The following is a 144179-nucleotide window of genomic DNA, read 5'->3' as shown; positions in this document are numbered from 1 at the left end:
TAGTTTTTATCCATCTAAAGATTACTCATTTCAACTGCTGAGTCACCACTTTTGGCTCATTTAACACTTTTCATCCCATTTTATCTTTCCACCTCAAAAAGACAAGATGCGCATTTCTATATCAAGATAAATTGATCCGATCTCATTTTAGCACCGGGAGGTTGAAGGAAAAAAACCTTGATTGTTTCAGCAACAAGCTTAGATTGATGTTAAACTGTCTTTCCTGATGAACTATGTCCCAGCAGCTGTAAATCTTTTTAATCCCACTGGACATGATTGACCCAAAGTCCAGTGAGTCAATAGCCCTCGTCAATCCAAGCTTTTCTAGTCAAACCCACCAAAAGCAACATGTGTCGTCCCTGACTGGCTGTTGGGTCAAGATCCTGGGTCATTTCCCCCTGGATCTGACATTTAATTAGAGACGAAACAATAACTGGCACACTTGCTTTCCAATTAGTGTTTCACTTGCTTCCCAGCAAATGTTTATCATCATGAACCTACACTGCCCACTGCTGGATACATTTTCTACCTTTGCAGATGTTGACAGAATTTCGCCGGTCAGTAAGGCATACCATTTTGATCCCAGCGTGCCAACAGAAATTGCATTTTTGAATCTGCTAAAAAAAATTAAAATGGGACAAACCATGCGCTGGTGCACCATCGCATTTGGACAAGCTGAAACACCCTTCTTCTATTTAATCCCTTAAGGAGTCACGAGGTTGATGGAGCCTATCCCAGTCATCATTGGGGAGGGATGTGGTACACCATGGATGGTTCGCCAGTCCATCCCAGGACAAGCTGAAGTACCATGGAGATGTAATTTAAATAAGATCAAAAATTTTCTTTCAAGAAAAAAAAAACATTCATGCTTTAAATATTGATCAAGAAAAAGTTGCATTTTTAATCACAAACATGAGTTCAAAGGTAATAAAAACACGTTCCGTAAGTAGATGGAGCTGAACTTCACCAGCTCACATTTACAAGAGTTTCTTTAAAATAAGTCGTTTAGTGATGCATTTGTCCCACCATTGGAGGTTTAAATGTCTTCCCCATTACCACAACCATTGGCAAGCCTGGGATTTGAACCTTTGACCATCAGACAGAATCAACTCTCCAAACTGCAGCTCCCCAAACATATTTTATGCATTTACTTTTTTATTTATACTGTAGATAGTTGAAACATTCAAAAGGCAGAGCAATGTTCCATCCATCCGAATCTCTCTTAAATCTTTCAAAAGAGCAGTCAGTACATTCAATGTTTTGTTTTCAAGCAGACATAAATTATGTCCAAATTTTCCATGTAATAATAAAATTATTTATTTTTTTCCATTTGACTTCTCCCTTTGGGGGATGACAGCACAATTACCAAATGTTATTTGGCTTTAGTTTCACAGCAGATGTTGTAAACCACGAGCAAATACCTTACCGGATCATTTTTTCTTCTGCCCGGGGAAACAATAAAAGAGATTGCATTTTTTTTTAGAAATGAACATTTTATATATGAGTTTTATGTTTGCCAGCGATCATTTAAAATAGCTATATACATGTGCTGATATTGGAGTTTAAAAGTGCCTTAAGAAGGGTTCTAAATCTTTACATGGAAAAAGTTTATAACCTGCACTGACCGTGATGGCATTTTTATAACTGCAGTGTTGGGAAGTTTAGACCCAAACAATCACTTCTTTGAGTTTTAAGAAGAAATTTTTTGACTACACCTAAAAAAATCATTCTAATGTGTTTGAGTCAACTTGAGGGCTGGCATATGCAGAAAGAAAGGTTTCGTATGGTTCGGACTTCTTACATTTGTTGACACCATTGTCTGTAAATGAGAATTGCATGGAGTGAGTGTGACGTCTCCCAAAGAAAATGGTTTACTTCCAGCTAAAGCCAAATGAAGTCAATTCAGTCGCTATTTTTTCGTGGTATGAAGCCAGCCATTGTCAATAAGCAGTGATTGGTCCAAGTCGATCTGAGTCAATGTTTCTTTGGCAATCACTCTCATCAATCAGGAGCCAGCCCCTACCATTTGAAAGCGGCCTCCAGAGAATCTGTCAATCAAAATATACTGATATGTTCTGATGTATGACGTCAGACCACCTGCTTTTATTAAGGCCCCCTGTGGGCCAGTTTATAAAGTGGATAATTTGCACTACAGAAAAATACATAATGTAAAATAAAAACATGAAGATTATCCAGAAGATGTTAAAAAAAGGTAGCAGAGCAAAACTTAAAAAGATAACCAGAGTTTTCTCTAAAGAAGAGAAGCCATGAACTGACTGAAATAGTGAGGACCTCTGTGAAACCACAGTTCTGCTCTGACACATAGAACAGACCATAAGAAGAGAAGTCATAAGAACAATGAGTCTTAGGTGGATCATTTATCACAGGCCATGCTGCAGCTCTGCCATTAAACTTTAAGTTATGACCCTAATATAAAGAAAATAAAACAAAAACTTATTTTCCTTCACACTCACCCCCATTATTTCTCGTTTAAAGGCTTTTCCCATACCAAATGACTGGGGTGGGTAGAGGGAGGGGTCCCACGGGGAGGTGTGTGTGTGTTTGGGGGGTTGTCTTGGCTCCATTAATGGGACTCTCCCTCTATGATCAGAGTTATCCATTTGCTGGGTGTCACATTTATCGTTCCTAAGCGATCCAGCCTGTGATGAACCAGGGAGAGTCCAGCCCTCATTATCAGGATGTGGATCAGAACCGCTTTAGACCAACTGTCTGTCTCATCTCAGGTTTTGATCCACTACACGACCATTACAGTCGTGTTAAGATGATGGAGGCTCAATTTCGGGAATGTTTAATGTTTCTATAACAGAATCAGCTCCATGATCTTAACTAATGGCAAAAGCGTTCTTTACTAAAGTCAAAACAGAAAAACAGGAAGCATAATGAAATGAAATCCAACCAAACTTTATTTATAAAGCCCTTTTCATACAACGGTAACACAAAACTTTACAGGCCTAAAACATACAAATATGAAATGATCAATAACACTATAGGCCTTTAGCCCTTCTGACCTCCCAAACTCAGATGCCCGTAGTGTAGAAGCGAGCGCCATCGCAGGTTTTTCCTTCCCACCGCTATCAGACTGCACAACTCATCTGTATGACCAGGTCATCAGAATTTGCACAATTATTTACGTATCTATTTACTTATTTGTTTGCTTGATCCAATATCTGATGAGCTGTAATCATACCATCAGTTGTATTTTTTCCTTTGAGCTTCCAATGACAAGTGAAATTCTCCCTGTGTGATAAATCATCAGTTTTTATTTCTGGTATAGGCTACATGAGGATATCGGACTAATGGAATGATTAGTTGATATACTCAATGGTAAAGTGCATAGTCATGGTTATGACATGCAAAATGTTTCATTCTTTTTTGGAGCAATATTTTATTTTATTTTTTTCCAACAATCAAATCCAAGGACGCATTAGAGGAGGTTGATTCATCTCTTGCTCCAGAGGAATTCATGCATGCATTGGTAAGGATTAAAATGGATACTGATTACTCGGACTGTGTTTACTGTTCAAGACATTATTCAAAGCCGGAAGGATACCAGAAATTAAGATCATCCAAGAACAAAAAAAGGGCTTAGTGGAAAATTGAGAATAAAAAGTGAAGCTTTATTTAAATGTGATTGACAGAGGAATCGTTTTAACACTTGATTGTCAAGGTGTCATGCTGCCCACAGCCCGTCACTCCATACATTTCTTATCTTGTTTCTGAGTCATGCTCACTTTGAACTAAGAAATTGCAAGTCAACAAGACGTCGGCTGGCCTCGTTTGGTGTTTCAAAGCAACGTCTGGCTGTCGAGCTCTGCAGGCGCCTTTAATCACGTCATCACATCTGAGGATCTGTCCCGGAGTCAGTCGACAGACCAAACACCCCAGATTAGCATTCTCGACAGTGCTGTGTTTGCTGCGTGTGCTCTAGAACTGTCAGAAAACAGTTAGGTTTCCAGCAAACACTATCAGATGCTGTCAAAGCCTCACATCAGGCAGCTGTGATAAGTAACCAGAGACACAATGATGCCATTAATCTGCTCAGCAGCTTTTAAGTGACACCTGATAGCAGTGGGGAACATGAAGACTGTGACCTTTGGTGGGTGTTAGGTATCGATTTTTATAATGACAGCTGTAATGAAGGTTTTCCATGTCAGAGCAGAAGGTTGTAGAACCCCGCCAGTGTCATGGGAACCGTCAAGGTGGCTTTGCAAGGATTTCTCACATCTTATGTCCCTGTTTTTACTAAATCAGTCACTTAGTCATTTCATCGCTCAGTGAATCGGTTGTTGTTGTTTCTCCCATTATTGTGCTCATTTTTATTATAATTGTTTTTGTGTACAACACTTTTATTATGCTATGTATGAAAAGTGTAATATGATAAGATCATGGCTTCGTTGGATGGACTCGGATTATAGAAATCATAGTTAATTTAGCTTTGCTGTTTTTGCTTTCCTTATTGCACTTTGAGACAACCTCTGTTGTGAACTGGTGATTTAGAAATACATTTAATTTCATTTAATATGACAAGAGGAAGAAGTTTGGGTTGTCAGGGTTGCCAACAGCTGGGCAAACAGATGAGAGCTGAAGGCCTCTTGTGTTGGACATATTTTACTTCAACAACAGGGGTTCTGAATCTTCAGGCAAACCAGAGGTATGTCTGAATAAACCCCTTTTGTAATCGAGACCAAATTTACAGGTCTATAAGGGCGGGGCCTGTCCACACACACACACATTCAAATTGGGTTGTCAACCTTCACTGCTTTCATCAATGATGTTTTCCTTCTCATTCGTGAATTACTGATTCATTGTCTCTTTTTTGTCTTCTGACAGATGATGATGCTGCGTTCTTTGTTTTGGATTTGGCTGACTGAGTACATGGTGTTCTTCAGAGAGCTGAACATCCTGAAGCCTTTGTGTCCCTGTTTTGTTGAGAGAAAAGTAAACCAAACAGTGAAAAGCAGCACCTCCTTTACCTACTATACATCTGCTGGGATTATGTTTTGTGCATGTGGGTGTGTGCATGTGATAGAAGGTTTTCTCACCTTGCCCCAACTCTAATCAGAGCGCTATAATCCAGTTACGTGCACTCTGTCTGCCATGCTGTTCTTTCCCTCTCTAAGCCCTGACAGGAAACCAGAGATCTTCACATGCAAAAGTCCAGACCCCCCCTTTACCAGCCCCACTTCCACATCCATCCATCCTGAGGATCCCGATTAGGAATTTGCATAAGAACCACTTGCAGAGGTCGGCAGCCGGAATATTGAGGGCGGGAGGATTTATTTCATGGTGGATTTGACTGTTGAGGTGTGGAGTAAAAAGTTCACATCAAACCAGTTCGGAAAGCGATCTGAGCTTAAAACCTACGTCCACCAAAGAGCTTTGAAACTGTCAGGCAGCCTTTAAATATTTTACAACAGTACCACGGTTTTCCTTTGCGAAAGAACAGATGCATCTGTATCCACAAAACATCCCCAAGGACAGCGTTTGTTGATTTGTCGCAACACTTTATCCTTTTTTTCTACTTCTCTTTCAAAAACAATTTACGCTTTAATATCATCTAAACATAATTCATATTGCATGTCATCTTATAAGTTGCAGGGTCAGGAAAAAGCAATAGGCCCCTTAATTGGACAACATATTTACATCAGCGTTCATTCATCAAAGTAAACAGATAAAAACTTGCTAAACCTAACAAACCAATTATAAATCTATTCCTCAGATTTGGGATACAATTATTAAGATTATAACTTGACTAAATTATTTCATCATAAGTTAAGGAACACTTTAGAAAAATAAAGGGGACAGCTACGCTGTTATATATTGTTGTCATGGCAATAGGTCCGAATGTCATCTATGAGCCAAAAGAAATATTCCTATTTAAATTAACTAAATCAGTGCATGTATTGGTCATTTCTATTGAGCTTTGCAACTTCACTAGAGAAAAACTCAAAAAAGCAAAGTTGACAGGAAATAATCTGTTACCTTTTGGCATTGGAAACAAAAATCATGTTAGCTTTTTTAGCAAATGACATGACACAAAACAGTTACTCTCAGTAAACGTTACCATAGAGACATAACATATGATCCTAACCTCCAACTCTGGAAACAATAGTAAAAAAATAAAATAAAATAACAGATGGAATATACCATTTTCAACTTCACGGTTTTAAAAAGATTCTATTTTTAAATCAATTTTTCATAGCTGGTAATAAATTCAGGCACCAATGGGTCAAAATCAGAGCTGTTGCCGGAGACTCTTTAATAACATGTGCTGTTTGACATTCCATATCTCTGACTGTTTACACGACCAACGTGAATCAGCGCCTTTTTATATCAGCTTTGCACCATTTTGCAACACATTGTAGCGTGAAAATTTTCATAACGGAAAAAAGCAGTTTTTCTCCACAACAAAATCAGCAGATCTACTTAGACTGCATTAACGGTTGAAGAGTTACGTTAGCCAAAAGAATGTGAACACTAGAGCTACAGCTCATGTGTCACATAGTAAAGATTAATTTAAAAACTTTCGAAAATTTTACATAGTTCTATCATGGACCATCAGCAATTTGACAGTTTTGCCTTAAAAAAAACATTTAAACCAATCATGCGTTTTATTGACTTCTACAAAATAATGGGCTCCTCTGGGATGACTTAACACATATTTAGTTTATTCTGACCTTTTATGCCATAGTCCAGGGGATTTCTGGATTCTGATTGGCTGCTGGGTGTGCATTAAAAAGTGATATACCACAGTGATAACTACATGCCTAAAAAGAAGTTCCAACACATAGCTTAAATGTTCTATATCACTGCGCTGGCTTCTTAAAAACAAATTTTGCTTCATCATCTGGACAAAAACAAGCGGTAAGAGGTGAACTTTCTCTCTGAACTGATGCTTTATTCAATACATTGTGACGATCAGCTTATATATCACTTTCCTTTGCCACTGCACTAGAGATCCGCGCCTGCTGAGGGTCCGGTTCTCATGGTAACGTGACAATTTGCCGCACCACTTAACATATAGTTGGCCTTTTTGTGAAAAGTGATCCAAACCAAAAAAATAACTAAAAAGTGATTCAATATTCATGTCTTTTGTAAGTGACCAGGGTATGAGCGGGTTAATGGCCGTCTAAGTGTGCATTATCACAATTAACGGCTCAACTTTGCTTTTAACGGTTCAAGTTTCCACAGCGTGCGTTAATTTTTAATAATGCACACTTCGTCGGCCATTAAACTACCTGTACATACATGAACTACATATATAGTAGTGGTATGGTTTTAATTGCACCTTAGACATGTAGGACCCTTGATGGGGGGGGGCGCTTGCACATCACTACCAGCAAGCAGCAGATGTCCTTTTAGCACCCTACCCTCCAATTTTAACTGCACATAAGACATTTAGGGCCCCTTGGTGGGGAGGGTGATTGGACATCACTGTGAGTAATCAGGAGATGTCCTCTCAATGCCCTACCCACCAATTTTAATTGCACCCCCTTAGTACACACACCCTTTGCCCCTCAACATATACACTCCAACACATACATGCACACACACACCCTCATTAACATGCACATGCATTTCATAAGGAAGGTGGGACCTCAGACCATCTGTCCCCTACCCTGGTACCCTGGTAGGGGGTACCGGTCTTACATTTACACCCGCGCAGGGAGAGAGATCCCTGAGTTCTCTGGCAAGACCAAAAGCCAGGGATCACATCAAATCTGAGCCGGGGGTGTCCATGTCCCTGTGGTGTGTGTCCACGGCATTGGGCCCTCCCGGCACGGCAGGGGGCTGCTCTACCCTAACCCTAACCCTACCCTAGGGGTAGGGTTAACATAAACACTCACTTGAGCACAGGTGTTAGCTCACCTTTGCATAAATACTTTGCATGATTGAATGAATTATTTCATACTAGTTGGTTTGAAGGCATAAGTATGCATGTGTGAACATTGTCTGTATTGTGTACATGTTAACGTAAACAACATGTAAACATGTTAAAGTAAAATATGTCCAACACAAGAGGCCTTCAGCTCTCATCTGTTTGCCCAGCTGTTGGACAGGACGAGTAAAAAAAATATATATATAATAATAATAAAATAGTGGTATGGCAAGTGTTAGCATTGGTTGCTAAGAAAAGAAAAAACTTGGTGCTCAAACTGATCAAAACATGACGAAATGTCAGTTCTTTCTACATGTTCATGGAGGTTTTACGTTGAGGCATAACCTTTTGGGGACTAAAGCACCAAGAATACTGTCCAATTAATACGTAGACTCATGCTGTGCAATAATCTCCATTCGCCTTCAGCTCTTTCTGGTTCTGTCACCATTGTTTTGAAGAATGCGAAGGCCCTGTGTAAAGCTGAAATATGCTGGCGGTTTGGGAGCCGAGGCAATAGATGGACACCTATGATGGATGCCTTCATGTTGTTTGGCTCGGAGCGCAGACATGTCTCTTTCTGCTTCTCTGGCTTTCTTTCACTTTCCCGCTTTGTCAGGTGTGTTTGAGGCAAGCACCTGGTGGAATTGTGTTGCAGACGCCTGGGCGAGCCATTCGACTCATCCATCCTTTGTCTTTTTGTCTTCAGAGTCATCTTTCAGCCTCTTTTGCCGTCTTCTTGGGGCTCTTGGTCTGCACCGCACGTCTCCGCTGGAAAGATTCGGCTTGTCCCTGACATTTGTTTGTCAGGAAACATAAAAGCAGATGTCAGGTTCTGCTCACACTGATCTTTTCAGCATTCTGCTGCCGCTTTTTCCTCATCGGAGAGTTACAGACTTCCATCCTGACCTTTGAAACTCGGTGTGGATGTAACTGATGGCTGATGGAAACACTGGCATTCAAAGAAACATATGGAAACATTCTACATTGATTCCATTTCATCTATTCATTTTAAAGACAATAAATGAGTTGTAATCCTTTTTAATTTTTCTTAAACTTCCAACTAACCTGGGATTAGAAAATAATGTCTGACTTTGCAGTAATTCCGTGGTTGAGCAACATGCTCTGATCACTCTGATAAAAATTGTGTTTTCTGTGTTTTTGACATGTTCTTTCAGCATTTTTCTGATGATGGAGGACAAGAAAATTAGGATTAAAATTGCATTTCTGAGTATTTTTTTATTCAAATCATTGTAAATCAGGAGCAGATGAGAAAAATGTTTGAAAAAAAGACGTAGAAAATTTGCTGGGTGGGCCACAAGCTCACTGCTCTGCTCCATTCTGATGCATCCATTTGACTAGATCCATGAATATCTTTTTTTTCCTCGTCTCAGCTGGAATCTGGCCCCAAACTCTACACCTGGATAGTTCTAATGTCTTTTTTCCGCACCGGTAATGTTAGGTTGTTGGTGTGGGGTAGCGTGTAAACAGAGAGCTGAAACACAGAGGGGAAGGGGAGCGGGGTTGCTACGTGCTAATAGTCTTGCCCACCACTCAGAGGTGAGTTTGTAATGAATTCCTGCCGCTCTGCAGAACAAATGTCCTAGGAAACAACACAAGTTTATTGTTTTTGGCTTAAAAAGGGATCATCTTAAGGAAAATACCACTGGGAAGGCTTTGAAAATAGATCAAAAGATGATCAGAGAGGGACTGTAAATTACTTCTGTTTGCATTTGTCGCTATCCACCTTTCATAAAATTGCTAAAGGTCTCTGACAATGTTGCATATAAAGTTGCACAGTTGGCAAATGTCCAGAATATATAGAGACAGATGCTGTGGGCAGAATATTTATTATAGAAACATTTTTAGATGCTCGTCAAAATAATGAAAGTGGACGTGGCTTATTTTATAAAATTGATGCCTGTCAATTATGCATGGTCCAATCAAAGAATGTGCCTGCGGTGTGTGTTTACTTTAGGACAAGCAAACCATTGTTTCCTGACATTTCAGTTCAATCTGTCCTTCCAACTGTTTGAAGGTTTCAATTAATCATTTTTGCTTGCATTTATGTACAAAATTCTTCAACTTTCTCTATAATAAGGTATGCAGTGTTGCTCCTGACAGATTTTTTCACCGCCATGCCAAAATAAACATAATCTCTAAATCAAGTCTTTGAATAATAACAACTGATAAGAATTACAGAAACAAACAAGAAATAAAATCCAAAGAAGCCCTGCTGCAAACAAAACCCTAGTTATAATTTACTAGTTTAGACATATGATTTAAAAACAAAGTTTTGGTTAAAAAAGAAAAATCTACTTTCTTGCAAAATGTGTGTTTACATTTTGCCCTGCAATTTGTTAGAATCTGTTTGTTATAGCTTATTTATTTGTAGATATTGATTGTTTTTAGCCTTTCATTTGCTTATTAGTTAATACATTTATACAGACTCACTATGCTTTTTCTCTAGAATCCATAAAAGCTCAGAGATGTTATTCTTGCAGAGTTCTGATCCAGAATCAGAACTTTTTTCAGGGTCTTTGGCTGTAACAGCTCCACATGCACGTTTCCCGCATTAGGCTGCAGCGCCGCATCATGGCATCTGTGTCGCAGTCACCACAGATAACCCCCTGACCCAGCAGCAGGAGTCAGCTCGGAATAAAGATCATATCTTTTAATTAAACTTTCACTTAGTCGAAAGAAAGAAAGAAAGGATGCTGGCAGGCCCCAACTCTGCCCTCTTTTCTGCCTTATAACTTTAAGACCACTGTGGTCAACAAAAGCTGCAGATTTATACCCTATTTACACCTAAAACCCTAACACAAGAGGAACACAACACTTTAATCACAGCTGACACGTTGATCGCATGATCTTTACAGTTTTACATCTTTCCAAAGTGCCGTATATTTAGTCATTTAAGAAGGCAAACGGCTAAACCTAGATAAGATGCTACACCCTTATCTGAGCGCTACAAAGTGCTCATATAGCAGCTTTTATGATCCTATATGTATGCAGTATGCAGCAACACAGCATTGCCCAAGGACACTGTGACAGATGGCTGAGCCTTTCACAACCAGAGGTCAGATGTGTGAACAATGCACACAAACCCCACGGACACCTTCTAAACATTAGGCGATTTTTCTGGAGAGAATCTATACGCTGAAAATGTTAGCATTTTTCTATATGGTGACCTTAACACTTGGGTTGTTTCTGAATTCCCCTCACTACTCACTACTTAGTGCACTATATAGGACATTTGCCATTTTTTCAGGGTGTCTGAATCTACAATTCCAAGATCCAGTGCTCTGGAAATTTCCCTGAAGTCTTTGTGAAAAACCAGTGTGAACATCATATTAGGGTTTAAAAAAAGAAAGTGATTGTGTGTCTGAGCTGTGTCAAAATCCAGGACGATGGATAGTCCTGCACTAAATAGCTTTTTTTAGGGGATGGGAGTAGTGGAGGTATTGGGACAAATTCAAGCTGTGTCAAAGACAAATTCTGTTCACATGATAAGTGTATGCCCCTTGTACAAAGCCAGACTGTTCGAATGTAGGACAGAGAGTAGTTTGTGTGGCCATCCTGCGGGCATCACTTGTAAGCAGGCAGTAAAGAGGCAGTGTGCACACCTTATGTCTAAAGTGTGGCGTACGCCACAAGTTTGTGCAACTTACATAACCCTTATAAATAATTTCAATACACTCACCACATGCACAACAATGGTACGTTCCACTTTCATGACGTCCTTTAGAACAGCTGTACAAGTCTCAAGGGAAATGCAAGACACTTCTGTGCTTCCCCTCAAGATGTGGCTGCTCCTTTAAACGGCCCTCCTTGAGCCCAGACAACCCAAAAACCTGCAGCACGTACAGGTCAAGCCCCAGGATAGGTGCATGTTACTAAGACTGAAGCAACAGATAGATACAAGATGACAATTGACTCACTGAAATTGTGCAAATTGGATTTGTGACAATAAATTCACCCGATGGAAGCACGACAATTTCGAAAATAACTTGAATTTATCAAAAAAAAAATTTTTTGCACTTGAAGGAGGTGGTTTTTGGTATCGCAATTGACATATTTCACAAAACTCCAATGGAAACACTTTTCTAATTAAATGAGTAGTGTTTTCGACTTTCTTGACGTCCCTTAGAACAGCTGTACAAGTGGATGGCAACACGCTTCTTGGTAGGAACTGGCTGTTTTGCTCACTGCACAGCGAGCGTCACCAGAGGTCCCAAAGCATCACACAGCTCATCAAAAGGTGAGCGTGTCATGTGGAATTTTCAGATCCACACCTCTGTAAACTCACCAACCATAATTTCACAAATGCCTTCATCCGTAGCCGCTCCCACGTGTCAGGACCTCCATGACCTGAATAAGACGCACGTCTCCCTTGACAAATGATAAAAGATGATAATGATAAAAGATACAAGTTACAGCAAGGGCCGTGGCAGAAATGTGAATGTATCTGCTGTCAATCAAAATGTTGTTCACATCCGTCGCCATGTTCTTGAAGGACTTATCACGTGAGTTGGTTTGTGTTTATTCACATAATTAGGATTTAATGGAAACAATGTAATTGTGAAATTGTGTTTTTTCCCCCCGCACATTTCTAAAATTTCGATAAAGTTTTGCGCATAATTGTTATGGAAACGCAGCTACTGTAAAGGTCAACAATTTGATTTTCTATACTGTGCAGGTCTATTCATTTATGGCTGAAAATAGGGGATAAAAATCAGATGTGGTCAAGATCATCGGTCAGATTCATCAAGGAGAAACAAACTGGATGGACGTCACAAAGACGTTTTGGTTTGGTTTTCCAACTGAAAGAAAAACGTTCAACGTTGGGCGTGTTTTTGTTGTCAACTCAGAAGGTTATATTTCCAACAACTTAAAGCTTTCAATGCTTGAAGCCACATTACCAGTGTTTTTTTTGCCATTTGTTTGAGTTTGTTTTGATGAGTCATGAGTTAATGCCCCCAGTGTCCATGATGTTCCAACTTTAGTGAGAGCATATTCTCTGCAGACCTTCTTTTATCATTTCAGGCTTGTCAGACTAATTGTTTGACACAGTGGCGAAGACACGCTTTCACAATAAGGAAGTGTAAGTACAGCAGAGGGTTTCTTCGGCTCCGCTCCTCAGTCTCTCCTTTTAGCCACCTCATTAATCACAGGGAATTACAGATCCCTTAGTATTCATCTGTACACTGTGTTCAGCATTGCACATTTTCAAGAAATTAGACGGAAAAAAAGGCTTTTATTACCTGGAAATGGAGGAAATAACCCTGTAATTTCTTTTTTGTTTGTTTTGTTTATGGACTCTCAAGACAGAACAGAATGTTAACAATCCTCTCAGAGGTGTTATGTACCAACACTGGATATAAGCTAACCAGCTGATATCCAGATCAGCTCTCCAAGATGTTTATCTCGTTTTCTTTGGACACTTGAGGCATTTAGAGGTTGTCTATTACGTCTTCCCCTTTCACTTATATTAGAATAAAGATGCTAAATTTAAACTAAAGTAGAATGAGAGTTCATGGATTGACAACAAATCCCCGTTTGAATAAAAGCTAGAGTTTAGTGTGCCAGAAAACACATCTGGAATGAGGGAAAGCTTTTTCTGCAGTAATCACATTTGCATCTAAATGTGAAGTAATTTGATTCAGTGCAGTTTTATTTTTCTAAATACAGTGATGGGTTTGAATACTTCATGTTTTTATATTATTTTTTTTAATGTAGAAAACACCATCTGCATCATAACAAGATGTTTTTAAATTAAGAAATATTGGGACAAAAGGCTCATAAATAAGGCTTCTTCTTCCATTTTTTCTGCTTTTTAAACCATTGCTGTGCAGTGGTCCCTTGTTTTTGATCGCTGGAGTTACTTTCTAAGAATAACCTGGAAGTCCAGCTTTAGTTTTTACAAATATTATGGACACTTTTCTTTTGTTTAAACTCTCAATGTTCATACCTTCATTAAAAAATAAGTTCAATTTTATAGAATTAAGACAAAAATCTGATCGCAATTAAAGATCGATGCCATTTTGGCAGTCTTTAAGCATTAATTATCGTACAGTGTGCAGAGGTAGAGTGGTCGACCTCTGATCAGAAGAGGCAGGTCCAATTTCATGTGAGTGAATGTGCGTGTGGGTGAAAGGGGCTGTGACTTTTGCCATTTTACAGGAGAGACGGAGTGACAGGAGACTGACTGACGAGTTCAACAGCCAATCAGGACACAAAACACAATCCCCTATTTATAAAAAAAAAAGAAAAAGCATGCAAAACTGCACAAAAATCTGTAAAACAGTAACTTCACAAAAGATAAACTGTTATATTTTTTCCCATAACTTAAAGCAAAATGTATGGGTGTAAATGTAAGACATCATACATCAAAACTTCTACAAATGACACAAACGAGGTAATTCCTTTTGAGTGTCTTTTACTTTTCAGCTAATTTTTAGTTCTTTCCAACTTTTTCAGCAAACCTAGCCTTTGCTTTAGCCCGTTGAGCAAATTTCAGTGGAACCAATTGTGGATCTGACAAAAGTAAAAAAAACAAAGAGGGGTTTGTTTGATGCAAACAGAATTAATCACAATGGTTGCTGATTGGTCTCCAGGTGAATCAACCCAACCTTGTGGGCGGCCGTGGTGCAGCGGTAGGGCGGTCGACTCATGATCCTAAGATTGCAGGTTCCCGCCTTGCACACCCATGTGCCGAAGTGTCCTTGGGCAAGACACTGAACCCCATCTTGCCTCTGGGAGTAGGCGGGCGCCTGTGTTCGGCAGCGGAGACTGGGTGAATGGGACTTTGACTGTAAAGCTCTTTGGGCCTTCGAGTAAGATAGTAAAGAGCTATATAAGTATACGCCATCATCCCAACCTGAAGTGCTCTGGAGGCACCTGAAGGGCAGCTGTAGAAATGTGTCAATGTGAAAGTACCTGATCCCAAACTGTTGATAACATTTCAGGTTTATCTCAGAATCTGGAAGCCGTTTCACCAGCACAGAGCTCTTATTGTCACTGCAGCACAAATGACTCTTGGCTCTGAAAATCACTCTTTTCCCTGGCTGACAATAAGCTCTGCTGACAAGCATGACCGCAATTAAGAGGCTCTCCTCTCTGCAGACAGAGCCAGCTGAGCAGCTGCTGACAACAACTGAGTAATGTTGGCTTCCAGCCTCTGAAGTGTTTTCTCTCATTGGTATTCCTAACAAGTCACCTGCGTGTATCTTATAAGAAGCCTAAATTACATCATCCTGTTAGGGATTATTGTCTTTATGAAGAAGCCAAATCACATAGAATGACATAAGTGGCTGATAATCTGTGGAAACTGTTGAAAACAATGCCAAGAAACCACCATTTTTGTCCAAACTCCTGTAGATGTGCCCGTGTCAGCAGGTCCTGAGCTAAATCATCGCTACATCTTTGGCCATATTTAACTGCTCATCCTCCTTGTGTTTAAAACTGAAGACAACAGGCTGAGAGGCTTTTTTATGGTCTCATAGAAAGCTGGGGCAGCAAATTCTGTAAAACAGTACCGACTTTTCCTGCCAGCTTCTTGAGCATCTACTGGAGAATGTTAAGACACTACCAGAGACTCCCCCATCCATCAAGGGTCTCTCGCTGGTTAGACATGTCTAAAGCACTTGACTACCAACACAACAAGTACAGGTGGACTCCTGTTTTGGGTTGAAGAGCCCCGATGAGCCAGGTTGCCACAGCTGTGGCAAAATCCATCCTTTTTTGGCATGCTGAGAGATCTATTTACTTCACCTATTTAGAGCTAATGAGAGTACCTTTAAATATTGCAATTACAACGCAAAACTGTATGTTATTATTATTCAACTACTGACATGCAATACACACGTGGCGATGATTTACTTAAGTTATAATTTCAATAGATTAATGCTCTTTTTCAGTAGATTACTTGTTTTTCTTTAGAAAAATTGGCGCAGATATATTTCAACCTAGTTTTCATCCTTTTTTGCATAATTACTTTTTACAGGTCTAGTTCAGTCCCCAAAGCACCACAATCTTGGAGATCATGTAATTAATCGTTTATTAACGTGGTGTGAACGTGTAACTAGCATATACACCATGTTGGTTATAATATAAGTTTTAGTTCTGATAAATTAATGTACGATGTTGATATTTTGTATTTCAGTAATGAGTAATTCATGCGTAGTACCATCTAAATTGTGAGGAGGATCAGCGAGTGCTCGCTGACCGGTCAGGGCACTAAAACTAGGTTTGGAGTATTTACGAAGAAGATAAATATCACTTTAGAAGGACCATTAACTGTAAAAATATTCAGTGAGTATCCTAGCAGGAAAGCTACTGACCGTCCGCTGGATTTATTTGCGAGTTTAAGAGGCCAGTGCTCCTCTGCAGACTTGGCTGCTTCCCTCGCTTGCGGCCAAGATTGATCTTTGTCAGCAGCAGAGAAATTCTCATTGTTTCTGAGAGAGGCAGCCTATTTGTATGAAGGCCCGCACAGAGCAGAGCCCACAGAGGAGAGATTTAAAAGGCAGCTCATAAAACCCACACAGCGTTTAAGTGTGTGTGTGCACAAAAGGAGACAAAAACAGTCACAGTTTTTTTTTTTCAAAGGGAAGTCTGGCATGACATTTGGAGAGCCAAGGTGAATTTTAAATCAAGAAATATAGCCAGTATTGAGACTTATAAATAATTTCCCACACCCAGGCTAATTCAAAATAACCTGATAAAATATATGTTTTATATGAAATGACTCCCTTCATGTACAGTATATTGTGCATCAAAGACACATTTTTATTTCCAGCTAAATTAAAAATTAATAAAAACTTGCAGTAAAAATCCTTCCCTCCTCATGTCATTGGGTTTTATGTTTTACAATTAAAATAATATATTATTCCAACATGCAAATAGGTAAAAGAAGTCATAAATCAGAGCTAGGCCAAAACTCAGTCATTATTTGATGAGCAAAAAATACGTTAAAGCATGAAAATGGTTAGGTTCCTAAACAATGACAGAAAGTTTCAGAAATTAAGCCTTTTTTTTTCACTTTCTAGGGAGTCTATTTGAAAGTAAAAACTTACAATAGTGCCATGTCGAGCTTTGATAGTAAACCATGGCTCAATAAAGTTGATGGGTCCATAGCGACCTTTGACAATTTTGTATGTGTTGGGCTGATAAAAGTATCTTTTGATTTTGAGGTTTCTATCTTGAAGTAAACATTCTAGTTTTCCTTAGCAGCCACTGTTTGTAGATTCTAATTTGTCCTGCAAGCGTTTTGCCTTTCTGTGCTTTACAGCAACTGAAATGTAAAGGGCTGATTAAAAAGATGCAGAACAGTTTTTTTAATTTCAACCGCTAGTCAAATGCCACATTTAAGGTAAAAATGGGTGTTAAAATGACAACCTTTTCAACAGTTGTTCCCTCCTATTTGGTTTTGAGCTTAAAAACCCACCACAATTATCTTTTCATCTATAGTAAAAGTTTCCCATGCAGTGGTAATTTAATTGTGATTATGTCGTTTTTAGGCAGATAAAAAAATCTGTTTTTTTCTGGGACAAAAATTGTGCAGTGAAGAAGGAGTTCATCAGAAACACTGGCACAAGATTATGCCTAGAAGTGGGGGCGGAGTCCATGGCTATGCAGTTATGGGATTCAAACCTGGCTTGATGTGTGCAAATTTAAGAGTTTGCTTAATGGTATATATTATGCTTTCAAGAAACCAAATTTAAACCATCCCAGACAAAGCCCCAGGTAGCCTTTTGGGCCTTTTGAGGAGCAACATCCATTCAAAGTCAATACACAAATTCAGAAAAATAGAGTTTCATTAAAATATGAACAACGAGTTCTATCAGAGTATTAAACTAAATGAACAACAATGGTGAATTTAAAAAATGGAGACCATTAACAGGATTGCAGTGTCTGCATAAAAAGAATGCAGCAATAATTGTGTTCTGGCGACACACAGTAAAAGGTCTTAAAGTAAACTGCCACACATCTGTTTAACATTTATTTGCAATATGCGTTCTAGGGCCATTTAGTAGAGAATTCTGCATAACTCAGTGAAAGCCGAGCTGCCTCCCGTTACTTATTCAAATTGCTGTCACACTGAAAATTTCTCTGTAGATGTCAGACAAAACAAGCACACAAACAAGAAAATAAGGATATGTTGAAGTTTAGAGTTGACAGGCAGAAAGAAAGAAGTTCTTGACAATGAATCGAGCTCCAACATTTCAGAGGCAGCGTGAGCAGAAACTGCCAGGTAGTTTTTGCTTTGTCAGAGTCACTGATGCAGGAAATGGGCTCTGAATTTTTCAAAATCGGACTGCTTATTACAGGAGAATGACAAGCCGACTGTAACCTGCTTTAAGAGCACCGGGAATTTGCGACAGCATGACTAATCATATTTAATGAGAACCCATCACAACCTCAAACAATTAATTTGGCTTCTCACATGAGAATATTGCAGCAGAGTCGATAGGTTCTGAGAGGACGATAATGTCAAAAAGAAAAGTTTAAGAAAGTTTCTTCTTTGTTGGTATCCATAAAGGATTAATAACAGTATTTCCGTGTTATTACTTAAAGAAAGCTCTATTTTGAACAATTCCTCTCAACATTGTTAGTGGAACTGATGAAAACCAAATTTAATGCACAGCTTCAGGGATTGGCCACTCCAGGCCTCGAGGGCCAGAGTGTCTGCATGATTTTCAGATATCTAAGCCCTACTCATGGCCAATTACCTGGTTCATGTGTGTCCATTCAATTAGAACATGCCAGAGCAGGATATGTTGGAAAAACATGCAGTAATGCAGCCCCTTGAGGCCTGGAGTTGCTCCATCCCTGAGTCAACGCAACAACACAAACATGATGCATCTTGATGCCATCAGATTTTACTCAACCTACAGACTCTGTAGGAACACAAGTAAAACTTAAGACTCTGTTCTTTGGTGCCTGAAGCTACAGAACTGGATCACTTAAATTAATATAAATATTTGGAAACATGTATGTTTTTTGTGAGCTTACAAACATGTTATGCTTGGAAAGTACAATTTCTCAACCATCAGTCTTTTTTTTACATGGGTTTAAACCCTGCAGGGTGTACAACAATGGGGTTTATCTACGGGGTAACAGCCTCCACGGGGCACTGTAGATGGCAAAAGAGGTGGAAGAGTTTATGCTGAGAGGGAAATGCTACTTTTAAGATTTAATTTTACCAGTGAGATTCTGCACACACCCTTATAGTGTAAAAAGAAACAAAAAAAAAGAAGTTGTGTAGTTTGAGTTAAATGAAAAAAGTTTAGCTTTGCAGGAAAAAAAAAAAATAACAAGTAAATTTGGCATCAGGAAGTCACTGGTGAGACTTGGAGATGGCAGTGTGAAGAACCAAAGCTTTCAGAGCTAATGATGTCTAAGAGGATGACTGTGCCAAAAAAACAAAACAAAACAAAACTCCCGAATGACATTATTGTGAGAGTCGACACAAAAGGCTGGAGGATATAGAGCCTAATTAAGGAATGTATAATGGAGTGCTATATTTGGTCCCCTGTAGGATTTTTACAATGAAAAAAAAAATAAATGTCCTCTTTTGGACAGGATGTGAAAACATCCATCAAGACGACAAAATTCAAATTTTTAGGAGCAACTTTGTCTTAAGATGAAAGCAACATTGAGAGCAACTACGAAAGAGATTGAGAAGGTGTAGCAAAGCTCTTCAGAAACGACTCAATTTAGACACCAGAGATGAGGACTACAGTGGTTTTAGTGCAGGAGGAAGATGAAGATTCCAATCAATTACTTAAGTTTGTTTTATTTTTTAACCCAAGAGCTTCACTGCCGTGCTACTGGAACAGTTAAAATAAAAATTAATTAAGGCACTGAAATAAAAATGTTAATATTTCTATTTACCATCATTGTTTTTTAACATCTAATGTTTCTATGTGGACCTCTGTAGCTTATATACACTCACTGGCCACTTTATAAAGGTACACTTTGCTAGTACTGGGTTGAACCCTCTTTTGTCTTTAACTGCCATATTCCTTCATGGCATAAAAATCAGAAGATGGGTGCACTGTGGTCTTGAAGGGATGCGGTGCAACGATGCCCAGTTGGTACTAGGGGGTCCAAAGGAAATATCCCCCACACCATTATATCACCATCAGCAGGTGAAAGACTAAGCAAGTTTTTAATTTTTACACAACTAGGATTTAAACTCAATGTGGCCAATCTGGAACAGAGTCTGCCATAAAGCAAATCCATTTCAGTCAATTTGGATTCAAGTAATTGGAGCAGGTTTACCTGCCAACGCCTCGGGCTGGACGCTAAACTGTTGACAAATGTTTCAGTGAGGCACTGCTACTTCTGGATTTATTCTATTCAATCAAAATGTTAAAAAATGATACACCCTAAAGTACATTACTCCAGCTTTCCAAAGGGACGTCTCAAACAAACATTTCACTGATTCCATGAAACTTCCTTTGATTCATAATCCAGAAAAGAAAGATAACTGAAAGAACAGGAAAAATCTGTCTTCTGATTGGGGAAAAAAAAAGATTAAGGTCATTGGTGTGTTTTTTTTTTACCCCTTGTTAAATATTTTGACATGTTTTGATTGAATGTGGATGAGTTTAAAATATATTTGTATTGTGTTCATACAAGAATTTCATTACAGAAGTATCAGAGCCTAAAAATGCACAACACGGAGTTTGAGTTTTCAAACTGCTTTTGACTTTCTGAATGTTTGACATCATTTTCTGCTGATGATGACATGTTATTCTAAATATTTTTTTAGTTTGGCACGCTTTTCATGGATTGATCTTCCAGAAAATTATCTTCCACATTCTTAATCTCAAACTAAAGAACGTCTTGAGTGTCAGGATCTGTGACTGCTTCCCAAGTGTTTGCCAACAGGTCCTAAACAGCTGCCAGGCGCTTAAAGGGGCCTGCATCATGCAAAATAAACTTTGTGAGCTTTTAAGTATATTTTAATGTTAATTCCTCACAAAAAATACCCCAAAATGATATTTTGATCCATTCACGCATTTCTGAGTATTCTTCTAAAAGCCTGCACTCTGAGCACCAGTCCCTCTTAATCCAATAAGGAAGGAACAGCCCCTTCCAAGAAGAGCCTGCACTGCCAGCACTGCCCCCCAGGCTAACTCACACACCCACTTTCTCCACGGAGCTAGCAGTGATTGGCTTAACACTTTCATTTTATATGCACAATGTGCACATCCATCTTTGCAAAGCACGGACAAACTGTCTGTCTTGATGTCATGAAATGGGCGGCACCCACATGGAGCGAAAGGCGGAGCCTCAGAGATTGAGTCGTCTTTCTTATGGGTTGAAAAAGAGCTCATGAAAAAAACTAATATTTAATAACACATTTGTTCTTTAATGTGCCAAAGGTAATAAATTATCATATATATGGATTCAGCTTACTCTGAAAAAGCTTAAGAAAAGCATGATATAGGCCGTTTACTCCACAAAAATATCAGTTATCATAGAATTTATTTTTGTTAGATGGATTCTCATCAAGCTTTTGTCAACTACAGGAAAATTTGAAACTCATGTTTCAAGTCTTGGTAGAACAAGGGGGAGGTTCTGTCTCCAGGCGTTTTTGTACATTTTTGCAAAGATGTCCCTGAAAACTAAAAATACATGTACACAAATGTTCATTTTTTAGCATGAATCACTAATTAAAATGTCTGTAAGCATTGTTTTTTTGTGTAGTCACTGTCACGCTGGCTGCACACAGTCTTTTATCCCAGTTTAAATACAAAAATGGTTTTACGTATGTCTTTAAGTCTGCACACTTCCTCCGATATTTAGATTATTCATCATCACTGAAGATCTCCATTGCTGAAGGTCATCAGTAAAGACAAAGTAAACAGTGTTTGGTAAAAAAAAAAAATCCTGTTCTCATAAAAGAAGCAGAAGACGGATGATATTTCAGGCTCTGTTACACAGATTTATTTTCAGCTTTGACATTTATGGCAGCTCCGCTTCTTTGCAGGAGAGAGATGATCTGAAACAGAACATCATTTCAGAATATTTCTACTGAGAAAGCAGACCTGTTCAGGATGAGACGTATCAAAGTTTGTTCTTCAAGCTTCCTTTTCCAGGAAACAAAATCTCAGTCGTCCTTTTTGCACTGCAGCAGCAAAATGTCAGGATTTCTGCTGAAGGGATTCCATTTTTGTGTTGTTGGTTAAAATAAAGACAAGAAAGACTGTTTTTAGAACACTTGATATTTGTGACACATTCATTTAAAAGCTGTCAGAATTTTCGAACAGATTTTTTCTCTTTGCTGTAATATTATATATTTTTTTAAAAAGACCCAACAATGGAAGAGAACAAAGTGATTATGTTAGATATTTGGTTGGTAAGCTGTGTTCAAACTGAATTGCGTCCGCCATATCTGTTTTGGATGATCATCAAACTAGCTCGTTCAAATTTTTATTCATTATCTAAAATCGTTTTGTCCTTTTCGGGGTCGCAGAGCTGCTGGACCCTATCCCAGCCACTTATGGGCCACAATAATACACAAAGGAACAATTTAGAGTCACCAATTAACCTATGAAGCATGTTTTTGGGAACCCACACATTCTTGGGGAGAAACTCCACACAGAAAGGTGATTCTGTTTCAGGTTGCCTAGCTGGGACCTTCTTGCTGCGAGGCAAGAGCGCTAACCCTTGTGCCTCCGTGCAGCCTGCAAAATTGGGTTTATAATTAAATGTGTGTGTGGGAGGAGCCACTGTTTGCTGCTTGACTAATTGCAACGTTATGGAAGATGTTAAGAGATTAGTTTGGGGTATTTATTTTGGAGTGCTCTCAAAGGTGTCAGGAAGAACGTTGCCATGTCTGGGTTCATGAGATCTCTCCAAGATGCTCTCAGTACGGTGACTTTCACCATTTACTGCAAGAGCTGCATCTGCATGATGACTGCTTTCAGCGGTACTTCCGTCTCTTTATGTGCAGTTATGTGCAGTTTGACGACTTACAGTCCTCTAATTGTCAAAGAGAAAAATTTAAAAAGAGACAGTAGTTTTTAATTTTTGTTTCTGTATAAAGATTATAAAGTTTTGGACAAGCACAAACAACAACAATACGTTTTTCATCCATGTTGGGGTCAGACTCCACCCACTGTCTATATGGTCCTCGGGGCACACCGTCCTGCATGGTTTCTATGTTGCCCACCTGATTCAGCTCATATTCCGACTCTGCAGAATCCTGACCACGACTGTCAGCAGGGGTGTTTGAGCAGGGTTGGATTGAAAAAATGCAGGATAGTGTTCCCCGGACGACCAGGGTTTGGGAAACACTGGTCTATCTTACAACAGAGTTCCTGATTGGTTGCAAATATTCACTACAGTTCAGATATGTGAACACTGGAAACATTGCACCGTGCTGCAAACATGTCAGAATTTGATACTTTTCATTAAACTGAACATCTGCAGAAAGAGAATTGCATCATGCTGGAGGCACAAATCTCGCCACAGTACCTCCCCTCATATGTGTACATTGACCTAACATTGAAACCGCACCCCCTCAAAACACAAATCCCCATCGATATGAACGCAGCAGAAAAAGCCTCTATGGCTTTGTAGAAAAACGTAGATTTTCTACTCATGAATCTACTGAAATCTGCTGTTAGTGTTTAGTACCTTATTTTATTATTAATATTTTAAATTGACGTGTTTTCTGGGTAGAACCAGAACACTTTGTCTCTGGGACCAATGGGAGCACCGTTTTGCTCCTTTCAGATTTACAAGAAAACTTTCCTGTGGTTTTTACTGGGAATTCTGGGAAGACTCTCACCTTTACCAGAAGTTGAGCTTTTATCATTATCAGCATTTTACCACTCGGGACACGCAAACATGAACTGGAGCTCCCAGCAGAGCCGTAGTCTTCTTCTGTCCTTCAACCACACAGCAGCTCCACATCCATCTGACACATTAAAACTGGGAGGATCCTGCTGAAGATGCACCGTTACTTTGTCTAATAAAACACCAATCTATGCAACTTTGTAATGCTGTATATAAATATATATACACAGACATAAATACACACACACACACACATATTAAAATATATCTAAAAATAGTTAATATACAGAAAATAATAGTGATTGCCTTAAACTGCACAAGAATATGAATGGTTTTATGATTCTACAGCCAGCTTTTGGGCAAAGTGAGAGAGCTCAACATTTAAGTATTATTTATTTATTGTTATAAATAGATATTAAAGTTTATATAAATTATTTTCTTCTTAATTTTTTTTAAATTATTATTTTAGTTTAGTTAAAGTGATAATTTTTCCTCACAGCTGAAAATGGCTAGTCTTTGATTTTTGTCCTTCAGCATGTTTACCATCCTTTGGAGTTATATTTAAATGAAAATCAAACTTTTTTTATAAAATCCCTTTTCATACCCATGAAGAGCAAAGTTATTTACATAGTAAAAACATTTTTAACATAAATGTTCTTTATGATGCATTTTTAGCTCCTGCGACTTATAGTACAGAAAATATGTTTCAAGATATTATAAAATAGCATAAGATTTAAAAAACAAATTCATAAATAATGTGCAAAGTAGAAATCTTAAAGTTAAAATCAGAGTCCACAATTGGTCAGAGGTCAATTGGTTAAATTGCAAATGTCTCATTATCAAGCTGTGCAATACGCATATTGCAAAAATCCTATGGCAGCTTGAAGTATTTAAGGAATCAAATAAATCCATTTATGCATTGGACCAATCGGATGGAGCTCTTTTGTGTTAGATGTGATGTAGACGAGGGTCATTTGGAGTGTAATTTAAGTTATGTTGACTCTAATTTAAATTAAACTGTTACAATTAAATGGAAATGATTTTTTTGGTTGTTTAAGTTATATCCTCATGGCGATATTGATCACTAAAATTGCAAATAACGAGTTTTCCTCATATCGTGCAGCCCTATTGACTTTTAATGCGTGTTCAGTGGCCAGAGTATTGAACGCAGACGCCTGAAACGCACATTTACACACGTTTCTGTAGCCTTTTCATAGGAAGTGGTTGCTTGATGAGGCCAGTGTGAACATAGCTTTAGTTCACCCTTCGCTAAGACTCTCCATGGGCCAAGACAACCCAAAAACATTTTGTCATATGTTTTTTTTTTAATATTTACCAGACTGCTGTAGCCTTTTAACCAGGATGCCACCGTTTTGTTAAATGAGGCAGAGCATCCAAGCGCCTTGTACAGAACAGCCAAAAGCAAACCTGCACAACCTCATCAGACATCTTCCAGTCAATTTAGGGTTAACAAGTACTATTTTTATGTTGGAGCAAGTTTGAAGTTTCTGCAGCACTTGACTCTGTGCAGCCTCCACCTCCAGCTTCCTCCTGCATGAAAGAGGCATCCTGCCAGACCTCAGGGCGCAGCTGCTCCTCCTGCTGACCCCTCTGTGAGGCTGTTCCCGCCGATCACACATTCATTCCTCAGTCCTCATCTTCTCACATCTGAGGCAGGTTTTATTTCACACAGCTCCCTGTGTAGCTCTTCCTGCTCTTATTTTTAAATTCCAACTACTGAGCACTGTGCCCACATATTGATTGACTACTTTGCAAAGAGCAGGTTGATAGATGCTCAGGGGAGACAAGAGGAGTTATGGAGATGGAGGCAAGATTTCAGCTGCAGTCATGCAACCAAATATTGGTGCTATGACTTGGAAAATTCAGATTTGATTATTTTAATATTCAAATCCAGTTTTTGCAACTGTTTGTATTTGGAAATTGGAATGTCATAATGATGTCGAAGAATAGATGTGTTTTTATATCTGAAGACTTCTGTGTAGGTCTCCACATGCAATGAAATCATTAAATTGTTATTTAAGTACAAACAGAAAAGGTTTTTTCTTTATCTTATATCTTGCATGTTTATACTCCAATATCATTTTTGTTTTACTTGACACCTTCCGTTAAAATTCATATGTCCTGAGTAGTGGCGGTATTAGTAAGTATTAGTTTAAAAAAAAAGAAAAATAGGAAAATAGCTTTTAGATAAAAGTCAAATAACAATAAACTGAGCAAAGGTTAAATTACTTTCCAAAAATGCCTCAAATATTAGAATCTGGAAAGCTACACTGGATTTAAGTCATCCCAAGAGTCCACCTCATGTTGCTTTCAACTTTATATTTTATCTTTTGTCATTCAAGGCCTTGAAAGTTATGAAAATTTGATAGGACGATGACTGCATTGTCCCGTCCATCCATCATCAAATCCAACATCTCAGGCTCAAAATGTTTTCTGTCTTTCTCATCTTTATCACTCTTGAATTAGCTTTTCCTCAACAAGGGATCATCTGTTTTCCAACCGGGATGTCAAAACACATCGATCTAAAGACATTGATCTGATCAAAGATTGAGGAGCCGGGGCCTTCAGCAGGTTATTACATTTGTAGCTTAAATAGTGGATGGGAGCTTAGACAACCCCCTCCCTCATCAGCAATATCTTTGTGCTTCTTATAAGCATATAAAAAAAAAAGCTAAAGTGCTGGTTTTTGTTCCACTCAGAGTTACCACAGAGTCTCACTGGGCTAGGAGAGGTGAGAGAGACCTCAGGCTTAAAACTGAGCTGTGGCCCAAATAACAAGACTTTAACAACCAAACCCAACATGACAAAAACACAAGAACAAGTCAGAGAACAGCTGAGGTGACTTTATACTGACTGAGTGAAGCCCAAATGAGAAGCAGGTGTGCTGATTGAACACATGTGAGCAATTATCAGGGAACAAGATCCTTTTGGAAATGTAATAGAAAATATAAAGAAGAAAAACGTAAAACCACACTGCAAAAAGAGGCAGAAAAGAAAAAAGAACATTATTCTTAAGTAAAAAAAACACTAGAAAGTAATTCAAATGATGTGTCCATGCAGTAAATCCTTTTTACTTAACAAGAAATAATGTAAGATGTAAAAATCTAGAAAGAAGGAGTTCCACACAAGTATTTAAATAGGGAAAATAAGCTGTTAGAATTAATATTAATAAGTGTTTTTATAGTTCTAAGCAAATGTTTTTCATATTTTGAGTATTTGTGTACCTAATTGCAGTTTATTTAGATTACAGTGACAAAAGAAACGAGTATAATAAGTGGAAATATCTCACTTTAAAACAAAATGTGTACAAAATGAGAATCTAAGTATAAGTTGGCCCATTTTAATACATCTTCATCTATAATGACAATATAAATTTTTATAAACTTGATAAATTGGACAAAGATACAGTTTTTTGGTAGGTTGTCAATAATACAACACATTTTTGAAAAAGTCTTAATGACAAATGTGTTTATTTCCTTCCACTAAAGACTTAAATAAGGTAAAATCTAAATATATTATCTTCTAATTTTCGGTTTCAATATTTTACAAGTACTTAGTGCTTGTTAATTATTTAAATCCTGTCTTCTTTCATATTTTCAAAATTAAAATCTGCTATACCTCCTATGTTCATTATTTGTAGCTTTTGTTTGGCTTTGATCTTAAGATCAGAAATATTAGATGTTCTTTTTACACTGCCATTATGTTTTTCACAAGGAACAGTAATAGACATTATTTTAGTGTAACTTGCTTTACAGAATTCTTATGTTGTGATTTCATAGATTTTGTATTATTTTTACCAACTTTTTAAAAGTGTAAGACTTGTTTTTTTCTTCAACACGTATTTAATGTTTTGTTTCCAAAATAACAGCAATGCAAACCAGTCTCAACTTGTCAATATTTAGCAGACTTAAAAGAAATTCATCCTCAAAATTGAATCAACAAATAGTACAGTTCATTTTGATTTTTTTTTTTTGCATCTTAAATCTCAAGAATATGGAGCAAAAATATTTTGACTATTTTAATCATAATTTCCTTATTTCTATATTTTAGCTCTTGATGAGACCAGAACATTCTGGTCTCATCAAGAGCTATATAAAGAGAAGTTAAAATAACTTCAAACCAGGTAAAATATCTAGAATGTCTAAAAACCAGGTTGGGTATCTTTTCAAGTAGTTTGCAAACAACAAATAAAAAACAAACAACTTCTGTTCCTATAGTATAAAATAAAAGTGTTGAAAGTAAAGTGGAGTTGAATTATGTAAAACTTGCCAGACTTGTTACCGATTCTGTCCCAAAGTGAGCTTCAACATTTTGAATTTTACTCATAGTCTTTCCCTCAGGTTTTCTCTCTCTGAACCCCAAACTCTCACCTCTTTCTTTCTGCCAAGCCTTTTCTCCCCTCTGTTACACCCCTGTGTAGGGGCTTTTATAAGGATGTTACATAAAGGGTAAAAGGAACAAATTAAATACCCCAACGACCTAAAAACTCTCACAAACAAACCCAGGCTAGGAATTTATTTTACAGAAAAACAAAAAACTACACAAAAACAACAAAATACAAGGTTCAAATCGTCTTGAGGCTTGTACGGCCACCTCAAGCAACATCATGAAAATGGAACGTACCATTGTTGTGCATGTGGTAAGAGTATTGCAAAGTGTTAAGTCTAATGTAAGTTACACGCACTTATGTCAGGTTCTAGTTATTAGTAAGGTGTGCGTACTGGACACTTACTGATTGCATGCAAATACTGAATGCACCGGGTGTGCAGGTGATACGTGAATGCTCGTAGGATGCCCTTAGGATGCCAACGCAAACTATGCCCAGGTTGTCTGATTTCCTCATTTCTAACCGACAGGTTGCACGTAAAGAGCGCACACTTATAACTTCAACAGCACTGACGGGCCTCTTGTGCAGGATGGCGTTTTGTATAATGCTAAGTTCACACCAGGCATGTGATGCACTTTCAGGATTGTGCTGAACAGGAGTTCTTTAACACGCAGACAAAGTTCGCATGGGACTTTGCTACCTGCTACTAGCACATGTAGCTACAGTTGGTAAGAAGCTAAGTATGAAATGTTAAAGCAGTGCAAACCTTGTTCCAGTCCTTTTCTTTCACAGCTCTCTTCTGATATATGAAAGACTTGGTGTCATATAATTCCAGTCAGGTGCAAACCACAATTCCTAATTTTTCCTTCATGATCAATTTTCAAACGGTTGCACTTTGGTGCATGAAAAAGGACGCTACCCATACGACACTACCAAATCCAGAGTCCCTGATTGGAATTGCTCGCCTGAACGTGCGTTTTTCAGAGGTCAGTGTGAATGCAGCACAAGGGTTCACAAAGACCTGTCGCCCACAGCAAGCATGTAGAAAAAAAAGGAACATTTCCGCTCAGCGGCTTAACCAAGCAGAGTAGTATCTTACAATTTTGTCCAGGCCACCTGCGTACCCCGTGCAGATTGGCCCTTTTTTCCCCCACAGATAGCCCATTTCCACCCGTAAAGGCACTTGTGACTTAGGCATGACCTGCAATTTCCTGACTGATTCCCAAATTTAGAATAGGTCCTGAAAAACTTGTCCTCTGAAATTATTTCAGAAACCCAAATAATTTCTACAGAACGGACTCTATTAGAGGTTATGTGAAAACAGTAAATAATTTATATGGGGTTTTTTTTCTATTGAAACTGAGGAGTTTTTGATGAAGAGCAAAGTTAAACTTCACAGAATCTGCATGGGACTGATATTTAACAGCTGACACCGCTGCATTGCTCCCTGAGGGAGTTTTTGCATGTTTTACCATTAATGGGATCAGAAGGAGACAAATCTTTAGAATTGTTACTTCAGAGCAAGAAAAAAGAAAAAAGTTTATCCCCTGCAGCTCATAATTCTTCTTTTCTTTTTGCAGAAGTTCAAGTATGATCTGCTACTGCGGCACATTCAGCAGCAGAAAGAATGGGATTGCAGCACAAAAGGTGCATCTGACAAAAGAGCGTGATTAGGGGAAGCATCCATCCTTCAGCTTGAAGTGAAGAACTGAAGCGCAGACGGGTTTCTGCAGCTTTAAGTCGAATCCAGCTCTCTGCTTTTTACTAAAACCCCAAATCAGCAAAGCGGGAAGATTTTATAATCAAACTGGTAACACCCCTTTAGATTGTGCTGCTCATTGCCATAGCAACATCCATGGGACCCGGATGAGAACTGAATTTTACTGCAGTGGTCAAACCTCACGTGGAGTTAGTGGGCACACTCAGAGGAGCACAGCGCAAATCAACGGAGCGGTTAAACATGTAAATGACTGTTTGTGGGAAAGTTCTGCAAACTAAATGAGGCGTGAGCTCGTTTTCTGAGCGGCTCAGTGTGAGTAAGTGGTGTTGGATTTGAACCAACAAACACAGACACAACTGAAGGGGATTTGAAGTGAGATTGGCAGTTACTCAGACATGTACTGGAAGCAGAGCAAAACCTGCAAGCCGCTGTTAAGATTTGCTCCTCCATCCATGAAGACATTTGTTCTAAATCAGAAACAGACAGATCAGTTTATTCATGTCGCGCTTTTCTTTTTTGCTTTCTTAAATTTTTTCTTGAAAGCAGGTGGAAAGTAGCCACTAATCAAGAAGTTATAAATCTCCTTTTTCCTGTTAGATACAAAAATAAAAAACACTGGGCACAAGAGATCTATTTGAGAACTAATATAAACTCAGCGGCCAGAATGGCACACGTGTCCAACTGCTTATTAACACAAATTTCGAATCAGCCAATCACATCGCAGCAACTCAATGCATTTAGGCATGTAGACATGGTCACGATCTGCTGTAGTTCAAACCGAGCATCAGGATTGGGTTCGTATGGATGCATAGATCCAGCAAACTCTGAACAGAAGCATACCCACAAGAGTTTGATCAAGGGCCTCTCTGCTGTCAGGCAAGAGCACTAACTAGGAGTGCAACGGATCATGGCTGATAGGTGATCCATACGGATCAGTAGCCATGGCTCAGAATACACATTTCCACACAAGGTTGACTAGATCCATGTACGACTTTGTTTTCTTCGTCTGTGCTACCATCTGGCTCCAAACAATGCGGCTGAATAGCACCAATATCGACATTTTTGTTCCACTAGTGATGTTATGTTGGGGATGTGAGAGGCTGTAAGCTAACGGGAGAGCCGTTAAAAAGATAGCTCTCTGGAATGGGGAGAGGAAGGGGGGTAGGGTTGCTCTGTGCCAACAGTTGCGCCCACTGCCGCTCCACTGAAATTATGTCCCAGAAAACCACACAGGTTTTTTTTTCCGTTTTTTTTTTGCTAAACATGGCATAATCATCATTAAACAACTACTGGAAATGCTTCTAAAGTAGATCAAACGATGATCAGACTGGGACTTGCATTTTTTGCAGAACTCTTTTTTTTGAGCAGCCATCTAAAGAGGTACACAAGAGACAATGAAGCCAGACGGATAAAAAGGCTGTACGCAACTCAGCCTGCAAAAGTGTGCGCTTTGTGGCAGGGTCAAAACAGCCGATCAGACCCACCAAGGTTAGAACTTAACATTTCTGGAAAAATATCTGGGAGAAAGAGAAAGCATATAACAGCAATGCCCAGTGGCTACCAGAGGCGAACGATCCTGATCCAAAAGGATCTCTCAAAGAGTTCCAGTCCCATCCAACTACCGGCCAAAAACCTGTCTCTCCACAACATGGAAGCTCATCCTTGTGACCAAGATATATAGGCACATGGATCACTACATGAGCAACACACTGAATGGCATTGGTAGAGACTACAGAGGAGCCAAACACCAACTCATGGTTGACAGAACAGTCGCTCAAGACTGCAGGTCAAGACACACCAGCCTGTGCTGTTATGAAGAGTGGCTTAAAGGCGTTGTTCTGAAGTTCGCCACTAGAGGGCGCGGCCGTTTTTTGAGTTAATAAATCATAATTTGTAAGCAGAGGTGAACAGAGGAGCAAATGGCGATGTTTCCAGAGCAATTCAGTTTAATTAGCTCGTGTGTGCGTCCATGAGAGCGGTGAGCCCATTTTTTTGTGTTTATATTAGGGTAAAATATGTTGTTTATTGGTGTGGATATTTTCTGCTAACTTAAAAAGTTAAGCTAGTTTTGGTTAGAAGTTTATTGGATTTATTTAGCTCCTATTATTATCATAAGTATTCTTGGTATAATATTTTGAGTATTGATGCTATCGAGGTTTGTGGAATGTTTGTAAAGTGCAGATATAACAGGCTAAGTTGTTATTATTAAGAGTTATTATTATTGAATTTGGTTTATTATAATTGTATTATTTGTTTTCTTCATTCTTTGTTTAGAACCACACACACATAAACCCAAACCAGAAATATACATGTGCTGGACTGTAAAGCCAAACGCAGATTAAAAAAGGAACAGAAAAAGTCCTCCTCTGGTCTGTCATTGCTTGGGAGAATATACACACTTGACCAGTGTGCTCTCTGCGATCATCCAAATCCGAAACCCTTAGTAAAGACTGAAGTCTTCAATACAAAATCTGGTCCTTTGAGCCGGATAGGTTGATTACAGAGAGAGAAGATGGATTATGATCCCCAACAAGAAGGTGCACGTCCTAAGAGGACAGTGCGTCCACCAAGATGGATGACTGATTATCAAACATATGCACTCCCTTCTTCTGCTGGTTTGGAACAGCATCGATCCAGAGAGGGTTATGCCGAGATGACACCCCTCAGCCAGACTCCTAGCCCCACTGGCGCTGTGGGGCAGGCACCAGTTTTCCCCAGTGTCCCACAGGAGTTCTTAAACATAGTGCAGAACCTGCAGGAGGACAACAGACGACTCCAGATGGTGGTTTCAGACATGAAGAGGCAGATGGATCGTAACGCTGCTTTAAATGCATCAACTAGCCTGCAATTTAAACAGCGACCAGAGGGGGGCATTTCAACTGAGGAAACTTGGATCTCCACAGGTCTGCCCACACAGTTGTCCTCCCTGCAACCACTGCAGCCCAATTTACCCCCCACAACCGATGCAGAGGAAGAATGGCCGTTACCTCCACCTCCAGTGTTCCTGCCAAAGGACTTGTATGACCCCATGGAGGTACAAATGTTTCAAACTCCACAGCCACCAATCATTACCCAAGAGCTCAGCCACCACTTACAAGGATTACAAATACAACAGAAATCATCTGCAACAACTGCAGCTCCTGCATTTCAATCACATGCAGCTCAGTCCACACCTGTATTGCAACCTCAATCTGGACCTGGTCCAGCTCCTAGCATGCAGTCACAAGAAGCAGTGTTGGCTCCCATCATGGCCACAGCTACAAAGGAGAAAACCTACAGGGGACCATTACCCTCAATCCCAGAGTTCACCAGAGGTGATCCAAGACAGTTTGCTAGATTGAAACTTGCTCTGGACAATATTCTCCCAGCTGATGCCACAGAGAGATTCAAGTACCAGGTGCTGTGTGACCATCTTAAGTTTGAGGAAGCTCTACTCGTTGCTGACTCATACAGTAACTCACCTCGTCCCTATTCAGACACGATGGCTTCTCTCACAAAACACTATGGTCAGCCGCACCAGCTGTCACTACACAGAATAGCAGAGCTGATGGATGAGCCTAACATTCGTTCAAATGACACATCAGGATTCAGAAAATTTGCATTAAGAGTTCGTGCTTTGGTGGGCATGTTAGAGCAACTTGGAGATGATGGACACATAGAGCTGCAATGTGGGTCTCATGTAGCAAGGCTTGCTCGTAAGCTACCCCAAGACCTGCGTGCTGCTTTCCGTCGTTACCTCTACCCACAGAAAGATGGAATACCATCACTAAGAGACTTTGCAGAGTGGCTGGAATATGAGCTGGTTATCCAAGAAGGTGGAGATAATTCAGACAGAGTAGAAGAGTCCCTTAGAGATAGAAACAGCATCAAAAGAGATAAGAGAGCTGCTAAGAGGACCACCACTGTTCTGCATGGTGCAACACAGAAAGGCGCTCATGAAGAGCCCTCAGCTACAACCTCCACTGTGTCAGAACTTCAAGAAAAGCCCAAAGCCTACTGCCCTTATTGCAAAAACACACTGCACTTCTTAGACCAATGCAGCAATTTCAAGATCTTGACAAAAGACCAGAAGTCCACTTGGATTAAATCCAATAATCTATGTTGGCGGTGCGGGCGGCATCATCAGGCTGCTCAGTGTCGACTTAAAGTGCAGTGTAAAATATGCCAAGGGAAACACCTTGAGGCCTTACATGCGGTGAACCTAAGAGCCGCTGTACCTAAACCACCAACAGAACGAGCTACTGAGATGGAGAGGTCATCTACAGATGTGCTCTATTTAGACCGTCGAGCTGGCTGTAATCAAGTGCTGTTGAAGATAAGCAAAGTGCTGCTGAAGAATGGTAAACATACATTGGAGACGTTTGCCATTTTGGATGATGGATCAGAAAGAACAATCCTTCTTCCAGAGGCTAAGCGAAAGCTTCACTTACAAGGCACCGCAGAGAGTCTCACCCTGCGAACAGTAAGACAAGGACTAAGAACTTTGCATGGAGCATCTGTGAAGGTCAAGGTCTCTTCAGCCAGCCAACCATACAGAACCTTCTCTATTGAGAGTGCTTTCACAGCTGAGGACTTGGGGTTAGCGGAACATTCTTACCCTGTGGAAGCATTAAAGAAAAGGTTTAAACATTTGAAAAACGTCCCCTTAGAGCCATTTACAAATGCCAAGCCATTACTTTTGATTGGCTCTGACTGTCCTCACCTCGTCACGCCCATAAAACCTGTCCGTTTGGGCCCACCTGGAGGTCCAGCTGCAGTCAAAACTAGATTGGGTTGGACACTACAAGGACCAGTTCCCTCACCCCAGCAAACTGTGCAACCGCAGCAGTGTCTCTTCCTTTCAACCGTTTCTCCACAAGCAGAACTGTTCAGTCACATTGAGAAGCTTTGGCAACTTGACACTCTACCATATCGAAGTGAGAAGTCAGTGACCCGATCTCGAAAAGAAAAGGAAGCTGTGAATCTGCTGGAAGAAAAAACGATAAGAGTGAATGTAGACGGAATACACAGGTATGCTACCCCCCTTCTTCGCGTCAGCCACATGCCAACACTCAAAGTATCACCTGAAGCAGTCCTGCCAAGTCTGCGCAGTACGGAAAAACGCCTCAGCAGAGATCCAGAAAAGGCACGAGTCTATCAAGCGGAGATGACAAAGTTAATAACAGCAGGCTATGTCAGAGAAGTAACAGAAGAGGAAGTGAGGACATCAAAAGAGTCATGGTTCATCCCCCACCACATGGTAACACACAACGGAAAGAACCGTGTTGTGTTCAATTGTTCATTTACCTACAGAGAGAAGAACCTCAATGTGCTGCTGCTACCAGGCCCAAATCTGGGGGCCTCTCTTCTTGGCGTCCTGCTGCGCTTCAGAGAACACTCCACCGCCATTAGCAGTGACATCAAGGGGATGTTTCACCAGGTAAGACTATTACCTGAAGATCAGTCATTGTTACGTTTCATCTGGCGTGACCTGCAGAGACATACTTACCCTCAGGTGTACGAATGGCAGGTGCTCCCCTTTGGGACAACATGTTCACCATGCTGTGCAATCTATGCACTTCAGAGACTTGTACATGAAAACAGTAACCAGGGAGATTATGTGCGTGACTCCATTGAGAAGAACTTCTATGTAGACAACTGGCTGCAGAGCTTTCCATCTCCTGAAGTGGCAAAAGACCAGGTGGAGAAAGTGCGCTCCCTATTATCAGAAGGAGGATTTGACCTAAGACAGTGGGCCAGTAACACTCCAAGTATCATCAGCCATCTGCCAAAGGAATTCAGGTCAGAGAGCAGCGAGCAGTGGCTGAATCATACCGATATGGATCCTCAAGAACCGGCTCTTGGTTTGCGTTGGATGTGCAACTCTGACACTCTGCAGTACAAGTCCCGTCAGATGGGGAGCAGCTCTCCTACGATGAGGAACATCTACAGAGTTTTGGCCAGTCAGTATGACCCCCTTGGTTTCCTTATTCCTTTCACCACGAGAGCTAAAGTACTGGTTCAGCAGTTGTGGGGCAAAAACCGTGAATGGGATGACCCACTGTTACCAGGTGAGCTGCTCTCTACATGGATTGAATGGGAAGAGGAGTTGCAACAGCTGGAGAACATCAGTCTACGCCGTTGTTATTCAAGCCCAGAGATGGACAAAGCAGACAGTCAGCGAGAGCTTCACATCTTCTGTGATGCCTCCCAACAGGCATATGGCAGCGTGGCATACTTACGAACACAAGATGTTGCTGGAAACATTGAAGTTGCCTTTCTCACTGCTCGCTCCAGAGTGGCTCCTAAGCGGCAGTTGTCTATGCCACGCCTGGAACTATGTGCGGCCCTGACTGGAGCTCAACTTGCCAGCCTGCTGACTAAAGAGCTCACTCTGCCATTGTCCAGAGTTGTTTTGTGGACAGACTCTACAACTGTCTTAACATGGATTCAATCTGACTCCTGCCGTTTCAAAGTATTCGTGGGAACTCGGATAGCTGAAATTCAGGAACTGACAGAAAGCCAGTCGTGGAGATATGTGACGACTTCGGAAAACCCAGCAGATGATCTGACAAGAGGAAAACGGTTGCAGGACCTCACCAGTCAGTCCAGGTGGGCCTGTGGACCCTCATTCTTGCAGCTGCCTTCAGATCAATGGCCAGATCATCCATTTTTGCCATGCGCAGATTCAGAAGAAGAACAGCGAAGATCCACAACTTGCTTAGCTGTTTCTACTGACCTGAAAATTCTGCCTGATGCCCAACAGTTTACCAGTTTTGATCAACTGGTGAAAGAAACTGCCAGGTGCCTTCACGGGGCGGCTGGTGACAACCTCACAACAGAGCATTACAAAAAGGCTGAGCTTAGTCTTCTGATATCTGCACAAAGAGACAGTTTTCCTGATGAGATTCAGTGTCTGACATCTGGAAAACCAGTCAGCTCCACCAGCCGTTTGGTTACATTGTCTCCAGAGTTTGATGAGTCACTTCAACTCATCAGAGTAGGTGGCCGACTCAGACGTTGCCCTGATTTGGAAGAAAATGTGATTCATCCAGTTGTCATGGACCCAAAACATCCTGTAACCAGACTACTCATTCGACAGGCTGACAGTGATTTAAAACATCCAGGAGCAGAGAGATTATTTGCAGAGGTGAGAAGAAAATATTGGATTCTCCGGGGCCGTGAAGCAGTAAGGCGTGAACAGCGCTCCTGCCCCGAGTGCCAAAGATGGAGAGCACAACCAATTACCCCGAAAATGGCTGACCTTCCTCTGTCACGGCTCAGACTCAACCAGCCACCATTTTTCTCTACCGGTGTAGACTGTTTTGGGCCAATGCAGGTGAAGATTGGTAGACGGAACGAGAAACGGTGGGGCCTGCTATTCAAATGTTTGACAACTCGAGCTGTTCATATCGAGGTACTTTCAAGCATTAACACAGATTCCTTCCTGATGGCTTTAAGAAGATTTGTCTCTCGTCGTGGGAAACCAGCTGAGATCTTGTGCGACCAGGGCACTAATTTCCGTGGCGGAGAACGGGAGCTACGAGAAACATTCAATGGTTTACATCCCACATTAGAAGCTCAGCTGGCAGAACATCAGATAAAGTTTCGTTTCAACACCCCGAATGCTCCTCACTTTGGAGGATCCTGGGAGCGCGAGATCAGGTCCATAAAAGTGGCTTTAACCTCTTCGCTGGGTTCTCAAGTAGTAAGTGAGGAAATCCTACAGACTGTGTTGATTGAGATTGAGGGAATACTCAACTCAAAACCTTTGGGTTACGTTTCATCAGATCTGGCTGACCCAGACCCCATTACCCCAAACCTGTTGCTGATGGGGCGGCTGGACCCTTCTCTGCCACAAGTGATCTACCATGACTCAGAGCTTCTTGGACGGCGACACTGGAAGACCTGTCAAGTGCTGTCTGATCGATTTTGGACTCAGTTCATACGTCACTATCTCCCAACACTGCAGACCCGTTCAAAGTGGCAGAAAGACACTTCTCCCCTTCAATCAGGAACTGTAGTGATGGTAGTTGATCCCCAGCTGCCAAGGGCCTCATGGCCTATTGGAAGAATCTGCAAGACATTCCCAGGAGCTGACGGTTTGATCCGTACAGCAGAAGTTAAAGTAAAGGACCGTACATACATGCGACCAGTGAGACGCCTCATCCGACTACCTGCTGACGCGCAAACAAATGAACAGTAAACCCTGCAGCAAACTTGCTGTGCAAGTTTGGGGGCGGCTGTTATGAAGAGTGGCTTAAAGGCGTTGTTCTGAAGTTCGCCACTAGAGGGCGCGGCCGTTTTTTGAGTTAATAAATCATAATTTGTAAGCAGAGGTGAACAGAGGAGCAAATGGCGATGTTTCCAGAGCAATTCAGTTTAATTAGCTCGTGTGTGCGTCCATGAGAGCGGTGAGCCCATTTTTTTGTGTTTATATTAGGGTAAAATATGTTGTTTATTGGTGTGGATATTTTCTGCTAACTTAAAAAGTTAAGCTAGTTTTGGTTAGAAGTTTATTGGATTTATTTAGCTCCTATTATTATCATAAGTATTCTTGGTATAATATTTTGAGTATTGATGCTATCGAGGTTTGTGGAATGTTTGTAAAGTGCAGATATAACAGGCTAAGTTGTTATTATTAAGAGTTATTATTATTGAATTTGGTTTATTATAATTGTATTATTTGTTTTCTTCATTCTTTGTTTAGAACCACACACACATAAACCCAAACCAGAAATATACATGTGCTGGACTGTAAAGCCAAACGCAGATTAAAAAAGGAACAGAAAAAGTCCTCCTCTGGTCTGTCATTGCTTGGGAGAATATACACACTTGACCAGTGTGCTCTCTGCGATCATCCAAATCCGAAACCCTTAGTAAAGACTGAAGTCTTCAATACATGTGCACAGCCTGGATTGATTATAAGAAAGCCTATGACTCAATGCCACACACATGGATCACTGAATGCTTGGAGCTGTACAACATCAACAGGACCCTAAGAGCCTTCATAGGAAAATCGATGAAGCTGTGGAAAACCACCCTTGAAGCCAATGGGAAGCCACTTGCACAAGTATCCATCAAATGTGGGCTATACCAAGGTGATGCTCTGTCCCCACTGCCGTTCTGCATAGGTCTGAACCCCCTCAGCCAAATAATGAACAAGACTGGCTATGGATACCGACTCAGAAATGGGGCCAACATCAGTCATCTCCTCTACGTGGATGACATCAAGCTATATGCTAAGAGCGATCGTGACATTGACTCCCTGATCCACACCACCCGGATCTACAGTGCTGACATTGGGATGTCATTCAGGCTCGAGAAATGTAGCCGGATGGTGACAAAGAGAGGCAAGGTAGTCCACACAGGAGGGGTCTCACTCCTAGAAAGAACAATGGCAGACATTGAGGACAGCTACAAGTACCTTGGATTTCCACAGTTAAATGGTAACCTGGAGCAGGCAACAAGGAAAGCTGCAACAGCTAAATACCTCCAACGGGTAAGGCAAGTCCTGAGAAGCCAGCTCAGTGCCAAGAAAAAGACCCGGGCAATAAACAGCTACGCACTGCCAATTATCAGATACCCTGCAGGAATAATGAGATGGCCAAAGGAAGAGATACAGACCACGGATGTTAAAACACGAAAGATCCTCACCCTGTATGGAGGGTTTCATCCCAAATCCAGCACCCTGAGACTATATGCTAGCTGTAAGGAAGGAGGCCGAGGACTAGTGAGAGTGGAAGCCACTATCCAGGATGAAACATCCAGGATGCATGAATACATCAAGCTCAAGGCCCCAACTGGCAGTGTGCTCAGTGAATGTCTCAGCCAATGGAGAGCAGAGGATACAGTGCTGGAGGACAGATCCTCATGGGAGGACAAACCCCTGCATGGGATGTACCACCGGACCATAACTGAAGTGGCTGATATCAAGAAGTCCTACCAATGGCTAGAAAGGGCTGGCCTACAGGACAGCACTGAAGCGCTCATCCTGGCAGCTCGGGAACAAGCCCTGAGCACCAGAGCAATAGAGGCTCAGATCTACCACACCAGACAAGACCCAAGGTGTAGATCTACCACACCAGACAACACCCAAGGTGTAGATCTACCACACCAGACAAAGACTGCAAGGTGTAAGATGCTGGCAGGGAAAGCATACATGAAGCGCCACAATCCAGTGGCTGGAATAATATACAGGAACATGTGTGCAGAATATGGACTGGAAACCCCAAAGTAAAAATGGGAAACACCTCAGAAGGTGGTAGAGAATGAGAGGGCAAAGATCCTGTGGACTTCTTGATCCAGGCTGATGGGATGGTAATGGAGAACCAACCAAATATTTTAGTGGTGGATATAGAACAGAGGAAAGTCGATGTGGTGGATGTGGCAGTGCCAAGCGATGGGAACATCAGGAAGAAGGAACATGAGAAACTGGAGAAATACCAGGGACTCAGAGAAGAACTAGAGAAAGCCTGGAAAGTGAAGGTGACAGTGGTGCCTGTGGTAATTGGAGCACTCGGGGCAGTAACCCCCAAGCTGGAGGAGTGGCCACAACAGATACCTGGAAAGACCTCAGACCTCTCAGTCCAGAAGTGTGCAGTGCTAGGAACAGCTAAGATACTGCGCAGGACCCTCAAGCTCCCAGGTCTCTGGTAGAGGACCCGAGCTTGGAGAAGAAACCACCCACAGAGGGTGAGAGGGGTGTTTTTTTTCATAATAATAATTATAATTTTTTTATAAATACATATCTACACATAGATGTATGTACATAGATACATACATACATACATACATACATAAACACACAAATACATACATACACATGTACATACATACATACTCTTTTTGACTCTCTCACCTGCGGGTCACCTTCACTTTCCAGGCTTTCTCCAGTTCTTCTCTGAGTCCCTGGTATTTCTCCAATTTCTCATGTTCCTTCTTCCTGATGTTCCCATCTCTTGGCACTGCCAATAAATAACGACTTTCCTCTGTTCTTTATCCACCACTACAATGTCTGGTTGGTTCTCCATTTCCATCCTATCAGCCTGGATCTTGAACTCCCACAGGATCTGTGCCCTTTCATTCTCTACCACCTTCTGAGGTGTTTTCCATTTTGACCTTGGGGTTTCCAGTCCATATATGTATCAGAGGATGTTCTATTAGCTATTCTGCACAGACTTAAAATAAGATCCAGCAAAGTTTCAACTTGTTGGTTCAGGGAAAACTTTTTGCTGCTCAGAAATTGCTCTTTGCCCGTTTTGTTCTCCGGTTACGAAGCGTTACGTGACCCACGGTGGTTGTTTAACCGTGACCATCTCAGCCACTAATGAACAGACCCTCCCTGACACCCACAGAGAAAAATACGGCTCACATAGTCATCCAGAATGACCCCCAGAACCCCGCCTCCCCCATCGACAAAAAGAAAAACTTTGAGGCGTTTCTGTCTGCGATCAATAAAGCTGCTTTAAGCTGCAATCGATGGAGTTTATGGCAGAAAGAGCTGTTGTGCTCCGACTCTGTCAGCCTCACTTGTACTTCTGTTTGTTAGAAGAAATTAAGACTTTTCTCTCTGTGTGCAGAGACCTTTGAAGACTGCATCAGCTCCTCTGGCGATCAATAAGACACTCACGTTGGTCATGCTCTGAAGGATTTTATTTGCTCAACATCTTCCTCCAGCTTCCTCCTCCTCCCTCCAGGATGAAAGGACCCTCCTCATATATTGTGCAAGCAACAGGATGAGGGGGTGTATTTGAAGGAAGCAGGTTTTAAGATTGAGGACTGCTTGGATTCTGTCGGGCACAACAGCTAAATGATTCTTGTCAGAGCCGAACTCTGTACAGGTATAACCACCTGAAGAGAATGTAGACCATGGGACACAACATTAAACCGTCACACCTGTAAGTTGGGCTTGTCAAGGCTTGTGTCCACCAGATAGTCTTATATACTTCAGATAAACTTGTGTTCTACAAAGAGAACACCACTGAGTCTTCTCATTGTGTGGCTCAACATTTTCTACACAGAGTTTTCTTAAGGACCTTTAGAGATGTAAATGATGACAACCTAATGTTACAGACTTTGATGTGCTTTGTGTGGAATTTTTTTCTTGACGGGGGACATTAAAAGAAAATTAAGCCTATTGTGTTTCTGAGTATTTCTTTACTGAAATTGTGAAGCAGACGAAGAAATTTTATTTAAAAACGCATGTAGGTGTAATGTAGGCCTACAGTCGGCAGGCTACAATTGGCAGGCAATAAGCTCCCTGAGCCACTCCATGTTAATGTATACACTTGCAGACAAATAGATCCATGAACGTCTGTTTTCCTCATCCAAGCTGCCATCTGGCTGAAAACTGTAGATGGCTCCAATAATGCTCTGTTGCACCACTAATGTTAGCTTGGGATTGTGAGGGGCTTTAAGCTGATGGGAGAGTATGTCAACGAAAGGATATTGGAAAATAGGGGTGGGCTTACTCTTCACCAACAGTCCTGCCCACAACTCAGACGCTAATTTCTCTCTGCAAAAACTCCTAGAAAACGACACCGTTTTTTTTTATTTTGGCCAAAAACAACATAAAAACCATTGAAAACGATTTGAAAATAGATCAAAAAATGACAGGAGTGGGACTTTAAGAAAAAAAGAAAAAATTTGTACAATCACTCAAAACAATAATAACATGTACAAAGACTCCAATGTCTGTTATAAGTCACAGTACAAAAGTGAGTTTTCAACCTGACATTTCAAACCAGACAGTTTTATAATCTTCTACAGGTAAGGAGCCGATGCAGAGTAAGCGTTGGCCAGCCCCACGTCTTGTACTCATGCAGAAGAATAAAGGCATAAACAGGTATTTATATTTAACCCAGTACAAAACTCAACCGTCAACCAATGATAGTTGGAGGTACATGGTAAATGTTAGCAACTTCTCAGACGAGGTGAAAAATTAATCTGGATAGTCTCCAGGTTCTAGACCACCTGGAGACTAGCAAGTAGTGATGTTATCGCCAGCACATGGGCGTTGCAGAAGTCCATTCTAGAGCCAGTGAGAACATGAATGAGACTTTCAAAATACTTGAGGCTAAAAAATGGCTACGCCGTCCTAAGTAGCTGTGACTGTCAAAACTAACTCTCATAAAACAGTTAATTTGTTCCTTAGAGAACAGATGAGGATCAAAAGATGATGCAAAGTATATTAGGAAACCCATTTTCTTTTGATATATACCTTTTTTTAGACCAAATATGTTTTTATCAAGATGTAGTTTTTTCATGCAATATTTGCATTATTATATGTTTGTATTCCTCAATCTAGATGATGTGATTTTTTTTTCTTTTTTGGAGAGAAAATAATTGATACTTTTTTTAAATTTCTATTTTAGGGTCAGAGTTAAAAGCCCTATCCTCTCTACAGATTTTATACACTTTATCTTCACTCTGTCTCCTATTCTTCCCGGGTCTTTTTCTGTCCGGGCAGATGGATGTTTTAACTAAACGGAACAGTCTATCATCTTACTGCACATGTACAATCAGGGCCCGGCCAGTAAATGAAAGCACAGCTCTCACAAAGCCTCTGTGTCTCATTTCCATCCATCACGTCAGTCGGCTCCTCAGACATGCAGTCCTCAGGCATCATGTCCGCTCTTGTTCTCTTTCACTTCGACATCCACAGCCCAGCTCTCGTATTGTCATTTTCATTCCCCGTTGCGACTTGGTGAGACAGTTATTGTAATGAGAAAGACCAGAGAGATGATGGATGCCTCCCCCCTCATTTTCTTCAAACTTAGAGTCATTGAGATATCGCAGTAGACAACCTTTTAAACCGCTTTTTAACTGCTTTTTGATAAAGATCCAAACAGGAAATAAAAAGAACTATAGACATATAAACAGTAATTAAAGGCAGCTTCAGTGCACATCCATAATTTCTCTCAGAAACTTCTGTTGTTTGAGGTAATATTAAAGCTCAGTCCTTAGAGGATACATGCTGTCTGCTGGAGAAAAATGGGTAAACCTGTATAGGGTATGATGGAGGCCCACATGAAATATCAAAGATGTAGACCGCTCGGCAAGCCCATCGAGCAAAAATATTAATGCACATTTTTTCTACAGGCATGCTGTAAGTGACAGGTCATAGCAAACATACACATGCAAGGAAGGGTAAGTAAGGATTAAGTAGGTGAGACATAGGGAATACAGATTTGATATTTTTTCAACCATCCCAAATTCTACGGACCGTCCAAACAGTTAGTGCTGTTCGAGTGAAAAATATGTGCCCCCTGTGGGTTCCTTGTGTGCAATCTGACTATTAGAAATTAGGAAATCGCACAATCAGAGCGCAGTCTGTGTGGACATCCAACAGGCTTCGTACAGGCACTTGTACCCTGCAAACCCGGACAACCTTAGGGGTTCATGTGACCAAGACTTCAGGTCTGTTCTTCATCCATGCCTCCATTGATGTATGAATGTCTGTAGGTGAGTGTAACTGTGACCAAAAAGTGTTTCTTTCCTTGAAAAGATAGAAAGGCACAGTAGAAAAGAGCAAATACATTTACATCAGAAAAAAATACAAACAAGTAATGGTGTTCCTCAGGGTTCTGTGTTTGAACCTCTTGTGCTATCTACTTTGGATTGTTCAAGTCAAGTAGGGGTGAAACGATTAATCGGAGAATTGATTTTTTTTCCCTACGATTTAACCAGATCGACTTGTCTGAGGCAAGTTGTTAATCAAATCCTGCTGAATCGACCTATACTATTAGAAAATCGTTTGAAAATGTAATAAACCATTAGTATCGGTCTTGGAAAACATAATTTAGATTGAATCATGGTAGGTTTATTCCACTATAATGTAAACACGACCGAGTAACATCACAGCGGACAACACTCATGTGGTGGGGATAGTGTTTTTTTTTTTAAACTTTGTTAACAAAAATAAAAGGATATTTACTAAAAGATCATTTAAATGAATTATTTTGGAAAGCAAACAGCAAATTTACATCTACAGATTATGTATTTCTACTATTTTTCTTTTATTTTTAAGTTTCAACCAAAAAAATGTACATAGCCAATTTTCAGAGCTCTATAATTTTCTTTGTGTTGGATGAAAGACTATGTTTATAAATTGTACTTTTTTCCTTTACAATTGCATCCCAATTCCACATAAGGCGGAATATTTATAGCAAGCAAAAGCTGAGTGGTATTCACAGACTCATGCCTCAAAAAATGTTTCTTTTCTAGAAACTTTGTCCACTTCTTCCTTCAGACCTTAAAAACTTAAATTGACACCAGCATGACCTGCTGCTGAAGAAAGCAGGCTTTGAAGTAAAAGAGGAACAAAAAGGCTGAAGATGGATCCTGAAATACGACAAATCAGAGTTTAAAATGCAGTCTTTGGCTTTCTGACAGGTCGTCTCACCGTCGGCTCGGAAATGTCACACTATGCAAATGCTTCATCGTTTTAAGCGACTGGCCTTACCGCTCCAAACGTTCTGAGAAATCCACCCAGAGAGGCAGAGGAGGAGGATTCCTGTGATGTTTAGGCAAAATTCAAATCCCTGGCTCAGGTTTCTGTTTCAAAGAATCATTATGAAACGTTTATTGCACAGTATAATGGGCATAAAATAACGACACCATCAGCATTTAGATTGTTTCCACGCCCGCCTTACTTTCATTATGCAGTTCTGCTATCTACTGGTAGTGAAATATCCTGGGAAAATGATGATTACAGAGGAAGAGAACAGAGCGGATGTCTGCCAGCTCCCCACATCAAATGATTCTGGAATAAAACATAAGTTTTACCTTTCAAAAGTTTTGTCTCTTGTGGTTATTGTTTGTTTACAAAATTATTCAAAATCCCTTCAGCATGTGTCTAAACCGGATGGTCAGTCATTGATCAGTTTGTGGTTTTGAATGTGGAGTTCCTCAGGGATTAAATCTGAGAGCCCTAATTTTGTTTTTTACAGCTGTTGATAACTCAGGTTCCACAAAAACATTGTATCCACTGGAAATAAAATGATAAAAGACTCTGATGAAATGAGTAAAGTATTGCAGGACTTTCCAGAGTGCTTTAGAAAAAAGTTAGAAATATTTTTAGAGGTTGATGAGGTTAGAACTGCCAAAAAAGGTGGGGATATAAGGCTGTATTGCTGCTTGTTTTCTAAGATCGCTTGCTCGGCCATGTTAGCACACCTGTCCACCCCAGTCTCAGTCAGGTGTGAGAAATATTGAAGCAGAGTCCTTGTTATGACAGATTTTGTCGTATATTGTTCACTGTATTTCAGGATGCAATGGCAGGCAATGCAGGTGCATCTGATTGAGTCTGGGATGCACCTGTTCCAGGTCAGATGGAGAGGATTTGCTGTTGAGACGCCCTAAGGGAGCAGCCAAAGGCCAACAAACATTTTAAGGAGGAAATTTTGATTTACCTGAAGTGAAGGAGATGTAGCACAGCACAAGTTCAAAAAGCAACACTAAAGAGGACATAGAGCTTAACTTTGTACTTGCAGTAAAGATAGTCTATACTTTACTGAAATAATTCACAATTTTCCATCAGTTTTCTCGTCCTTCATTCTTTGCTTCCTGTGTGATATAAACTTTTCAGTAAATCTATAGATGTATGGCAGTCGTGCACATGAATATAGGGAACAAGTGGAAGTCAATCTAAACATTCTAGAATTGATGTTAAAGTTGTTATCCAGCTTTAAATGTAAAAATTCAAGTTTTCTACTTATTCTTTCTCATTCTCTCAGGAAAACTGAAATAAAACTTTTTTCATGTTTATTTCAGACTATAAGCGACACAAGATGAATCTTTATGCAACACTGACATCAAGTGGCCACATGGAGGTACTGCACCATTCACAAACCAAGATTCTGCTCTACGATTTTACTGCACTTCTTTTTTTTTTTTTTACTTTATTTTTTAGATATTTTTATTAACACAGAATACAGCTTTTCCTGTAAGAACAAAAGCAAAGGAAACAAAAAGAAAGAGAAGGAAAGCAAAAGCAGACGTAAGTAGCAGGGAGCAACTAAAACATTGTTTCAAGACCGGACCGAGGGAGCTGAGTATTGTGTCCATTTCTTCCATCGATCTTCGAGGTTTTGTGCCTCTAGCCTTAAGTAATATGTTATCTTCTCCATGGAGAAAATTTCCTCCATAATGTCTCTCCATTGCTGCAGTGTTGGCGTTTCACTTCTCAATCAGTTTCTTGTTATTGCCTTTTTACAGGCTAGTATCATCACCTTGAACAGGTATTTGTCTTCTGGTCGAATGACGTCCATCGATAGGCCAAAGAAAAATATCTGTGGGTCCATGACTATCTCACATACTAGGATATCCCGAAAGGTTTTGACCATAATTTTCCAGAAAGGAGAAATATTTCCACATGACCGGAAGATTTTTCTGCACTTCTAAATGTTCGAACAATTCTCTACTTTCATTTCTTTAGGGGTTAGGGTGTGTGTGTTTCTGCAACTTTAGGTTCTGGATACTTGTTTTGTATGGCTTCTGACAATCAATTAATAACTGCTACTGTATGTCCAACATCCATGTCATCCAGTCATCCATCTTCTTAACCCGCTGAATCTCTTTCGGGCTCCAGGGGTTGCTGGAGCCGATCCCAGCTATTGTTGCACAAAGTGGGGGTAGATCCTGGACGAGTTGCTTTGCTTCTCATTTTGGAAACGACTCCCAACTTCAGTGCATGAGACATTTTCATATTTAAAGTTGAACTGAAGATTTAAAGTTGAGGCTGCCCTGGTGTCCCTCTAGGTATACAATTGTCTCTTCAGATGTTTTAGCTAGTGTTCTGTCTCTTTCTAAAAATCTTTAGGTCTACATGTTTGAGGCAGAAAAAAACAGTTGTTTTACCACTAAACTAAAACGCAATGTTCGGATTTCAGCTTTGCGGTTACACAACAACCAGACTTGCAAAGAAGTTAGAAATATTTTTCAGAACTAAGTCACAGAACTCGAATACAAAAAGGTCTTTGTGAACAATTGCACAAAACAAGATGGTTAAAGCAACTGACAGAAATATGTTTATGTGACCAGATGTGACAAGGAATGTGTATGTGTGTGTGTGGGTGTGTGGGTGTGTGTTTGGAGGTTTATCCATCTAACCAAACATAAAAAGATCAGTAAACAAGTCTAACGAGTCTGTTTGCATGAATTTTTACTGTTTGTGACTCATCTTAGCGGAGCTGAACATTCCCGGCAAAGACAAACAAAAATTTTAAAAATAAAATTCATCAGAACCTCAAATGAGTTTATCACAACAAAAATAAAAATATATATAAATAAAATGCTTCCCTTGCAATACTTTTAAATCTTGGGTTCAAAAACTATAACAGAAAAGCAAAAAGAAATCTGAGTAATAGCTGAGATAACACTGTTTTTTTAAGTTTGTACATCCTTATTTGATAAATGATCATCTCTCCTGATAAGATATAGATTCTTTCCTAAAAAAATTTTTGCATAGTTAATCAGTTTGTGTTATTAAAGCGAAGGTTCCGATTGCAAATGTTGCTGTATAATATCAGGTAAGTGACGGTCTGGAACGCCTGAACCCCTTCAGATGGCAGAGTGAGACGCAGTGGAAGGAAAGTTCACGTCATTCGTGGACTTTAGAGGACACTGCTGCTTCCAAAGCTTATTTAAGCTGTCAAATCTGCTATTGTGCTTTTGCTAGAAGAACCTGCCCTTTTTCCGACCCATGCTCCAAACATGACAGGCATGTCCCCAGTCTGGTCTGACCACTTGCTGGAAGAGGTTCCTCCACCTCCAAACGCTGCAGAGCTCAGTCACAAAGACTCCATCTCATATGTCAGCGCAACTACTCCAACAAGCAGACAAAAGAATGCTTTTAGCCTTATCTTAACGTCACACCAAAATCTATTTTCCTACTAGTGCTTCCTTGTTTGGATTTTTTTGAAAAAGGGACTTGCACACAAGGAAATCAGAAAACGCAGATCAATCCAGTCGTGTGCAGGAACATCGGAGCTCTCAACATGTACGCACCACCGCCACCACAGCCTCAAGGTAAGCTTGATGAAATGACAAAAATATATGCAAAAACACAAAAATGTTTGTGTAGAAAACATTGTATAACTTGATTGGATGGATTCAGCAGCTTTCTGTTGTTTGAATATGTTTTTTTTATATTCTTTTTATTCTTTTTTTTTGCGTAGGATTTGCTCTTTCTAGAGTAATATCTAAATAATAGATGCATTTAGTTTATTGGTATTAATCCACAAACTATAGCTATGAATATCAAATGAATGGAATCTAATATTTGAGAAGCTCTGAAAAACAACATATAAATCAGATGAATTAGCTTAATTAAATTGTCTTTCTTTCAGTTTAGTTAAGGTGCTTTATCTGATTCTGCCCTGTTGACTTTATTTTGCTTGTTGCCTTAGGAGCAATAGTTCTTCATGCGATGATGCCTCAATGAAGGAATTTAATAATTGGCCGTCGCCCAGTGTCAGTTGGGAAAAGCTCCCCTTAACTCTGATCTGGACATAGCAGGAGTTGATGACAGATGGGTTTATTTTTGTGCATGGATGATTTCTTCCTAAATAAAAAATAAAAATAATAAAACTGACATCTGTTTGCCTCACTGCTTCGGGATTTCAGATTTATCAGACATGAAAATGAGCAAACACAATAACTCATTGTTTCAGCTTTTACTTTGACTTTTTTGTAATAAACTTTTATGATTACCTCAATAGAGGCCAGTGCCTTTTATTGAATAGCTGGTCTAATATGACCATGCTACCATATTTTAAAGCCCAACGGCTAAACTCAGACAGAAAATCCCCTCAAGGTACGTAAACTGCCAGGTAACCTTCTACTTAGAAACCTCTAAGGTCCCACAACTCTTTAGTTTAAAGCTTTTTACTACTTTCCTCAAAGGGCTTGTCTCTCCAAGGATAGCTGGAACCAAAATAATAAAAACAAAATCAGGGTCTGTAACCTGAGGGTCCAGAGTCACAAATCAAATCAAACTTTATTTGTATAGCGCTTTTACAACGCAAGCTACTCAAAGTGCTTTACATAAAAACATAATCAGATTTAAAGACAAAAGGACAAGACAAGCAAATATTTTTTTCCCCCCCCCCCCCCCCCTTCACACACACGCACCTATACACACACACCATGATAAAAAGAATGATGAAATGATGCAATGGAAGAATGGCTCCTTAACCCCTCAACTGTGCCTGAAAACATAAAATGATAGTAATTTTATATATATACATATTTATATATATATATATATATATATATATATTTGAATTTGTGATTAAGATGCTTCTATAGCAATGAAATAAACTGTAAAGTTTTATACACCACTGCCGACATTACACTAAATCAAGTGGCTATGAATTAACAACCAGTGAATTCACAGGTTTTAAATCTTGACTAAAACTTTAGTTAAAGTCTAGAAAAAGTTGAAATCACATATTCAGGTTACCAGCAGTAAAAAGAGGATGAAGACACACCAAGGTAAACTTAAGGGTGAATAACAGGAGAAATGACATTTTTGACTGGCGTTGCATAAGATTTCAATGAAAAACATTTGCTGCCGTAGGATGATCCTGTCCTGCACATTTTTATATTATATATTTTTTTAATATAACCTTTTTTCAAAAGTACATGATTTTTTAGTTAGTAAAAAAAGTAAATTTTCTTTTTATATTTCTGTTTTTATCATGACAAAAACAAACAAACAATTGAATTAATATGAACTATAAAAGTAACACAAATACAAAGCAAAGTCAATTTTTTAAAGGGTAAGTACGACTTTCAGCTTCATCTGGGTTCTGGACATGGAGAAATGGCTCGTTTTGTTTTAATGGTTGCTGATTAACCCTAACCCTAAACATTGATTTAAATATTTACAATGAATACATTTTGTATGTTGCTTCAGATTCTTTGTAGTGTTTATCAAGTTAGAAATACAGGAGAAATATAAAACGTGTCAGTTTTTCTTACTTTTGTATAGTAATTGTTAAATCATTCTATTATCATTACTTTTCATTCATATTAATTTTATTATTACCTTTTTTTTAAAGAGATCTAAAAACTGCAAATGGTGATTTTTTTTCCCCACACATTCCGTGACTTTCCTCGCTTTTGTTTAAGACTTTTTCAGCTGACAAAGTATTGAGTCACTATGTTCCATAGTTATCTTACGGTTGCCATACTTTGCTAAAGGTAAAAATAGAACAAAACCTGCAAAGCCCAGAAAGAGCTTTGTCATGCTTACCGCTCAAGGTGACGACACAGGAAAAACTAGGTATACATGATAAACACTGCAGGTTGTAATTAGAATTTCTTGAGAATTTCTTTTTTTGTTCTGGTTAGAGCTGAAACCTATTTTCTAGTTGACTTATTTTTATTTCCTTTATTTATTTATTATATTATTTAATATTTAAATTTACTGACTTAGTAAAAAAAGTAATCTAAAAAATGAGTTACAAGCGAGTCTCAAACCCACCAACCTGAGATGCAACAGTTAACTTTAAACCATCACACTTTGGCATTCATATTGAAGTTGCTGCAGCACATTTGCTTTGTCTTGAAGTAATAATAGTGTCACCACAGTTTTAATTTCAAGACAAAAAAACATTTTGTGCATTTTCCACTTTTCTTTTTGTATTTTACCACAACTCAGTTCAAATAAAACTAGAGATAGACTTGCAAAAGAACGACTTGTCTTAGATTAAATTCCACTCTATTGCAGGTGGAATATTGAAAGGACTTTCTGAATGGACTTCTTTCTCTTCATCTGAATTTAAAAATAAGACACCGATCTAAAGAGTGTCAGAGTTATAGTGTCTTAAAAACATTGTTCTTTTATTTCTAAAAAAAAAACAGAAAAAAAATTGACATTTCAGATATTTTTCAGTTACTTGGGATATTGAACGTTATGTTGACAATAGTCTGTGCACAATCGTTATATTCACAGATTTTGGGGGATTTTCCACCAAATACATATGAATCTAACACAAATTTACATTTGCAACCCTTCCCTGCAGGTTATCTGAAGGAACTTTGACCAGAACAAACAAGCTCAGTGTAAGCTTAATTCATGCCTACTGTCAGCTATGTTTCTTTATTTACCCCTGTCAGAAAAACTTTTCTAGATCCAGTTGAATACTGATAAACATTTTTATTTCCATTTATTTTTATTAACAGTAGAATTTGTTCAAATACGTTTTGTCAAGACAAGAAATAAGATCAAACCCACTATATTAGTGTCTGAAGCGTTTGGGAATGTGTTTTTTTATGGTAAATGGAATGCTAAAGATGTAAACCACAACAAAGACAGCCGTTCCAACAGAAAAATGTACAAATACATTTTGTTCTCTTCTGTTTTTTTTAAGAAACTATAACAAAAATGGGTTATTTATTTCTTACGAACAAACTTTTTGTTTCTGAATAGGTGTCACTTTAGGTTTTTCTTTGATCTTAAGTTGTTCTCACCTGGACTGAGTCTGTTCCTCTGACAGTGCCACACTGCATGGTGAACAGTCTACTTTTGTCCGGCAGGGATCATGGATGCCACAATTCAGGACGAGAGGAGGATTGTTCTGGTTGGAAAGACAGGAGTGGGAAAGAGTGCCTCTGGGAACACTATCCTGGGGAGGGAAGCTTTTGAGTCGGAGCTGTCTCCGTCCTCACTCACGGCCGACTGTAATAAAGCCAGAGGATTCATTGCTGGTCGGAAAGTGGCCATCGTAGACACTCCAGGACTGTTTGACACTAATTTCACCCAGGAGGAAGTGCTGAAAAAGATCAAGATGTGCATCTCTCTGTCTGCTCCTGGACCCCACGTCTTCCTGGTGGTTCTGCAGCTTGGCAGGTTTACCAAGGAGGAGCAGGAAACTGTTCAGATGATCCAGACCACTTTTGGTAAAGATGCAGATAAATATACCATGGTGCTGTTCACACATGGCGATCAGCTGAAGAGCCAAACCATTGAGGAATTTGTTTCATACAGCCCTGAGCTGGTTGCCATCGTACAGCGTTGCTTCAACAGGTACCACGTGTTCAACAATGAGATCAAAGATCCCGTTCAAATCAGTCAACTTCTAGACAAAATTGACATGATAACCAGGCAAAATGGGGGAGGTTTCTACACCAATGAGATGTTCCAGAAGGCAGAGGAAGAAATTCAGTTGCAGAAGAAGCAACATTCTGAGGAAACGAAAATAGAAAGACAGAGGGAGCTGGACCGAATCCGTACCAGATACTCCGGAACCACGCGCACCAGGTTAGAGTCTGAGGTGTACGGCAAATACGAGTGCGAGGCCCGACAACGAGCCGAGAGGTCCAACCGCTTCCTCGCCAAAGAATCAATTGCTGTATCTACTAACTCTGGGGCAGCCATTGGATGTGTGATGGGGATTGTTGGAGGTCCAGTTGGTATGGCATTGGGAGCTGCTGCTGGCGCTGCTGCTGGCGCTGCTATAGGAGCTTTGGTTGTGCGATATCCAGATCGTTGTCGTATACAGTAGGGACAACATGCCTCAGATCGGTGAAGGATAAAGTTTGCCGTTTTTACAACTCTACTGATTGCATGCACCTTTTTATTTTACTGATAGATTATTTTATTTGATTTGATGTTTGTAATGCTTCTTTAGGATTTTCAAAATAACTTTTCACTATTTTTTTGCCCCGACCCACATTGTAACCCATCTGTAATCCTGCATTCACACCGGCCGCTCATGATGCGTCTAAGAACACGTTATATGCGGTTTCATGAACGCGCATTGAAGTTGTGGTGTTCACACTGGACATGCAGTAAGCGACAGAGAGGGGGATTCTTCTTGTTTTGTTTTTTTTACTGTTTACTAGCGCTTGTCCACCCGAGTCCCTGATTGGTCACAGTGGCGCGTTCCAGCGATTAAGGGTGAAGAAGTTCAACCAAACTTTCAGCACGCGATCAATCAACGCCTGATTTGTTTGCAGAGCTTGTGACCAGACTTAAAAACGTACGTAGCAATGCACAATCATGAACGTTCCGGATGTGGAAGCCTGAAATTCTGAAAGCCTACTTTTAATTGGAATTGACCACTTAAAGGCGAGTCAACACAGCCAGTGTGAATGCAGACTGAGGCACAAAAGGTTCTCCTTGGGTTTTCTTTCTTTGTATAAAAATCTTCTGTATCTTTGATTGCAAATATGGAAAAGAAACCTACATACTACAATAATCAATGTGTTTTGGTTGACTTTTGACTCAAATATGGATATGGTCAACAATGATTTAATTGTGAGGGTTTGTTTTTTATTTCTCTGAAGTTCCCTCGTCTTCTGTAAAATAACTCCTAATAAAGCTAATGCATAAAATGGCCGATTTCCATTTCTTTGTAATCGTATGTTGAGTTCTGCTGTGAAGTTTCTTGTCAAAGATCCCACAAATGTTGCACTTTTCAAACTGCAGAGTTGGAATTCACTGTTTAAAAAAGAGAAACCAAACAATTCAAAATGATAATAGTGACACCAAGGAAATCCCTGTTTTTTGTAATTCCAGGGCCTAAGAAGGAGAGCAATGCTCTACGAATCGTTTTGGTGGGGAAGACTGGAGCTGGGAAGAGCGCCACAGGAAACACCATCCTGGGAAGAAAAGCGTTTCACTCCCACTTGTCCCCGCGTTCCCTGACAATCGACAGCAACAAAGCTTACGGACAGATCCAAGGCTCCAATGTCTTGGTGGTGGATACTCCAGGGCTTTTCGACACAATTTTGGACGAGGATGTTCTCATGAAGAAGATCGAGAAGTGCATGGCTCTGGCAGATCCTGGTCCTCACATCTTCCTGTTTGTTTTAAGGCTTGGAAGGTTTACCCAAGAAGAACAGGACACCGTCAAGATGTTTTTGGAAAGATTTGGGGAAAGGGTCTCCAGATACTCGATAATGCTGTTCACACATGGCGACAAACTGAAGAGGCAAACCATTGAAGAGTTTATCTCAAAAAGTGAGGGACTCACCGAGATTCTGTACTCCTTCTCAGGTAGATACCACGTATTCAACAACGAAGCAGACGACGCAGAACAAGCAAAACAACTGATGGATAAGATGATGACGGTGGTTAACGAAAACAAGGGAAGGTATTACACCAACAAGATGCTGGAGAGGGCCAAAAAAATCTTAAACAAGAAGAAACAAAAAGCTTTAAAAGAGAGGAAGATGATAGAGAAACAGAGAAGGAATACCATGAAAAATGAGGTGAAGACAGAGATGTTACTGAACGGCCAGAGAGTAAAAAAGAACAAATGCGTGGTGCAATAGGAATCCGAAATGCTCGCATTTCTGAGAAAAAAAAACAATTTCATGAGGATGAGGTGACCATCACACCTGTAACGCAGGAGGAATTTGTGCTTTCATTAACTTTAAGGACAAACCAAAGGACCTTTGTGCTCTTGAAAAATGTATGGCCCCGAGGGACATGTCACACCACTACCCGAGGAGAGAAAAAAGTAGCATAACTGTCCTGTTCTAGAAAGGTTTCTCCAGCTTGTACCTAATTGTTGTGTTGCTCATTTAGGGCAGGGGTGCCCACACTTTTTCAAAATGAAAGCTACTTTTGAAAAGCCAGTTCCAAAAGATCAACATATAGCCCTATAATTATATAATATAATATCTTATAAAATCCCAATTTGAAGTTTTCATATTTAGATACATAAATACACAGACTTCACATGAACAGCTGATTTTAAGGTGAATCAAACAATCATTTTGGATTAAATTGATAAACTTAAATTGATGAACATGTGAGAAAACATGATCAAAAGTTCTTGTCATTTTCCCCTTAGCAGCTCGTTGTATTGGACCCGTGTGTTTGCCGTTGTCACGTCAGCACATCACAAATGTTGCGTGTTCGTTCTGTTCAAGGTTGACCGGCCTTGGGCCAGTTAAGGCCAGTTACATCCACGGTTAGGAGTCTGACATTGAACGCTCACATCTTTCTGAAGCTTAGGAGGAAGAAAACCCCCAAATCTGCTAGTGGAGCATGGTGTAGATGAATATGCATGTGCAGTGACCATTCACTGCATATAGAAACTGGACAAAGCCTTCCCACCCCCTTCGCATTCACAATAAGAATTTATCTGCTCACTCCAAGAAGCCAAAATCCCTTAGGGTTTAATTGAGAGATAAACAGCTATTACTATGTCATTCTTTTTGTCAGAAAAACCATTTTGCTCTGATACCTTTTTCCTTAACATATTCTTGCTAATTTTATTTTTTTTTTTAATGATGCGTTTTCTTTATCCCAAGTTATTGAATTTATAAACTGACCGACCGGATGCTTCAGTAGAAGCTTGTGGTGCCCGCTGGCCCCCACCTCGATTGACAGTTTCTCCTGAGCCTCCTTTAAGTGGTAGGGGTGTGGTCCTTGACCATGCTCATTCCTGACTGGTGATAGCAGTTACCATAGAAATGCTGACTCAAACCAATCACTGTCATCTGGCGAGGTCCATATCGTGAAGAAATGGCAACTGAATTGACTTTATAGTGCCGTTTTTTTGATGGCCTGTGATATACCCACACTTCCTGCGCAGACCACCAGTTGATTGAATCAACGTATTGGGCACCCCTGATTTAGAGGTTGTTTTCTTACGGAGTCAATCACTATTTTACTTTACACTTTCTCCAAAGTGTAAGTTGTTGTTGCAACTAGATTTTGAAATAACCCTTCAGTGATCTCAGTGGGCATTAGTGACACCTCCAGCATGAAGGTTGGAGAAATAAAGACTCTTCAACACCTTCAGTCAAGATTGTGACTATTTCATAAGGACTTTTATGATTTTTGTCTTTTACTTTAGATTTTATTACTCAAAAAAAAATTTAAAACCTTGATGCTTTTTTTTTCTTTTCCTTTTTCTATGTGAAGAAGCAAAAAAAGACAATCACAAATGACAATGAGATAACAAATACGTGTTTAGAGCAAAGGGACATTTGACCCTGTTGTTTGTATCTCATATCTGAATGTCTGCTGACCTGACACTAAACTGCTGACACCATCATCAAGGATTCTGACAAACAGCAGGAGGGTCGGGATCAGAGATCCCAGAAGCTGCTGACCTGCACTGGCCTTGGATTGAGGTGACACTGTCAGCAGACTGGAGTTCAACAGTTAACACATTATGAAGGGGGGACTTCTGTCAGTTACTTGAAAAACCAAATTAATTGGAAGCTATAAAAAAATTGAATTACACTCAAACTAGTTTAGCTATGCTTGGAATCCTTCCCAGTTTCTCCCTCAGGCTTGGGCTGAAGCCACATTCATGCTGACTCGTTAGGTCCTGTGGTGATTTTTAGTTCTCTGGCAAAACTGTCTTCATTTGGTGAGTGTGAAGGCTCAACAGAACCCTGGAGAACCACAAGCCAGAACTCTGATCTGCTTGAAAACTAGGGTTTTTCTTTACTTGAAAATGAACTCTGGTGCAATTCTTAAAAAAGAAGGGGACAAAAAGGAGGAAATGGCATCAGCACTGTGCATTACAATCATGGGTAAGAAAAAACAGTCCATTGCTTAACTGAAGTCTGCAAAGAGGTACATTACTAGTTAATAGAGGGCAAACATGATAAGCTGGTTTTTCTTTCTTCTGCTTTTTTACCATCAAGTTCAGAGTTTGTTGCTGGCAATGCCACACCCATACCAGCTGCTGGTGGAACAACATTTTTTCCTGGTCCTGTGTTCCTTCTTCGTCTTTGGTTCAGTCAGTCCTTCAAGTGTGTTTGAAGGAAAGCTAAATATTGGTGTAACAATGCACAATCAGTCCAGTGGAGCCAAGTCTGCAGGATAGTCTGGAAGCTAATGGCAAAAGACGTTCCTGCAGGTACTGACAGGAGAACGCCCATCCTTATATTTTAGTTTACCTTTGAAATTAAATCTGTAAACACTATTTTCCTTCATCTTCAACATATTTCACTTAAGAAAAAGTAAAAAGGTCTAGCTGCTGTTACCTTTGATTTGGTGCATTAGGTTGCATCTTGTTGAGAAAAACATCAGGAGATCATCTGTTAAAGTCAGCTGCCTTCATCATCATGCAGTAACGCCAACAGCTCTTTAGGGGTGCCACATAGCACCTTTTAGAATTTGTTTTTGAAAATTGCCTGATCCAGAAATGTATTTATGAGATGATTATTATAATTAATGTCTGCATAATTACTTAGACATGCAAAATGATGTAACCATTCTGCTTTTTTTCTTTTTTGTGATTAAAAAATACAAAAAAAGCTCAAACATAAATCACACTGTCATTTTCTTTTGTGGGCTAAAATATGTTTTTTTTAACCAATTGTTTTTTCCTCACAACATGAATCTACATTTGTCTTTTTGACACACACAGCATTGTAGCATTTCTCTTATGATGGCGGACATATAAGCTAGCCTACAAAAGAATTTCATATACAAATCGCATTTATGAGAATTCATTTATTTAAATCATGGTTTAGCAGATTAAAAAATATAATTTGAAACAGCTCTCAGTTGTGATGCAGCAACTGATATGGGCGGCCAAAGTCTCCCTTCTCCATTGTGATGTATTTACTTGATAGATAAAAGAACCTATTCCTCCTCTGAGCTGCCATGTGGCTTCAGACTGTAGCTCCGATATTGCTCGCCTTTTTTGTTGCACCACTAATGTTAGGTTGGGGCTGTGAAGAGCTGTAAGTTAGTGCGAGAGAGACTAAACAAAGGGATGATGGGATATCAGCGGAGGCTTACTTCTGCGCCAACTGTCCTGTCCAATAATCAGAGGCCATTTCTGATGAACTCAGCAGAAAGTTTACCCTAGAAAACGACAGATATTTTGATTATAGCTAAAACGGCATAGTTGTAATTAAAAGACTACTGGGGTTGAAAAAATGGAGTGGGACTTTAAATGAACTACTTTTCGCTAAGGGACACATTCATATCACACAGTGTATTTGTCACGAGGTGGCACTAAAATGTCACAAATGAAGTTACTTATGATCCTCATAAAACAAAGTATGTGGTATTAAAAGTTGTGCTCTTTGTACCTGTAAAAAATACAGATATGACTGTTTTCTTCCTCCTTTACTACCTTTTACGTGCTGCTGGTGCGGCGTTGTCATGTGACTCGGGGGCGGTCACGTGACGCGAAAGGGGTCACGTGGTGGAGCGCGGATAAATACCTGTTGAGCGGACGTCCCGCAGCTCCTAGTCCGGCTGTCAGGATGTGCTGGCGGCTGTCGGCGGTGTTTGTGGCCGCCCTCCTCGCCTCGCCGCGGTCCTCCTCCGCGGACACGTACGTGCTGAGCGACGACGGGGGGCTGGGGAGGGACTTCGACGGGATCGGGGGTCTGAGCGGCGGAGGGGTGAGTAACGTTCGGCTCCGACTTCCTGTTCGGTGCACGCGCGGTCCGTTGGCGCTTCTCACCGTGCTGCGCCCCCTTTCGATGCCTGCAGGCCACCTCCCGGTTACTGGTGAACTACCCGGAGCCGCACCGCAGCCAGATCCTCGATTACCTGTTCAAGGTGAGACCCGCCGCTGCTGAGACACGAAAAGGGAAAAAACGGAATTTGAATTATTGTCCCGTTTCTGCAGCCAAACTTTGGGGCATCTCTGCACATACTGAAGGTGGAGATTGGAGGAGACGGACAAACCACCGGTGAGTTTCTGCACTGACCAGGGGCGGAACTACATTGGGGGCGAGGTGGGAGGATGAACCCACAGAGATTAAACTGGATTCTTGGATCTCTTTATTTGTTTTGGTCTTCCACCCTGCAGTTCTTACTTGACACCCCTCCAAATTCTTCCCCCAAGTTCCACAGAAGCTTCAACCTCCCAACAGTTTTGGTGTGACTTTTCTGGGAAAGTCTATATCAAAAGATCAATAAACTTTAAGAATTCCCTAGATATGGATCAGATCAGCTGCATTCCACTATTTCAGTCATTGGCTAACTCATCATTTTTCTTAAGTAGTCACAAGAATTTCTGCTGCAGCTTTCTGTGGCATCAAAATTTTTTTTTTATTCGCTTGAATAAAAAACACTTGAATTGGAAAAGTCATGAAAACCACCCTGGAGGAGGGATCTCCAACATCATGGGTTTAAAAGCTTTGCTCTACTTCCAGATTCTTTTTTAATTTCTTAGTTATTTTTCTTCTTCCTTCTTGGAATTAGTGACCGTATATGAGAACTGGACTGAGTGACCCCTCCCCTCTGCATTTCAAACGGGGTGTACCCCCCTGGTTCAGAGAAGCCAAATCCCATTGAATTCTATAGACAACACCTATTATTACTCAGTCCTTTTGTTTTATTTTACATATTCTTGATAATCTTATTTTTAGTGTTTTTTTTCTGTTGTTCAAGTTATAAACTGGCCAATCAGATAAGTAGGTGATCACATGTCAAACGTTGGACATGATTGACAGATTTTGTGTAGCCCGCCTTGAGGTGGAAGGGGTGGGATGGTTTCCATGAGTGATGTCACACTCGCTCCCTCCAGTTCTTATACACAGTCAATGGTTTAAGTAAATTTGCCCAAGAAGACGAGAAACTGTGTTTTTACCATAAATCTCTAAAACATATCCATCCATTTTTACCCAAAGTAATTTTTTTATTTCATGGATTTGATATTAAATGCAATAAATCTCTTAACCTAATCTTAAGTTTTGAGGATTACTTTTTCAGGATTCAAAGTAACAAAGATTTGAATGTTTATTAATGTTGCCGATGGCGGGCTGAGCAGATGGAACCGAGCCGTCACACATGCACTATGAGGACGATGAGAACTACTTCAGAGGATACGAGTGGTGGCTGATGAAGGAGGCCAAAAAGAGGAACCCTGACATAGTTCTGACCGGTGAGCAGGACTTCAGGCGCTTCCGTCTGCTGCTGATGCACAACCAGAACTGGTCTCACCTCGGTTCTCCGTGCAGCTTTGCCGTGGTCCTTCCCCGGATGGCTGGGCCACGGAAAAGACTGGCCCTACGACTTCCCTGATGTCACAGCAAACTATGTAGTGAAATGGATCCTTGGTGCCAAGAAATACCACGACCTGCACATTCAATATGTCGGGGTAAATACTCTCAGACAACACTATTTCTTCAAAGTGCCGCTCCGATCACCTTTTGATCAATTGTAAAAGTGTTCCCAGTGGTCTTTCAATAACGATTATGCCATTTTTATCCAAAAATAAAAATATCTTGGACACAGTTTCTGCAGAGCGGCAGGAGCTCATTAGTTGTGGACAGGACCCCACCCTCCCTCCCCTCCCTGTTGTGGAGCGGAGCAGGGAGTTTGTGTATTTCCTACATCCCTAATGCGCTCTTATTCAAACTGCATTTATGTGTCTGCTCCTGATTTAGAACAATTAGAATAAAATAACTGCGGAAATGCAATTTTTGGCTTAATTTTTCTTAATACGTATCTTCCATCATGAGAAAAAAAAAGCTTCTAGTTAAAAATACCAAAAACACTTCCTGGTTTGTCATGTGATTTCTGGTTCCCTGTTCTGTCGTTTTGCTGTAGCAGCAGCTCTGTTTTAAGTTGTCAAAAGCTGAGGATGGTTGCAGTTTCTGATATTGATTAGCAGGTTCTTTAGCGAGTTTTGGTCTACATTTATGCATGTTAGATTGTTTCAGAAAACATTAAGACAGCCTAATCCCGACAGCATTTAGCACTTCCTCGTTTTCAGAGGTTTTTCCACTGAGAAACCACATTTATACTGATGACGGGTGAAGTTTTATGTTGCTCCTGCTGGAAAAAAGACGAGGGTCTTTCCCAGCTTCTAACCCCCCAGTGTCAATCCGGCTTCCAACACATTGGTTAAAGACCCACTCCAATCAAAATCATGTTTTTGGTGTTTTTAGCATGTTTTTGTGGCATTATTGTGTTTTCTGAGTATTTCTTTATTCAAATCAGGAGAAATGCATCCGTAGACGACTAGTTCCGCCTACGTCTTGGTTTTTTATACTCGTCTGGCTCCAAACTGTACGGCTCCAATACTGACCGCCATTTTTGTTGCATCGCTAATGTTGGGTTGGGGTTGGGAGGGGCTGTAAGCTAGCGGGAACGCGCGTAAACGGAGAGTTCTTGGTTATGGGTGATGGGAAGGGGAGCTGCTTCACAACAACCATATTGCCCAAAACTCAGAAGTGAATTTTAAGTGAACTCCTGCAGAAAGTTTGAACTAGAAAACAATACCGGTTTTCTGATTTTTGGCTAAAAACAGTTTAATCATAATTTATAAAAAAGACCACTTGGAAAGCTTTGAAAGTAGCTTAAAAGATGTTAGAACTGTCTTTATGGTCCTTGAAGTGTAACCCTTTTGTTTACAGCTTGATGATTGATAGTTCTTAACCCACGGGTTCTTCAAACATGTTAGATGTTCACAAAGACCCAAACTAAAAAAACAGCAGTGACAGCTTTCTCTGAGATTCAGAGAATAAAACAAAATCCTCCACATTTTTTTCCACCTTTAGATCTGGAACGAGAGGAATTTTGACGTCAAGTACATCAAGGTAAGGCCGCGCTTCGTCTGCGTCCTCCCTGATGTGACGGTGAGGAGCTCAGTCTGAGCTGAAGGGAAGAACAGCCACTCGCATTGAGCTGAGCCTCACCCACACGTTGCCCACCGTTCTCCCTGGGTTTGTTTGTTGCCAAGGTGCTGCGGAACATGCTGGACAGAGTGGGTCTGAAAGGCGTCGGCATCATCGCTGCAGACGGCGATTGGAGCATCGCAAAATCTATGATCTCAGACCCGTATCTTTATAACTCTGTCGACGTGATCGGGTAAGTACGGGAACGTTCTGGAACCGCCACCAGCGACTCCCTGAGCGCCCGCGTTTCCCTCGCCTGCCGTCTTTCTGCTTGAAAGGCCTCAGCTGAATGTTTGTGGCTGTTTTTCTGTGTGGAAGGCGACGCACCAGAGGGTGTGTGCGTCTCTTCCACGAAAGCAGTGCTTCTCAAACTGAAGCCTGAATTAGAAGAGTTAAGTGTCACCAGTTCATCTGCTTTTCCCAGAGAAAAGCTTTTTCTGAACTGTTTCAGGTCAAATGGAGATTGAGCTGCTAGAAAGGGAGAAGGCAGGACAGGTTTGAGGAGCACTGCACTCAGCCGAGCACGCTCACCGGAGGTGTGGGGTTTATGGTGTGTTGCTGCCATCATGCAAAGCAGGCTTTTGAGTCGGTTAAACTGCTGTTTTCAGCTCACTGGGCACCCTGTGGTTGTCAGGTTTACTAAACAGACGACATCAGTTCAATCTAAAAGATCGAAATGTACATAAAATGCAGAGAAGTTGCTTTAATAGTGACATCTGTTAAACCTCATGATGTTTAAATGATTTGCTGCTAATTTTCAACATTTCAACATCCACAGTTTGTCTTTTTTTTCCACAAAAACAACGTATTTGAGCTTCATTTCATTACTGGTTTCCAAAAATCTTTGTTAGTTTTCAGCTAACCCTTCGAAATCTAGAGAGTGACAGTTTACAACATGTAGTAGATGCGTTTTTACCACCTTTTGGTGCTTTTTTTTTATACTCAACGAACGTTTGACACAAGTTGGTTTGGAATTGAACTTCTGGCTGCATCAAATCTAAAACTTAAACAAAAATAAAACTGGGCTCCAGAAAAGAACCCTGAGGAACCCCACTGACTGTATAGGAAAACTGGACTGAGTGTGTGTGACGTCATCCATAAAAAATGATTTATTTTAATGAAATGAAGTCAATTCAGTCGCCGTTTTTTACAATAGGGACGTCGTCATGTTGGAGCCAGATGATGTCGGTAAGCCGTGATTGGTCTGAATCGGTCTGAGTCAACAACTCTCGCCAATCAGGAGTGAGCTTGTTGGAAGTCTATTTTCTAGTTAGAAGCGGCCCAAAATAAATCAAACACTTTGATGTGAGACAACCTGCTTTTGTTGAATGGCCAGTTTATAACTTAAACTTTCACTACAAAAAAATAAATAAATGAAGAACAGTTTATTCTGAGTGAGTAATAGCTGTTTACTTCTTGCCTTTTTGGAGCCAGCGAGTACTTCCTGTTTAGTTTCCCAGGGGGGAGGGGTCACTCAGTCCAGCTCACATTTACAGTCAATGGGAATCCTACAAGAGAAGAACGTCAGCAGAAAAGGTTGCTAAGCCGTGGTGAAGGTTTGACAGAGAAGTCCTTAACACTTCTTTTGTGGTAGTAGTACGTGACTTAAAACTGTCACAAACAATATTTGGGGGGAAGAGAAAACTAGAACTGAAAGTCTGACTGTCTACAAGTGATTTGGTATCAGTTTTTAAACATTGGAGCAGGAAGGCAAAGGCAGATCAGGCAAAATGTAAATAATCTCCAAATTTCAGCTGCTGCCTCAGAGAACTTCTCCACCACAGTGCCTGAAACGTGACTGAAGTTAGTTTTTATGACCGTGTCTGCTGAGCAGCCTTGGAGTTTTGCCTGATAGCAGCAAAGCCCGTGGATTTTCCAGGCTGTGAACGCCTGTTTCCTCTGCTCTCTACCCCCTGTATGGCTGACGGGCTGGTTCTAGCTGCTGCGGTACACTTTGGATAAGAGCGGTCTGGAGGAGGTCAGGATCATAGCCAGCGACAACCTGTGGGAGCCCATAGCTCAATCGCTGCTGCTTGACCCTGAGCTCAGTGGAGCTGTAGACGTGATAGGGTAGGAGCCTCTTGTGTGTGTGTGTGTGTGTGTGTGTGTGTGTCTTCTGCTGCACGGCGCTGTGTGATTTATTGTTGATGTTGGGTAACAGCTGATAAAAGCGGAGCCTGGATGTCCTGCCCTGTGCATTCTTCTGAAGAACAGTCCAAACTTCATATTTACCATCAGGAATTCTGGATGTTATCTCAGGAATGGAGTGGAGCAAATTTCCCCCGATTGGATTCAAGCTTTTGCTTGGTTGTGGGTGCACGGCAAAAATGTGTGCTGCTCACCCAAAGCCCGTGTTTTCTGACCTTCAGGGCTCACTATCCGGGTACAGTAACGGTCCCACAGGCCCTGAAGACGCTGAAGAAGCTGTGGGCATCAGAGGACTACAGCACCTACAACGATGCGATGGGCGCCGGCTGCTGGGCTCGCATCCTCAACCAGAACTACGTCAACGGACAAATGACGTCGTAAGGAAAAATATAAGAAACCCCTGATGCATTAAAAAGCAAGAATTCTGCTCTTTTTAATCTTATTGTACTACTAAATAATTTATCATGGTTCACTCCGACTTTTTTCTTATTTGATTTGTTTAATATCTCCCGAAAAACAGAAAAATCTGGTTGTTTTAATGCAAATGCTAAAACTCAAATAATAAATGAAAGCATACTGCATTCAATTGAAAAAATTTTTTTTAAAGGTGTTGTTCAATCTTTTATATTTTAAAAATATCTTCAAAAATAACAACAAATTGTAAAGATTTGTTCATTCATTCATTCATTTGTCAATGAATGAATGAATGTAAAGATTTGGTTTTTGTGAATTAAAAAAAAAAAGATTTCCTGAAAAACAAACTTTTTTTTCAAAGATCAAATTGCAGGGAGTGAGCAGACGAGGGAACGTCTACAAAGTGCAGTTCTCCGAGAGTCGTGGTTTACTGTTACAGTAAAAAAGGTCCAGGTATTTTGATGGTTTTGTGTCTGAGATTTAGTTTTGATTCATTTGTCTGTGCTGCTTCACTTGCAGGCGGCAAAGTCTATCAAAATAATAACTACCGTAATTTCCGGACTATAGAGCGCACCTGATTATAGGCCGCACAGTGTCGCTGCTTCATCACAGCGGTGATCAAAAATCCCACACCGTCACAGCTCTATTCCAAACAGTGCCTGTGAAGCGGCAGTAACACAGCAGCAACATAGTAGTGACAGCACTAACAGGGCTGGTTAAAGAAACATACCAGTAAAAGTCACTGAAAACAGCAGTAACTTATTGGCGCGCCTCCTGTGCTCTGAAACCATGGAAGTCTTCCTCCTCAGTGTGGGATTGGAATAGCGTCAGATATTGTTCACCACACTTTCTCAGTCTCTCCTTCGTTGTCGCTGTCTGTATCACTCTGAGGTAAATTCACTCCTGAGTTTGCGCTGTCCTCTCCGTCATGCAGCAGAGCGGCTTTTCCAAACCCGTTGGTCATGGTGGATTTTTTCACACTGCTTATAATGATTGCTTTTCACTTGAAAGCTGCGTCATATGCATTTCTTCTTGCATTTTCCATGATGAGGGTCTGTTCATGCTATTCATTTACAAAGCAGGAATTTATATTAAACTTGCGTCTTCCTCGACACATATATCGTATTCCCCCTGTCTCACTCTACCCCTTTCTGCTCGAGCGCCCCCTAGCGGCCGTTAGAAAAAATGTAATAAAAAGAGGAAAAAAATGCCTAAATTAGCCGCATCATTGAATAAGCCACAGGGCTGAAAGCGTGTGACAAAAGTAGTGGCTTATAATCCGGAAATTACGGTAGTTGTAATTCGTTTTCTGCATCAATACAAACAAAACTGAACCATTCATCCTGGACACGGACACGTTGTGGCTTTTGGTCAGCTTATAATTGTCGATCAGCTTGTTGTTTTCTTTTTTTATTAATGTTTCTACACATTTGCTTCTGCAGGGAGAATAATTGTATTTCCTTGATAAAAGGAACACAGACAACAGTTTTATCAACTGACTTTTCTCAATATATCACCTGATGGATCAGCAAGGTGTGAAGTCGAAGCCTTTCAGTCCGGTTAACTCTGATTTTGCTGCAGAACCATCTCCTGGAACCTGGTGGCCAGTTACTATGAGGAGCTGCCGTTCGGCAGATGCGGTTTGATGACGGCTCAGGAGCCCTGGAGCGGAAACTATGTGGTCTCTCCTCCCATCTGGATCACAGGTATTCCAGCTTTACCCATCGCTGCAGCGCCAGTTGTGGATCAACCCTTTTCCGCTAACGTGGATCTTTTTTGTATGCTGAAGCCCACACCACCCAGTTCACACAGCCAGGATGGACGTACCTGCGGACTGTGGGACATCTGGCTCAGGGAGGAAGCTACGTCGCCCTGACAGACGGCAAAGGAAACCTGACAGTTGTCATCGAAACCATGGTTGGGGTTTCTGTCATGTTTCAGCTAAAAGTATCTGACACTGCGGTCTTAGGAAACTCCAATTCATGTTAAGCTTTCTGGGTTCTTGTTCAGCTCTCCTTTAAGTAGAAACAAATGATAAAACGCTTAACATTAACTGGCACGAGAACATTAGAAACAATAGATACAAACTCTTTTTTTTAATTATTATTATTTGCGATATGCAAGATCAACACAGGATGAACAATCCCGTGAAATGCTTGAGATTGCAAGAACTGTATGACTCACTAAAGTAATCAAGATACTTATATCATGCAATAATAGTAGTACCTTGCTGATAGAAAATAAAATATTGAAGCTGTAAATAGCCTATTATGCCCCCCCCCAATGGCTCGCCCTAACTGGCTGAGTGGTGTCACATGCCCCTTTACACCCCCCCCCCGTAAATCAAACCTTCTTTTGATTCAAAATATCGATGCTAATTACAATAAACTTGGTAGGATTTTATTTGAAAATGGCCAATAAAAACAAATTATTTTCACCTTAAACACAGTTGGATCAAGACTGTTGCCCCCTGCTGTCCATTTAAAGAAATGCAGCCAGTAAACATGCCTTCTTGTGAGGCTGCTGAGTGATAAAATGCACTAAAAGAGAAAGTTGAACATTGCAGGAGGTGTCAATGAAATAAAGTTAGAGATGCTGCAGCAATAACCGGACAGACAAAAGGTGACTCTGCTGTTTCTTTCTCAGACTCATGATCATTCTGCCTGCATCAGACCTCCTCTGCCTGCGTTTAACCTGACGTCTCAGACTGCAACTTTCAACCTGCGAGGATCCTTTGTAAGTTCAGATGAGCTCCACACGTCTCTGTTGCTGATGAACCCCATCACCTTCATCAACTGCTCTGCTTTCTCCCAAGGCTTCCATAAAGGAGCTCCAGGTGTGGCGATCGCAGTTCAACTTCAAGACACAGAAGCCGTCCTTCTTTGAGAAGCTGACTGCGGTGAAGGTGAGGAGAAACTGAATCCCTGCGAGGAAAAGGAGGCGGGATTACACAGCTTTGTTGTGCCGATGACTGCAGCTGGTAAACGGGTCGTTCACCCTGGATCTGGCTGAAGATGAGGTTTACACACTGACCACCGTCACCACAGGGAGAAAAGGCAGCTACGCTGACCCGCCGCCCTCAGCTCGCTTCCCTAAAGCCTACAAGGACAACTTTGATGTTCGTAAGTTCAAACACGTCCAACGGGCTGCAATTCTTCTGGTTTTCACTGGAGAAATGCCTTTAAAATTAAAAGCACCAATGACTTTACACTTATTAAAATAAAAGTACATGGCGCCGCTCTGGTGGCAGTATGATGTAATGCTTTTGGTCCTGCACCTTTTGCTTTTTTTTCTGTTTTCCTTAAATTAAGAAAAAAAATTCTGTATATAAATGTATTTTCTATTTTTCTGTTTTCTTTTCTCATTAAACTATACTTTTCCTTTTAAGATTTTTTTTGCTAAAAATATTGTATTTACTGAAATATTATTCTTTATATTAAAAAAAGGGGGAAAAAACAGTAGAGTTCTGTTTCTGCAGGTGTCTCACACTTGAAATGTTCTTTCTCCGTTTCTGCAGAAGACCCTCCGTTCTCTGAGGCTCCAAACTTTGCTGACCAGACTGGCGTGTTTGAGTACTTTGTGAACACCACTGACCCCGGACCGCACGTGTTCACCATGCGGCAGGTCGTCACTCAGAGACCCGTCACCTGGACAGCCGATGCCGACCAGACCATCAGCGTCATCGGAGACTATAAGTGGTGAGGCGGTGATCCGGAAAGTTCCGATTTTTTTTTTTTTTTATTTATTTAGATTTTTACGTTTCCAATGTTTGTCTGGATTACAGGCAGAATCTGAGTGTCACATGTGACGTCTTCATGGAGAATGTTAAAAACGGTGGCATATTTGTGGCAGCCAGAGTTAGTAAAGGAGGCCAGGACGTGCGGCGTGCCAAAGGCGTCTTCTTCTGGGTTTTTGTTAATGGCACCTACAAAGTGACCTCAGATATTGGTGGGTGTGGTCACTCCTCACTGCAGCACAGATGTTGAAACGGCTTCATCTTGAATGACCCTCGTTTCTGTGCACGTAGGTGGGCAGGCGGTGCTCGCAGAGGGGAAGTCCGGGACTGAGGCATTTACCTGGTACACATTATCCCTGACTGTGGAGGTGAGTTCAGACATAATATTCTGAGAATATAAACTACTACAGACATTCACAATGTCCCCTCCCCTTCAGGGCCAGAAAGCCACCGGGATGCTGAACGGAAAGGTGCTTTGGACCAATAGCGTGCAGCTGCAGCCGCCGAACGGCTGGGCGGCCATCGGAACCGCCTCCTTTGAGCTGGCCCAGTTTGACAACTTCTCTGTGGTGGCGGAGTGATGAGGTCACATGATGAATACTTGACCTCTCTGAACATTTGTTGGGGAGGGGGTCTTAAAGAAGCAGGATGTCACCACTCTTCTGGCTTACAGGAAATGATTTTTGCACTGTGTTTTTTTAAGGGTTTGCTGCTTTTTTAAGATGAATGTGATGAAAAGGTGATGATAAAATTCAAGTGTTTGTCTACCATCACTTTGCACATCATGCGACCTGACTCATTTGACCTCAATCCTGTGACCTGAACTTCTCAGGAGCTGTTGGTTTTTTACGTTTTTTTTTTTTTTTTTTTTTTACTGATCAAAATGTTTGTCTGTATTACTGATTTTGTTTAACAACTCTGATTTTGGGCCAATTTCTTGTTTTATCACATTGACTGTTGTTTTATCCTTTACTGTTTGTAATAAACATTGGTTTTCACCATTAAAAAGTGTACATCTTTTCAATTCCATTCGTGATGCACAGAATACAGACTGTGTTGAAGTAATCAGATTACTGATGGAACATTTTTTACCCCCAAGTAAAGAATTTTATCACAAAGAAAACACGATCAAAATCATGATTTTGTAAGAAAAGTTATAAGAAAATATTATTTTCAATGATTTAGATTTTAGTAGTAAAAAAAAATCCAGATTTTGAAGAGTCATAGTTACTCCTGCCATTTACCCGCGCTTCATTGAATTTCTTCACTTGAACATTCAGAGCGCTGACCAGAATCGCATCTTATCAGCACCACGGACAGCACCTGCCACAGGGCCTCGTGATTACGGGTCTGTGTTGGCAAGAGTCTGGCAAACCAAAATGTATCCCGATATGCATCCCACCATATGATGCGCGTCCTGATATTGTACCCGATTACTTATTTTAAATATGACTTAGAAAAACTCTACCTGAAAATTAATACGTCTTCCATTACAATAAATTGTAAAATTCAGTTTATTTAATGATCACGATCACATGACAGGCTCCGGAAAGCCCCCTGCCCCAAAAGGGGGGTTAAGAAAATGGATGCAACTATTGTTGGATTAATCCACCATATTGGATGTGACTTCCATCTGCTGTCACTGAAGTGTTCTTGTGCCCAAAGTTGTGTTCAGAGTAGCCGACATTGCCTCTTTGCGCTGTTGTACATGGACCGTACATCATGAGATTCTCTCTTTGACTTTCCTGAGATCTCTTGAAGATCTTTTAACTCCTTTTCTAAATCAGAGCTTCCATTTAGCTTTCTAGTAAAGATACACCTTAAGGCCAAACAGGAATTCTCTTTTTGGACATTTTGGATGATTTACTTACTAGTTTTATACTTTGAGAATATTTCTTAGTATATATTACCTCTAAAGTGTGAATTTGCAACAGTATATTGTAATTTTGGATGTAAAGATTCGAGTTAATGAGTGGAAAATTGTTTGTTCGGTTCAGATGATCTGAGAAAGTTCCATGTTTTAAGTTCCATTAAAAGGTTAATACACAGTTAAAACATATTAAAATGTATTTACGGTCTTTTATTTTATTTTATTTAACAAAGTAGGCTGCATACTGGCTGGTAGAGCTATAAAGTCTAAGCCCCTCGTCCTGGTTATGGTTTCTTCCTTCTGCATGAACTCAAATATTTTTATTTATTTATTTATTTAGTCAGTTAGTTAGTTAGTTAGTTAGTTAGTTATTTAGTTGGTTAAAGAAACAGTGTTTTTTTAATAATTAAAACTTCAACATTCACAAAACGCTATGCACCGAAACTGAAACATAATAATAAAGTACAAAACACAACATCAAGGACTCAAATAGATCATCAGCCGCAACAACCAATGACATCATTCCAAACTTATTTAACCACAGCAAGGAATAAACGTAGCAGAAACATATGAAAAATAAAGCTCGCTGATAAGAAAATAGAGTCTATTAAAATATATAAAAAGAGAGTACAAAATCAATAATAATAATACTATTCACAATACAAAGTTTTCTTAATAGAGGGGATTAAATAGTTAACTAGCAAAGCTCAAATTGTTCCAGTGTTACTTCCTTTGGGTGTATTATTTTTTTTAAATGTAATCATAAAATTGAAACATCTTTTTCTTAAATACAGTAAAATTTGGAGTTGTGTTTTTTTTATTCGGCACTTATGTATGTAAGATTTAGATTGGAGAAGTAACAAATTAAAACTATTTTCTACTTTTTTATCATCAGAAGTGAAATATGTCAGGATTTTTTTGAAACTTATAATAATGTTAAATAAATGATAAAAATTCGAAAGATTGACTAGATTCTTTTTGATATTATAATTACATTTTAATAGAAAATGAATGCCACCAATTTTATTAAAAAAATTGAAGGGGATAAAGTCCCAAACTGAATTTGAGTGTTGAAGGCATTTTTTAATCCAGTTAATTTTAAATGTATAATTTAAATCAGAAATATTTGTGAATTCATATCCTCCTTTATATGAGGGGGCATAACGTTTTTTTTTTCTGGCGATAGTGACGTGCCGGAACTCAAATATTTGGCCCCCCGCGTGGTTGCTGACTGCGTCACAGAGATCGTCTCCTAGCAACATCACAACTGATACCAAAGATGGCGGAGCCGCCGGTGATGAGAGTTTTCATAAACAACATTAATTCCTTCTCCTCCGGACACATCGCCGAGGTACGGCAGCTCGCTGCTATGAGGTTCCGTTTGTGCCAATACTGTCTATGTTTATATTGAGTGCGCTAACTTTGTTGTTTTGTTTTTTAGTTTCTGTGTGAGCGCGAGGCTGCAGCACGTGACCACACAGACGTTCAGGAAGTTGCAGCCCTCCAGGTGGTCGGAACGGTCTCCGAACGGCCTCACGAGGACGCGCCGCGCGCGCTGGAGGTTTACTTTGTGGGTGAACATCTCTTAAACGTAAAAGCTGCAGTGAGTTTGTTACATTTATTAGAGTGTGTTTAAGATAAATAAAAATAACGATTATTCTTTCAGAGCTTACTTTTTTATTTTGGATAAAACAGCCTATTTATAAAACACTCTACTTAGACTTTATTTCTCTAACTCATTTTTGGACAATTTTTCTAAATATAGAGCTCAAGTAAAAACTTTAGTGATACGAAGAAAATAAAAGTCAACAACATGATTTATTTATTTATTTTTTGAAATATGATTTTTATACATACAGCACAACACGTTTTTGGTCAGTCTAGTTCAGTTAAACGCTTGAGACCGAATTAATTTTTAGCCTGATTTAGTCATTTATTTTTTTGATGAAGAGTTGTCTTTCAATTCCATTTCAATGTTTTGTCCATTTTTACTTAGATGTGTATTGAAGAAACATAAAAAAGGCACCAAAAAGTCTGATATAATGTCCTTGGATGGTTGTGAACTGTGAAATAAATAAACACACACTCCCAAAATGGACAGAAGGAAAAACAGAATAAGCAAACAAAACCATACAAAAAAAAAAAACAAAAAGAAAGATTTGCTGACATGCAAACTCACACATACATGTGTCCAGGAGGCACACTTCTTGTACACACAGAGGGACAAATGAAACAACAGGCACTGCCAGTGAGGGAAGCTGGGGCTTTAGGTGGAGGCAAAAGCCAAACAGAGACACATCTGGACGACAGGCTTCATTTATGTACAAACTCAAGACGGTATGAGACGCCATAACCTGACGATGAGCACGTCAAACAAAACCTTCACCTGCCTGTGAAATGACAGGATAAATGAGGTCATAGGGGAGCACTGATCAACATTTCATCGTCCTCATTACTCTGGATGAGCATGTGCACACACACACACACACAAACACACTCTACAGCCAGCAGCGATGATACAAAAATATTATTCATAAAGACAGAGTTAAACCATGTCACTCTTGTTTCCAGGCTATGTATAACAAACAGCATTGATACATCATAGCCAATCTCACAAATTTTAAATATGGTTTTAATCCTGTTTTCTTGCCACGGCGAAGAAGGCAGGAGAATGAAGCGAAGCATCAAAGCGTGCTTGCTTCTTTCAGACGACACCTGTTGTATTTAGTCTGTTTGTTTGTCAAAATCCAATTCATTCAAGAATATAAACTATCACATAGTTATGTTCACCACCAGAACTGTTTTAGTCATTCTTGAGCAACCAATTGGAGGATAACTTATATCAACTACTTGCATAATATGAAAAAAAAAACTACAAAAAAAAACATTACAACTACTTTCCATAAATATAGACTAATATTCTTTTAAAGAAGTGTTAGTCTTACTTTAACACTGTAATCCTGGCGTCACCAATAGCCTCTCGTCTTTGCAGGAAACATGTCTGTCTTTTGTGTTTTGTAGCGTCCGGACAGAGAGGAGCTGCTGTCCAAACTGATGCAGTGTGATGCTGTGATCTATAATGTCAGCCAGGAGACCGGTCAGGTGGAGGAGGCCGCGTGGGCTGTGACAGGTGACAACGTTACGTGGTTTGGATGAGAAGCTGTTTAGAAGCGAAAGTAAATGTTTTTCCTGCCTTTAGGTAATATCTATTACAATTTTTTAAAAATGCATAATAGACAATAATACTAATATTAGTTTAACTTTTATGTTTTGTTTTCCATTTTTCTTGGGTCATTTGGACTTAAGATATTTATTTATATACAAATAAAGGTTAATGACAGTTTTAAAAGCTTTTTCTGCTATGGAGCCAGTTCTTTGTTTGCATAGATGTTGAGCTTTTTCTTGCTGTGAGGATTTTAATTGGTGTGAATATAAAATTCCACCTCGATCTTCTCTGTGTCTGATTGACAGCTCTCCATGGTTTGATGGGGAGTTTCTCTGGACCAAAGATGTTCATCCTCATCTCTACAGTAATGACCTGGGCTTCAAGCAAGCCAGTGGATCCTGTGAGTTCCCATAGAAGTTCAGTTTTTTTATCATCTGAATGGCTTTTTCATAGATAAAAACCTTTTTTTTAACTCTTGTATTTTTTTTTTTTTTTTACAGGATGATCCAACGCTTCCTTTCACAGATGAGATTTTCTGGAGCAGAAAAGCTCATCCGAACTTTGCGCGGCACATTGACCTGGAGAAGAGGGTGGCTAAAATGGGCAAAACTGTGCGTTCTGGTGGCTTCGTGCATTGACTGAGATCTGTTCACAGCTGACATGTTGGTTTCTTTCAGAATAGGGAGCTGTTCTCCACCTATGTGGTGGCGTCAGGACTGCAGTACGGGATGGGAGAAAACCTATTCCACTACTTCTTTAAGGTACTAAATGAAGAAAATCCTCCTTATTCTTCTCATTTCTTTGCCTCCTAGTGGTTGACCAAAATGCCACCGTTTTAATAAAGGTGTCAAAAGTAGCTCACACCAGGCCTGAAAGTGTCCTGTACTTATCCATGGCTTCATATGTGTTTGTAGAAAGCGTGGCTCGGACAGGAGCCTGAAGTCTCTGTATTTGGAGATGGCGATAACATTGTTCCTACAATTCATATCAGGGATTTGGCCAGGTGAGTAGTTCTGCTTTGCATAGCCATACCAGAACGTGGCATGATGCTCCAGCATGAAGCCTGAGTGCTGAAACCATCAAAGTCCCTTTGTGTTTAGTGTCATTCAACATGTGATCCACCATCGGCCCAGGCCGTATTACCTGCTGGCTGTGGATGGCTCCAATAACAGCATGGAGGAAATCATAAAGGCAAGTTTAAAAAAAAGTTAGGACACTTTCAGAAAACAGTTTCCTGTAATTCTGCAGGTGTCACTGATTTTTTAATGTAATGTCTTTCCTCTCCAGGCAGTGGCCTCCACTCTGGGATCAGGAAAGATCCACAAACGACCCATTGAGGAGGCCCTTCTTGTACAAGACCTGAGTGTATGCACCTGTTAAGCTCATACTTTGTGCTTGTTAATGTAATTGAAAATAAAGTAGGGCACCTTTCGGGTTAGATAGTCTAGCTCACAAAAAAAAGATCCTATACAGGTGTTCAGTAATCAGGTGGCTCATAACTGTGGCTACCAAACTAACAGATCTGTAGGTCTTGGGTCTCTGTAATTCTACCGAACCTCTATGGAGTTGTCTGTCGTTAACAGGCAACAGACATCGATTATCTGCTGGTCAGCCTTCGAATGGAAGCTGTGTTCATCCGCAAGCTGTTTTCCATCAGCTGGCACTGTGAGTCTGGGCTGGTGGAGAATGTGGATCTAGTGGTGGAGGAGTACCGGCAGACTCGGGGACTGCTGGTGAGCACCAGATGATCCTTGTCCGGAGTGTCCAGGTCAAAAGACAGAACCAACTCGATCACAAACTAAACTAACCCAAAATTTAAGATGAAGCTCTTTGTGCTGCAGCCCATCCGGATGTGTGTGCTGGGTCCTCCTGCGGCGGGGAAGAGCACGGTGTCCAAACAAATCTGCCAACACTACAAGCTCCATTACATCACCCTGAGGGACGCCGTGTCGGAGGCCATCGCCCAGCTGGTGAGCCGACACATCAGTTGAGGGTTTTTTATCTTCTTTTTTTCTGTTTGCAAGTACAGTTCTTGTTTTATTTCAGGAGGATTCTGTAAATCTTGATCCAGAAGCAGATGATTCAACGATGAAGGATCTTCTAAGCAGCCTAAAGGACAGCATGAAGCATAACAAAGGTCTAAAAAAACAGGCTTACCCTCTTCTGATTCATTGTTTTTATGTAGGAAATAATTACGATCCAATATCACAGGTAGATCCAGATGTCTCAAGGAAGAGTTTACCTTAAGCTGCTTCAGTGTAACTTAAGGTGTTCCTCAGGGGTAATTCTTGGAGCCCCATCTGTTTATGTCAAAAGCAAATGTGATAGCACTATCTTAAACATCTCCTAAACCTGAATATCTCCCAACAACTGCATACTACTGAGTTATCTCATTTTGGTATTTACAGAGGAGATTTGGGGCTTTGTAGTTAAACAAAATGTGAAGGGTGGGGCTCTGGGAATTGTAGGTTTTGGTAGAATTAAAAAAATTGTTTCAAAGAGGTTCATTGTGTCTATAAAATTATACTGCGTATTTGTTTTTTATCAGACACTGGTTTGTTTTGTAATGTAAAACGTACCGACATGTTTCGGTGGAATGTCTTCCACCTTCATCAGGGTCGTCATCAGGTGGTGGTGTGTGACGTCTTTAAAAAACAGCTGATTGTGACTGAGGCGGAGTCACCTGTCAAACTTTGACAAGTGACTCCGCCCCTTGATGTCCGTTTTTTGCTGGAGGATGTTGCTCCAGGTGTGGGAGAGCAGGAAGGCTCCCTCATCCCTGTTCATGGAAGTATGGGCTCGCTTTCTTATCTCCACCGCCTCCATGATCCATCTGCGGTGTCTGTTGTCTTCAGTGTGGAGGACTTTGGCCTTTTCCCAGTCCATGATGTGGTTTTCCTGCTTGCAGTGGTCCGTTATGGCTGATTTCATATTTTCTTGTACTGCCTGTTGTCGTCTGGCTCTTGTTAGTATTTTATTTGTTTCCTTTTCACATTCTTTTTGATGTTCCATTTTTCTTGTGATGAAGGTGCGTCCTGTTTCTCCGATGTACGTTTTATTGCAGGTGTGACATGGGATTTCATAAATGACTTTGCATTTCTTGTTTTGTTCGATCTTGTCTTTTGGGTGAACAAGTATTTGCCTGAGTTTTTTATATGGTTTGACTGGGGTGCTGATTTGATGTCCATAACAAATATTGATCTGTGTGAGTTGGTTTCCTGTGTATTTTTATTTTTATGCCCCTGTTTTCGGTGTGCGTGATGTTTATGTCCAGGAAGTTGATGGAGTTGTCTTTCTCCTCTTCATGTGTGAATTTGATTTGTCCCGTATCGTCCATGGTGTTCAGGTGGTCTGTGATCTCTTGCGTGTGTCCTGTTTTGATCTTTTCCAGAATGTCATCGACGTAGCGTTTCCACAAGGTTGGACGGCAGTGCTCTGGTGCGGATGTTATTGCTTTCTTTTCCAGGTCCTCCATGAAAAAGCTGCACATTGTGGCTGATAGTGGGTCACCCATGGGAAAGCCTTCCTTTTGTCTGTAAATTGTGTTACGGAATTGGAAATACGTGGATGTAGTGATTAAATGGAGAAGTTTAGTAATGTCGTTAACTGTAAAATTTGTGCGTTTCCTTAGCGATTTGTCTGCTGTTAACTGTTCTTGGACTATTTGTAGTGTGGCTTCTACTGGAGTCCTGGTGAATAATGATACTACGTCTTGTGAAATGAATATTTCGTTTGCTTCCATTTTTTTGTCTTTGAGTTCCCTGCCAGCTGTTTTGCATTTTCACAATGGTAGTCTGTGTTTCCTAGGAGGGGTTTCAAAATATCGGCGATGAATTTGGATAGGTTGCATGTTACTGATCCCATGCTGTCTATTATGGGCCTCAGTGGTGCTCCAGGTTTGTGTATTTTTGGAGTGCCATAGATTCGGGGGATGATGCTGGCTGTTGGTATGACGTGGTTGTAGGTTTGTTTGTCTATTTTCTTTTCCTCCTGTAGCTGTTTCAGTATAGTCTTGAGTTTTTTCTTCTTTGCTTCTGTCGGGTCTTTTTTCAGGACCTCATAGGTGTTCCGGTCATGAAGTATCTCATCCATTTGTTTTTCATATTGTTCTCTGTCCAGGATGACTGTGGTTCTGCCTTTGTCCGCTGGTAATATTGTGATTTCTCTATTGTTTTTCAGATTGTGGATGGCTACCATTTCTTTTTTGGTTATGTTGCTTGGTGGTAGTTTTGCGGTTTTGAGGATGCCTGCCATTTCATTGCGCAATGCTGCTTTTTCTCCTGGGTCCTGTATTCTTTCACATGCTAATTCGGTGGCTACGATGAATTCCTCATGTGGGATCTGCTTGGGGTTATGGCGTAGTTTAAACCTTTTGATAATACGCTGCGTTCAGCTTCGGATAGAGTGTATTTTTATAGATTGCAGATCCATTTGTCATTTATGGTGTTTTTGTGTTCTTGCTTTTTTGCTGCTTTGGCTATTAGTTTTTCAAGTTTTGCTATGTGGCGTGTTTTTGTTTTTTCATACTCACTGTTGTGTACGTTGCGTAGGTGTCCTCTCAGGTTTTGCTCCGTTTCTTTGTTAAGCGAGTGTCGTTGTGTGAAGTCCTGTAGTTCCCGTTCCAGCTGTGTTTCCAAAATGTTAATCTTGTTTGTTGTGCACCGGATTCTTTCTTTGACCAAAGCCCTCCGCACTCTTTTGATCATCCGCTCTGCGTTGTCGGTTCTGATCGGGTTCTTTATGTTGAGACTGGTTGGAATAATCCCTTCATCCCGGCAGTGGAGGTTAATCCGCAGATAATTCTTCTGACGCGCCCGGTTACGTTCCAGTTTTTCCAGCCGTCGGAGTTCTCGCATGCATAATTGTCCGCTTCTTTTGAAGAAGCGGAGAGTGAGGACTTTGGGGTGGGGCTGTCTATTACCCGGGCTGAAGTCACTGAGGTAGTCAACGAGCTCCTCGGTGGCAAGGCCCCGGGGGTGGATGAAGTCCGCCCTGAGCACCTCAAGTCTCTGGATGCTGTGGGAGTTGTCTTGGCTGACACGTCTCTGCAGCGTCGCGTGGCGGTCGGGAACCGTACCACTGGACTGGCAGACAGGGGTGGTGGTTCCCCCTCTTTAAGAAGGGGGACCGGAGGGTGTGTTCCAACCATAGGGGAATTACACTCCTCAGCCTCCCTGGGAAAGTCTATGCCAGGGTACTGGAGAGGAGAGTCCGTCCGATAGTCGAACCTCGGATTCAGGAACAACAGTGCGGTTTCTGTCCTGGTCGTGGAACAGTGGACCAGCTCTACACCCTATCTAGGGTACTGGAGGGATGTGTGGGAGTTCGCTCATCCAGTCCATATGCGTTTTGTGGATTTGGAAAAGGCGTTCGACCGCGTCCCCCGTGGCATCCTGTGGGGGGTGCTCTGGGAGTATGGGGTCCGGGGAGCCTTACTGAGGGCTGTCCGGTCTCTGTATGACCGGAGTAGGAGCTTGGTTCACATAGCCGGCAGTAAGTCAGACCTGTTCCCGGTCCACGTTGGACTCCGGCAGGGCTGCCCTTTATCACCGGTTCTGTTCATAGTTTTTATGGACAGAATTTCTAGGCGCAGCCAGGGGCCGGAAGGGATCTGGTTTGGGGACCACAGGATTTCCTCTCTGCTTTTTGCAGATGATGTTGTCCTGTTGGCTTCATCAAACCGGAGCCTCCAGATGCATTGGGGCGGTTTGCGGCCGAGTGTGAAGCGGCTGGCATGAGGGTCAGCACCGCTAAATCTGAGGCCATGGTCCTTGACCGGAGTAAGGTAGTTTGCCATCTCTCGGTGGGTGGAGTGTCCTTGCCCCAGGTGGAGGAGTTTAAATACCTTGGGGTCTTGTTCACGAGTGAGGGAAGACCGGAGCGTGAGATTGACAGGCGGATCGGAGCGGCGTCCGTAGTTATGCGGTCGCTCTATCGGTCCGTCGTGGTGAAGAGAGAGCTGAGCCGAAAAGCAAAGCTCTCAATTTACCGGTCGATCTTCGTTCCAATACTCACCTATGGTCATGAGCTATGGGTCTTGACCGAATAAACAAGGTCCCGAATACAAGCGGCTGAAATGAGCTTCCTCTGTAGGCTGGCTGGGCGCTCCCTTAGAGATAGGGTGAGAAGCTCGGTCACCCGCGGGGAGCTCGGAGTAGAACCGCTTCTCCTCCACATCGAAAGGAGCCAGCTGAGGTGGCTCGGGCATCTAGTCCGGATGCCCCCTGGACGCCTCCCTGGAGAAGTGTTCCGGGCATGTCCCACTGGGCGGAGGCCCCGGGGAAGACCCAGGACACGCTGGAGAGACTACGTCTCTCGGCTGGCCTGGGAACGCCTCGGGGTCCCCCCAGAGGAGCTGGAGGAAGTGGCTGGGGTGAGAGAAGTCTGGGCATCTCTGCTCAGTCTGCTGCCCCCGCGACCCGGTCCTGGATAAGCGGAGGAAGATGGATGGATGGATGGATGGATGGATGGATGGATGGATGGATGGATAATTGTCCGAAACTTTTTCGTAATGATTCAAAGAGGTTCATTGTGTCTATAAAATTATACTGCGTATTTAATTTGTTTTTTATCAGACACTGGTTTGTTTTGTAATGTAAAACGTACCGACAAAAACACAGTAAAAACCAAATTAAATACGCAATTAAAAAAATTGACTCGACTGTGCACTAGCACAGAGAATAGAAAAAGTCACTCCTCACATAATTGACTTTGATCAAACTGGATTCATCAAAGGCAGACACTCGGATGACAATGTCCGCAGACTCGTTAACATAATAGACTTTGCCACCATCAAAAACCAGGAAATGACTATACTATCACTGGATGCTGAAAAAGCCTTTGATAGAGTAAACTGGAAGTTCCTCATTGCTGCCCTCCATAAGTTTGGGTTTGGAGAATCATTCATCAATTGGATCAAAATATTATATCACAACCCCAATGCATCAGTTAGAACTAATAAACAGACTTCCAACAGGTTTTTTCTCGGAAGAGGAACTAGACAGGGTTGCCCACTGTCCCCCTCTCTTTTTGCAATATTTATCGAGCCTCTAGCTGCAGCAATAAGACAGAATGAGAGTATTAAAGGAATTAAAACCAAACACAGCCATCATAAAATTAGTCTCTATGCAGATGACATATTACTGTTTTTAAGTAATATACATTCTGTAAATGAAACGGCAACAATCATTAATGAATTCTCTTCTATATCAGACTATTCCATTAATTGGAATAAATCTGTTTTATTACCACTGAACAGTAATGCGGAGCAAGGACTCACAATACCAGTTAAATCAGGCAATATAAAATATCTAGGTATTTATTTTTCCCCCAAAATATCAGAACTGGTGCAGCTAAACTACACCCCATTACTGAAAAACATACAGGACGATCTAACACGCTGGACCAACCTGCCTTTGTCCCTTATGGGCAAGGTAGCCCATAAGGGTAAAAATGAAAATCTTACCCAAAGTTAATTATCTCTTCTCAATGATTCCCACACAACCGCCATTAAAATGGTTCAAAACATTAGACTCATCCATATCAAGCTTTCTATGGAACAATAAACCTGCAAGAATTAGTCTAAAAACTTTAAAATCTGCAAAAAGCTGTGGAGGATTAGAATTACCTAACTTCCACAAATTACTTTCTTGCAAATAGATTACAATACATCTTAAAATGGTTAAAAAATAATCCAGAAACTAACTCATGGTTAGACTTGGAACAGGCGTTATGTGGAAAGATCAACCTGTCAGATCTTCCATTTATTAGCCAAATAGTTAAAAAACAGGATTGTTTCAAAAGTATTAATATAAATGCCACTTTACCAGCCTGGTGGGAATTTCTCAAAATATCAAAATCATCAATTCAACCGTGCAAAATGACACCCAGCTGGAACAACCCAGACATCCTCATAAACAAAAAAATTATCCACTTCCCAGCTTGGCAAGCAGGGGGCATAAAACAACTAGAGCACGTAATTATTGATAGAAGATTCATAACTCCCCAGGAACTTCAAGACAAACATGGAATATATAACTTCTTGGAATATCAGCAACTTAAATCAATTATTACTAAAAAGTTTGAATACAGAGACAACGATTTAAAGCTACCAGATGTAGTTGCCACTCTGATCAATTTCTCAATGAATAAAACTCTCTCCAAAATATACAAACTTTTATGTAATTTAGATAACAATATTTCACTTCCGACAACAAAATGGGATGCGGATTTGAGCATCAGCACAGATGAAAGTTTTTGGTCAGAACTCTGTCTAAACACCTTTAAAATGACAAAAAGTCCAAATCTGCAGCTAATCCATTTCAAAACTCTTCACAGAATTTACTACACTGGACAGAGGATGTTCAAGATGGGTCTCAGTAACTCAGACATTTGTCAGCACTGTGACAGTAATCTACCCGACAATTACATGCATGCACTATGGTTCTGCACGCCTGTCCAGGCTCTCTGGCAGCAGGTATGTGCCGATCTATCAGTCTGGCTTAAGGTTTCAATCACAGCTTCACCGTCACTTTGTGTGCTTGGTGACATGAGTGCCATCGATGTAGAAGGAGGATTAGGCTCTATCATTTTCATAACTCTTTGCATTGCTAAAAAAACTATTTTAATAAATTGGAAAAGCAAAAAAAATATAAATATAACTCATCACAGAAATCTGCTGCTTGATCATATCAGCTTGGAAAAAATGTCAGCCCAAAGTTCAAGTAACTTTGAAAGAATTCGGTCTCTCTGGTCTCCCATAGCTAACTCCGTGACTTAGGGGGTGGGGGGGGGCCTGGTCATCGCTGCTCCTTGCCCTTTTGCCGTGGGCCGGGGTGGGGGTCGGGGCCTCCGGTGCCTGGCGGGGGGTGGTGGGGGCTCCGTTGGTCGGGGGGTCGGGTCCGGCGCCTGGGTGGGGCGGGCTGGGGCGCTGCGTGGTCCTCTAGGCTTGGGTGTGGGGGTGCGTGGTGGGGGGGTGGGGTGGTGGTCTGGCTTGGCTTGGGGGGGTGGTCCCTTTGCCTGTGCTGGGGGGGGTTGGCGGGGGGCGCTGCTCGGGGGGGGGCCCAGCGGCGCTGGATGGGCTTCCCATCTACACCTGGGGCTGGGATCGGCCCTTCCCTGGCTCTGGGGCGGGACAGGACAACCCTCTTGGGGCCCCCGGTCGCTCTGGGTGTCATCCGCTTCGGCTGCGGGGTCTGGGGTGGGGTGGGGGGTCTTGTCGGCCCTGTCCTGTGGGGGGGGATTCTGGGGGAGGGGGGGGGGGGGCACTATTGGTACGGGGCAGGGGGGGTTGTCGGGTCGGGGTCTCCGCTGAGGCCATCGGCGGTTTCCCCGGCCGGTTGGCTGCCTCGGTCCCGTCAAGGCCTGACCAGAGCTCTTCTAGGGCCGGCGTTTGGGGGTGGGGGCCTGGGCTTGCTCCGGGGGGGGGGGGGGGGGGGCAGCGCTTTCTGGCTCCTCTCTCTCTGTGTGGGGTGGGTGGTGCTGGGCCTGGGGTGTCGGCGCCTCCGGGGGTGGGGCCCCTGGGCTGGGTGGGCCTGGCCCCCTTGCTGGGGGGGGGGGGGGGGGGGGGCAGCTGTTTGACCACCGGGGGACAGTCTATCAGCTGTCCCCAACTTACCCCCTTCCTCATATAACCTTATAATAGGGTGAGGGGGTGGGGGGCTTAGCCTGCGATGAGCCTTGGGGGGGGGTTTACTAGGCAGTGGCCCCCCTCCTATGGTTGCCGTATGGAGTGGGCCCCCCCTCTTTCGGTTTTATTTGCACCTTAGACATGTAGGGCCCTTGGTATGGGGGGTGCTTGGACATCACTGCCAGCAAGCAGCGGATGTCCTCCTAGCACCCTACCCGCCAATTTTAACCGCACCTTAGACATTTAGGGCCCCTTGGTGGGGAGGGTGAGGGGACGTCACTGTGAGTAATCAGGAGATGTCCCCTTAGTGCCCTACCCGCCAATTTTAACTGCACCCCCCTTAGTACACACACCCCTCCCCCCTCAATATATACATCCCAACATAAACACACACACATGCACACACACACCCTCTCAAACACACATACACGCACACACATTTTGCAAGGAAGGTGGGACCTGGGTCCGTCTGTCCCCTGCCTCTTCCCTGGTGGGGGGTACGGGCCCCTTTGCAACGGCGGCCGTGTCCCCGGGGTGCCGGCTTCCTGGGCCCGGCGGTGCTCTCTCCGCGCGGTGGGGGGGGTTCACATTACATCTGAGCCGGGGGTGTCTGGTCCCTGGGGGGTGGGTTCTGGTCCTTGCTCCTGAGTGCTGGGCCCCGCCAAATTTTCAACTGTGGCCGAGCCTGGTCGGGCCATATTTACAACACCCCTTGTGGGCCCTCTTTTTTTCCCCGGGGTTCCCCCCTCCTGGGTGGGGGCGGCGGGCCCCCTGCCTCGCTCCTCCTTGGACCAACCGTGGGCCGGGCGGATGGCTGCCTGGAGTGCGGAGCGGGTCTCCCTTGGGGGGTCCTGGCTCGTACCTGGGGTTGGGGCGGGGGGATGCCCGGAACTCCTGGGTGGTGGTGGGGTGCTCGTTTGGGGCTGTGGGCGTCGTTCTCCGGTGGGGCCCTGCGTTGAGTTTTCCGGGCGCGGCGGGGGGGCTGCTCTCCTGGTTGGGCTGGGGCGGCGCTTCTCTTTCCCTCCGTGCCTCCCTGGCCTCTGGTTCTGGGGGCCTTGCGGCGGCCCTGCTGGCCCTGGCCTGGGTGGCGGGCTTGGTCGCCCGGGTGGCGGTTGTTCCCTGCCGGTTCCCATGTGGCGTTGGGGGGATTCCGGCAGCCGCTGCTGCTGCGGTGGGGGTCTTGGGGTGGGGATGGCTGGGCACTCTCCCTCCCTCTTTTCACGTTCCACCATCCATTTTAGAAGAACATAAACACTCACCTGAGCACTGGTGTTAGCTCACCTTTGCACTAACAGTTTGCATGACTGAATGACTGAAATATTTCACACTAGTTGGTTTTAAGGCATAAGTATGCGTGTGTGAACACTATCTGTTTTGTGTACATGTCGACAGGTGGACATTTTTGCAGCTAGCAGGTGTGTTTATAACATTTGAGTGTGTGTGTGGACGGGCCCCGCCCTTTTTGTACTGCATTTGAACCTTACCATAATGATTAACAACCAGTAAACTTGTTGCTGTATGCTGCTTCATGGTCTTATCCCCCTTCCCCTCCTATTATCACCCCCTACCCCCCCTCTCTCTAGCGTCCCTCTCTCTTCTTCCCCTCTTTCCTTTTCCGTCCGGTCCAACACCAAAGATTTTTAGACATGATTGAAATTAATAAGGTTTGGCCTCAATTACAAAAGGGGTTTATTCAGACATACCTTTGGTTTGTCTGAAGATTAATAACCCCTCTTGTTAAAGTAAAATATGTCCAACACAAGAGGCCCTCAGCTCTCATCTGTCTGCCCAGCTGTTGGACAGGACAAGTTAAAAAAAAAAAAAAAAAAAAAAAAAAATTGACTCGACAATGTTTTTTTCTGTGGTCCTCAAGAGGACATTTTACATTTATGGCTATGATAAAGAGGTTAGCTTTCATTGATAACCAAAGTTCCAACATTCAGTAGACCCCGTAAATTATTTATAAATCTCAATATTGAGATTCAAAGATAAAAAAATCAAAGAAGATGCAGTTAAAACATGGCAGTCTCAGTAATGTCTGCCGGATTTGTCATAGATAGGCTACTCATCAGGTCCCCACAGGAATCTTTACATGCTGGACTAGAGGATGGTAATGTGTCAGTACTGGTAGATATAAGAAATATGAAAATATGATATCATTGGTGTCAATTTATAAGAAATATTTTCTATTTTTAAGGATTCAGCCTCGCTCTTCTTCACTTGTCTCGTCTTGCAGATGTGTCAGAGAACCAGCTGAAGGCGTTGAAGGAGAAACTGATGTCTAACCCGTGCAGGAACCAAGGTTTTGTCCTCGACGGATTCCCCAACACATACGAACAAGCAAAAGAAGTCTTCAGTGGTTAGAAACCTTGACGTGATGCTGCTGCAGATCTTACAGAGTCAGTATGAAGGAACACGGCTAACTGCCTTCTGTCACAGGAGCAGAGGAAGATGATGAGACGCCCCACAAGGCTTCATTCAGGAGGGTTGTTCCAGGTGTTGGTTTTGTGCTGATTTTAAAATTCTCAAGCTGCTCCAACAGCATTTGGGGTTTTTATGCTGCCCCTGTGTTTTAATCTGCAGAGTTTGTCTTCACTCTGGACGCGCCGGACAACCTCCTGGTGGATCGAGTGATGAACTTGCCAGAGAGCGTGGTGCAGGAGCACAACTATCATCCAGAGAACTTCACCAAGCGGTTAGCCACCTACAGAAAAATGAACACACTTGAGGAAACAGTTCTCACCTTCTTCACCGAGCTGGACATCCCATCATGGCGCCTGGGTAATCCTCAAAGCTCATCCGTTTTTTTGTCTGGTGACTTGAGTTTAGCTCACTCCACTGCATCTCCCACCAGAAATCACTAGCAGTAAAGAAGCTTACAATCAACCGCTGATACAGAAGATCCTGCAGACGGTGGGCCCTCCCAGGAGTTACAGCCCCTCCAGACAGGAGGTGGAGGAGGAGGAGAGGAGGAAGGCTGAGGAAATGATGAAGGAGGAGGCCCTGGCTAAGGCAGAGAGTGAGAGGAGGGAGGCAGAGGAGGAGGAGGCCAGGAGAAGGGCATCACGTTTGGAGAAGTGGGTGGGTGAGAGCGGGGAGGTCCCCTGTGCCTCTAAATGCTTCCTTCAGTCTCTGTAGACGACACCTTGATCTTCCCGACACTAAAAGCATTATGCTACTTTCACACAGCTGTGACTAGAGCTTAACCAGATTCTACAGTAATGTAATGAATCTTGCCAAACTGCCTTCTGCTGGGCTGAAATGAGACATAAATGTTTAAATGCAGAAATAGAGGTTTTTCAGTAATTCAAACCAAAATTCAAGAATCTCAGCTTCGTCATCCTCATACATGCTGGAACCACACAAGTCATATTAGGTTATGGTCCCCATAATGTTCGTTTGAAACTGTCAAGTGATGAAGGATCCTATCTTCTCCTCGTGAACCTTGATGTTCTATGTTTCAGAGTCGGTGTTTGAAGGTTGTGAGACGGCAGAAGGAGGAGCCGCTGAAAGCTGAGGCCCTGAGCTACCTGAAGAGGGAGGTGATGCCCACGCTGGTGCAGGCTCTGAGCGAATGCTGCCGAGTTCAGCCTCCAGATCCTGTGGATTTTGTGGTACGATGCTCTGCTCTGGTGGAAACTCAGTGTGGACCACCAGGAGCTTCTCTTGTTTATAGTATGTTTTGGTTCTTCTGGTTACAGGCAGAGTACTTAATCAAGAACAATCCCTCTGACAAGCCAGCCTAAAGTTGTTATACTCAACTGAGCAAATAAATTTCTGTTGGTTCTGCAAAAACGTAACAGGGAAGAAGCAAAACCTTGGGTACCACAGTGATTCTCCAGCTTTTCATCGTCACCAACGTTACATCAAAAAATTACTTCTGACTGGTACCATTCTCTACCTGACTTGATTCAGTCTTGCTTTCAGTTTCAGATACAGTTTTATCATTTAAATCCAGCAAATTGTGGTCTAACTTCTGCTATTTTCTCTCTCATATGTAGATCAATCTTAAGCCAACTCAGGCCTTTCAAGTGCAGACTGATTTGAATCTAAAACAGAAGTTTTTAAAGGAAAGCATCTTCTCTTTTTGATAAAGATGATCGTTCACTGTAAAAGAACGTCAAACTGGTCAATATCTAATCTAAAACACGAATAATACAATAATAATAATGAATATTATATTTCAGATATCACATGATGTACAATATTGCAAGTTTTACATTTAAATCAAAGACCAAAAAAGAAGGTTGTGGATATTAGTATTGCGCCCTCTGGTGGGAGCCAGGTGTAACAGCTGGATCGTTTTCTGTTTCTCTGCCCTGGTCTCTGAGCTGAAACTGGTTACATTTTACCAGCAGGTGTCAGTCTCTGCTCATGGATCAGATGGATGAACCGAGGAGCTCTCACTGACGATGGAGGGATTTCTTTTTGTTATTTCTGATGTCCAGAAGTCTGCCAGCTTCATAATGCAAAAATGAGAGTTTCAGAAGGGGTGTGTCAGTGTGCAGAGTTATAAAGATCTTTTTTTTTTTGTAATTTGCATATGAGTTTAAACATGCTGGACTATTTTTTACCCCTTCAATCCAACAATCATCCTTTTTGTCTGAACAGCTCCCTCATTTTGAGGAAAAGTTGACATCACTTCCTGTTTCCAGTTTGCGATGGAAGTTCCTGTTCCTTCTTCGGGGCTGCATTTGGGTTCTTAAGTCTGTTTTGAAGTTGTTTACAGGTTTACCTCCTGATAAAAATAATCTGGAAACATTAGCACATGCTTCGTCTGTCATACAGAGGCAACACAATGTTACACAGCCAAAAAACGAAGCGGACCCAACCTTCTGGTTGTGTGTGCTCTCATACAAAGTGGCTGTTGTGTTGGAGTCCTTCTATTCTGTGTCTTCTTGAAATGGTTCGCTAACAGGTTAGTCACAGAAGCTTTTTCAACTTTAGAAAGTGGACTGAAGTGCAAAAAGCTTAAATATTTGAATGAACCAAGACGAAAGCAGCGACGGATGAAGGCCCACAGCTTCAATGAGTCAGCAGTCTTCACACCCTTCAAGACATTGCAGCGTTATTTGGGTCACAAAAAAACTACAGAAACAGGTGAGAATATGGGTTTGGTTATCTTAAAATCAAAGTAAATGATAAAAATGTTCAGAACACATAAATCCTTATAAGTGAGAAGTCAGCTACTCTTCATTTTCCAAAACCTGAGTTTACTTTAGCCATGGGAGGGGCTGAGTCACTGGCTGCAGCATCAACTGCTCCTTGATAAGGGAGAGATGCTGAACATGCTTCACACCAAAGTTTCTACTACACTGAAATAACTCCATAAAGGCATTTTTGTTGTCTCTTGAAAATGGGATATTAGATGAGTTTAAAACCTTTTCAAAGGCTTCCAATATTGAAACATTTCAGAGGCAGAGTAAAGAGTTAAATCTGTCAGGGAAGTGGGTCACTTTTAGATTTCAGGTCAGAATAGAGTAGCTCTGTTTGGTATTGTCCAGTTTTTGTCTTGTTTTTCCGTCTTTTTTTTAATCTTAAATTAATTTCAGGTGTAAAATCTCTTGGATATTTTCATCTTGTAATTTAGTCATTAAGCCTTTATCCATTTTTTTTACATTTTAAGCAATTGCTTATTATTTAAATAGTTCTTTTTTTTAACTTTCAACATGCTGATTAGCAGTTTTACTGCCGTTTGGCATCTACTATTTTTGTCCTTTTTCAGAAAGATTATTCATTTTCTCAACCATCTTGTCTTTTGACATTTTGTTTGTAATCTTTATATCATTTGTCATGTCTTTTTAGCTTTTTTTGCTCCGTCTTTCGGAGTTCAGCCTCTTTCTGTCCAACAGTTTCATTGGCTAAATATGATCGTTGTTGTTTTGCAAAAATTTTCCTTTATCTTAACCTTTTTTTCTAAATCCATGTGTCTGGCAGTTGGTTTTATTATGATTATTATTGACCAACATGATTATATGACTATTGAATTTCCTCAAATTAAATCTTCTAACTTCAACAACATGACTTTTTCTTAATTCTGCCTGTGCGCCCAGACTCCAACCACTTCCTGCTGACAGGCCGCGGCGTCTGTTAGAAATGTTTTAAATTGCTCCGGTTTATAACTCTTTTATGACATCGATGCTGCTTTAAAACAAAAAAAAGAACAAAAAGAATTTGTCTTGTTAGCTAAAATAAGCTGTTAAGAAATTTGGTTCTGAAAGCGATTTAGTCTGAATATTTACGATAAACTTCTGCAAAGAGTTGTACTGCAGGTTATTGCTGCTGTCCGGAAGTTTTCTTCAGTGGAAGCTGGGAATTTGGAAAGCTGAAGCAATAAATCATTGCTTTTCATCTCCGTATGTGTTTGTGAGGGAAACACAAGACAAGCAGAGAGCACCCAGAGGACGCAGCGAGGGGCCGTCAGCCCCCACCGGGCCCCCGCTTAAGGACGGATGGATGGAGGGATTGTGTTGACAAGCGGGAAAGACAAAAAGGAGGAGGAGGAGAAGAGGCAGCCACACGTTCGGCGGGGAGTTTGAGAGCTCCGGCCAGAAACTCATCAAAGAGGTGGAAACACCTCCAAGGCTCAGCAGCAGCAGGACGTGCATGTGTGTGTGTGCATGTGTGTGTGCATGCGAGAGCAGCTTCCATCAACCACAGCCCTCCTGAACGTCACACGGTGGTGAGTGATGACAGGCCTGCTCTTCTTCTACTTCTTCTTCTTCTTCTTCTGCTTCAGGTAACTTCACCTTCTCCTCCACACACTGTGTGCACTTCACAGCTGCCGTCTGCGCCGCTCAGGAACATTTTTCTGCATCAGCTGTGAGGAGCATCCTGGCTTAGTGAAATCCAACCATCCGACAGGACGTTAAAGGTTACATCCAAAAGTTTCTTTTAAAGGAGGTTCAGGTTCTGCTTTGAAGCTGCTCAGATGTAAAAAAAAAAAAAAAAAAGGAAAACACACTGGTCATGGAGGGCAGTCGGGAGACTTTGAAGCCACTCCTGATTTCTTAAGTGCTGCATTCAAAGACCCAAACTTCATTTTGTCTGCCTGAGCAAAGTTCCTTAGGTTTATGAGGATTTTGAAAGTTGAAGCAAAACATGAGAATAAAATAGTGGAGATGAGTGGGTGTGGTCTTTTCGTGGACACCCGTTGCCCGACCATCTGCCTCCTCACCTTCTGCCATCAGGACTGGAACAGGTTCATTTCAGGGGTTCAGGGCCAAGAACCAGGTCTGGGGTCAGTTGGGCTAAAGTACAGAAAGGGTGTGGGGGGAGGCGTGTCCATAATGAGATGGTTTCCTCCCCCAGCTAAGGTGAGAAGTGGAAGTTTTAGGATCGAATCGGGTGTTAATTCTAAGTTTTCCAGTTGACTGTAAAAGAGTCTGGATGCTGTGAGTGTGACATCATGGTTTACTTTTAGCTCCAACCAAATGAAGTCGATTCAGTCACCATTACAGACTCAGACGCCGCCATGTTGGAGCCAGAGGACGTCAATATGTAGTGATTTTTTATCTTTGTTATCTGAGCAAGCAGATCAGAGCTGGATGCCTCTTGTGTTGGACAGATTTTTCTGTTACAATAGGGGGTTGTGAATCTTCTGACACAGGAGGTGTATATTTGTATAAACCCCTTTTGTATTTGAGGCTAAACTTAAATACAAATACGGTACAACAGAAGTCTATGGGGTTTTGGCTTCTTGGAGCCGGCAGGTACTTCCTGTTTAGAATATACAAGGGGGGAGGGGGTCACTTAGTCCTTATAAACAGTCAATACGTTTTCCTGAGGTGGGTGTCAATCACACAAGGAGGCGAATCCAACAGCATCATCACTTTATTCACTCAGTTTGCTTGAATGAGTGAATCAGTGATGAAAAAAGAGGCAATTTGTCAGGAGAAACAGCAATCTAAAACATGTTGACTGATTTAACCAAAACATGTATGGGAGAAAAAAAAGAACATTTTAACAGAATACAGTTAAGAGTAACTGATTTTCATTTCATTCATCATCCAAGAAAACATGTAACAACAACTAGGATAAGCCCAAATATTTACAACTGAACTTCAGATGAAATTTGTGCACTTGTTGAAGAGTCTTAAAGCAAATGACAAAATCTACAACTTTTCTGTTTGAAGCAAGAAGTTCTGTTCGCATTGAGACAGGAACAGAACAGACTTTGAGGAAATCTCTGGAGAAAGTTGATCAAATGTGTTTTTTTTTATAAACGTCAAAGCAGCTAAAAAGGGGGAAAAAACGGCGTTCTTGTGTTTCCTGAAACATCTGCTGTAGTGATAACAGTTTATCACAAGAAAGTCTGTGTTCTTTAACTTATTTAGGGCTTTATTTTGACAAAGTTGCTGACCTTGAGTTCTTTGGTTCTTCAGGCTCTAGTTTGTTTCGATCAAAGAGCCCCACTCTAACTTTATGCCCAGATTTTTGAGTCTTTTACTTATGATTAGACGGATAATATTTGCTCTGAGTTTTTCCGTGTGCGAGTTTGTCCGCTCAGGTCTCAGAGTTCTCCGTTTGGAGGCCGAGGCGGCTGGCATTGGCGACACAGCGCTGCGTGATCTCTGCTTGAAGCTTCATCTGCATCTCCAGCAGGAACTCGTCCTGTTGGTCACACAACACCACAAGATGATCAGGACAGGATTCACATGGGGATTTACACGTCAAGGACAGAAGCTCCTTTAACGTTCCACAGGGAGTAGGAGTTACAGTGTGTTTTAGCTGCTCAACCTCCAGTTCTTTTAGCTGTTTTGGTCGTAGGACAAGGTGATCAAACCTGATCCATGAAAAAATTCTATTCAATTTTCAATTTTATTTGAATAGCCCAAATTCACAACGATAGTCGTCTCGATGGGCTTTGTAACGGATCATGAACACATAGAATTCAATAGGAAAATACTAAATTGAACTAACAAACAGACTAAATTAAACTAAACATCCCTGCCCTTAGAGCCTCCTGAGAACAGAGGAAGGATGGTGTAAAGAAGGGCTAATCCAAGTCTTTTCACACAAGCTCCTATAAAAATTTAGGTCAAAGTATTCATTTTGTTGTTCGATTTATTATCCAAACAATTATTTTTGCAGAAAAAAAAGTAAATGCAAGAATTTTTGGCAAAACTTTTCAGATTAGATCTTAAAGCGATGTGCAAAACTTAATTGTTATTAACAATAAGACAGTTTAATAACAAAAAGCTTTCAGCTCTTTGCAGGCTGTTGGTTTTAGATTATATTTAGATTTTAAAATCTTGATTATGAACTTTGAAAAAGATGAATTTACTTCTGAATGGTAAAAAAAAGCACTTTAATGATGTGTTTTGACACTTCTTTTGGTGTTTTCTCCTTTTTCCCATTTTTTTTAAAACTGTTTATCATTTTGCACTTCAACACATAAAAAAAACAAGTAAAACACATTTTTTGGGGGGAAACTTGGATGCAATTCCTCTCACAATAGAGAACAAAAACAATTCTTGTTCCTGTGATGCAGCCTTACAAAATAAAAGCTCTCGATCACGTTTGAGGATCAAACTTTTTAAGGCTGGCTCCTGCACTCCGCTCCACAGCCCCCCCCCCACCCCACCTCCACCACCACCACCACCACCCCACCACCAATGGCATCAGTCTGCAGCAGAGCAGTTAATAAAGAGATTGATTATGAGGCTGTCAGGAAGTGACAGTTGGACAGTGCTGCTCTGCGTGAACGACAGAGGGCACGCTCACAACCCAGCAGTTCGCCTCTCACACACACACACACACACACACACACACACACACACACATGCACGGACGCCTCTGCCAACAATGAGGGTAGGTGAGGTGGAGGAGGATGTGGAGGGCGGGGGTGCTGGATGGGTGAGAGGTGGGCATGTGGAGAACCAAAACCAAACCTTCTGCTGGTGGAAGAGCTTTGTGTTGTGTGTATGTGTGTGTGTGTGTGTCTGTGCACTGGTGTGTAGGTGGCAGTGGTGGTGGTTGTGGTGGGGGGGGGTCAGAGTTCACACCACCGCCTTCTGCTGAGGGAGACGAATGCCAACGATGGCAGACCCCGGAGCCAAAGGGGTCAGAGGAGGTTCGGGAACACACCTCCATCTGTCAGCGTGCTGCGCAAACACACACCCGTCACACACATGTGAACACCACTGAGGACACAACTACGGACAAAACCGGGCGGCCGATCTCCGAGCTGTGAGTTTGCGCGTCGAAAACACAAAATAAAAGTTTTTAAAAGTAACGTTTTCCATTATTCTGCTTCTGATTTTAATTCAGCAGGAAATCTACGGATCCTACAGCAACTAAAGAACCCCACGCCTCCCAAAGAGGTTCATCTTCTCGCTGAGGAGCAGATCAAACAAATACTGAACATCTGCGGCGTGTGTGAAACATTTTATTCAATCCTTCTTTAATTTTAAAAGATTTCAGTAAATGTGGTCATAAAGTTGCTGGCGATGGGTTTATCTTGTACAACAGTGTTCTCCCCAACGCCGGTACTGGTCTGTGGGGCAGATGGTAGCCTGGCCTCAAAAACATGACCCAACATTTTTTACGTTCAATTTATAATCCGATTCAGAAGTAAGTTTTATTTTGGAAAACTGCTAGATTCTCTTCACCACATGTGACTCATTCTTGACGCATGTCAAGTCATTTGATCACGGATTTAAAATCCAAACGCTCCATCCAAACCCCCAAGCTGGCAAAGTAAAATAATAAAAAAAAAAGTATTTGGAAAGTTTCGTCATGCAGAAAAGCTCCACTGAGGAAATCAACTTAGTGGCCTCATGGAAGAGGGTCCTCCTTGAGACTGGAAGGTTGTGAGTTCAAATCCCCGGCTGAGTCACACCAAAGACCTTTAAAATGGGACTCAATCCCTCCCTGCATGACACTCGGCATGAAGCGGTTGGATTGTGGTGGGGGCTGTGTCTGCAGCTCACTGCTCCCCCAGGGGAGGGGTCAAACGTCGTAAATCGAGACATGAACCTCAACTGTCCCAATACTCCTGTCAATCAGTCCTGAACCAGATGCAGCATCAAGAGCATCCTAAATGTGCCAGGGAAAAAAAAAGAAACGTTTTTTTGCTTGATGGTCCAGAGTTCTCACAGCTGTGGGGAGGAAGAGTGGTCAGCTTCTCATCGCAGAGTTGCAGGTTCACTTCCTGTGTGTAATCGTGCTTGGGCAAACACCCTGCGAAGCTCCTGGTGGGCCTGTTAGCGCCTTCCATGGCAGCTCTGCTAATACCTGTGTGTAAGTATGTGTGGCTGGATGAGACTGGACCAAATGGGCTTTGGGCCTTAATGCGCATACTTATAGAAGTACACATATACCATTCACTCTTGTCGGATGAAAGTAAATTTAGCATTTTGTTTTGATATAAAGGTCCCAGAGTTTGGACTGAGCAGACGTTGCTCACAAAGTCCAGTGTGAAGTTTCCACAGTCAGTGGTGCCACAGCTGTTGGAGCACCGTGTTTTCTACGCAGCCAGTGACCAGGATATTCTGAAGAATTTCATCCCGCTTCCTGCCGACTAACAGTGTTAAACTTCCAATTTTATTTTCCAACAGGACCGGGCACTTGCCCACTTTACTAGAAGTACTAAAATCAGATTGGAGTCACTGGTTTTACTATGCTTGATCAAAGCAAATCAAACTTTTTATACAAAATGTAATTTTGTTTTTTGGTACATCTTGGGGTGCCATACTCTCTGCTGACTGTCATCTATGTCTAATCAAAGCCAGACTTGGTTTTCCATATTAAAAATACGGAGGTCCATGTCAAAATGTAACATGATGATGCCAAAAACAGGTATGGCACAAGAAAAATAATAAACAAAAATAAGTGAATAAATTCATAAACTGAAGGCTAAAATAAAGCATTAATTTTAAGAAAAATAAAATTAAGTGTAAGAAAAGAATAACATAATATGTACAGCAGCTGAAAATGTTGATACCATAATTCTGTGTGTTTGTTCTTGAAAGTTTCTAATAATTAGAGCTTTAACAGGAGCTCATCTTTTACAATGTCACCCCAACGATAACAGTTAATCTGTTTGAGGCTGCGTCCTGGCATCTGTGCCGCGTACTTTCTATGCTAATGTATGTAAACGATGGCTCAAACGCAGTCTGCAGCGCTGCTTTGTCTGCCTTTGCTTCCTTCAGCCTGATCAACGCTCATTCACCCTAAATGTGGCGCCGGTTTGCATCCTGAACTTCAAACACACTGGACTGTTTTCAGTAACAGAGTTGATAACTTAGCATGAAGTTTGATTGTAGAGGGACGGAAGAGACCAAAGTTTGAGCAAACAGACAAAAATGTTTAAAGATGAATAAAGTTTTGCCATGATTTTATAAAGAAAAAGGAGAAGAATCAACGACAAAATAATTTAAAAATCTAAATTCATATAAACATAAAACATTTTCATTTCGTTTCTGGAGTTTAATGTTGGATCAACAAAAATGTTTAAGTGAAAGAAAACTAATACTCTTGTTGAGTTTAGCACATCTGTATGTTTTTAAAACTTGCAGACTCGCAACTTTTAAAAATCTGACACCATGCAGTCACTGGATTCTGACAGCAAAAATGAAAAAAACAATTATGAGAAGCTGCAACAATTTGGTGCTTCCTGGTTGGACTCAAATTTCAGAACAAAACTATTGTAGCCATTTGTCATGGGCTGGGAAGGAGTTTTTAAGTTTTTACCCATCCTCATTTGTGAGCCAGTTTGAGTTTTTTTTAAAATTGAAAAATGAGATCTAACTTCAAACGTGAGTCACTTACCTAATTTATCTCAAATGCTTTAAATGTTATTGTAAATTAAATGAAATCATTTGTACATATCACTCATTTTATTGTTTTGGGTTTGTTGTTCATCTGAAATTAAATAAAAAGTTGTAATTTTTAGTTTTTTTGCACAACTTTAAAATACTATACATGAATTTTAAAGCCATCTTCGTCATACGATTTAAGGAACAGACATTTCTAGAGAAATTAAAGGGGAAAAAAAAAAAAAAAATCGACGAGCCTCAAATAAAAATGTCTACATAAGTAGATGATCATATTTAAAACCCAGGTTAAGTCTTGACCCAGCAGATCAAACTGCATCGTCGTTCCGGGTCCTGCAGGAACCTTCACTTTCCTGCATGTTTTCTATTTATCAGAGCCATCCATCCTTCTAGGTTTTGTTAAAATAATCAGGAGAGTTGCCCTTGCACTGCTGCCTAGCTAAAAGTCCCGCAGCCTTTTTTAACCCTTGTGCCATCCTATGGGGTCAAGATGACCATTGACATGTTATTCCTACCCTGAGAAAGGTGGAGAGGATTTCATGTAATCCATGAACATCACTGAAGATCAAAAAGGTTCAGCGCACTGTCTAGTGGGTCTAGATGACCCACTAGTTAAGACTGCATGAACCTCTAACACGAGCCATTATGCACTTTTGGATTTCAGCCAGCAGATGTCACTGTTTTACACCGAATGACTTCTCCATCTGCTCTGCCAAATTGCTGCTGGTGTGTTGTAGAAATTTTCAACAGATGTAGAGTTCAGGTTTTAGCATCAGTTAAGTCTGCTCTTCAGAAACATCAGATCAAATCTGTGCAATACAATGTTTTTAACTGAAATAAATGCTTTTAAAAGCTGCAAAAACTCTGAACGCTGCAGCGAAAACAAACCAAAAGGATGAAAATTCAGAGGTTCTGGGTACAACCTGCTCTTGAAAACACACACATCTTAAAAGAATTTAAAGCCTCTCCCACAACACTGAGTTTTTTCCAGCATCACTGCATGTGTGTGGCTATTGCAGACACACACACACACACACACACACACATCATGTTTGTCAGGTGGTGCAACTTCCTAATCCGCCTGTTAAAGAGCAGCAAGTGAAAACAAACACTCCTTCAATAGATTACGAAGAGCCAGAGGCTGCTCATTATCAGAGGAGACCACACAGCCGAGACCCCCGGCCAGCTCCGCTGCCACTCCGCCTCACTGATCTGCTCTCTTTTGAAGTGCCTCACCTCTCCACCACCACCAGCATCATCTCCTCTTCCTCTTTCACTTTTTCCAAGCTGATAGCACAGTCTAACCCAGCCTGCTTTCATTCTCTAATCCCACACCAACAGGTCATGACCCAAACAGGCAGCAACTTCTAAGGACCAAATTAAACACTAATTCAGCTGACTTTCAATTTTCTGTCTTTAATTCATCTTTTTTTCCCATCAAAAATGAATTACAGTTATAATTTTAAATGGAAAAAATGTGATCGATCACTAGAAGAAAACTTTTCCTGCTTTAAGCAAGAGAGAAAAAAAAACAATAATACAGCCCTGAGCTGCACTTTTCCAAAAATGTGCTTTTTTGGTAATAAATATGAAATTGTGAATTTTAAATAAACTGGAAGTGGAGGAAAGCCGCAGCTGCAGAAGAGCTTCTGCAAATGGTAGATTTTTTTTTTTTTTAATTGTGCAGTTGATCTGAACAGATCATCTTGTTAGAGTGGATGTTTGACATGACATAACAACAGCTGGTTTTTGTAAACTCTTCCTAAATACGTAGACATTAAAACATGTTAGATGACGTAAAATATTGTTTACATTTACTGTGGTAAAAAGGCAAATCCTTCAAATAAATGTCCTCAAACATGTTTAATGATGCAAATTAAAACTTTATGGGGACGCCATTAAATGGGACTGAAAGTATAACGTTTGTAAAAATGAATCAGTTTGTTGGCAGTGGAGCAAAAATTGTTGCAATTTTCTTAGCAGAATTATCTTGTGAAATCTTAAGTGCACAAAAGTTCTCTTAAAACCAGATGTAAAAAAAAAAAAAACATTAAAAAACATTTCTTATCCATAAACAAACAAAAAAAAGTTGTTGGACATAAATGTTGTGCCAATGTGTCGGACTGATCTCAAAAACTCTTTGTGGCATATTTTCTAACTCAGAAAGGAATTTCAAAAAGACAAATTGCAGAATATAAAGTAATACTTGACAAAACAAAAGTCAAATCATGACAAACAAATGAGAACCAAAGACCAGGAAACCTGGGACTTAACTATCCATGAAACCAATTAACAAAAGCAGAAACAGCTGCTTGATTTGAAACTGGAATCTGGTGTGAGAAGCAGAAAACCATGCAGAACCCAAAAGCACATGAAAACTCAAACATAGCAGTCATATTAGACGTGTATCTGATCTTCTGCAGGTCTCAGACACAGTTGTAGATCCTCTGGAGCTCCGTTTTTGCATTAATTAAGCGACTTTACCTGCAGGACACTGCAGACATAAATTATGGGCTCTGCAGAGGTGAATCAGGGGACGGCTGCACTGAAGCCTGAACTACCGATTTGGACTTCCTGTCAGCGCCGTCATCAGCGGTCCAGCATCATGGGGAAGAACAGGGCATTGGACTCTTCTGCCAACGTTGCCCAGGAGCACAAGAGGCAGAGGAGTGTGTATCTGACCGCTCCGACAGAGCGGAGAGGGGCTGGCATCTGCTTTAATAATGCTGCCCTCCCCCTCCACATGACCCTCTCCCCGAGCTGTGGAAGGAGCGCCATCACTGGAGGAGAGGTGTCAGAGGTAACAGCTGGCTGCGGCCGCAGCATCATGGTCGTGGCGTGACCACAGCTTTATTGGCGGCGTCCTGAACTCCAGCTGATCCTCTCCCAGGGTTCCTGTCATGCTGACGTCTTCATCGCTAAGCTGAGCCGACAGGCAGGGCCTGCCAGCCGCTGGAGGTGACAATGAATCCAATTACCTCCCCTCCATGGCGCCCAGTCCAGACTTTGGGTGGAGGAAGGAGAGCGGGATGAGTGAGGGGGGCAGTGGAGATGGAGACGAGGTGATGCTCCAACATCAGAGTGACACTCTCAGCTTGTTCCTGGATGCGTTTTTACGCTGTCAGCCTCTGTCTGCACTTAAACAACACAACCATCCTCTCATGATTCACTGATATACGAGACATGTCAGCATAGCACAACCAGGAGAGAAGTGTCTTATCTGACCACACACAAATCTAAAATAGCAGATTACATGAATTTCATTTTTTCGTGCATTTCGCAATTGTGCGATGGAGTTTTAGGGCCACCAAACAAATAAGAGTAAACTTGCGAGATTTTAAGTCGTAAATTTACAAGAAAAAATCTTGTAAATTTACGAGATTAAAGTGGAATTGAGCATACAGTGCAGCAGCAGAGCAGACCGACTAAACTCAATTGAACAGGTAAGCTGGATGTTTATTGATTACTTTCCAAATGTTTGGAAGCTCTTTTTTTTTATTTACGATTTATTAATGTTTTATTAATGTTTTGCAGAATCTCTGCAGCCCTTTGATGAAGACATCGGTATCCCTGCAGGCAGCTGTCCACTTCAATCCTTTCTTCCTCCACCAAAGACCAGATCTCTACGTTTGTGTGATGCTTCCGTCCGAGGAGGAGCACTTTTTTGGCATTTTCAACGTTCTGATGCTAATATACCAAACTCTTTTCATTCCTTTATTGGTTTATGTTGAAACGGGACGTTTCATCTGGAGGCGTCTGTAACACTTTTTACTTCTGCATTGGTTTTCGGATGACAGGTTCATGACATAAGGTGACAAATGGTAAATGGCGTATACTTGTATAGCACTTTTCTACCTACAAGGACAAAGCGCTTTTACAGTCACACGCACATTCACACACACATTCACACACACATTCACACACTGGCATTCAAACACAGGCACCCGCCTACCACCAGAGGCAAGGTGGGGTTCAGTGTCTTGCCCAAGGACAATTAGACTCATGGGCGTGCAAGGCGGTAATCGAACCTGCAACCTTATGGTCATCAGTCTACCGCCCTACCGCTGCACCACGGCCTTCAGGAGTGTGAATGAAAAGGAGAATGAAGGCTGCAGCGGCCCTCTTCACCCAACTGTGTCTCTGAGCTCCTTATTTTACTGATGAAACTCTGCTTTACTGACACTAACCCCGGAAAGCCGGCTCCACTGACAATAATGATTTTGAGTTGCCAAAAGGTTCCAAATTTCTTTGTTTTTTTAAACCTATCCGGAAATAAAGCTTCATAAAAAGCTCCTCATCTTCAAGCTAGGCTCCGAAAACGGAAAACTTTGGCGTTTTTTTCAGCGTTAATCTATGAATTTTTCCTTGTAAATTTACAAGATAAAAACTCGTTCATTTACGAGATTTTTTCTCGTAAATTTACGACTTAAAATCTTGTAATTTAACAGTTATGACTTTCTTTCCCTTACTTAAAAAAAACTTTTTTTTTGGTAAACTGGCCCTGAAACTCCGTCGTACAATTGAAATTTCCTTAACAAAGACTTTTAAAAAAAAAAAAATCTAACAGATTTCTCAACTATTTGATAGAAATGAAACTTGCTTACCACCAACTAGAACTCAACTGCAACTACAGTCTGCATCCAATTTTCCTCTAATAATGTAGCTTTCTCTTTCATTTTGTATTTGGAAATAGTTTTCGCTTAACTTTTCTCACTTTTTAACTGCTTAGATGTTTTTTAGCATTTTGGCTCTGTAAAAACAAAGTATTAATTCTGATTTTTTTTCCACACTCCTTTCAGACTATTTGTCATTTAGTTTGGTATTTTTGTTTGACAAAGTACATTTTTACCTGCCTGGTATCACCTTTTTTTTAAACTAATTTAAGTAATAGCATAAAACAGCACATTTGCATAGATTTCCTCCTCCCTCAGCAATGACCAAGCCTTCCTGTGAGTTACTCTATCAGGTTTAACATTAATGTAGCTTTATTATTTTTCCAGTTCTTTTTAGCTGCTTGCACCTTTTTTTTTGGTTGATACTTTAGAGCCCCTCTCCGATCATCTTTTGATCCGTTTTAAAGGGCCTTTATCATGCAAAATTACCTTTTTGAGCTTTTAAGTGTATTATAATGTTTATTCCTCACAGCAAAGCAGTACAGTGATCCCTTGATTATCGCGGGGGTTACGTTCCAAATAGAACCCGTGATAAGCAAAATCCGTGAAGTAGAAACCTTTATTTTTTTTACAATTATTATACAATGAAATACACTATTATACATTGAAAAGAAAGAACAAACCATTTAACAGGCTAAATCAATTGTTTTTTTAACAAATAAAAGTACTTTAGAAACGTTTTTCAACAAATAACTTCTGTAGTGTGCTGTCAAATAATAATTTCAATCATCGATAAGAACAGAAGGCTTTAAATTGCGGAGATTAGCCCCACCCACCGCGACCCGAGTGGATTAAACGGAAGAAAATTTAAAATGATTATGAAAAAAATAAAAAAGTACAGTGGGACAGATAGTGACTCCGGTCTTCTTTTTCACTGCTCTTCATACTGAGCCGCTGCATCCTCTGCAGCGTTTTTTCCTTCTGAAGCCCGCGGTGCAGCTGGAGGTGTGTTTGTTCGGGAGAGGAACACATTGATAGGCAGTTGTTGTCGCTCTTTTTTCTTCTTTGCTATAAGATCCTTATACACCGACATGCCACCATCGATTATGTTGGAGAACTGTAATGAACGGCTCATCAAAGGGTCCCATTCTTGAGCTACTCGCTGAGTGACTTTTAGCCAATCAGAATGCAGAACACAATGCAGGATGCAAATCCGTGAAGTAGCGAAACCGTGAAAAGTAAACCGTGATATAGCAAGGGATCACTGTATTTTGATCCATTCACGCATTTATGAGCATTTCTCTAAAATCCCTGCTGAGCACCAGCCCCTCCCACTTGATAAAAATGAGTGGCTCATCACATTGTGACCTAGATAAGTGAGGAACAGCCCCTTCCAGGAAGCGTCTGCGCTGCCAGCACCGCCCCCCAGGGTAACATACACACTCACTTTCTTCGTGTAGCTAGCAGTGATTGGCTAAAACGCTTTCATTTTACATGCACAGTCTGCATATCCCTGTTTGCAAAAGTTTGGATGTTGTTTTTGTGGGTGAATTGCAGACATGCTAGGTTGACGTCGTGAACTTCATGAAATGGGCGGCACCCACAAGAAGCTAGAGGCGGAGCCTCATAGACCAAGTCGTCTTACTTCTGAATTCGAAAATGAACTGGAAAAAATAACAAATATTTAATTTAAGGAAAAAAAAATCATTCTTTAGTGTGCCAAAGGTCATATATGATCATCTATCAAGATATTTTTTAGTCTGAAAAGCTTAAAAAAAGCACGATATAGGCCCTTTAAGATTGTTTGATTTATTTTGTAGCTCTGTATTTTCTCATAACTTAAGTCTCTTTTGAAGAATCTGCTGTTAAAGTACTTAATGGATTTGTTGATTCCATCCAGGTGATGTTTTAGATGCAGGATTCCTCACTAAAGGTGGATGGAAGAATAAGCAAGCAGCCAAACTGAAACTCCCACTGAACGCTGCTGAGGGAGTCTCACCTTATCAGTCAGAGCTTGAAGAGTTTTTCCCTTCAGTCCCCGACTTTGGTGCCGAACCGGAGAAGATCATCCACCACTTCCTCTCCTGACATCTCTCCATACAGAAATGGGATGATGGATTCAGAAGAGCGAAGAGAACTGGGGATATTTGGATTGTATTCTGGGAGAGTGGAGGGTTTTGAAGGTGGTTGAAGTTCTGCCAAGACATTTCATATTCATTGTTAAATATTCAGTGCACATGGTGGACAGGGCAATTTCTGCAGTCAGCCCGGCATTCAGAAGTGAAAGGGATGTGGCTTGTGGATGAAGGGAGCGGCAGATAGACATGCTTGGGGCTTCATGGTAGTCAGATGAGAGGCTGCCAGCTGCTGATGGGTGACTGTTTGAGCGTGGCGCCTCAGGACATGCCCGCTGAAAGACGATGCGATCCGATACCTCCACTTATGCTGGGCTTATATACATACACCACCCCGCCTTATGCATAGAAGGTCCATATCCGCTGCAGTGTTTTGGTCATTATGCCAAGCTGTTTGAGCAAGCGTATTGCATGTCTGAGTGGGAATTGTGGACTTACTGGCCTATGACCAGCAAGTGAAGCTTCATTTGCATTAAGCGACCACTGAAATGTTGAAATGACGTATGTCAGAAGCTGCTGAGGGACAAAAAGTTTGGGACACTTAGGTTGATTAAGAGAACATGATGAGAAAATGAATTAAAGTAATAATTTTGCTTTTAAAAATCTTCTTAACTATTATTTTTTAAACAACAATTTTCAATTAAGTCACTTAGATTCAAATTTATGTGTCTCTTTGAAGACATTTTTTCTTGTCTTTTTCTTGTTCAAAATTAGCTCTAGTACAATTTACAAGAACAATGAAAAAGAGATGAATGTTTTGGGGGCGGAGATATACCTTGTTAATAAGACCAACTGCAACTACAACAAAAACAATAGTAGATTTGGTCGTTTCATGTAAAAGATGGACCAAAGATGACATTGACTGCAGTCAGAAATCGGAATTTGATCCAGTGCGTGGGGAAAAACTTATAATCACCATACTGGTCCTCCAATGGCTAAACAAAGTCCATCAAGTGTCTCTCAGTGGGACATGAATAGTGTGTTTCTATGGTGATGATCAATCATAATGAGGGGAGCAAAAATCTGGCTACAAAAATCCTCAAGCAGTTATGGTAAATGGCGTATACTTATATAGTGCTTTCTACCTTCTCACGAAGGCCCAAAGCGCTTTACAGTCACAGTCCCGTTCACACACTGATGGCGGCTCTGCTGCTGAACACTGCCGCCAACCTCCCACCAGAGGCAAGGTGGGGTTCAGTGTCTTGCCCAAGGACACTTCGACACATGGGCGTGCAAGGCGGGAATCGAACCTGCAATCTTGCGATCTTGGGTTGACCGCCCTACCGCTGCACCACGGCCGCCCCTAAGTTAGCTTCAAATAAGTCTGCGTTCACACAGTGGTGGCCAGTTTCAATGTTAAGTCAATTTTACAGATGTGATCTGAGATCCTTTTTTTTTTTTTTTTTAACTTGTCCTGACCAACAGCTGGGCAGACAGATGAGAGCTGAGGGCCTCTTGTGTTGGACATATTTTACTTTAACAAGAGGGGTTATTAATCTTCAGACAAACCAAAGGTATGTCTGAATAAACCCCTTTTGTAATTGAGGCCAAACTTTATTAATTTCAATCATGTCTGAAAATCTTTGGTGTTGGACCGGACGCAAAAGGAAAGAGGGGAAGAAGAGAGAGGGACGCTAGAGAGAGGGGGGGTAGGGGGGTGATAATAGGAGGGGAAGGGGGATAATCCCACCTCAGGATCTCAGATCCTGAGGTGGGATTTGAGCGTCAGGCATGGTGTTGGTCTGGCGACAGCGCGTCGGTGAGGTAAAATTTCTATCGGGCTGCAAACATTTTACCGTGTCATCCCAAGTCCAACATTTGAACTTTGAAAAATAATTTAAAGTTCAAATATTCAAATTTATCGGCTCTGGCTCGTTTTTGCTCCTGCTCCTGTACTTGGCGGTGGATCTCACCTCTGGCTGTCCCCCAACCCCATCTGGATGAAGCCCATTTGCTGGACTATTCAAACATGTAGTTGTAGAGTTAGATTAGCTAATTCCTCTCTAAGAGTTTTGGTACGTCGCCTGTCCGTCCTGGAAGAGGATTCCCCTTTCATGTGGACATCCCTGAGCTTTCTTCTTTTTTTTTCCAGAATCTATTTTTTTAGGAGTTTTTCCTTACCGAGAAGGAGAGTCTAAGGGCAGGAATGCCCAGTCTGTTTGGTTTATTTTACCAATTACCTTTTGTATTTTATGACTGATTTCGTGTTGCTATACATTTGCCCGTATGAAGCCCATTGAGATGACTATTGTTGTAATATTGGGCAATATGAAAAAAAACTAATTCAATTCCCATCGCATCAACCAATCAGGATCTTGGCTTTGGCCTATGGCGTGTTGATGACATAACCATTGGGTGGAGTCCAAAAAACAACATGGAGGAATATCTGGTTGCTTTCCTTCTGAACATTAATTTACTTATCTTATTTGCATTGAGACAATAATTAAAGGCCCTAAAATTGTATTTTTTTTGTCCTCTGACTGTGAGACAGCAAGTTGTCAAACTGGGTCACAGTGAGACATTCAGATGCAGCTGCTGCAATAGATGGTGAACCTCACCGTACCAGGAGAATATCTGAATGATCTCAAATCAAATCAAATCAACCTTTATTTATATAGCACTTTTACAACAACACGTCACTCAAAGTGCTGTGCATAAAATACAATAAAATTTAAAAACAAGATGACAAGACAAACAGTGCCGACCCCCCCCCCCAACACACATACGCACACCATGATAAAAAAGTGATAAAATGATGGAATGTCATGAACCCAGACATGGTGACGTGATCACCGACACTTTCATAGAGCTCTTCAAAATAAATATAGCTAATCTCTTGACATTATCTGTGTCTACCAGGGATTATATAGAGTGTTCCTTCGCTATATTGTGGGTCACCTTTCGTGGGATCTGGTCATCCTCTATTCTTTGTCATCTGGGAGAATTGCATGTGAAAGCAAAATAAGCCGAAATTGTAGAGCTTATCAACAATTCTGGTTGTGCTCTCGAAGCTATTTTGAGAAGTAGCCTACACAGCGCCCTGTCAAAATATCGGTTTATCGGTCTGTTTTTAACGGGTCGCAAACAAGGTTGGGGGTTATTGGAAGTATGCTAACATGGCTAAACTGGCTAAAGTGTGGCGCTGTCGAACTGTGTTTGTTTTACGTGTTACTAACAAGGTTGGTTGATAGAGTCATCAGGAACATTGGTTATAGCTGTATTAGTCTGTTCTTTTTACAAGTTGCAAACAAAGTTGGGAGTTACAGGTATTGTGAACACATTACACTACTACTCTAGACAAGTTCTAAAGCTCCTGTTGACAGTTAATTTAGTCTGATTGGCTGTCGGACTTTCTTCTGACTCTTTTGTCTCACTTAATGTGCCTTATAGTTCGGTGTCCTTATATATGATATAAGTAAAAACAGACCATCCGTTGACGATGTGCCTTAAAATCCGGTGTGCACTGCAGTGCGGAAAATACGTTAAGTCCACAAGACCATCCTGGCGTTTCAGAAAGATCTGAAAGGAATTGGACGATTTTCCAAATGCGCATCTAAAAATATTGGATTTTTTTCCAGATGCAGATGTGAATACTCAGCTTAAATCCACCCTTGAACCATGTGTTCATCTGGAGAGAACAGTGTCTCCTTGCAAATAAATGACAGGAAATGGCCTGAAATTGATGGACAGCTGACAATTAGATGAACCTTAATGAAAAAACGAGCAGCTTCCAAATTACCAACATCAAAGAAATTGTTGAATCACAAACATGAAAAGACTCAGTCTTAAGTTTCTGACTCCTGCTTACTTAAGCAACAAAGCAATTCCATTCAGATGATGGTGTAACTTGGTAGATTTTCTGTTTCTTGTTTATGTTGCTTTACATCTTTACGAATGAGCAAATAACAGTTTTTAGCTACCCTAAAACACAACAGATCAGTGCCAGAAATTTGGATGGATCAGGTATTTTAGAATCTTTTCAAATTTAAAAATAGCGAAAAACATGCCAACATACCATCACTGAACTAAAAAAATATCTGAATCTGCCAAATTTTAAACCTTTTTCATATTTCATAACTGTTATATGGAACCACGTCAATAGTTTTTCATCAGTGGCTTCTCTTCGATTTTAGCCCAGATCCAAACTCCAAAAGGAGTTTACTCTCCTCCGGCCCTGATCCTGATCCCCCCCCCCCCCCCCCCCCCCCGCATCCATCACACTCTTCCCCTGACTACACATCTAAGTGATTACACCACACCCTCAACCCCAAACCCCAAGCTCACACAGAAGCGCACACACTCGCTCAGAGGGGCTAATTAAGGCTTTAATATGCAAATGAGAGCTGCAGTAAATTACACAGCTGGCAAATACGCCTGTTTTTGCCTGAAAATACATCAGGAGAGCAGCGAGGAGTGTGTTGCTGCAGTTGTTGTTGTGTTTGCAGGGAGATAGGGGATTGCCCCCCCACTACTCTTCAGCAACCACATCCCCATAAGTCTGCAGGAGTTCCATCCAGCTATGTCCCCCCTCAGAGGTATCAGGAGGGAACGTCGACTCGCAGCTCGCTGGGTGGAAATTTAGAGGAGCGCAGCAGGAAGTGAACGTTGAGGCTCTGATCTGGACGGGTTGTTGTGGTGGAGCTTTGGTTTACAGCACATCTGGATCTGGAGCTGCTCATCAGTTCACTTTTTGGGTGAAAATTTGGGGTTTATTGTCTAAAAACTGCCAAAGAACAAAATTGAAACCCTCAGTATTTCTTTTTAGTTTGGCGCTTTGGTACAATTGGTTCCAGTTTGTGTCTGGAACTTCATGTCTTCTGTGAAACTAGCATCTCTATGAAGCCCCGTTTTCTGGAGCTGCTAAGTGAAAGATCATTGTTGACTTTGGACAGTCTGATCCTCAGCTTCCACAGATTTTAGTTTCCAAAATTTGTTTTGATATAATCACCAAAAACTATTTGTAAATATTTTCTACTGTGTTTTGCGTTTGTTTATTTTCATACTTCAGATGTAGGTTAAAAAAATTCTTTGTCGATCTCTAGCTGGAAGTCTAGGGGTTTAATTTCAAGTTCAGGGCTGTCATGCTAAGGTCATTTCCCAGGATGTCACAGGCAAAATGTCCCATTTGCAAACTTCAGAAATTGATGCCCTAAACTGAATCCAGAAATATTTTTTGGGGTGTAACGATTAATTAATGAATCAATTACATCGATTCCACAGGACGCACCATACATTTTTGGAGAAAATTTAAGACTTTTAAGTGCGCCCTATAGTCATGAAAAAACGCTAGGTACTTTTTCGCTCACCTGCCACAGTAAGGTTTGTGACGTGTCTCTTTCCGGCCACGCCAGCCCCTAACCCTGCACCTTTTGCCGTTTAACTTCAGTTCCTCTGAAACTTTATTCCTCTTGGAAGGAAGAAATTCCTCCCCACCGTTATCCTTTAGAACACTCTTTTAACCTGATTTTGACTCAACATGGACCAGATCAATTTTGGAATTTTAAGGGTTTCCTCGGCAGTGAGCACTTTAAAGTAATCCTATCGTGAATTTGTACTTCAATCATTTTGTGCTGAAGCAGTCCCTCCTCCTTGGGATCTGCGTTAACCCCCCCGGCCGGCCCCTCCAGCTGCTCGGAGCTGCTGCCCTGCGAGGCGTTGCTGAGGCGTTTGTTCTGCCTGGTCGCCGTTGTCAGCCTGCAATTCCCCCGAGCAGCAGTGTCATCATGATGTGAGCCGAAACCTGAGTGCCGACTACATGCACGGTCAGGCCGTCCTGTCACCTAGATGCCCCCCTGGGACTGACCGTGACAGGGAGGCGGACCCACTCCGACATCCAGAGACCTCTTTGTTTCATGCTACTCCTCAAAGGAAAAAAATTCCAGGTTTCTTTTAAGGGGTGTCTCCATGGATGCACAAACATGTCGGGACTGTGATGACACTGAAAGGAGAGCGGCAAACTGAGGAGTTAACAATGATCTGTTTCAGTTTGATCACTTTGAGTGGATCAGCTGAAGCATTCGACTGACTTTGACTTAGAAAAGAAACACTGTAGGGCGCAAAGTTGGTTTAATTGGCATAAGAATTACCCAAATGTATTTGAAAGATGAACGCTAGAACTGTAATTAGCAGGAATGCATTCTGGTATACATTTTTAATATCAAAGGGAGGGGTCTTGTTATAAATACTTTCACATTAAATAACAACGGTGTTTGTGGAAGTCCAAAATGCATAAAGGTCACGGTTGGATACACGCGACAGAAGATGTGAATATGAACTTAAAACTAAATTTTTAAACCTGGATCCTAAAAAAGGCAAACAGAAGATCTGAACTATCAGCTATTAAACCAACAGAGAAGATAATGATTAGAAACTGAAGCTAAAAACTCAAAGAAAGGATAATAAAAGGATAATAATCCTGAATACACAAAAATGCGGCTATAATAAAACAACAAAGTATCTTCACATACGGTAATTTAAATGAACAGGTAAACTTTGTTCAGGAAAGAGATTCATCACCTTTGAAATAAACATCCCCAATACCTTCAGGGTTTGTGTGTGCAACCTTTGCAGCGATGATGACCACCTCCTTCCACACTCAATCAGGATCAGACTCAATTAATGAAAAAAAAAAAAAAAAGAAAGAAACCTTGAACTGTGGAAGCTGCACACGCCTCTCATTCAGATATCATTTGAAAGACAGAAGTTTCTCTTTTTCAGCAAGAACTTCCTGTCTTTCCAAAGCCTTGGAGAAGTTTGGTAATTCTGGTGGGGTATGTTTGTGACCCTAACATGATCACTTGGTCAGATACAGATCAGACACCCAAGACTTCAGGAGGACCAGGAGTGAAGCAGACAAAGAGTTTACTAAAAACTTTAAACATGTTTGGATTGGAGAAGGAAAAAACAAGTTTCTTCCTCCACTGTTCCTCCTAAACCTGTATAGACTGGTAATAAAACCTAGTTTAATGCAGTTTTATTTGAATTCTTTTTTATTACTATAATTTCATGTGAGTTTCATATGAATAAAACACAAGTTTAAGTCATCCCGGTTCTGAAAATCCAAAAACAAGCCAGCATCAAGCTACATTCACACTGCCCTCAGCAACTCGTGTTCAAGCAGCCGCTTTCAAGGAAAAGTTTGTGTAAATGTGCTTAAATGTGCATTTAAGGCTTCCACGTTCAAAACTCTTGTGTTTGTGTATCGGTATGCACATTTATTAAAACAGTTTTTGGCCTCTACATACAAAACACACAGCCATTAAACTTGCTCACTACTTTTTATTCAAAGATTCCATGACGTCCCATGTTTGCAGTAGTTAAAACGAAATAAACGTGAACATTTTGCAAAGACTAGTATTGAAATTTCTAGGGCGCTTGAGTTTGGAATAGATGTGGACACCATGACAAAATGGTGAACACCCTACATATTGGGGGTGTGAGAAAATATCGATTCTGCAAAATATCGCGATAGTTAATTTGGCGATACTCGTATCGATTCAAAATGCTGCCAGGACGATATTTATTTCATTATTTCTGAGCGTCCTTCAGTGTCTGACTCTTGTTGTACACTTCACCCTCCGACCGCTAGTTGGCAGCAGAGCGCACGGAGCCTCTTTGAGCAGCACCACACCACACAAGACAACAGGAAGACCTCAGCCAGAGGCAGCTTGTTTCGTTGTTATGAGACATGAACTACTTTGTTTTTAATTGGGATGGACACCAAACAGAAACTCTGAGCCATGTTTCTGCCAGTAACATATAAAAAGCGGATTGCTGTGCTTTTTAGTGGCTCAAATAAAAACGAGTGAAGCATGGCAGCGGCTAATAGGCTATCGGCAAAGCGGGCCAAAGTTCTGCAGAACCTCCCAGCAATAGATTCTAGTTTAGCGACCTGATGGATCAGAGGGATGTGTATAACGCTCTGAAAAAAAGGCAGACATTGTGGCGAGGGGCGTTACCGGTTACTTCCGTGTGTGAGAAGCGACTTGAGTTTTCCTATGGATCCATTCTTGCCCTCTCGCCTCTTTCTGATTCTCACAAACTGATCTTAAATGTATCAAATGATGCCTGCAGTTCTTTTTCATGATCTTCTGCTTCTTTTGAGGTAAGGCAGGTACTTTTATTAATGGATTTTTAGTGGCACGTATGTTCCAGTTCTCCAACTAACATTAAGGGTGTATTCAGACTGGACACATTTGGTTTGCTCAAAACGAACCAGAACGAACCAAAACGAAAACCAGTTCCTATCAAATCGGAAAACGAACTGTTGCATAAAAAAACCTATTAATCAGCAAGATCTGTTTGTTATATCAATGTGACTTAGTGCAACGTTTTTTTAAATAAATTTTTGGATGTCTGAGGAGATTTTTCACTTCTTTTTGGGACATTTGCCTCTCTCACACTCTTCTGATTAACAACATATTGGACGGCTTTCACTTGCTGACTTTCGGGAGAGGACACTCGTTATCTCCAAACTCCCCAACTAACGGGACGCTCTCATCGGACAAATCCAAAGCCAAATATTTAGCATCAAACAGGCATAGAGGCTCCGTCATCCTGGGCATGATGAAGAGCACGTCGAGCAGAACCTCGGCTAGTCCCCTGATAAGGATGTGTAAACAGCTCCCCTTGCAGTGGCTACAGAGGGAAGCTGCCCCTCTGAAAAAGGCGGCTTTCCACGGGGGCCAGGCTGCATGAATATTTTAAAAGAGTAAATAATTAATAATTAACAGCAAACAGGCCACTGATCAAATGGAGAAGTGTGGCAGCAGACACGGAAAACTTCCACTCCTGTAGACAAAGACAAGAGAACCCAGATTTTCACCTTCTTACCGGCCTCATAAATATGCGCATCCCCAATCGCCTCCTTACATTTACTTGTATGAACTCCACCAAGCCCCCCCATCACTCATTCACAGCTATTCCTCTGCGATTGTAGAGCGGGAGCACTTGATCTGACCACCCGCTTCTTCCTGATGGAAAGATTTGGATTTTAATACAATCGTCACTTCTCCCACCTGGATACGCCGCGCCAACACAAATCCCGCCCGCCACCGCTTAAAAACTCCCTGATTACAATTCCCTTAAAATGCCCGAGCACACCTACCCCAGACAGCGGCGGCGGTGCTAATCACATCTCAGCTCAGGGAGCCAACGCCATAGACGTGCACGTGGAAGAAACAAGGAGCAAGAGGGAGAAATCCCAAGTTTAATGACACATGTTCTCAGAGGCATCGGGCTCTTCAAAGCATCTCCTTCCAAATCTGCTTCATCTTTCCACCCAACTTTAGCCAGAGGAGACATTTAGATATATATATTAAAAAAAATTGGCTCAATCATGTAAACAACACAAACAAAAAATTAAAAATACGACATCTCTGGAAGCCACACACGTTTCGCCTTCAGAGTTAATTTTAAAGTAAGCACTCCCTTCCTTGGAGATTTTAATTAATGCTTTAATATGCAAATAAGTTAGCAGAGATAAAATCATGACAAACAGATGGCAAGTGCGGCTAAATATTTTGTGAATCCATCAGAGGCGTGTGTTAAAGTTACACTGTCGTTTTCCTCAGGCCCTTTCTGAAAACACACAACAAAGAGACGCTGCGACCTTTAAACCCGACACCAGTAAACAGTTCTGAACTTACACTCCTCCACCCCACATCATAAACTCCTACAAACATAGCTATGAGGGGTGGAAGTGATAAAAGTTAAATGGCAAAAATGTGTGAAAAAAACGGCTAACTAAAAATTAAATTTTCTAAAATTGTATATTTACCCCCCAATTATATTTACATTTATTTCACAAGGGAAAGTTGACCCCAGTTTAAAAGAAATGACATAAACAATATATAATAAATGCCAACTTTTTTTATTTTAACACAAGCATTTTTTGGAAAAGTGGGCGTGGTAAATTTAAAAAGGGGTATTTCTGAAATGTATTGATAATACCAAAGCACGCATGTTTTTTTCTGACATTTCTGACTGTTTATTTATTCAATTTGTTGTGAAGGAAAACATGCTGGTAGAAAAAAGATAAGAAAAAATATTTTAGGTTCATGACAGAGATTTTAATTTCAGCCATAATGAACCTAAAAATATATTTATTTTCCAAAGCATATTTTTTTCAAAAAAAAGTTGAATTCAAGTATTTTTACCCTTTTAATTTGATGTTAAATAAGGGACTTCACATGCATTTGGCAGTGCTAAAATCCTCCTTAGGGTGCTTCAACTCTGGTTTAATCCACACCCAGGTTTATTTCTTTGGATGGTTCAGTCTGTTTGACAAGTCTAACCCTTAGCTGAATTCTGCAGTGGAGCAAACAAGTAAATCTATTAGCAAAAGAGGTCCTAGTTCACGTGCTAGACCCAATGTAAAAGTCAACTAAACAGAGGAATGCAAGGGCTGAATGGCAGAGCAAAGGTTGGAGTGTAGCGAGAAGGTACCAACACCTGCAAGTAAAGAACCGTACACACCGGGACGAATATTCGCCAGGCGTTATTCGCCAGCGTTTTTCGCCACGTTTTTTGTGTTCACACCCAGGCGATTTTCGCTGACGATGAGTGGAGTGAACATGCAATTTCATTCCCTGACATTAGATGGCGCTTAATGTAAACAGAAATACTCCTGTACACAAGGTGGCGCTGCGCAACTTTACGCTTCTTAAAGTCGCTTTTCACTCAGAAGAAGAGAGAAGGTATTTACGCGCTTGTCAGAATAATACAAAGAAAACATGAATATTTCAAGCACCAGTAGCTCCAACTGGTGCTTGGTTCGGGGATGTTTTAGAATGTCCGTCATTATTTCTTGGCGGCTGTGTAGACGCTACTTGGCGTCTATCTTCTTCGCTGGTATGTGTGCTCAGCAGGGCAGTTTTGTGTTTGAGCGCCCCCAAGTTGTGTTTTACTGTAACTTCAGAAGCTCCAGACACGTGAGCAAAAGCGCCGTTCTCATTGGTCGAGTAGATTTCGACGCGACGCGTCGTAAAAAAAAAACGAACCCGAGGCGTTTTTTTTTTTTGACGCTTTAACGCCTGGCGTTTTTTCGCGTCGGTGTGCACACTCTCGTTGGTGCCCTTCGTTTAGTCACGAGGCGTTAAACGTCGGCGAAAATCGCCGGCGAAATTCGTCCCGGTGTGAACAGGCCTTTAGTCTGCTCATTTTTTTAGTGAGATTTGTGGTTTGACAGTCAAGAACTAGAGCATTGGTTTAAGGTTATAGAAGCACCTACCTGTTCCTCTAGAGAAACTGGATTCACATCCAGGAAAGCAAGAGACCGGTTGATCCTCAGGGACAGACTCAGGGCCATCAGACCTCCAAGCCTCACCGGATTCTGACTGAGATCCAGTTTGTGAATTTGACGACTCTCTACGATGAATTCAGCCAACGCCACGGCGCCTTGAGAATGAGAAACACTTAATGTCAGCTGGTTTTAACAGGAGGTTTTAACAGGTAAGAATAAGGTATACTGCAGGTAGCTTTTGCTAGTTACACATGGATGTGTGATGTATTTACAATTACCACTTCTAGGTAGATTTGGCATATTCGGTTAAACTTCAAATTGTGCTAATGAAAAGGTCTAAAGGTCTAGCTGTGAACTGTTGGTTTTTGTATGATCGGCCTGATGCTTCTTGCTGTTGTACCTTCACAGGTGATGTTTGTTTGGGCCAGGCCAAGCTGCTTCAATGTATTGTTTGCTATCAGGGGCTCCCTGATCACCTGGATAGCCTCGTTCCCCAAGGAGTTCTCCCCCAAGTCCAGGACCTGCAGGACCTTCAGCACTGGCTGCAGAACAGAGTAGGAAAGGTGAGATAAAACCTCCATGTGGGAGCGCTCACTGAACTGGACTGGCAGCCTCCAGCTGTCTGTTTAGGGAGCCAGTGAGTTTAGAGAGGCTGGGAAGCTTTAATTACCACCACTCAGCAGTGATTATTATGCCTTTTTAAAATGTTTCCCTTCATGTTCAAAGCTCAGAACTTCTGTTTTCTCTCTCCAGAGTCGCATTAGCAGTGAAGGTTGATTAGCTGGTGCGTGAATCCAGAGGTGTCTGGGGCACCATGGGCCCAGCAGCCTGAGGAGGAGCACGCCACCCACTCCTGGCTGCCCCTCCTCGCCTCGCCACCCTCGTTAAACTCCTCTGGTCACTGCTCTGAAGAGAGACGGCACACGGGGGCTGAAAGAAGACCTTCTTCTGAGCTAATTTGCACCGCCGCGACAACAAACACACTTGAGAAAGTGCCCCCCCGCTTCCCTTCTGCTTTCACTTTGTGCTTATAACATCCAACACTTGTCGAGGAGCATCTGCAACAATGGGGGGGGGGGGGGGGGGTATCCCGGATGGATATGCATGAGGGATGATAGCAGACAATTAAAGAGGCGACTGCGTGGCTGAGAATGTGTGAGAGTCAAGCATGGTTGAAACCTGTCAAACGTAAACCCCGGGAGGATCGCAGCGAGAAGTTTCAGATGGGGTGGGAGTGTGAAGCCAGCAAAAACACAGTATGCCTTCACACTTGACATGCTGGTTTTAAACAGAAGGAAAAAAAAATCATGTTAAACAGGAAAACAACAGGATTCTTCCTCACCACAGATAATGAGCAGACAAAGAGGAAATCTGGAGGTTAATCTAAACAACAAAAAAAATCACACGCTTTTTCGAAGACAGATCAGCAGAAAGTATGGAAAAACGGAGTTAATAGGTCTCCTTCTCATTGTCACATTAGCCATGACCAGCTAAGCCTAATTATCATTATCACAGCCTGCAAGGACATCGTTGTACCCTTGTAACGATCCGACCACACGCTCAACAAACATCTCTTATTTAATTAACTGTCTTCTCTTTGAGTGTGACATACACAAATACCATTTACATGAAAGAATGAGTGGTTTGTGGTGCTGATCATTAGAGAAGGTACTTGGAGAAGTGTCATTTCTGAATGAGGCAGGGTTTGTTTTGAGCAGGCTCGTTTACAAGTCCACAGAGAGACATTCCTTTCTTATGGCAAATTTTTACTTTTGACCACGATTGCAGCCTAGGCTTTTTTTTAATATAAACTTAATCACATCAAAGAGAAACTGCACATATAAATACCTTCTCTGATCATATTCTGAGTTTTTATTAAAGCGTTCCCAATGATCTTTTAATTGTGATTATGCCCTTTTTAAGGCAATTTATAAATAACTACTCAGCAAATGCAGTTTTAACCCTTATTTTCTCAATGTTTGTCCTCCATAATCAGAAAATGTTACAAGAACATGTTAAAAACGCCAATGAAATGTGTCGATAGTAAATTCCATGCAACACTTTACAATAGTAATGTGTTGCATATGAAAAGTTGCTTTTCTCCATGTCAGAATCAGATGATTAATGTTGATCGCGTTAAAGGTCGAAGAGTTAGGGAACAGTATGTCAAAGAGCATGTGTTACTCAGGCGACATCTCCAGAATTAAAGGGCTAAAAAAAAAACCTATCCTCTGTTTTCAAAGTCAATTATTACCTTTTTACACTTTTTTTACTAATCAAATCTGATGCGGTCACAATTATCATATTTTTTGTACTTTGTACCCTAATTTGAAAATGTTGATGTCCCTTACCAGTGCTTTGGCCAGATGCTCCATGCCGCTCTTGGTCACGTTGTTGTTGCGCAGCTTCAAGACCTTCAGACCTTCTGTCTGTCTTGACAGACCATCACACAGCTCCTCCAACCCTCAACAACAAAAAAACGGTGGAACTCAGTTCTCCATGACTTTGTGCTTTTTTAGTGTCATGAGGCTGCAGAAATTCTACAAGTTTCCACTCTATTATGAATCATTATCAATGTAAAATGTTCCAAATCTGATGGTTTTGGAATAGAAATGGTTGTGGGAACAGTCACCAGGAAGGGCAATATAAAAACTCCATGCACTAAGTAATGGCAGAAAGCATCAAGGGCGACTTACACCAGACAATCCTGCTGTTGGTCTGAATTTTTAAAAGGATCCCAAGCCTTGTGCTTTTTCAAATCGACCCCATTTTGCAAAAGTCATGGCTAAAAAGAGAAGGGGACAGGTGACATTCCACAGAAACAGCATTCTGCCTTAGTAGAATTGGACTCAAATTAACTTGGACAGCTTTAAAAAGGCTATGACAGACTAGCGACGTGTCCAGGGTGTAACATCCCTCCGCCCAACAGTAGCTGGGACAGGTGACTCCCAATGGCATCCAGAGGAATCAGAGATGGATGGAGAAAAGTACATACTGTAGAAACAACGTCACTCATAAAAGAACAACAAATGTCTCTATGCCAAATGACACAGTGTTTCATATAAGTCCTGCATCCACTGAGCGGCATGGTTCAGTCCAGTTTGGTATTTTCATATCCATGACAAAATGGACCCATGAAGCTGGACCAAACCGTACCTTTTTTGGGCCAACGTTGGTGTAGGTCCATAGAAAAATGGAACAGACCGGTTAGGGCGGAGCTACTGTTGAAACACGTTGATTGGCTGAAGGTCATTGCAACAAAACAAAAGCGGCTGTGTTTGTCTTAGCCGTCCGCTATCTTCTCTCAAACAACATTAAATGCTTTGTATATATGAAGTACCAAAAGCAAAGTGGAAAGAAAAAAAGACCTGCAGGATGTTGTGTATTGTTGTTGTTGTTGTTAGCTTCAACCCACATGCGTCGTGATGGTCCAACTTTAGTGGAAACGCTTACCTAAATTGACCGGACCATTCTAAACCGTACGGGACCGAACTGTAACGCTCAGTAGAAACAAGGCATTTGTATACCTCAAAGCATCGGAGAATCGTTAGGAATCATGCCAGATCCCAATTGCACCAATGTCCACTGATCCATACTCTGATCCATCTCTGTAAGCCAGCCTCCACACAGCTCACTTCGCCATGCCCCCGCACATAAAACAGGGATTATACCACGGGATGGATTGTCTGGTGTGAGTTGGCCGTTAGAGTACAACAGAGGGTCTTTCAAATGGATCAACTGTTGACTACCAGCAAAGATTGGTTTAAAAACAAAACACACAATGAGTAGGACTTGATGCATCACATACCCTACATTAACATCTTACCGGCATCTGCAACCATGTTGTTGCTGAGCTCCAGAGTATGGATGGTGGTGTTGAAGCGCAGCAGGTCTCCCAGCTGCATGGCATCCTGGTAGCTGTTCAGAAGATTGTTGGTGAGGTGAAGTTCTTGCAAAGCTCGGTTATGTTTCAACGCACCGACTGCAGGAGACAAGACAACAAAGAAAAGGTGCAACTCAAAAGTAGCTAAAGTGAAGATAGGAGTCTTTGGAAAGAGAAGAGTGACAGGTCATTAAAAATGAAAGGATCAAAAATATGTATTTCTAACAGTTTTATCATTCTTGTTGTTTTTATTTCATTTAAAATGTTGCTTTTGTTATTTGTGCAATGATTAAAGAAGCTTGTATTGAGGATTTCTTAATCTTTTTCAATAGTGATCGTTATATTGACACAAAAATTCTGGGGCAAGTGTGGGGAAGAGTTTTTTGTTGGGGGTCAGCTGCCCCCCTTGCTCCCCTGTAGCTCCACCCCTGGCGTTAGCTTCAAGAATCAGAAGAATGTAAAGTTCTGTCCTAAAAAAAAAAGAAAGATGTGAACAAACATAAACATAAAACACTCACGTTCACATTCATTACGACTGGGGTAAAAATAAATCTGCTATTCTAACACATCACATTGGAGGGCGCTGTCCCCTGATCGCTTTGTGAATGAAGCCAGATATTGTTTTTGTCTGATCCCAAACAAGATCCATCCAAAGTCCCTCTTAAATGGCAGGATTTCACAGTGGAACTGAGTGAGCATGGAAAACACTGCACAGCAGGAGTCAGCACCTCCTGCAGTTATTACAGTAAAGAAGGAGGACCCTCCACCCCCCCTTCCCTTCTAGGACTCTCCTTTCAGAACTTCATCACTGTTTTGGAAGAAGCCTTCAGGTGGATGTTGTATTCATGTGTGTGGCATCCTTGGTGTCTTTGTGTAATGTAAACTGCACCGTGGCTCATATTTGTCCACTCCGCCTCGACCCTTGTCCCCCCCACACCCCCCTCAGATCAATGCCGCAGATTTGATCATGCCTGTGGGGCTGTGTGTGGAATGCCAACACTGTCATCAGGCCCAGTGGGAGGCAAATGGTGAAATCGGTGGGATTGATCTGGTGGGTTCCACTGCGAGCGCCCAATCCCGCAATCATAGGCCCTCCGATCAAAGGCAATGATCCTCAGCTGGGAGCCCCGCTGGGCAGGAAGGGCGGGGGCTGGCTGGCAGGCTCGGTGAAGGTGGAGATGATGGGTAGACTGTGGGGAGTGAGTGGGAAGAGGGAGAGGAGGGGCAGAACCTTAAAAATCAAAAAGATCCAGGAAGCGGCTGCAAATGTTGAGGGGACGAGTCGGTGTCAGGGAGAGTGGGCAGCCCACTGCGTCCATTTGGGTCTGTTCTGCTCCCAGCTGGGGGCAACAGTGGGCTTTCGTCTTTTTCATCAGAAACAGAGCCTGTCGTACACTAACCTCTGATTGAAAAAGACCATGACAGATTTTTTTTGGATTTCTGATTCCTGTGCTGCATGACATGAAAATTCAAACTTTCAATTTGTTTCACATGTAGAGAAAAAAACAGTGCAATTCTTTGTTTTGAAGAACTACTCCAATGAAAATGGTGATTTTGGTGTTTTTAACAGTATTTTCTGATGATGGAGGACATTATAAAGAAGATTAAGCTCAAAGTTGCATTTCTGAAATCCACGAATCAGGAGAATCAGGAGAAGACGAACAAATTTAAGAAAAATAACCTATTTCTGACGTAGAAAATATACGGTGGGAGGGCCACAGCGTGCCCACCATGTGGCAGGAGTCCCGCCCCTTATTCAGAGACAAATTTCTAATGAACTCCAGCCACTCTGCATAAACAATGTCTTAGAAAACAACAATTATTGTCGATTTTGGCTAAAAATGGGGTAATCAGATATTTTAAAAAAATGGAAATGCTCTTCCAAAAGATTAAATGATGATTGGAGTGGGTCTTTAGAAGGATTACTTCTTTTTAACAGTGCAGTGGCTATATCGCTTTTACAGGCTGCTGTTTCACAGATTTTTTTTTATTTTTACATAACAGTGCATTGTGTTCTGTGTCTTGATCTGCTTAGACTATTGTCAATCAATCCTCTCAGAGCCATGTCACCTATAATGCATTGAGTTTGCCAAGTCTACATAAATATAAAATCGCGAGCAGCTCTTTGTTTTTATTCTATAAAACTGGACTTATTGTTCCTTGAAGGTTTATTCTTTGAGAGTTTAAACAAGAAAGTAAAGTTTGAAGATGTCCATGTCTGTTGGAGAATAGTATACAAAATGTGTGAGGAGGGGTTTCACAGCCTTAAAACACTAAGAATTATTGTACAAAATAAAGTCAACTACTTCACAGATACAGTACATCACTCCTATGATAAACGAGGAGCTACTGTATTATGTTTTTTAAAAACATATAAAACCCATCTGGCACCTCTAAGTGCTATCATTTACCTTACACATCCAACTTCCATTAATTTGGGTCTCTTTCAGGTAAAATGTTTTATCAATTCTTTCATTACCAATATAAACTGTAAACAAGTCAAGAAACCATATAAAGAAGGTTCTAAATAGCCGATAAACTCAATATAAACGGATCCAGTAGCTTCCATGTGCTCTGGTTAACGACCTTCATGCAGCTGTTGCTGATCATCATTTGAAAGAGTTTAAAAATGGCATCAAGAAGCTTCATCAGTTTCAATGAGTGGCTGTGACTGCAGGTCCGTTTGATCCATGGCTACAACAAAGAAATAAATAAAATAAAAAATAATGCTCTTTTAATTTATTGATCTGCAGATATTTTTGTCTAGAGAGCAAGAAACCCTGTTTAAGCTGTAAATCAACTCGCAGGTTCCTTTGTTTGAGCAGATAGAATTTTGTGTAAGGTGTTACATTTTACAACTCATTTAGAAAAGCTTTTAAGAAAAAACTTGTTTTCATCACAACATAAACGAGTCCTTATGAGGAGTTCTATGGAATTGTTAATAGCAGTTATGAGGGAAGTTCTAAACAATCTTTAGAAAATTCTACAACTAAAGACACCGATCAGAGCAGAATTGCTTGTGGGGTTGGTTTAAGCTTTCAATTCTGAATTTATTGTATGGCTTTCAGACTTGTCTGGTCTTGGTGTGCACCAAATCAAAACAGTTAGCCTCATATTTTCTTATTGTCAAAGTTTGATTTGATGAAGGTCACACAGATCCTCGTGAGTGCGTGTCTGTGCGCAGGCAGAACGCACGCACAACAACACGTGTTTGTGTCCATCATCAACACGGAAACATAATTATGACTCAGACTGTTGTCTTCCTCTTCCCTGAATAAAAACACTCAACCCCTCTCTGATTTGCCTGTAATGAGTTTATTTATATACATGTGCATACCCATGAGCCCTGGAGGTCATGTGACCTTCACCAGCAGGCAGCATTCCCACATGGCCCTCCTCTTCCTCGCTGATGCTGATCACGGATTTATGACGGTATGATCAGGTAACTGATAAAAGTGTTTCATTTGTTGCTTAAGTTAATTCTTATTTTATATATGACTGATTATAAAGGCATGTAAAAATGTGTGTGTGAGTGCGTGTGTGTGCATGTGTGTGTGTCCTGGCTGCCCTGGCTTCTATAGAAGTGTGCAGCAGAGTGTAAAGTGACAGGTAAGAGATTAGGCCTCTAATCCGGGTCCAGACGTGCAGAGACGGTCACAGGTCAAAATCTGGTCCTGCTGGCCTCAGAACACACACACAACAACAAACACACACCACGCATGTACACACACAGTCCACACACATAAATATGTTGACTTCCTGTGTGCATGGACTGTGCCGTACCCAGTGTAAACAGTGGCGTGCCGCTGAGCTGGGCGTTGTGAAGGTGCAGCACTGAGAGCCGGCTGGTCAGCAGAGCCTTGGAAAGAGACCGGGCCGGATAGTCAACCAGACTGACGTTACACACATCCAGCCGGGACAGACGCACACTCTGAAACACACACACAATGTGCATTATCACAATGAACCCACTTGTTTGTACAGTACTGTGAGATAACATCATACATAGACCCCCATTATGGACCTTTTCCGTTATTACGTTTATTTCAATCAATAGGTTTTAGATTTTAAACATATTCTTCATAGTTAAATCGGTCATTTGGCCTCCAGGCAGATCCCACATCTTAATCACTAATCTCTTACTGGATTCAACACATTCATGACTTTGGACACTTTCAAACTGCACGGTTTGGTCCAGACCAAATTTTGCATCTAAAATGATCTGCTTTGTTTTGTCTGAGTGAAAGATCACCTAATCCTGTGCAGATTTGGTTCACCACAGTGACAAATATCTAACATATTCATATTTGCATGCGAGGATGAAGCCCAAATCAAGGAAATGTCATCAAATGTCTCATTGGTTAATTTGTTGTCTAGAAGAGATGAATGCATTTATTTTGCCAGATTTTCTTCTTTGTGCTTTTTTCCTCCTGCACAGAAGTTTAGGAAAAAAAAAATCGCCAGAGCAAGCAGCAGCTGTCGGTGCACCACATCTTCAGGCATTTGCTGTGGTCAGTGTGAGAGCATCCAAACCAAACAAATGTTTGAGCATTCAATCAGCATTTCAGTATGTCTTTTGTTTAAAATAACTCTAAAAAGGTTAATTCGACTTGTGTTCAGTATGTTTGCAAGTTTGCCATGTCTTGCCTCTTCCAAAGTTGTGTGTTGATTAAACTGCATTCTTAAGGCCCGTACACACTGGGACGAATATTCGCCAGGCGTTATTCGCCAGCATTTTTCGCCACGTTTTTTGTGTTCACACCCAGCCGATTTTCGCTGACGATGAGCCGAGCGAACATGCAATTTCATTCCCTGACATTAGATGGCGCTTAATGTAAACAGAAATACTCCTGCACACAAGGTGGCGCTGCGTAACTTTACGCTTCTTAAAGTCGCTTTTCACTCAGAAGAAGAGAGCAAGTATTTACGCGCTTGTCAGAATCATACAAAGAAAACAGGAATATTTCAAGCAGCAGTAGCTCCAACTAGTGCTTGGTTCGGGGATAATTTAGAATGTCCGTCAATATTTCTTCGCGGCAGTGTAGACGCTACTCGGCGTCTATCTTCTTCGCTGGTATGTGTGCTCAGCAAGGCAGATTTGTGTTTGAGCGCCCCCAAGTTGTGATTTACTGTAACTTCAGAAGCTCCAGACACATGTGCAAAAACGCCATTCTCATTGGTCGAATAGATTTCGACACGAGGCGTCAAAAAAAAAAACGAACCCGAGGCGTTTTTTTTTTTTGACGCTTTGACGCGTGGCGTTTTTTCGCGTCGGTATGCACACTCCCATTGGTGCCCTTTGTTTAGTCACGAGGCATTAAACGTCGGCGAAAATCGCCGGCGAAATTCGTCCCGGTGTGAACGGGCCTTTAGACTCAGAATAAACTGAGAATGTTTGAAAATTGTGCGTTATTTTAAGCGTTTTTGGTAATTTTCTAATCTTTTGCAGTGGAAATGTGAACCTTAAGCTCCCTGCACCGACTCATGAAGCCAGTTCATACAACATCCTGGGCTATAGTTGGTTTTTTACTCCCTTTATAATTTCACCTCTGGACCAAAGTTTTAGCTGGGAAACAGAGCTTGTCTCCAAATTCCTGTAGGGAGGGATTAGGGAGTAGGGAGGGATTTTGGACACCACCAGACTCTTCTTAAGATTCTTTAGTTAAAAACAACAAGTTTGATACGAGATTCAAAGCTTCTCCTTCACTTTTCTTACACATAGATCCAATCAGATGAAAGTCAGCTCTTCCTGTTGATGTGTTTGTGCTCCAAAGTGCACTGCCAGGCCTTCTCATCCCGTTTGTTCAGCCCTGCATCGTCGCCCAAAACTCACTTTTCCTGGATAAACATTATTCCTGAGAGAAACCCCTAATGAAAAGATTACCGTTCCTCTGCCAACCTGCTTTATTAAATGAGCAAGGGCCCTCCAAGCCGATGTTCCCATGCTGGCGTTGTCAGAAATGTCAAGATATGTTGTCGATTCGTAGTACAAAATCATATCCAGCAAGGACGATGCTCCCTGGAACAGAAAACCGAGTGAAAAGTGGGAAAAATGAAGAAAGCAAGGCTCAAAATTTGACAGGAATGTTATGAAGTTTCTTGTGGAAAGAGGAGGGGAAAAAAAGCCTAATCTGATACAGGAAATGCCTGAATATGAAAGTGTATTGGAACTGGAAGACGAAGAAGAAGCAAACAAGTTTTGCTCATAAAACTCACATTTTCCTCCAGTTGGGCTGCCTGCAGATTGATGAAATCAAAGTGCAACGATTTCAGGACGGCTTCCAGAGCTTCACAGGAGCGGTGGTCTAATCGCTCACCTTGATGGAGGCAAGCAATCAAAGGCAAGATAATTTGGAGGCTGTTTGCTAACAGGCAAAATTGCCCTGCTCTAAATGTGCCTCATCCTTTTGTGTAAAATGAGCATTTCAGCGGAAAAAAACAACAAAAAACATATCAGGACAAAACAACTTCCTTTACAGACAAAGTGTTTGTGTGTGTTTTTCTTTTAATAAAGTTCTGCGACTTAATCAGAAACACAAAAAGAGGAAAAAAAAATGATGATACCGTCAGGTTTTTATGATTACACTTCCAAGAATTGAATTGCGGAGTGTCCATTGATTACTGTCTGCCGTCAGACCACAGTAATCAATATTTGTACTGAAGACGTTCGACTTCTAAAACTGATGAATGCAACCAGATGGGGTTTTTTTTTTCCACCTCCAAAAATCCAGTTGAACGTGGAATGAATATTCTCACAACAAATAAAAGATGCACCCAACAATTTGTCCTCATTCTGGAGGAAAACTGCTCAACTAAAAACAGGACAAACAACATTTTCTGAGTAGTTAAAAGTTTTCTAAAATCCAACAAAAGCCTGGAGTTCAAGCGTTTGAGTGAAACCAGTCTAGTTTTTACAAAATAGAGGAAAAACTTTTTCTCGTGCCGACACAAGTTTATGGTGTCAGACAGGAGCAGCACCTCTGTACCGCTTTGATATGGATGCATCATCTTTTGCTGCTCCTCTGTCGTGTAGAGCAGGTGAGATCTTTTTCAGAGATTTCAAAGTAAGTATTAAAGTATGTTTGGAAACTTGATTTTATTCAAGGTTTTTCTGATTATAAAAGATGTAAAAAAAAAGGTCGCTAGATTGAAAGCTTGCAGATTGCATGTCCAACAGTTCTAAATAGAATCGTAGATGGTATTGCTGCTGTCACGGATAAAACACTGAATTGACTTGTTTCCTATATATATAATTATTTAGTATTGAAAGATAATCATTGCATAAAAAAAATAATAGTGGAACATTTTAAGATAAAATCATTTTTCATTTTAAAGTCTGACTAAAAGTAGTTTTTGTCTTAAAAAACACAAGAATTACTCTAAAAGGGGATGGATGGATGGATTTTATCTGCTGTTTGCAATTTTTTTGTGGTGTCTGAATATACCATTTCAAAATCCAGTGGCATGCAAAAACTAGTGTGCATTGCTGGTTTCTAATTTGGCAAATATAGACCACAATGCATTGCGTTTGAATGATTTGTCATTTGAAAAAAATGCATTTAGTTCTTGTTCACCTTTCGGCAGATCCCTTCAGATGTCCCCACAGCGAATCAGCGTTCGCTGATTCTCACAGGTGGTCTGGAAGAGACTTTTATGCCAAATGCCCTTCCTGACACAGCCATGCATTTTTCTGGGCTGGGGACCGGCACAAGGAGACTCAGACTTTGGTCCCGCTGTGGCTACATAGCAGGCAGTAGCGCAATGGGTCTTGCCAAAGAACCCACATTGGATGAAGCTCGTTGTGGCCCTTGGGAATCAAACCTTGGTTTTCCCCATGTGCCAGTCCTGTGCTGAACTAACTCAGCCATCCAGCCGCAAATTGGATAAAAAATGTATGTAAATATATCATTTTTTTAAATTATCCAAGTTTTCATCATCAGCACGCAGTGGATTCACATTTAGTCTTCACTAAACATTTGCATTTTTTAGGTTTTTACTTTGGCAAATCTGTGATGTCACATATAAATTGGTGATTTTGGGTCTGAACTATGTTAAAATCCAGGGAACAGGATGGTCTGTATACAATACTGTATATACACCATATAGACTTTTAGGGGTTTAGGGAGTAGTGATGCCATATTTGCAAAAACTTGCCAAGCTTTATTGTTCATTATTAATGAAAAAAAACAGCCAGATGTTAAAAATTACTTATAATTTTTTTTTTTGATTAACAGCTACCTCTAAAAACATAATTTCTTGAACTGTAAAGCTAAGGTCTTTAACATTGGAGAGTTAAAACCTGTCAGGAATTGATTTTTAAGTTTAGTTAAAAAAAATAAAAGCATAACTTTTTATTTCATTTAGTATTTAAAAACATTTAAAAATGTCTTCCTTATTGAAAACCGACCAACATGTTTTTCCATAGTTGTAATCTGATTACTTTAGTGACTTACTCTTTCCACTGTGGCACTTTAGCTCCAACTGTGACTGATCAGACAAATTGACGTGACTTTTAAGGCCGTGACAGTAACCCCCCCATGCCACTCTTTCTCCTGGGTTTATTCTTATCTCCTCAGCCAAGAAGGGGGAATGATAATTACTATCATAATTATTTTCCAAATGATTTTTTTTTTTGCCCTTCTGTTTTAACAATAATCACTTCACTGAGCGGTGGCAGCGGGTGCAAGGAGAGCTTCTGAAATCCCATTTTTCCTAATCCGCCCTGCATCGGGAAGATAATGGCGGCAACACCCCGAGTCAGATGTCATCAGTGCGTGGCGACAGTTACACTCATCACGCCATCACAAACAGCTTCAACCTCTGTCGTGTCTGCTTCCGAATGATAGAGGACTTTTCAAAACTTAGGTGTAATCTAAGGTTTTAAACCCAAACCTGGCTTCAGCCGAAGCCTCAGAAAGGCTGGAGAGAAAAGCCATTAAGGGGAAAAAAAATGAATGTGCTTTATGTTTAGCTGCTAACATGACAGCAGTGAGTGGAGTTTATGTGACAGAGGCAGCACTAAATTCTAGTGTCTTTCACACAAACTCACACAAACATGACAACAAGCTCAAACAAAATATATTGAAATATACCAACTTTCTCAACTCTTCTCCTTCATCTACTTTTATTTTTATATTTCTATAAGAATACATCATGATAAAATATTCAGATAGCTTCCCTTTTTATGATGACTGCTTCACAGACAGTGTAACAGTTGTAGATCAGATAACAGATGAAGGAAAATATGGAAAAGTCCAATAAAAACTCAAAGAAAAAGTCAAAAACTATTAAAAAACATTGCCTTATTGTCCAGTCAATCCAATCGAGGGGACTCGATTGACATTTACAGACTTTTCTCCCATTTTTTTCACTAGAAATCAAGACAGAAATTAGCATTTGCAGATTGTTTATTTTCTTTGCCTGGCTTGATTCTGCTTTATTATTTTGGTTTGCACCGAATTCCCTTTACGTTTGCTGCTGCAAGATTAAATTGTGTCTCCTCGCGCGTCCCCGCCCTTCTGATTTCTGCGGCTAAATAAACCCTCACAGGGTTTTCTGATGCTCCTGTTTTCCTTCTGACAAAGCAGAAGTAAAAATACAGAAGAAGTCGGTCAAAAAGCCGAGTTGAGCTGCGAATTGACATATTTTACAGGAGGATTACAGCACTGATGAAAAGCAGCACTGCTGAGCTGAACATGCCTTGGTGAAGCTTTGTGAGCTTAAATCTATAGAAGAAAAAGTAGTTCCTAGCGTGCTATTTTTGAGAAGTTACGTAATTTGTGCACAATGTGTAAACGGCACTTAAATTGTTTCATTATGTAGCATTTTTAGAATACTGCCCTGAAATCAAACCAACAACTATTGAAAAATTGTTTTCCTAAATATCAAATTAACACAAAATATTTAATACAAAAGAATAATAATTTTAAAATATGAGTAACTTTTTTCTTCATTGCTGCACTGTTCCCTCCTGGACCATGATTGAAAATACCGTTATGAATTGGACTAACCTGGACTAAGATTAGTTATAACATTCCTAAATGATAATAGAATTTACCTAAATTAATGTTGTGTTGTATTCTACTGACATCCATCTAAATAAAATAAAAGAAATATGAATTTTTGTAAAAATCGTCTGATAAACAATTTAACTCTTTTTGTAATAGTGTAGAAGTGAAAAAAATATTTGGGTAAAAACTGCAGTCATTCCCTATTTTAAACATCAAAAAAGTATAAATTAAAAATGCAAATATAAAGAACAGATTGCATTTCAAAGCTATGGTCCCCTGCATTTTGTTTCAGCATCTTCACGGTATTTTATTACATGGAGAAAAAATTATCATTTGCATGATTATATAGATCTTTTAGTTACTTGGGGATTAAATAAAAGGGGAAAAGGTAACAGCCCAGTACTGAAAAACAAGTTTAATTCAAATTAAATGAAAACAACCTTGAAGAGGACAACTTGAGGAACCTGAGCCTAACTGGGATTTGTATATTCATTTGTCTATGCATTTTAGTGATTTCACAATCGGTTGTGTTAACCAAGTAATTCAAAAATATATTTTTTTGTGTCCCAGGTTTTTTAGGATCTTAGTTTTGTCACATTTTCTGTCCGTCTTTGGCAGACAACGTGACTCCACGAAGAAGCTGTGTTTTCCCGAAGGTTCCTGAATGTCACAGAAAGTCCTCAGTCGGGTTTGATAATGATAGTGAGGCGTGCGGCCTACCTTTCAGATCCAGGCGTTCCACGCTGCCACCTACACACCCCCCCTGCTGAGAGACAGACAGAGAGAGATTTGATGAACACACTTACACACACACACACACACACACAGCCTCTTCACACCATCGTGGTTTGATCAAGGAAGCTCGTCGGCTGCCCAACTATGAATTATGAATTTCACAGTTTCCACCAGCGTCGACGGTGACACGGCGTCCTAATTAACCAGTGTATAATAATTAGAAACAGCTGGTCATCAGTTGATGTGTTCATTTGTGGAGCCAGGCTCCACATACGTCTAATTTGACTGCATCAATCAACCGGAGGCAGCAGATCTGTGCGGGTGGTGCAAAACAAGGGACAAAAATCCCAATACATGTTTGTTTCTTCCTTATCCATGAGAAAAACAAAACAACTGCAGGATCTACTGAACCTCTTTAAACCCAAGAACTCCACAAATGTGGGGTTCAAAAAAGCTCCTGTGTCACTTTTTCATTTGATGACCTTCACTCAATTATGACAACTTCCAGTCTTTTCCTGGAGGTGTCACAAAGTGCCCACCAGGGGGCCCCAAAACTGTGAAAATTAGACTTGCGGACTTCAAATCACTTCTACTTTTTGCTGGAGGAAGCAGCTTTTTTTTTTTTTTTATCATCAAAAACAGAGGAAAAGAGAAAAAAAACACTTAAACAGACACCAGCATGTCAGTCACAGGCAGGCAGCCTCGTGCCCCACCCCCCACAACGGATCGAAGATGTCCTCCATCTTCCTCATTTGATTCCAAATTAGAGAAAGTCGAAGACTTGAAGGCGCCCTGCAGAATCGCCGTGACACACAAAAAGACGTCTCAGTGGAACAAAAATGCCAGTTTTTTTGTAAATGTTGAAGTGGTTTCACACAAAACATCGAGCACCAACAAAGATTTGCGTGGCCTCACCTGTTCTCACACACAGCAGGGACGGAGATTTTTGCATCTGAATAAAGGAAAAATTATCCTTTATCACTTTTGTGAATGACTCAGATCGGTTTATGAATCATTTGCTTAATTTTTAATGACGACGCATTAAAGAAAACAGGAAAATCTCTAATTTGGTTGATAAATCTGCTCCTGCTGGTAGTAAAACAGACTCCAATCAGCTTCTTCAAGTGAGATTAAAATCCAGGAAATTCCATTTATAGATTAAAATTCACATACTATTCAAAAAAGCTGAAAATAAAAGAAAAAGACAGAGGAGTGAGTTAACAATCATTCATATTGCTGGATTTATTGTTAAATAGAGTTTAAGACTTTTATTTTGATTTTCAGCGTGACTGTTTCCCTGATTTATTCCCACAAAAAAAATAACAGTAGAAAATTTTGAAATGTACGAGTTTAAAAGGTCAGAAAGGTCACCTCTTTGGTATGAGGTCATGTGATTGACGCTGAGTTTGAACAGAAGAAATATTTTGGGTATAAATTATTGGTAACTGGCACAGCTTGAATGAAAAACGTTAGTTTGAGTTGCTGCGATTTTCTTCGTCCATCTTGATCACTCGGATTCACGTCAGCCGTCTGTCAGCCGACCGACGAAGTAAAAAAAAACAGCACAAAATGAAGGTGGTTTTGTGCAGAAGTCTGCCGTGTGAATCTCCTTGATTTATAAAAAAAATAATAAAAAAAGAAGGAACACACAGATAGAGAAATGCACACACACTTCCTGCTCTTCACAGGCAGAACAGCTGTTTTTCATCTTAATGAATTTTTGAGCTCCTTCCTTCCCTCGCCGCTCGCCGCTGCTTTGTGGTGAAAGACGTAAACCGAAGGCGCCGGCTGCCAAAACCATTGATGTGTCAGGAGGGAGACGGGACAAAATGGAGTGATAAAAAGCAAAGACGCACGCGGAAACTTGACTCCCACAGAAGTCCTCGTCACTCCACATGGTTTTGTGTCAAGAACTCTCCAAGTGCTTCGCTTTAATTACCGACAAAAACTAAAAATGTGCGTAACATGTATGAGAATTTGTTGCCTGTTTCAGAGCTCTTATGGGTTTAAGAGAAAAAAAAAATCTCCCCCACATTTTCCTTTCAGCATCTTTTCTGCACTTAAGGATAAATTATTTAAAATAACTCAACCTTTTATCTCACACTCTTTGAAGGCGGCAAATTAAAAATGGAAATTGGGAGCTAATTAATATGCAAATGTATTCATTTGCTGTTAACAATTAGCAATTAAAGCCGCAGTGTCTAGAAAGAGCTCAGACAAAATTAGTAACTTCATTTATCATGTAAAAAAAAAAAAGAGAGAGAAAGATCTGAAAACGAACATCCAATTCTAATTGACTTTCACAGCGTCTCCTTCCGTCGCCGGCTTTGTTCGTCCGAGGCGACTCTGTTTCGTTTAGTGACTTAATTAATGCCACTTTGTGTCAGAGATACTGTCTCCTTGAACGCTTGATGTCAGAAATAATGCTCACGCTGGAGGCTGAGTGTTTGTGATGATTGGTGTTGGTTTGGGTCTCAGCTGAATTCAGATTCTGCAGGTTTCACACTGAGTGATGAGATCAGCTCAGATGCTCCTGTTCGCTCCATGTTGGCTGAAAGAAGAGACGGAAAACCCAGCAGGGAGCATCCGTGTTTCTCTGATCAGCTTCCAGATGCAGGAGCTGGAAAAGGTTTTCACACGATTGTCTGCGATCAGCTGGAAAAGGCAAAAGTGGGAATCTGGTTGGTAACTGGAATCAAACTGTTTTTCAAGTATTTTATGGATATATTTGAATATTTGATGGAACAATGCCACTTGTTTTCAATGTCTATCTGTAAAAGGATGTGATATAGAAAAAAATTGCTAAATTATTCCCTTTTCCCAAATTGAATCTCTAAAAAGAAATGATTTTGTTTTATTTCTTACAAAATTAGTTCACTGTAAATCTGGATTATATTGTAGATTGATAAATTACACATCAGTTTAACCAATGAAACAAAAAATAAAGTCTGGATCAAAAGTCTTTTTCCCAAAATTCAACAACAAAGAACTCTTAAACTATATTTACGTGCATAGAAAAATTTCCAAAACAAGCAAAGAATAAAAATAGTACTTCTTAAATTGAGTTTATTTAACATTTTATATAAAAAAAAAATGTCTATTTTGCGATAAAAATCAAGGTTTTAAGAGGGAGCTGCTTCACAGATTATGTTTTTCTCCAGCGACCTCATTATTGCTAATTTACAATAATCTCTGCACTCAAGAACGTTTTAAACGTTCTAGTTGCATCTTTAAAGTGGAAATATACTTCATTAGCATTTTTTTCTCTCAAAAAAAGTCAGATAATTGGTACACATTTGGACTAGAATCTTGCCCGTGAGCCAAATTTGAATCAGTGTTTTCACTGTAAAAAATCTAAACAAATAAATGAAGCTGGTTCTGTTGATTTTTTATTATTTTTTTTATTTTAAAAGGTTTCATCTTTTCAGTTTCTTTTCATTTTCTGGCTCAATAGAGTTGATCAGAGAGTGTTAGCAGGTGGAAGTGCTCATTCTCCAGGATGGGGGATCTTTTGCTCCTTCAAAGGCTTGTTAGCACCACAAAGTGATCAGCAGACATTTCACTCTCAGATCAGATTCCCTCTTCCTCGGCGGGAAGAGGATCACACCGTTGCTTCTGCACGCTCTTCCTCAAACTTCAAAAAAAAGAAAAAGAAAAAAAGCTTTCACCCGTTGGGTGCACCTTCCTCTCTAACTGTATCTGCTGTTAGGAATCACGCGCTTTTCTCAAAAATCTAAAACCACAAAAGCCTGGAAATGCACATTTCTGAAGACGTTGGTACTGCAAGGCGCTTAGACACACTCATTACATGAGCATTCACCTGAACACGCAAATTCAATTCAGTCAAACAGCGGCGCACACATGCCTTCCACTTTAACTGCAACTGCTCCCAATTTAATTAGCATGTAAGGCAGACTGTTTAGCACTTAGACGAGGTTTCATCGTTCCTGCACGCCGTTTTTCTAAATGGCGTCGGGGGAACTGCTGCTGCAGTGGAGTTTGTGTGTTTTAAATAAAGCATGATTGTGTTGGAGTGCGCAGAAGGCCCCGATTCCGACCAGCAGCTCCTGTTGGGGCAACATTTGTCCGGTTGTGTGCACACCCTCCTCCTGAATTTATTTTTCGCATGCAAGGAAAACAGTGCAGCACTTACTTAGTGGCATTTACCTCGACTATTCCACGCCGGGGAGGGGTGCCGCAATAACAATCAGCATGCATTTAATTTAAAAGAAAAAAAATCTTTCCCCTTTTGAATCGGGGGGAGTGGGGAGGGATGCGGGTGTGTGCGGGAGAAGCTATAACATTTGTGCCGGCAGACTTCCGCAGTGGAACATTAATGCTAATCAAAAGAGCTGAGAAAGCAGCAGTGGTCTGTAAAAACAGATTTTCTCTTGTCTTCTCATTTCTGTGGGGATCCTCTCTTTTCCCTCCCCTATCCTTCCCCTCATCCCACTCCTTCCTCAGAGGGATTTATCCCAGGGAATTGAATCTGACCCTGCATTTAGGGGAAGCATATTGTCATGTCATTTTTTTTTTCCTCAGCGGTCGAATAAATAATGAAAGTTAAGTTGTTGTAATTGATTTCTCCTCAGTCCACTCAGCTGAATAATCTGCGAGAGACACAACCACTAAGCTGTTCATTAGAAGATTTGCCAACATGCAGCTAATTCTGGGCTTACTCTCCAAAACATCAGGGGGAGAATGAAAACTTCGAGTCAAAACGACCGTAATCTGGAATCCTCTGGTACATGTAGGTGAGAAAACACTGCAGTTGGAGCCCGTTAAAAGGTACTGACTAAATCGCATTATAAATGAGTAAAAAAAGAAGACACTCTAGGCTAGGAACTAAATAGCTTTGTGTTGCTGCTGCACTAAAATTGTGTATTTTTTGTGCACCCAGCATGTCTCTGTGAGTCACATAGCTGCATTTGCATTGATGTGGTAAACTTTATCACCCAGGAAACCAGAGAAGAGATCCGTGTCAAGTTCTGATTTTTCTGTCGTGAATAAATCGATTCTTATCATATAACACAAGTTTAAAAAAAAAAGGGATTGAAATCTTTTTTACTGAATGTGGATTTTTGCTTTTCGTTGCAGTCCTTTTATTGGCTGTTTTACTCCCACAAGTTTTGGAAAAAAGATTTTAAAAAAGAACTAACAAAAGTCTGAACCAGTGTTAAATAATTCTTTTAAATAATTTAAAATCCCAACTAAACCCCTTGATTTACCCCTAAACACCCTAAAAAAAGGACAGGGGGTTAAAATAGAGGAGATTGGGATAAAACAAGGTGATGCTAATAAACTCCACTTTTTCGGTTGATAGTCGACATAAAGGATAACTCACAACCATAGATTTCATTCACAAAAAAAAAACAAAAAAGAAGAAGAAACTCCATGGTTCATATTAACATTTATTGTTTTGATTGCACAAAGTTCTGAAAAAGGAAATTTTGGAAGACTTTGAGGATGTTGTCACTGAATGACCAGTTTTTATCATATTACCGCATATTTTCACAAAAATACTAACTTTTTTATTTAGGGAGGTTTTTACTTTACTTCATAATACCGACCTGATACTAAGTCACACAAAGTCTGGAACATAAGGCGGATTCTTGAATTTAACAGCACTTTTTGAAAACGTTACCAATAGCAACCTCTGCAGGGGATTCCATTGTATTTTTGCCTGACGGAACACATCAAGCTCTATAACTAAGGCTACGTTCATACTGCAGGCTGAAACGACCCAATTCCGATTTTTTTGCCCCTATGCGACCTGTACCTGATCTTTTCATGACAGTCTGAACGACACAGATCCGATCTTTTCAGATGCGACCCAGGCCACTTGGGTATGTGGTCCTGAATCCGACACTTATCCGATCTTTTTACATGCGACCGCTGTCTGAACGGCCAGGCCACATGACTCCGATCCGTACGTCATCGACACGCTACAAACGTCATCATTCTGCGTTGAAGTGGGCGGGAACAAGAACATGGCGGACGATGCTGCTGAGACCGACTTGGCTAACACTGCTCCACAAAACGGCATGGCCAAAATCCTTGCTATCCTCCTTTTTCATTTTCTTCTTAAAATTAGAAGATTGTAATTATGCTGGCTCCTTTGAGAAAATAAATGTTATAATGCAAAAAAGCTCAGCTGTTGACAACACTGTTGTTAACATCCATTGTTAACGTTAGCTACTTCCGCAAACAACGAGTGACGTCGTTCACCGTTGGTTACTCTTCTGCGCATTTCACGGTCACACAGTCACACAGGAGATCACAAAAGTTCGCATTTAATTGAAAATGTGAACGGCCTTGCAAAAAAATCTTCTACCACTTTCGGCTTCTCCCATCAGGGATCGCCACAGCGAACAAGTCGCATGGTAAATTTGGCAATGTTTTACGCCGGATGCCCTTCCTGACGCAACCTTCTCAAACCGGGCTTGGGACCGGCACAGAGGTAGAGAAGGGAACAGGGAGCAGCCCGGAGTCGAACCCTGGTTTCACGGACGGAAGGCGCCGCAAACCAGCACGAGCTAAACTGGCTCCGACCTTGCAAAAAAATCTAGATTTTAAAAAAAAAAAATGGGTATTGAGCATTAAGCCCTGCAGTGTGAACGTAGCCTAAATTAAATTCTGGATAGGGTGGTTTCACTTTGTGATGTATTTAGTTGTGGAAACCCTTAAAAAAGTGTTGAACCAGCGTCAAGATTACTGTTACTGTGGCCTCTCATGATCACAGCTGGTGGAACCAACAGTACTGATGCATTTTTTAAGTTCTCAATGTAAAAAAAAAACGTAAAACTTGAGAAGTTTGACTATAGGTTGACATAAACCTTGTTTGACCCTATAAGTTAAAGCTTAAATATTTGTAAAAAGTTACAGTTCAGTGGCCCCCACCAGCCCAAACCTAACATTGTTTACGACTCCTACAAAAATGCCACCAACAGCAATGCTGCTTTATCCACTTACAGCATTTCAAAGGAGTGCAAAGGGCCCCACGGGGGCTCGGAGAAAGCTTTAAATAGTCTTCAGTGCTGATGCTCAGGGGAAAACGCTTCGCGCCTTAAAAGACCTAATTTAATAAATTTGCTCTTTAGGCGTTCCATCTCTTCGATTTGCATCGTCTTATTACAGATTCATTCGCATGCAGCCCTTTTGGTCTAAATATTGCCCCTCTTAACTAATGCTTAACTCTACATATTTGACTCTTTCAGGAGGACCACCTACATTTGTTTCCAGTGCAGTCGGGTTCATTAGCACCTCAGAGATAATACGGCGGCTGTGTGCTTAATGTAAGCACTGCTAAGTCTCTAATTTTCCACAAATAATTCCCCTTGATCTCAAGTGAAATTTATGCGGGGTGAGGGTGGAGAGCGGTGCTTTAATACTGCCGGTCCAAGTAAAGGAACTGTGTACATAAAATTAATTATAAATGGTAAACTGTGTTTCAAGTTACTGCAGGGTGAAAATTAATATTTCCTGTATGTGAAGAATAAATGTGAGATGGTGAGAGTAACAGATCTGCATGTACAGAGAGTTTTGTCTCCTTTCAATTAGAGGCAGATCTCCTCACTTGCAACAAAATGACGCAATACTGCAAGTTCAACTGTTGGTGACCATTATTCTGAAGTTTAATAAACTAGAACATTTCAACACCAGACAGAAATCAGGCCAACACATTCAGAAGGAACCAACACAGAAGAGATCCACATAAACTGCAGTTATCCCTGTTAGACTTAAGCAAAAGCCAAAAACAAGGAGAATTTGTAGGATTAAGCTGAGGAAAAGGGAGAAACAGAGAAAATATGTCCTTCCTTATGTTAAGATGTGTCTGAAAAACTCAAAACCTTTTCCAACACAAAACCTCTCTGTTACTTTCAAACCTGAGACAAAAAGTGGTGTACTCCAAATACAAAACCCAGATGAAGAAGCAGTGCATTGTGGTCCATGCTGTCCAGTGCACTTAGAAGTCTTCCGATCTATTAGGAAAATTAAACAACACCCAACAAATGGATGAGACAGTCTAGCAGAAGCACACCGTCAGAGTAGGACTTTGTAGTTGACCTAAGGGACAGATGACTACTTTGAAGACATCAAAGTTGTGATCTGGACAGAAGGTGAATCGAGGAAGACTCCAACTCTGAGCCACAAAGAGACCTCTGCCAATAGCTGACCATTCTGACAAGGTCTAGATAGCTGGACATTCATGTCGGCTCACATGACATCTTCAGCCTTAAGCCTGAGTCAAAACTGACCTAACGGGGGAATACGGCCGTCTGCGGGTGAAACCCATGCATGTCGGTGGCCCGCACAACATATCAATGTCGCTTGGTGAGCCTGTAGAGCAAACATTTACATGCACAATTTCTTCTTTTAGCAACCTGGGGGCAACAGGTCGTACTAAAAACGAATTCAACACGCAAGGGGAAATAAGGGTGATGAGGTGAGACGCAGACGTTTTGTATGGATTTTCCTTTTGTTTGACCCCCCCCCCCCCCCCCCCCCCCACATCCTGTAAACTGCGCAAGGAGCCAGTTAGTGCTGCCTATAAGTGATAAGTGCGCACTCCTTGCGTGCAGCCTGGTTGTTAGAAATTACGAAATTGAGCAATCAGAGTGTAGTTTGTGTGGGCATCCCATACGGGCGTCCCACAGGCGCTGACGTTTCACCTGCACACCCGTGCTGCATTCTGCAATCAGTAAGTACCCAGTACGCTCACCTCACTGACGACCACAGGACACCGAACAACAGCATCCCCCGTACCTCATGAGTGCATGTTCAAAAACTTAATGATGCATCTAGCAGGTGGATGGCTCGGTGGGCTGGGTGTGGGATTCAGGTTATCTGGGTCCACTTCCCAGGCCGTGCAATGAGCCAAAAATCCAGTTTGGACGCTTTACGCCGTTACCTATCTGGGTCTCCCTGTGCCTTGAAAATACCGGGTTGCGTCAGGAAGGGCTTACAATGTGAAAACTCTGCCAAACCACCTCAGTGAAAGCAGATTTGAAGCCTGACGGGATGTTTCGAAAGGTGAACAACACCAACTTAATGAAGTTTAAGGTGGCCGTATAAAAGGAACCGCAAGACACCTGCGCCCCCCCCAATCTGAATTCCCATCAGCAGTTCCAAGAAAAAAGATACTTGGACGATCAGCCAAACATCTCCCAGATCAACATTTAATGAAGAACAGAATCTTGTCAGAACATGATCAAATGACTGGGAATCTTTACCTGAAAATGTAAGTTTTTTTAGCAAGACATGTACGAGTTTGTTCATTAAAAAAAGACAAAAAAAAAACATTTATATGTGGGTAATTTGGAAAATCAATGATAAGAAGGAGAACACTTTTTAAAAAATAGTTTTTTCCTGAAAAAAAGCGTCTATAAAGTTTTGCAAGATTAGATGCAAAGAAATTGCATTCCTAAATCATTACTAATAAGAAAAAAAAATCAACAACTGTTCTACAACAATGCCTGGTGGTTTTTCTACAAGTGTTTCTCTCATCCAACCATTTTCCTCTGTGTTTTAGGAAGTCCCGCTGTTTCCGCAGGAAGCTGCTTGCTTCCTCCACAGAATATTTAGGGGTTTTCTCATAATTCTGCTCTTAAAGTCATTGTAGAACCAATGACGCTACGCCTCACAAAAACTGTAAATGGATTTTCTTACTGGTAGGAAAACGTCGGAGGTAAATTGTTTCCAGTTAACCTGCTCTATAGCCTTTTGTTTGGAGGGAGGACGCCTCAGTGAGCCTGTCTGAAGCAGCTCCAGCCACATGAGTGAAATGAAGTCCACACGCTCTCAGATCAGCAGCAGACTGAGTCAGGCCGTGCGTGCTCACACGTGTCGCTTGGACTGATTCATGGAGGCGCCTTTGTTTTAATAAAGCCCGGCTTTGCAGCGGGCGCCGACAGCTTCAGCTCCTGCACGGCTGTAGCGTTCATATCGATCCGTGCTGCCGAGCTGTAATGTCATTGCACGGAGCGTTTATTTTATGAGCAGAGTTGCTGATGCCGCTCAAAAACAGAGTTACAAACACTTCTCAAAGCAATAATTCACTCTGCAGCTTTTATCTGTCATGGAATGTGAATGTCCAGCTTTTTCAGGTCAAACTCATGTTTACTAAATTTACACAAAACAGTGAGAATTATTTAAAAAAAAAACTGTCCTGCTGGTGAGTTAGCTTTTAAATGTCATTTTTATTGGTAACATGAACTTTTTCTTGATGTCTCTTTCATATACTATGAAAAGGGTTTGAGCTATTGCATTTAGTACAAAATCTTTTTAATCTTAATAAGCTTTTTGCCTTTATGCTTTCACTTTTTTATGTTCAAATGTTTGCTAGAAATTTTGGGTTTCTTAAATGTAACATGTGATATGCTGAATATTCCACTTACTTCAAACCAACAAGAATTATATGAAACTACAGTTTTTTGGGGGTTTTTGTGGCAAAAATATTACTGGGACTATTTATTAATTAATATTTCACACTAGTTGGTTTGAAGGCATAAGTATGCATTTGTGAACACTATTTGTATTGTGTACATGTTGACATGTGGACATTTTTGCAGCTAACAGGTGTGTTTATAACATTCAAGTGTGTGTGTAGGCAGACCCCGCCCTTTGAGATTTGTATTACATCTGAACCTTACCGTAATGATAAACACCCAGTAGCTTGTTGCTTTATGCTGCTTCATGGTTTTGCACCCCCCCCCTATGATCTCCCTCCTATCCCCCTCTCTCTAACATCCCTCTCTCTTCTTTCCTTCTTTCCTTTTCCGTCCGGTCCAACACAAAATATTTTCAAACATGATTAAAATGAATAAAGTTTGGCCTCAATTACAAAAGGGGTTTATTCAGACATACCTCTGGTTTGTCAGAAGATTCATAACCCCTGTTGTTAAAGTAAAATATGTCCAACACAAGAGGCCTTCAGCTCTCATCTGTTTGCCCAGCTTTTGGACAGGACAAGTTAAAAAAAATATATATATATATATATTGCTGGGACTGCTCCACAAGCCTGTCGGATCAGAGGAAATGAGGTGGGGTTGTACCTGGAGCTGCTGCAGGATCCTCTCTTTGGGTTGGACCTGGTGTTTGCTGCAGCTCTGCTGGTAGGCCTCCAGCACCTCCTCCATAGTGACACAGCGCTCAGCTGAAATATGAACAATCAAGTTTGTCTGATTTTCTGGAGAATCTGCAGTCGCAGAAGTTGCAGGTATGATCAGACTCCAGCTTTTGTGGTTAAACGTCTTACTTGCTCTGTCTCTGTCCTCAACAAAGCTGGACACGATCTGCTCATCAGGAGGAAAGGACACATGTTTTCCACTTTTGCTTATCCTCTTCTGGGGTTTGTTGGCTTCATCTGCATGCTCCTCTTGCTCGCCGCAGCGCGTCATCTCTGCCTTTAAATCTCCGAACAGAAAGTGGTTGTCAGCTAAGCTCAGGCATCATTCTCTCCTCTGTGGAGACATCACTCAACTTCTTCTGATTTGTACTTTGTGGACAAACAGGTAAAGCAGCTCCCTCCACGATGTGGCACCTGGAAAAAAAAAAACAAGACACTGAAGAACCAATATCTTATTCATGAGTTGTGCGCTGGGTTGCAGTTGAAACCTGATATGTTTGTATCAAATGGCACGACTGTGCACATTTACATACCTATTCAAATGCAGCATTTGCAGCAGGAGTCAAAGGTGCACAGGCAGCGAGATGTTTGCTGAAGCAAAGTTTCTCCTGCTTCTTTATGAAGAAACACTACAGGACAAATTCTGAAAACAACAACAGCTCTTTCACTTCAGCCTGCGTGTGAGGAAGGATGACCTTCATCTGTCACTGTCATCCTCATCCATTGTGAATAAAGTCTTTGAATAAAACTTCATAGAAACTAATTCTTTCTTGTGAAAATGTGGTTGTGTTAAAAGTGAAAACCCTGATAGGGTCAGAGATTTAACCATCAAGCTTTTAAAGCTCCTCCTTTTTTGACTTTCTTCATTTTGTTGACACCACAGGAACTTAATCACATTTTCTGATCAAGCAGACTCAACAGATCGGAGTGCACAAACAGCATCATTGCATTTGACACATTATTTTATCTACAAATGGATGATTTGACTGGATTTTTATTATTTTAATATATACAAACACAGGTGCAAAATATAAACAGGTAAATGACTCGGATTTGGCAGCGGTTAGACTTTGGTTGGTGCACAGGCCAGCATGGTGCTCGGCTGTGGTAGAATCTCCAGACCAAACACCCTGTGGATCTAGGTTGGCCCACCTTTGACACTCTGTTGCTAGCATTCAGGTGCCATCTGACTCTTTTCTGAAATAGTTTTGTTGCTTCTTACCGGGAGCGAAACAGACAGGTTGTTGCACATATTTTAGAATTAGCCATCTATTTTTTGAGCAAGTGAGGGATATTCTTATCCTTAAGGCAGGATAATTCCTTATAATTCAACTGATATGGATGCTTAAACCTTACCTGAGGACATCTAAACTCTAATAGACAGACTCACACACATGGGTAATATAAATCTAACTGTGCTGATGACATGACATTGACAACCTTTTTAACTGCATTTTCTATTAAGGATGTGAATGTTAGAGAAGTTCCTGCTTCTAAATCAGGACAAAAGTGAAGTTTTAGCTCTGAGGCAGAGAAAGTCAGTATAGTTGCAAAGTAACTATACTAAGGGACAAAGTCAGGATCTTCAGGGGGACATTTTCCAGGATTTTCCTGGACTTTCATCCAGGATCAGAAAGACAGAGTCACTTTAATTTAGTTGTTTTGTTACTTTTACCATATTAACCTCTGATAGTCCTCAGATCCTCATGTTCAGGCCTCTTTACTGATTCAAGAGTCAGACCCACAGTGAGATCTGTTCAAATACTGTGGGCTCCAATTTATTTACAGTGTGGAGACTTTAAAAAAAAAGACTTGAGACATATAACTTTTAATTTTATCAATATTTAACTGTTCCCATTTTTTATTTTTAGGTTTATGCATTTATACTGTGTATAGAGTCTATTTTCTGAAAAATGACAATAGTAATTGGGTGTTCCTTTTTATTGGTAAATACCGCTTAGTATGTTCCCATCCTCAAAAATAATGCATCTTTTTAAACTTTAATGATTAATTAAAAGTTTTCTTTGTTTGAAATTCATTTCTGTTGTACTCCATTTTTTCCTGCAGTTTGACCATGTTCCTAGGATCTTTCCTATTAAATACTACTTTTAGATTGATGTTTTCAAGAAGGTAGATGGGATTTCTTTTGTTTGTTTGTGGCCACAAAAAAAATTAAAAAAAATTAAACCATATATTTAAAGTAATTCTCAACTATAGTTACTGCTTCTTTTTAAATAAAAAATAACTTTCAGAAACCTTTTTTATGTTTTTAATGCTACGTTCTGCATTTGCAATGTATTAAAAAAAATAATTTTGTTTTAATTTTTTTTTTTAAAGTTTTTTCTACATTTTTATTTTCTAAACAAATATTTATTTGGGGACAGTAACGTTTCATTTTGGGCAATACAGTTTAAAAAAAAATCCCGTATCTCTACTTCCGGTAGTCATTCCACCAATAGACAATCGAGGCTTAGTGACGCAACTTCCTGACCGGCAAGTTTGCGGGAAGTTTGTTCCGTAAACACTTAAGCCCTAAATCAACCGCGATCATTTATATTGCGGTAAGTATGTTTTGTTAACACCTTAAGAATATATATTTAGATGGTAAATCGGGACAGACAGCAAAAAAACGCCGTTATTTTGCGAAATATCGTAACAGTTTGACGGAACAAATCAAAACGAGGCAGTTAGTTAGCTAACCTCAAGCTAACCGGTCATCTAAAAATGCTCGACGCCGTTTGTCCATCAACAACAACTGTGTTTACTGCGTATTACGTTCAGATTGGTGATGCTGATTAGTTATTTGCTGCCTGGAGTTCGTGTTCGTGTTTTTTTTTTGGTAAATATTCCATGGATGGTTCGTGTTTGTTTTCTGGTTTTGTAAATGCGTCACATAAATAAACAAAGTTCCCACTTTATCCAAATAATGGATTTCTGCCATCAGATTTGAGGTTAACTTAAAGCGAGCAGTCTGCTGAAAGCTTCACTGCTGATTTTAAACCGATATATGTTAATAAAGTGGGACTTCTTACGTGTTAAGTTTTAATGAGTCTTCCGTCGAAAGAGCAAACAAATAATAATCTCCGTAATATTAATTCATCTGATTTCCAAATCTCAAAATTGCAATGCTATAATTGTACTTTTCACTTGAATACACATAATGTCTTTCTTTTTCTTTTTTTAAACTATTTTCAAACATGCAAATGACCAAAGTGAAACTATAATTGAAGCTTTAATGAATAAAAAATAAAAAATAAATACAATAATTTTTATTGTGTTGGTTCCAGGTTTTAAAAAATCCGAATTCTAAAATCTTTTTTTTTTGTTACTTTCTTCTCATAATCAAAAAAGGAGTTTCCTAGAAAATGATCCTTTTAATCTGATGAGTCGTATAAAACATAACATCTCAAATGTGTCTAAACATAGATTGTGTATCAAAATCATTGTTTTTGTAGGTTTTTTTTCTTCTGTTGGGTGAATCCTGTTAACCCCTCTGATCGCCCCCCCTCTCCCCCCCATGTCTCAGATGCCCCCTAAAGCCAAAGCGACCGGCAGAGCCAGAGCTCCTGCGAAGAGGAAGCTGGCCGAGGAGTTTCCCCCTGGAGAAGTTCTCACAGACACCGGGAAGAAATCCTGGAAGCTGGGAGCTCCGGTGGGCCAGGGGGGGTTCGGCCTGATTTATCTGGGTGAGAAAAGCTTTGCAGTTAGAGATGAATGTTTGACCCTTGTGACGCGACTGCCAGCATTTCCAGATGTGTTACGCAAACTGCTGTCCATCTCTTTCTTCATCCTCAGCGGATCAGAACTCTGACAAACCTGTTGGTAAAGAAGCGCCGTACGTCATCAAAGTGGTAAGGCTTTACAAGTCTGCTCATCTTTCCTGTCATCATCTCCACTGACTTGTGACTACGGGGGGCAGAACCTTTTCAGGGGCCGCCCCTAAACTCTGGAACCGTCTCCCTTTTTCCGTGAGGTCTGCCAGATCCTCATGAATTTAAATCTTTGTTAAAAGATTTTACATTAGGTTTTAACATCAGAGTGGATGACAATCAGGCCAGCTCTATTAGTGTTTCTATTAACGTGGATTTTACTGTTTTACTTTGGATCTCTGGTAGATGTTAAAGCGGTTTACCAATAAAGATTGATTGATTTGGTGTTTCTGACTTTTTGCAATACTATTCTGGAGCAGGAGAGTGTTTTCATTTTTCTGTGTGAGTTCGCTGTGATCCTGTGACTTCCAGGATCTTACATTCAAATCCAGAGCTGATGTGTCGTTTAAAAAAAACTACATTTTCTGCCACAGGAACCCAGCGAAAACGGGCCGCTGTTCTCCGAGCTGCATTTCTACATGAGAG

At 41.1% G+C, this 144179-nt stretch overlaps 7 protein-coding genes across 10 annotated transcripts in view; 6 read left to right on the top strand and 1 right to left on the bottom strand.

The window, feature by feature from the left end:
• Nucleotides 1-36523: 36523 nt before the first annotated feature.
• On the top strand, nt 36524-38560 carry LOC111946881. The gene is made up of 2 exons (XM_023952038.1): nt 36524-38177; nt 38474-38560. Exon 1 carries the CDS (start codon nt 36824-36826, stop codon nt 37967-37969), a length of 1146 nt encoding a protein of 381 aa, XP_023807806.1. The 5' UTR covers nt 36524-36823; the 3' UTR covers nt 37970-38177; nt 38474-38560.
• Nucleotides 38561-48159: 9599 nt separating this feature from the next.
• LOC101170968 (GTPase IMAP family member 7-like) lies at nt 48160-54116 on the top strand. The gene is made up of 2 exons (XM_020713711.2): nt 48160-48795; nt 52312-54116. The coding sequence occupies exons 1-2, from the start codon at nt 48765-48767 to the stop codon at nt 53277-53279; spliced, it is 999 nt and encodes a 332-aa protein (XP_020569370.1). The 5' UTR covers nt 48160-48764; the 3' UTR covers nt 53280-54116.
• A 133-nt stretch (nt 54117-54249) lies between these two features.
• Nucleotides 54250-55053, top strand: LOC110017543 (GTPase IMAP family member 4-like). The gene has a single exon (XM_020713826.1). The coding sequence runs from the start codon at nt 54250-54252 to the stop codon at nt 55051-55053; it is 804 nt and encodes a 267-aa protein (XP_020569485.1).
• Nucleotides 55054-58914: 3861 nt separating this feature from the next.
• On the top strand, nt 58915-69643 carry galc (galactosylceramidase). 2 transcript variants are annotated; one of them, XM_004082149.4, is made up of 17 exons: nt 58915-59109; nt 59201-59269; nt 59340-59403; nt 60486-60599; nt 60676-60815; nt 62221-62259; nt 64277-64407; nt 64707-64862; nt 66481-66605; nt 66689-66816; nt 67546-67635; nt 67715-67804; nt 67877-68021; nt 68417-68597; nt 68684-68847; nt 68927-69003; nt 69073-69643. In XM_004082149.4, the coding sequence occupies exons 1-17, from the start codon at nt 58969-58971 to the stop codon at nt 69214-69216; spliced, it is 1998 nt and encodes a 665-aa protein (XP_004082197.1). In that variant the 5' UTR covers nt 58915-58968; the 3' UTR covers nt 69217-69643. The 2 variants fall into 2 exon arrangements, with proteins under 2 accessions (XP_004082197.1, XP_004082196.1); XM_004082148.4 differs by lacking the exon at nt 64277-64407 and adding an exon at nt 62403-62530 and having other exon boundaries at nt 58920-59109.
• A 2107-nt stretch (nt 69644-71750) lies between these two features.
• Nucleotides 71751-87541, top strand: ak7 (adenylate kinase 7). 3 transcript variants are annotated; one of them, XM_011490546.3, is made up of 18 exons: nt 71751-71856; nt 71947-72075; nt 73527-73635; nt 73977-74071; nt 74172-74282; nt 74349-74432; nt 74586-74674; nt 74772-74862; nt 74959-75036; nt 75255-75404; nt 75513-75641; nt 75718-75808; nt 85536-85658; nt 85739-85795; nt 85883-86080; nt 86154-86380; nt 86764-86913; nt 87001-87541. In XM_011490546.3, the coding sequence occupies exons 1-18, from the start codon at nt 71785-71787 to the stop codon at nt 87043-87045; spliced, it is 2028 nt and encodes a 675-aa protein (XP_011488848.1). In that variant the 5' UTR covers nt 71751-71784; the 3' UTR covers nt 87046-87541. The 3 variants fall into 3 exon arrangements, with proteins under 3 accessions (XP_011488848.1, XP_020569387.1, XP_020569389.1); XM_020713728.2 differs by having other exon boundaries at nt 71947-72108; XM_020713730.2 differs by lacking the exons at nt 71751-71856; nt 71947-72075 and having other exon boundaries at nt 73581-73681.
• Nucleotides 87542-90895: 3354 nt separating this feature from the next.
• Nucleotides 90896-128740, bottom strand: LOC101170478 (protein phosphatase 1 regulatory subunit 37-like). The gene is made up of 9 exons (XM_023951989.1): nt 128682-128740; nt 124168-124268; nt 123851-123970; nt 121735-121882; nt 117895-118050; nt 116420-116532; nt 114469-114610; nt 114057-114223; nt 90896-91912 (listed from the first exon to the last, which is right to left on the bottom strand). Exons 3-9 carry the CDS (start codon nt 123947-123949, stop codon nt 91805-91807), a joined length of 933 nt encoding a protein of 310 aa, XP_023807757.1. The 5' UTR covers nt 123950-123970; nt 124168-124268; nt 128682-128740; the 3' UTR covers nt 90896-91804.
• Nucleotides 128741-142270: 13530 nt separating this feature from the next.
• Nucleotides 142271-144179, top strand: part of vrk1 (vaccinia related kinase 1) — an 8036-nt gene continuing 6127 nt past the window's right edge. The window contains exons 1-4 of the mRNA XM_004082147.4: nt 142271-142385; nt 143351-143510; nt 143620-143675; nt 144128-144179. The exon at nt 144128-144179 is cut by the window's right edge and continues 18 nt beyond it. Coding sequence (XP_004082195.1) covers nt 143351-143510; nt 143620-143675; nt 144128-144179 — 268 coding nt within the window. The 5' untranslated portion in view covers nt 142271-142385. The remainder of the gene's footprint in view (nt 142386-143350; nt 143511-143619; nt 143676-144127) is intronic.

This window comes from Oryzias latipes, chromosome 22 (assembly GCF_002234675.1).
Source record: "Oryzias latipes chromosome 22, ASM223467v1".
Taxonomy (NCBI): Eukaryota; Metazoa; Chordata; class Actinopteri; order Beloniformes; family Adrianichthyidae; genus Oryzias; species Oryzias latipes.
This window is presented reverse-complemented; position numbering and strand designations above follow the sequence as displayed.

Excerpts from the sequence above, each read along its gene's own strand:
- ak7 (XM_020713728.2), top strand. The coding sequence starts at position 71,785 with ATGGCGGAGCCGCCGGTGATGAGAGTTTTCATAAACAACATTAATTCC. Across the intron at positions 74,675-74,771 it reads CATATCAGGGATTTGGCCAG|TGTCATTCAACATGTGATCC; the intron begins GTGAGTAGTTCT and ends CTTTGTGTTTAG. Across the intron at positions 85,659-85,738 it reads AGCAAAAGAAGTCTTCAGTG|GAGCAGAGGAAGATGATGAG; the intron begins GTTAGAAACCTT and ends CTTCTGTCACAG.
- LOC110017543 (XM_020713826.1), top strand. The coding sequence starts at position 54,250 with ATGATAATAGTGACACCAAGGAAATCCCTGTTTTTTGTAATTCCAGGG.
- LOC111946881 (XM_023952038.1), top strand. The coding sequence starts at position 36,824 with ATGGACCCAAAACATCCTGTAACCAGACTACTCATTCGACAGGCTGAC.
- LOC101170478 (XM_023951989.1), bottom strand. The coding sequence starts at position 123,949 with ATGATTTTGTACTACGAATCGACAACATATCTTGACATTTCTGACAAC. Across the intron at positions 121,883-123,850 it reads TTGCTCATTTAATAAAGCAG|AGTGTGCGTCTGTCCCGGCT; the intron begins GTTGGCAGAGGA and ends TGTGTGTTTCAG. Across the intron at positions 91,913-114,056 it reads CAGTTTCTCTAGAGGAACAG|GACGAGTTCCTGCTGGAGAT; the intron begins GTAGGTGCTTCT and ends TGTGACCAACAG.
- LOC101170968 (XM_020713711.2), top strand. The coding sequence starts at position 48,765 with ATGTACGCACCACCGCCACCACAGCCTCAAG. Across the intron at positions 48,796-52,311 it reads ACCGCCACCACAGCCTCAAG|GGATCATGGATGCCACAATT; the intron begins GTAAGCTTGATG and ends TTTGTCCGGCAG.
- galc (XM_004082149.4), top strand. The coding sequence starts at position 58,969 with ATGTGCTGGCGGCTGTCGGCGGTGTTTGTGGCCGCCCTCCTCGCCTCG. Across the intron at positions 60,600-60,675 it reads CCCTGACATAGTTCTGACCG|CTTTGCCGTGGTCCTTCCCC; the intron begins GTGAGCAGGACT and ends TTCTCCGTGCAG. Across the intron at positions 67,636-67,714 it reads TCAACCTGCGAGGATCCTTT|GCTTCCATAAAGGAGCTCCA; the intron begins GTAAGTTCAGAT and ends CTTTCTCCCAAG.